At 40.0% G+C, this 144179-nt stretch overlaps 3 protein-coding genes and 1 long non-coding RNA gene across 5 annotated transcripts; 2 read left to right on the forward strand and 2 right to left on the reverse strand.

Annotated features, from left to right (window-relative positions):
- Nucleotides 1–12272: 12272 nt before the first annotated feature.
- wdr7 (WD repeat domain 7) lies at nt 12273–77996 on the reverse strand. 2 transcript variants are annotated; one of them, XM_058056288.2, is made up of 31 exons: nt 77827–77996; nt 77110–77281; nt 76931–77037; nt 75926–76004; nt 75666–75840; nt 75280–75356; nt 74860–74979; nt 74629–74774; nt 74436–74535; nt 73982–74129; nt 73430–73545; nt 73214–73346; nt 72858–73078; nt 72526–72721; nt 69780–69994; nt 65328–65561; nt 64842–65135; nt 64117–64313; nt 60402–60499; nt 53908–54054; nt 49103–49221; nt 48895–49018; nt 44169–44282; nt 33158–33385; nt 25739–25925; nt 21636–21753; nt 21214–21363; nt 19898–19980; nt 19409–19508; nt 16106–16210; nt 12273–14700 (listed from the first exon to the last, which is right to left on the reverse strand). In XM_058056288.2, exons 2-31 carry the CDS (start codon nt 77266–77268, stop codon nt 14497–14499), a joined length of 4494 nt encoding a protein of 1497 aa, XP_057912271.2. In that variant the 5' UTR covers nt 77269–77281; nt 77827–77996; the 3' UTR covers nt 12273–14496. The 2 variants fall into 2 exon arrangements, with proteins under 2 accessions (XP_057912271.2, XP_057912277.2); XM_058056294.2 differs by lacking the exon at nt 53908–54054.
- Nucleotides 77997–78738: 742 nt separating this feature from the next.
- Nucleotides 78739–83265, reverse strand: txnl1 (thioredoxin-like 1). Its single transcript, XM_058059924.2, has 8 exons — nt 82972–83265; nt 82177–82273; nt 80799–80972; nt 80451–80573; nt 79980–80049; nt 79705–79877; nt 79073–79177; nt 78739–78982 (listed from the first exon to the last, which is right to left on the reverse strand). Exons 1-8 carry the CDS (start codon nt 83067–83069, stop codon nt 78953–78955), a joined length of 870 nt encoding a protein of 289 aa, XP_057915907.1. The 5' UTR covers nt 83070–83265; the 3' UTR covers nt 78739–78952.
- Nucleotides 83266–84062: 797 nt separating this feature from the next.
- atp8b1 (ATPase phospholipid transporting 8B1) lies at nt 84063–103529 on the forward strand. The gene is made up of 30 exons (XM_058064646.2): nt 84063–84291; nt 89148–89326; nt 90544–90641; nt 90874–90987; nt 91570–91668; nt 92048–92109; nt 92210–92282; nt 92618–92688; nt 92890–92972; nt 93213–93371; nt 94221–94309; nt 94400–94590; nt 94676–94760; nt 94909–95032; nt 95395–95438; nt 95523–95679; nt 96763–96951; nt 97287–97399; nt 97506–97670; nt 97937–98048; nt 98174–98249; nt 98494–98626; nt 98702–98830; nt 98906–99062; nt 99144–99367; nt 99453–99536; nt 100267–100512; nt 100806–100944; nt 101054–101184; nt 102401–103529. Exons 2-30 carry the CDS (start codon nt 89167–89169, stop codon nt 102632–102634), a joined length of 3741 nt encoding a protein of 1246 aa, XP_057920629.2. The 5' UTR covers nt 84063–84291; nt 89148–89166; the 3' UTR covers nt 102635–103529.
- Nucleotides 103530–103993: 464 nt separating this feature from the next.
- LOC131113739 (uncharacterized) lies at nt 103994–109539 on the forward strand. Its single transcript, XR_009121528.2, has 4 exons — nt 103994–104150; nt 104369–104423; nt 107533–107567; nt 109386–109539. It is a non-coding gene; the product is annotated as an uncharacterized LOC131113739 (long non-coding RNA).
- Nucleotides 109540–144179: the final 34640 nt, after the last annotated feature.

Raw genomic sequence — 144179 nt, forward strand, 5'->3', positions numbered from 1 at the left:
CACTGATAATGTTATTTGGTCAAGCGTTGATATTGTTTGGCGGTCATTGAATGCACCATAGTGGTGTGCTGAGATGCAAAAAAATCCTTATATACAGTACTTTCAATACACTATTTCAATACACTGCTACAATGCAATGCTTTCCAAGCACCTAAAAAAGTTAAAGATCATACAACGACCGCCTAATATTTTATGAGAACAGACTGCATTCATACATGAGACCCTGGACCGATGTAAAGCACACAAAGAGATTGCTGTAGAGTAGCTGCGGGCTGACTCTATTGGAGTAATGTCTTATGTTTTGTCTTTAATCAGTGTTTTTATGCTTGTAATCAAAAAGACCCCAGAGGGGAATGAAAAGCATATTCAATCAAATTGAATTGTTCTTCCCTGCAATTTCTGACCTACCAGGCACAGACAGGCACTTAATAAAAAGGCTATTTGTCAGACTGTCAGCACTCGTCCCTCAAATCAATGAATACTTAGACTCTTCTCTTTTAGACACAAGGACATAACAACAACGTAGGAACGCTTGACTCTCAGCATTCACACAAATGAGGTGGGAAGTGGTAAGGATGACCCTTACCACTTACCGCATGGAAATCAGACCACCATTGATGTGTCAGGTGAGGCATTAAAGGTTCCAATAAAAGTTTCATGATTAATGCTATTGGGAAACATAATCAAAACATACGATATAATTAAAAGTGAACTATTAACAAGTTGCGTGTAAATAAAATCACAGAGTTGGCCAATGAAAATGGAATCTACTGTGTGGTGACAACCTGAAGCAAAAGTTGCCAACAAAACGTTTAAACTCCTCTCTTATGGAGCATGAATAGAAACTAGTTAGGCTTAGTTTAGCAGAGCATGCTAGTGTGGTTGTGCGTGTGCAATTTACTATATGCATATTGAGTTTCTAAATTGTCCATAGGAGTCTAAATGACTGTTGTGCCCTGTGATTGGATGCCGACCTGTCCAGGGTGTACCCCGCCTCTTGCACAAATTTAGCTGTGATAGGCTCCAGCATATCCCTGTGATCCTACTGAGGATTATGCGGCATCGAAAATGAATGAATTGTATTGGTAATTACCCCTTCTGAACCACAATCACAAATGGTAATGGTAATGGTTTTATTTCATTTGAACATGCATCAGATTACAATTGAATGCATCACATAATCAGTTCACAGTTCCACATGTCCAAAAGGAGTAGGAAGAAGCAAAGCTTATTAAATCCTACCCGTCCATCTGGTACTTTTACAATCAGTAACTGTTACATTTGTTCACTTCCTGCTTTCCAAAACACAGTTTAAGGTTTTTTTTGTTTGTTTTTTTGGATTTTGCAACAATGTGTGCAGAGGCTTACATCACATTACAATATTTAACCCAGCTACAGAATCCATTATTTTGTTATAAGGATTACTGATTACCTGAAGGGAAAACCGTGAGCCAAATCCACCAAGAACAAACGGAGAGTAATCCAAGGAAGACTTATCCTCATAATTAATAAATGAAAGATGTTGTTAGTGCATCTGATCAATAAAGTTGTTAGCGAGAGGAGTGATTGATTGGGTGATGGGTTGAAGAATAGAGGGATGGAGGCGATGTGGGGGTCAGGGGTGAGGATAGGGTGGTAGGGCGTTTTATGCTGTTTGCTCTGATGGCTGTTTCAAATTTTCACCCTCATTGAGAACAAAGGAGTCTCCTGAGCCTCATCAACACTGATAGACACTTAGCACCATTCTGACCTTAATAGGCAGGAGGAAAGGAGGAGGGAGAAAAGATGGACAAATGGGAAGAAGCAGAGAGGCGGGTGAAATGCAAGAAGGGGAAAGGATGAGGAAAACATGAGAAAGGAAGATATGCGACTGAAAGATGAGGAGGAAGGAAGAAGTAGATGATGTGGAGCCAGAGGTATAGGTGGAAAAAGGGACAAAAGGGTAAAACAAGACATGCAGGAAATAAACATCAATAAGCATAAGGCAAAATTAAAAGGCTGACACCACCAGGAAAGCACACGACTTAAGGAAGCAGGGGACGTTCAAGGCACCAACCGTAAAATCCACATCAAGTTAAATAGAGTACCAGAGGAAGCCAAAGTACTTGTCAAAAACATCCAGGAAGTGGATCTTCTCTACAAGTAAATTAAATATACAACTCGCAAAAACTGTTTTGCAGTGGACCCTTGGTTAGCATCAGAAGGTCCGTACTCTAACCAAAACAGTTTTCCCCATATGAAGTAATATAAATCCAACTAATCCATTCCTGAAAGCCAAAAAAGTTAATTGAAGTTACTTTGACTGAAGATGTAATTGTTGCCAAAGACACGTGTGGCAGCAAGATCAACATATTGTGAATTCAGTAGTAAGTCTTTTGCTTTTTTTTGATCATGGCTGCAAAATAACCCAAAATGGAGCATATTAATAACAATAACACACACCACATGCGCCATATTATGCACTAACTGGAAAATGTTATGTCTCTGCTATTTATTCCTTTTTATTATTAACAACTGATTCCTATTTCATCACATTTTATCCTATTTTTACATTTTTTATCTTTCTTTCTGCTAATGCTGCACATGATCTGTCACTATTTGAAGTATTATTTGCTTCAAGATATTTTTTTGCCGCGAACGGCATGCTATCTTTTGGAATTTAATTATCCGTGAATTACAATTTAGTGAAAAACATGCAAGTTTTGAGTCATGGCGTTCACATCTGTAGTCTAAACAAGGATGGGAATATTTGTGGACACTTTTAGCTCACTCAACTTTAACATGCGTTCTTGTTTCAGTCCGCTCCACACAAGTAGACTTGTTTTGCACTAAAGATAGGCCACACGTCCATACTTAGTACTACAAGTAAATTAAATATACAACTCGCAAAAACTGTTTTGCAGTGGACCCTTGGTTAGCATCAGAAGGGCCGTACTCTAACCAAAACAGTTTTCCCCTATATGAAGTAATGTAAATCCAACTAATCCATTCCTGAAAGCCAAAAAAGTTAATTGAAGTTACTTTGACTGAAGATGTAATTGTTGCCAAAGACACGTGTGGCAGCAAGATCAACATATTGTAAATTCAGTAGTGTTTCCTCATCTTAAGTCTTTTGCTTTTTTTTGACCATGGCTGCAAAATAACCCAAAATGGAGCATATTAATAACAATAACACACACACACACCACATGTGCCATGTTATGCAATAAATGGGAAATTTTATGTCTCTACTATTTATTCCTATTTATTATTAACAACTGATTCCTATTTCATCACATTTTATCCTATTTTTTACATTTTTTATCTTTCTTTCTGTCAATTGATTATTAACTGAGTTAACTGATTATTAACTGTTAACTGATTATTTGCTTCAAGATATTTTTTTTGCTGGGAACTGCATGCTACCTTTTGGAATTTAGGTATCCGTGAATTACAATTTAGTGAAAAACATGCAAGTTTTGAGTCTAGTCTAGAGAAGGATGAGGATATTTGTGGAACCTTTTAGCTCACTCAACTTTGGCATGCGTTCTTGTTCCAGTCCCCTCCACACAAGTAGACTTGTTTTGCACTAAAGATAGGCCATACTTAGTACGTAGTTGTACTATATACATTCAGTATGTGTATTTGTGTGTCCGCCGAGTCCTGTCCATTAGTGATATTGAAGAAACAGCGATGCTATTAGCTGTTAATGGACAAACACACAACCACAGTGCTCACAAACACACACACACACGTATAGTGTATTGTCTAACGGGACCATTACGTGCGCCGTCATTCCCATGCTGTCAAAAATCAACCTGGCAAAATAAAATAAAAAAATCCACACACAGCTCTCTGAACGTCTCAGAGGACAGGAAGTGAAGTGTTAGGCCAACACGGAAGGGGATGTCTGACTCACTTAGTCCGTTACGTGTGTGTGTGTGTGTGTGTGTGTGTGTAATGATGAAATGCAGTCTGGGGAATCCAAAGTGCCAGTTGACTTTTTAAAAATTGTCTTCTCACCTCTCTTCTCATCCCTCTATCTATTCCTTCTTCGGCTTTCATTTACCTCGCTGATGTTTTTAATGTCCACCCTCACATTTCCTACTTTGCTTCCTCCCATTCTCCCTAAATGCTCCTCTATTCACTTCCTGCACCTCACCTCAATTCACACATCAGCTCCCCCCCTTCCCGTGATGCACATTTGCCATCCATCGTCCTCCTTCTTCCACAATCATTCTCTGCTACTTTGTACCTAATTCTTGATTTTACAAGAATAAAACTTTATGGGAATAAAGTTGAGACAATATTTAAGACAATAAAGTCAAACTACTATAACAGGGGTCTCAAACTCAATTTACTTTGGGGCCACTGGAGCTAGGGTCTGGGTGAGACTGGGCCGCATCAGGTTTTCCAAAAAAAAAAAAAAAAAAATGCATTTATTAAAAACAAAAACTTTTTAAAAACTTCGCTTTGGTTCCAATTTTCTACAAGAAAAGCTCTGATAAAACATTCCACTGTTCTCAAATATCTTAATTTTTATTTTTCTGCACAAAATAAGATGAAAAATAAATAAACAAATCAAGAATAAAGAAAATCAATCAATCAGTAATAAATAAATAAATATAATAATAATAATAAAACGGCAAATAATAAAAACTTAAGAAACCACATATAGTTGGTGGGTAGACAAATTATTTTTTTTCAGATTAAAATGAACAAAGCATTATTAGAGCCCTGTAGACATGACAAAACACGACTATAGTCACATTTATACTCTTTTTATTTACAACATATTGCGCAACTGCAGGGTCTTGAGACACATGCTAACTCGCAAACTAGAGAGCTAGCGACCTCAACGATAGCCTTCAAGTTATTTCCTTTAAACTTAAATAGCCAAAAACTTACCACTTCCACACGGATAGGGAGGACGACTATTAACAGTTATTTAACCTTTAACATGAACATTAATCAAACGTTTTTCTGGGTACATGATACCATACAGCATCCATATCAAACTTGCGCGGGCCGCACTAACATTAAGCTTTTATATCAAGGCAGGGGCCTCAAACTAGTGTCCTGCGGGCCACATTTGGCCCGCGGGCCGCGTTTTTGAGACCCCTGTACTACAAGGAAGAATTTTAGGAGGATAAGGTACTATTATGAGGACTAAGTCTGGACACCCCTATATGACGAAATTGACGGAAAATGAAAGAAAGCGTGTTTCTTCCTCCTTCTCCATCTCTCATTTTAACTGTCCAGTTCTGTTCCCGAGCTGCGAATGTATTGATCCTGATCCTGATACTCGCACCAATCTTCAACCTTAACCAGTCCATGTTCCCGCCAGTCACATCCTGGTCCCATTCAGTTTCCGCCTTTAATAGACCTGAGGAATCTGCTCTCCGGGCCATTTAGCACCTTGAGGTGACAAGGAGCTTTGTTATTTGTTGTTTCTTGTTATTGTTGGGTCTCCTGTTTGCTCTGAGCGGGATATTACAGTCTGATATTTTTTTTTATTTTTAGGTATGGCGGCATCGGAGTATTGACGTTTGCCACTGAGCAGTCGGAATCGTATCATATGTTTTCTATTGCTTTCTCTTTTACTTTGGACTCAAGTGTTTCAGTTAGAGTACACGACTCTTAGCTGGTATCATGTTGGTAATATTCCTACTTTTTGGATTGCATAGTTGCAAGAAAAACATCACCCAAATCACAATTCTTGTAATGCACTAATGTTTTAATGATTAATTGGTATAATTTTTGTATCAGGTACAACAAAAAGTCATCATTCTAACTATAGCAAAGCATACTGGGAAATGCGTAATCTGCCCATTCCACAGCTACAAACTCTTCCAGGTTATATATATATATATCGTATATATTTTATGAATGACCAGCAGTGTCAAAATCTGACTGTCAATCAAAAATTAGCAGTCGTCCATAATAATTTTACTTTAAATTTAGCTGGTAATACAGTGGAACCTTGGTTAATGTCATTAATCCGTGACTCTAACCAAAATAGATGTGAATAGAATGATTTTTTCTCATAAGAAATCATGGAAATGCAATTAATCTTTTAAGAAAGCTACGCTTATCCTCACTAGGGTGGTGGGTATGCTGGAGCCTATCCCAGCTGTCTTTGAGCGAGAGGCGGGGTACACCCTGGACTGGTAAAAATGTTATAAAAAAACAATTATTATGTTAATCAGAAAATAATTCCAAATGCATATAAATGATGAGTGAAGGGGATCAATGCCCCGCCTCCTTAAGATTAATATATTCAATGTTACGAGGTCTTAACATGTGAATTAAGGTCAATCTGCTCTTTAAGTCAGCTCTGCTCAGAAGCTTCTCTGCCCCCCCCCCTCCCAACACACACATTCCCCATCTTCCCCAACTTTAAGAACAAAGTCCAAGCTTGTCAGAGCTAAACACATATATAGTCTCCTTTCTGATCTCCTTCCCGCTCGGCACTTAACATCGACTTTCTTTCGTATTTGCTTTAAACGTCGACACAGGAGGACTTTGTCCCACGTTTAAGTATGCACGGATACTTTCTCAGGATTAAAGAGAATTTAGAAGGTTGGAGGCTGCCATGTTGAGACGTGTCAGGAAGAGCTGAGAAACGATGCGGGTGGAAAAGGGCAGCACTTAAATCACTTGGTAGATGGATGAAGATCTTTTGCTTTGAATCTTTTCTGTAAGAATTCAAACCATGACACCACCAATGATAATTGGTGGGAAGTTAATGTGCTCATTTGTTATTACAATTCATGTTCCATGTGTCATTTTTCTTAAATTAGATTAAAAAACTACATAGGTTTAACTTTAGAGTGACATAAAGAGATGTCTGAGCATAAATGAGTCGTTCAAAACTCATGGGTTGATTCAAGTCAACTTGTTCACTTACTCACCTCTGCTACTGATAGCTTAAGTGGAAAATACCATGTGCAAGTTTCTGAACAGCATGTGTTCTGAAGTGAATACCCGATTCTAAACAGTGAACGACTCATAAGAAGTTGAGTCGGTAAAATGTGGAGGTGAAGATTCTAAAAAATGACATACACAAACAAAACTGTCAAAAGTACTCCGGGAAGTAGAGGTAGGGGATACTACAAATTATGGGGGATCCAATAGTAAGTGAATCTAAGGTCAGTATCGTTGACACCAATGCTTTTTACTTTGGATATTCATTGTTAAATGATTTGTGATTTAATTTGGTGTTCATGATTCTAATCAAAACAATACTGTCAATACTATGGTGGTATTGATACTATTGATATTTAGATGCATCTGCTCCTACTGCCTACACTTGCTGTTCAGAATGTAAATGATTTGGGGATGAATGGATGGATGGAGGGAGGGATGGATGAATAAATGGATGGACGGATGGACGGATGGATAAATGGATAGATGGACGGATAAATGGATGGATAAATGGATGGATATATGGATGGATGGATGAGTGGGTGGATGGATGGAGGAATGGATGGATGGATAAATGGGTGGATGGATAAATGGATGTATGGATGGATGGATAAATGGATGGATGGAGAAATGGATGGATGGATAAATGGGTGGACGAATAAATGGATGGATGGATAAATGGATGGATGAGTAGGTGGATGGATACATGGATGGATGGATAGATAAATGGATGGATGGATAAATGGATGGATGGATAAATGGATGGATGGATGGATAGATAAATGGATGGATGGATGGATAAATGGGTGGATGGATAAATGGATGGATGAGTGGGTGGATGGATGAATGGAGGGATGGATAAATGGATGGATGGATAGATGGAGGGATGGATAAATGGATGGATGGATGGATGGAGGAATGGATGGATGGATAAATGGGTGGACGGATAAATGGATGTATGGATGTATGGATAAATGGATGGATGGATGGATGGAGGAATGGATGGATGGATAAATGGGTAAACGGATAAATGGATGGATGGATAAATGGATGGATGAGTGGGTGGATGGATAAATGGATGGATGGATAGATAAATGGATGGATGGATAAATGGATGAATGGATAGATAAATGGATGGATGGATAAATGGATGGATAGATAAATGGATGGATGAATGGAGGGATGGATAAATGGATGGATGGATGGAGGGATGAATAAATGGATGGATGGATGGAGGGATGAATAAATGGATGGATGGATGGAGGGATGGATAAATGGATGGATGGATGGAGGGATGAATAAATGGATGGATGGATGGAGGAATGGATGGATCGATAAATGGATAAATGGATGGATAGATAAATGGATGGATGGATGATAAATGGATGGATAGATAAATGGATGGATGGATGGATAAATGGATGGATGGATGGAGGAATGGATGGATAGATAAATGGATAAATGGATGGATAGATAAATGGATGGATGGATGGATGGATAAATGGATGGATGGATAAATGGATGGATGGATGGATGGATAGATAGACTTCCTTTATTGTCATTGCACAATAACACAGCAGTGAAATTGCCAACGAAATGTCGTTGCCTGGCTCCCGTATAATAATAAATAATAATGTGGAGAATAAATTGATGACATCAGATATGAACAATGTACAGCGTAAACAGTAATCTGTACAAATAATTTAAATAATTTAGAATAAATAATAATAATGTAAAGTTTTGGTTGTGCGTGTGGGCAGGTAGAGGGGTTGGTTAGCGCCATTAATTTGCTCCAGAAGGACTACATTTTTCTGTATGTAGTGACAGTATAATAAGCAGGTTAAGGGTCAGAGGCCTGACCCCGCCCAGGGGGAACAAGGTACAGTACATGTTTAATACAAACGCATTTGAGTACTAGCATGATGAAATGGATATTTTTACCCTTAATGTAAAATTTATTTTTAAAAAAGTGTGCTTGAAGTTTATAGAAGAAGTCTACATGTGTTTTGTATTGTAACATTGTTGATATGTTTATACATTTTTATCGATATATCAGTATCAGTACTGGCCCTGTCGGATCGATATACCAAAATTTGCAATATGCCCCCTGCTAAACACAGGCCTCATTAAAACCACAGCGATCCCTCGGCAGACCCACCAAGTCCGCCATCTTAAGTGCCGTTAGTAACGTTAAGCCGGCTCTAAGCTGCATCGCTGCTTAAACAAAGAATTGATAATTGAAAAGGAAAGCGGCGGTGATTAATTTTGGACGGCACGGTGCTTTTTAAAGAAGACGTGGGGGCGCCATGGACTCCTCGCAGTTGATGTGAGAAATCCTGGTGAATCAAAGCTTCGGCTGGGCTCTCGGGGGCTTCTACCCCTCCAAGCCTCCATCGCTCGGCTGGGTTTTAATGCCCACCTGAGGGACTATAGGGGAGGGAAGCAAGGGGAAGCCGAGGTTCTCTGACTCCACGTCGATACTTTTGCTTTCCAGCTGAGCAGAATCACAGCCTCTCTGCTCTTAACTAATCGAAATCTAAAGCCCGCCCCCCCTCCCTTGCCTTCTTTCCCCTCATCTGCTTTTCCTCTCGCTCCACTTTCTCTTCATCTTCTCCAACTTTAAGAACAAACTCCAAGCTTGTCAGAGCTAAACACATATATAGTCTCTTTTTTGATCTCCTTCCCGCTCGGCACTTAACATCGACTTTCTTTCGTATTTGCTTTAAACGTCGACACAGGAGGACTTTGTCCCACGTTTAAGTATGCACGGATACTTTCTCAGGATTAAAAAGAACTTAGCAGGTTGGAGGCTGCCATGTTGAGACGTGAGAATGGCGGTAAGCGCCGCACTTAAAGCAGTTTGTAGGTATAAGAATCTCCACATCTGCTGCTGGGAGGTTCTAATCCTTACTCTGAATCCAGGAACTAGTGTGTTTGTGGTGAGTATGCCGTGGAAAATATTCATTCATTCATTCATTTTCTACCGCTTTTTTCTCACAAGGGTCGCGGGGTGTGCTGGAGTCTATCCCAGCTGTCTTCGGGCGGGGTACACCCTGGACTGTTGGCCAGCCAATCACAGGGCACATGTAGACAAACAACCATTCACACTCACATTCATACCTATGGACAGTTTTCCTGTGAACATATCCAAGCATCCTTGGGCAAGATACTGAACCCCCAGTTGGTCCTGATGCTGCGCCTGGTGATTCTACACAGATGACTAAAGATAACCGTGTCACATATTTTCATCATTTTTTAACATTGTGGGCATGTCTCTTCTATTAACTTTTCATGATGTTCATTTTTAAATCCATGGTGATGGCTTTCCTTTTCTTTGACGCATTGCTGCTTGGGAGATATTATCAAGTGTAAAAAGTAATAAGGGACGTTATTGTCCCTCAGTGTGGCTGACCAGGCACACATTGGATTCGACCAATCAGCACGAGGCACAAACTGTATATGGGAGCATGTTTGTTCCCTGTCTTAATGTCATTTCTTCAGTATGTGTCCCCGCTTTATGTAGTATTTTATATATGCTAGACACAGATCCAGTATTATACCAGCATCTGTACTAATAATAATATAATAATATATAATATATTTAATATAATAAAATATATATAATATTTTTATTTTTTTAATATAATATTTTTTCAGTACTGTATATGAGAGCATGTTTGTTCCATGGAATACCCTGTCTTAATGTAATTTCTTCAGTACGTGTCCCCACTTTAGGGACATTATGTAGTATTTTATACATGCTAGACACAGATCCAGTGTTATACCAGCAACTGCACTAATAATAATATATATTTAATATAATATATTAATATAATATTTTTATTATTTTCAATATATTTTTCAGTAGTCTAACCATTTGTAGAAAAAGATAGCTTAAACTTTTTCCACACATCACGTGTTTTCTTCAAACTATTTTGTCTGTTTCCTCTGCAAGGCCATGTAAACCATCAATAGCGCTAAGATAGTATCGATTAAATAACCCCAGATCCTTTTGCTAATCTTTCTACCTCCAGCAAAAAAAAAAAAGTTAGAAAGCTGCAACTTTGGTAAATATCAATAACTGAAAAATACATGCAAGTTTTTTTTTTATATGAACCAAATCAAAACAAAGATAAGACATGTCTCTGTATGTGCTCCAGAAAAAAAAACAATTTAGCGGAGTTTGGGAAACAAAGGAATAAAAGTTTGTGGGAGAGTTTTTGTGACAATTTGAAGCCTTCCTGCGACTTTAAACATAGCTCTAGCGGTAACGAGTTAAGGCTTAAGCCTTCTCAACAGCAAGAAGAGGAACACTGACCCTGCAGCCTTTTATCATTTAACACCCTTTACAGTCAAGAGCCAACATGGTGTCCACACCCACTTGTCTTGTTCACTGCATGCCTGCATGATGGAGCAGATACACTTGTGTACTAATCAATACAAACATGCCACATGTTGACACAAGGCTACACTCGTACTTTTGGTCAAAGGAGGATGACGACGCAGATTTATTTCCGTCTTTATTGGAATACAGTCAAAACAAACACGTTATCACTACACATTGATTTGATACATCGTGGATTCAAACTGTGTACACCGAGAGGCTCGCATGCATGCACTACACACAATACACAGACACGTAATACACAGCTTCATATATTTACAGCACATTACCACACAATGGTGTGGGAAATAATTATTTCATCACCTGCTAATTTTTGTGAAATTTGCATGAACAGTTAATAAAAAAATTAAGTTTATTATTATTTATTATTTTTATTTTTATTATTATTTAATTATTATTTTTTTATTTTTTTTATTATTTTTATATTTTTATTATTATTTAATTATTTAATTATTATTTATTACTTTTTTAGTTTATTTTAACAGCAAGACTCAACTGTCTCACGCCACTATTGGTATCTGCTTTTTTTTTGCCTTGGTCATATGTTTGGGTCATTGTCATGCTGGAAGACTTATTCGTGAGCCATCTTAAGGGTTCTAGCATCGGTAAGGAGGTTCTCAGTGAAGGATTATGTGTAAAGGATGCCAGTCAGTGTGGCTCTGAGAATATATATAGATTGGTAAACCTCACTTCCTGGATCTAACCAGTCTTGCCGGACGTCACGTTGACTGTCTGGGATTTCAACTCGACAGCTAGCGCTCATATTTAACATTTCACTGCCTTCAAACACGGTGGTTAAGTTGATGCTGACCACATCCCGTTCGCCGTTTTCTGAATCATTCAGGGGTTCATTAGCAAACGTCAATTCCGATATATCCGATATATTTCGAGGCTAATACTTCACCTTTTCGGAAGATTACTCCTACTATCACGATGTGGCGCTCCAGAGCGAGGGACGTTATCTATTATAAAGAGCGGTCTTTCTCACCAAGCTTTTTGCTTGTTTCATGAGTACATCACTCATATAGGTTTTGTAAGGGGATCAGAACGGTTGTTGCTGTCTGTGATTTCAGTTTTTTTGTTGGTTAAAATAAAGATACCATAAAAATGACAGACTGTTCATTGTAAACTTACAAAATCAGCTGAGGATCAAATCATTTTTTCCCCTAATGGTCTTTTCATTAAATACAATTACATAACACTAAACCCGTACCAGTATCTCAAGGCTTTTTTTTTTAATTGTATGTTTTGCCAAATGAGCTGAAGGTGAAAAATAAGTTGATAAAGTTGACTTAAAATGTGTCATCATCCTGAAGACGATGTACTGTAAAATGTTCCAACCCTTAAGGTTTCCACTACGCTATCTTCTAGTTTCTTTTTCTTGGATGACTGCTCTTCCTCACTTGTTACTTACTCCTCAGCTCTTCCTCTTTGCCTTCGTTTTCTCACCTTCTCTCCCCAAGGGGCAGACAAAAACAGATTTTCTCAAAATGGTGAGTGTGCGGCAGAAAAGCCAAGATTAAGATCTCAAAGCTCTGTGGACCTACACTGGTGAGGAGAAGGTTTCAAAAAACAGCCTGATGAGCTACTGGCTTTTTTTTTTTTGCTACTAGATCGAGAAGAAACTTGTGAAAAGCTTTGACACGTGTGTTTACAGTGTAGCAGTGTTAGAAGCTTTCTGACGGAAAAGATGGGCGGAGGTCGGGAGAGAGGAAGAGTAACCGGTCAACAAAACAAGCAATAAGTGTCTAAAACAAACTCCATCACACCTCTTACACTCCCAAAAAGAGACTATAATTCAAAATGTACACAAACCCATCAATCTATAAATATATCTGTATACACATATGAATAAATGATGAATAAATGGATCTCTGCATAAAACTCTGCATAATCTGAGGCAAATCGGTCCAAACTAAAATTATGGTAATCTTAATGATGTGCAGTGATGTCAATGCATCCATAACACGCGTGTCATTACTTTATGGTAAGCAGGAAACATATTTAGCTTTTAAGTGTTTCTTTGACTCAATGTGCCTATGAGAAAAGAGGATGTTTCTAGACCTGAATTTAATCTAATCATTACAACAGTCACTTTAATTGCAAATGTTGATCCAAAATCAGAGGAGAATGCCAATGTCCAGCTACAAGAAAGGCTTGGTGATCTGTGAGATTCATATCGATGATGATTTTTCGCCATGGCACATAAGTAACCACCATGAAAAACGGAGATCCACTGTACTACAGTTTTGCTTCATAAACATGCATGATAAAGTAGCTCAATATTCAGGAATGCTAAATGATAACGCGGAAATGCAGCAATTAAAACGGGAAGTCACTATAAGAGAAAAGACGACATTGTGCAAGATCAACACAACACTACTTTGTACACCAGCTCTTGTAAGTACAGTACTTCATGTACCCCCCAGACTGTGGGTAAAACTAAAACTGACCTTCAAAGTGTGTTGATTCTATGCGTGTCAGTCAAATACTGTATGTTTTGTATGTATGTAAAATTGTACCGCATTCCATGTTTCCTTAACAGTGAATAGTTTATGTTGCTGATCAAGAGAAACTGGGCTTCCGACTTCAACGACTATTGTACCATTTTATCGAATAATGCAATTACTGCATGCTATGCCAAGGTTGCCGACACGGGTTAGTGCAGAACTAAATCTCATCTCCTATATTATAACAACGCGCAGTCATAGAAGTCGAGAAAAAAACACTTTATTCCAGCAATATTAAAAGAAAAATAAAATACTGTACTAAAATTCTACACAGTTAACCAAACCTATTGTGCCGTCAGAATAAAGGCTAGCATAAAATAAATAGCAATGAATGCTTGGACCTTTTATGGCTCAAACTTTGACTGATGAGCGAAACTAAAAATAATTAGGAATGCCTAGAAGTTATAAATAACTCAATTACATGATGCAAAATACAACGTAAACAAGCCTTGTGCTACAGCAAATAAATATATTACCACCGTGGGAGATAAAACACACGTAAACCTACTTAGGTTGGGTTCTTATTTTAAGGACTTCAGATGATTCTCATTAAAATGTTTTTTTTGTATAGGTCAGGTCCTTGTCGCTGCCTTTGACCTCACTAAAACTTCCCATTCTTTCTGACTGTGATCTAATCGATACAAGAACTAAAGCTGACCATAAAAGTATCGGGTTTTATACCATGAAGCGGTGCTCCTTGCCATCGTGGGCCATCAGGATGACGTTCCGGTTGGAAGTCCAAATGAGACGGGCGAGCTTCAAGTGGTTCTGGGAGCCAGGAGATGCTGGTTGGACTGGGGGAACCTGGTAGGTCTTAATGCAGCGCAACTGGGGGGCCGAGTTCAACATTCCGATGCTGCCCAGCAGACTGGTGTTCATCTGAGGTTGGAAATTTCACAGGAGTTTCTGCTTTACAAAATGTCAGACTCCTGATTTTGGACCTGTTTTTATCGGTGGAGTTAGGGGAGGGGAAACCTGTTTCCCTAGACAAGATTGTCCCTCTCTCAAATATTCATAGACTGAGTGTCATGCAACCATAGTAGCCACCTTTTTTCCAATAAAATCCTTAGCACATGAGTTGCAAAGGCTGGATAAAGGCTGTTTTCAATATTATTTGTTGAAGACAATGCACCTTTAATCCAAAAGTCTAGAATTCCTTTGTGTCAAATAAAAAACACGACAACGTCAAAATTGGTGATAGTGAAACCGTCTATGTATCTAAGTAGAGAAGCCCTCGCTAAACAGACAAGGAGGTTTGCGCCATCATCGTCGGCAGGGGTGTTTTTATTGGCCCTTGGCACATTTGGATAGAAACAAAGCAAAGAATAAAGTTTCATAGAATTAAATTGGGAAAAGGTTGTGATATTACGTGAAAAAAGTAAAATATTAAATAAATAAAAGTATTTTATAGTAAATAAATATAGTAAATAAATAAAAGTAAATATTACGCGAATAAAGTCAATGTTATGAAAAAAAATTCAAGAAGAATTCAAATAAATAAATAAAAACAGCCAAAAGAGAAAGGGAGAGATGGTGGATATTGTTTCTTGCAATAGATATAGACTGTATCTTGTTAGTACATCTATAGGTGTTTAGCTTACAAAATGTCAAAATATCCGAATTTGAAGTTCTTTTGGAATAAAGGTGAAATATCTTCAACATGGGGGGTCCAGTTGCATGTTTTTGACAGGCATTCCAGAGTGTAATAAAAAGGAATTCAAACTTCAAGCAGTCCTCACCACCTCCACCATGGCACAGCCAAAAATTCTTTGTCATTTATACCGCACCATCGGTCTAGTATATCTGATTCTGATCATGGCCTGTAAGGACTGTTTTGGTGCGTCCTTTTATGATACACATTTCACAGAGGCTGTGAAACTGGTTGCAGGAGGTAATTCATGTGCAATGGAGGTGCATGCCAGTCAGTTTCTAGTGGTCTCATTTAGCAAACCACCCTCTATTGTTGAGGCTTGGATTCTTACCAAACCAATTGTTGTGATAAGACCATCTGCAGTCACACTATGACACTTTGATCGTCTATGGCCAAGCCTGAAACTTTGTCGACATGCCATACCCTCCACTTGCACAACTAAGCTTGTCAGTGTAACGTACATAATTGCTACAAAGTCTTTAATTTAAACTTAACACAAAAAGCACTCATGGTTAATTGTGAGTTAACAAGGAAAATAAATCACTACCATGTATTCCAATGATATATTTTGCTCTCGGGAGGATAAAATCATGATGTATGTAGAGAACGATACAAGAATGAGGAAATATTTACCTGCCAAAATGAAATGTGACTGTCGGCGTTGGAGTATGTTGCTAGGTAACGGCCATCAGGGGCAAATGACACCGCTGTGATTGGGCCCTTATGACCATGGATATTCTAAAGACAAACAGAGAGATCATCACTGTTAAGAAGGATAGTAGGAACCTTTCATTCAGCCTATCTCAGCGGTCTTCGAGCGATAGGCGGGGTACACCCTGGACTGGTTGCCAGCCAATCACAGGGCACATATAGACAAACAACCATTCACACTCACATTCATACCTATGGACAATTTGGAGTCGCCAATTAACCTTGCATGTTTTTGGAATGTGGGAGGAAACCAGAGTACCTGAAGAAAACCCACACATGCACGGGGAGAACATGCAAACTCCACACAGAGCTGGTCGAGAGTGGAATTGAACTCAGGTCTCCAAGCTGTGAGGCCTGTGCGCTAACCACTCGAACACCGTGCAGCCGAAGGTAGGAACCTAAGCCAGTGAATTTTTCAATAAGCCTAGAATTTGGTGCATTTGGTCATTGGGGCACTAAACTGGATCATGTGACACAGGGTTACTGCGGTTTTGAACACCTTTTTGAATAGAACCTTGTATGGTTCAAGTGTTTTGCTACTTTTCTCTGACTTACAGGATCATCAAATTTGACAAATTCCAAATAATTTATGGGTTTGGATCACAGCATCTTAAACCCACACTTCAGTAAATCCTATTTTGTGATTATAAAGATGAGGTGAGGAACATATTTTGGTCCTCGTTGAAATTTCATCGAGGCAATGCAGAAGAAGTTGGACACTTTTCTTGACAGTAAGTGTTTGGACGGAGCGAGATAATTCCATCACGTGAGGAGCAGCTTCTGGTCCAACAGATGCTGCCATTCGCCTCCAGAACTCATGGGACGAAATAAAGCAATGTTGCACCGTGTGTAACCAAATAAAGTGTCCCACCAGATGAAGAGTATGTAACATAATAAACGCCCTCAACGAAATCTCCATCCTCCATCACCATCCCCGCCCTGCCTGTGACTGGGATTACAAACGCTCACCGCTAGATGAGATTAAGGCATGTCGCCTTAGGCGCCCAAGACCCTGGAATTACAGCCCGTGTGCGGCTATTAAAGAAGAAAAATATAATACGACAATTAAATGAAAATCTCATATTTTACTTGGTTCTCTGCCTCCTATTAGATTGCAGTTGTGTTGGCAGCTAGAAAAAAGTCTGAATTTGATTTTTTGCCAGCGTTCCAAGCCAATTTTGCTCTTCAATCTCTCCATTTTTTTTTTATGTTCCAGTGTTATTCTTGTATTGGTTGCTTAGCGGTGACAGCCAAAACTTTATTTCTCATAGCTGCACTGCCTTCAGAGTGTCATGAGAGTGTACTCAAACAATGTAATGTCAAAACAGCTGACTGCACATAAGAGCATTACAGTCAGTGAGTTAATGAGCTGTGCTAATGAGCCTTCCCAACACCAGGAAACTGAAAGGAAAACATGACATTTTGCAAATCAGACCAACAATGTTGTGTATTTGGTAAGAATACAACAGCATGAAACGACTGATGACATGACGAACTAAGCATTACCGTTGGGATGTTTTCATATCATCACCATTCGCACACCATTATCGACAGATGGGTCAGTCCCAAAACCAAGGGTCAGGTCAGTCCCAAAATGGGTCAATAGTTATTGGGTCATCAATTGTGGGAGGGAAATGGTGAAAGCTTCTTTATTGATGATCAATCAGACAACTTCTATGACAGCATTCACTGGTAGATGCATCTTCTAATATGATTAATGAAATGGTATTGATTGTGGAACAGCATGTTTTATTGGCCCCAACCATACAGTATATGCTGTCCATGTAACATGTGCCATGAGAGATCATCAGGTATGTTGTGGAAAACTATCAAATTTCACTTATTTGGTCTGAAATGTACTATTTACTAGAAAACAAAATGCATCCTGCATTCAAATGTATTCATTTATCTATGCCAGCATTTTATATTAACAGGCAGAATGTACATAATTGTACATAACCTGGTAAGCAGTAAAAACTTCTCATGTAAAAATATGAGTGTTGGCTCAATAAAGGTTGGGAAAACACTTGCCTAATAAATAATATCAGCCTATCAGAGAGCAGTGAAGCACACTGAAACCATTTACAGCACTTCGTACTTCAGTACACCTGATGCCTGGGGACATGGTGTGTGTGTGTGTGTCCAACCATAGCAAGCTTGCCACTGCATGGCCATCTGCCACAGCTTTGATCAGCCTCTGTGACCAGGCCTTTGTCAGTTACATGTATGTGTGCATTTTTGTGTCCAGCTGCTTCTTTAGCACAAAGAATCATCCTGATCTTTCTCCCTATCAACATCTGTTTCATGCAAAAACAGTAAATAAAAAAAAAGTTTGCCATGGTCTCCACTATTCCCTGAAAAACTGATTTTTACGGTTTACAACATTGTTAATCAGATTAATCACAGGTTTTAAATTAATTAATCATGATTAATCACCATTTGCAACCATATTCCTCCATTTCTGCACATTTTTATTTGGCTTCTTCTGTTTTCATATGATATTTTATATTCTTATCTAATAGAGCAGCTGTGGTCATTTTGTTGCATGTTTTGATACATATTATTTTGAAGCTTAGTTTGCACTGAACAGGAAGTTACTGTGCACTACAACTATTGTCAATATGAACTGGCCTATTTGTCATATAAATGACCCCTTTGGATCTTTGATTTTATGTCAACAAAAGTGGTGGACTATGTATGTATGTTGACATTGAAGTAGGCACTGTGAACTGAAAATTTCAACAGAATATAAATTTAAGGGAACACAAAATAAATACTTATTGTTGAAAATAATAGGGCTGCACGACGGGTGAGTGGTTAGCACGCAGACCTCACAGCTAGGAGACTAGGGTTCAATTCCACCCTCGGCCATCTCTGTGTGGAGTTTGCATGTTCTCCCCGTGCATGCGTGGGTTTTCTCCGGGTACTCCGGTTTCCTCCCACATTCCAAAAACATGCTAGGTTAATTGACGACTCCAAATATTCCATAGGTATGAATGTGAGTGTGAATGGTTGTTTGTCTATATGTGCCCTGGCTGGCGACCAGTCCAGGGTGTACCCCGCCTCTCGCCCTAAGACAGCTGGGATAGGCTCCAGCACCCTGCGACCCTCGTGAGGATAAGTGGTAGAAAATGAATGAATGAATGAATGAATGTTGAAAATAATGCACACAAGTGTGGCTTATGTTGTGACCCATAAGCCACAAGTTTTTGTTGTTAAACGTACCTGGCATTTTCCTGTACGAACATCATACAGGGCCACAGAACCCTGGCGAGCGCCGACAGCAATACGGTGACTGCGGTCACAGTAACCAACCATGTAGAACCTGAAAAAGTTGCCAATAATAACAAAACACTCAGACAGCAAAAATGAACATAGCCTAATTGAGCTGTTTTGGCGACAGGACAATTTGAACCACACTCAACAGTACATTAAATACATAAACTAATGAACAAACAGCAAATAACACCATAATGTTGTCCAGGCCCACATCCTTTTACCTATTTCAGAGTGCATTACCAACTATAAGACACACCAAGTGTCGGTAGGATTGCAAGCGTGTCTTTCGGTATCAATATTCCATGTTACAAAGTGGACAACTGCGTATGACTGCATTCAGGTGCTCTCAATCTACACCAACATTTACGGTGTTTTTCGCTTTTGTTTTCAAGTTGTAGTTGAAATGTGTAAATTCCAACACAGAAACCAACGTACTTGCAAATAGCAGGAAAACACTCTTGAAGGCCTTTCTTCTTCACCAGAGAACCTTCAATACAGTACATGATGATATCCATCACCTGATGGCAAAAAAGGAGGAGGAAGTAAGGATATGCCATTTGATGTACTTTCCTATACTATAAATTATATTATTATAAATTATACCACATATCAGAGATGTTGAGAGCAAGCTCCAACTAGCACGGCTTTGTGCTGAGACACACTGTGCGTAATTCACAACTTCAAAAGAAAATTGCACTTTTTTATGTACATTGTGCCCATCATCCACAATGATTAGGGGATGCATGAACACACACTCTTTTTTGTGTGTTCTAAATATTGAAAAACTGCTAGCACAATGCTGCTAATAAAGCACATAATGGGATTCACCTATTCTGTCTATAAAGCCCTCCATTAAAACAAATACATTTTTGCATTTTTATACACATGTTGTTGCCATGTAGTACAGATACATTCATGATAAAATACTTACTCTATTGTGCCATATTCTAAGCATTACTGGAACTTACTTCCATCAATAACAGCAATAGAGAAAGCGCTTACCATCACTAATCATGGCAGACCTCGTGTGAGCCACCACCAAGAACCACTTTTTACTTTTAATTCCCCAAAGCAGAGAATAATGTTGCTGGATACCAGACAGACAGACAGACCTGGAGTGAAACACTAAGGAATTCTTGTATTGTTATCATGAAGCACTGGTGCTAAATGTTTGATTGACAAAAGAACAACATCACAATGTCCGCTCTGATACTGACTGATGGCTGCATCTTTCAGGATGACAATTGTGCTCCCTGTTGAGCTGGTAAATTCAGTATTGTCCTCCAGTAAAAATGCCAAGAGCAAACGAGCATTTAGCATTTGGAATGTCAAAGTCGACCAACTTTTATAACCTAGCATTAAGTTTTTCCAAACTCACAGGTGATGCAGCAGCAACCCCAGTAGCTAACATTACCACTTAAGCGTTGTGAGCAAGACACTGTGTCACTCTGCCAGAAAAGTAGTTCTTCGTGTTAGCTCCTACAATAAAAAGGTCACTGTAGCTTGGTTAATATGTAGGTCAGATTATGTAAATAGGACATTGTTGTCGTTTGTTTGCATTTTTCCAGGGCTTTATAGTCTAAAGTCCATATAATCTAAGTGAATCCCATTGCGTGCACTGTTGGCTGTTTATCACTTTATAACGCAAAGAAAAGGGAAAAGCGTGTGTTCATGTCTCACATACAGATCGTGGATGATGGCAAAATTGCAACAAAAAAAGGTTTTCCTTTAACACAAATGAATATGTTTACCTCGACAAGTAAGTCTACAACGTCTCCAGGCATCTTCTCTATCAGGATGTCAATCACTCTCAATATTTCAGTCTTGGCTCGGGCCAGAGTGGTAGTGTGAACATTCTGCTGTGACTGAGAATTAGCCTGGGCTGCATTGTAGCGATGCACCTGCAAAAATAATTTAAACAGATGAAATGTGAAACTCTGATGTTGTCATAATTATGAATAATAAAAATACTGGTTGCCAAAGGCATGACATGTACATTCAACACATTTCATTTATATAAATGTGAATGAATCGTCAGTAACAGACACAGAAGAGGTACAGTTAAATAAACCCAGCTTCTTCCTACTCCTTTTCACACATGCTGAATTATGTAACCCTGTAATGTTTCTTAAAAAACGAAACCATACCTGATCATTCCATAATTAGGACTCACCTCTCTTGCAATAGTAGTAATGAAGGCAGGGGGCCGGGCTGTTGCAATAAGAGAGAGGGCATGTCGGGCTGAGCGAGCTGAATCTGCTGGTGGGTTGAGCGGTAAACCCATGGTAATACTACAGATGGAAAAACAGGAACAGAAATTAAATAAAAATTTGGAATTATGCTTTTTTTTAAATGAGAACTTTGTAGGATTTTGTTGAAAACGAATTACCTGAAAACCAGGAAAAGAGTATAAATTAAAGTGGGATGGTGGCGTTTTCAGGGTTTGGCCAAAAAAATGGTTCCAATAGTGTATTTGTATGTTGGATCAGATTGTTGATGTGATCAGATGTGTTGCCATGTTAATCTAATCTGCCTCGGGCCTTCAGAAGTGCTGGCATATATTCACTATTGGCAATGAGGCTGTTGTTTTTTGGTCAATCAGATTCCCCTGTCAGGGCCAGCAAGCTGGGCCACAGTGTCTTGACATAATCACTTTCACCACCCACCACTGATTGTATCCATAGTCTTATTTCAGCTTCTGTCACTTTAGTTTATCTCCCTGTTGGTGTAAACATTGCCCCCCTCCCTCTGGCTTCGTCTTCTTCTTTTGTAAATGTAATGTTGTTAGACAATCCTAAAAAAAAGCTCGCTCTGATGATATCTCGATCAGAAAATGCCAGTTAAAATGTGACTGATGGTGCAGTGCCTCTCATAGTAAGGTCCTCTGGTGACATGCAGCAGCATTGCATGTGTGGAATCTAACAGTAAGCAGGAGAAAGAGAGAGTGAGGGAGAGAGACTTACAAATATATGAAGTGAAGAGATTAGTGGGAAGCTTATAATGTCAAGGTTGAGTCAATGGGAGCCATTCACCAGACAACAGCATAATGGACTCCCACAATGCAACAGGAATTAGACGCATGCATACACCCTAACAGCTGGCCCCACACTTCTATGAGTGTGTGTGTGTGTGTGTGTGTGAAGGAGTGAGGCAAAGGCCGAGGCCACCTTGTTAACAAATGAGTCGGGAGGAGAGAAAAAGAGGAGGGAGTGACGGGTGGCCAGACGGCCGAGCTGTACGATTCATCTCCTCTGATTACAGATCGTAGCCACCGATCTTATAATTAACACGGGTAATATATTAACAATAAATCAGCAATGCTGAAATGTTTAATTTCATTTATAGTGGTGGCTGTAATTGGAAACAGTCACCGTGTTGATATAAGGCAGCGGTGCAGGGAGCTAATTGTACTGAGAAGCAATGAGGTTAATGACCAACATTAAGTACATGTAATGAAATTATGTGGATTATCATTAAAGTCATTTAAGATCACTCACTCAATCACACTGCTGCTCTCTCTCTCTCTCACACACACACAGACGAGTTATCATTGTCATCACTCTCTATAATTAAAAAAACGGACGGTTGATTTTATAGTTCTGTTTCATGACAATTATTTTTGGATTCATTTAAAGCTCTGTCAATGTTATATTTAATATGTTGAATGTCAGAGCACACATCACTATGATTACCCTCCTTGACATGATATCAGCACTAGTATTTCCACCTCCTTCAATATGTTCCGATCCGCTCCAGTTTTTGGCTGATATTCATGTCTGGAGTTAAATCCGATTAATCAATGAGAACCGTATTTAATAAAAAAACTAACCATTTACTAGACCTCAGAGTGACAACCAGCCTGCTTTCGCAGCCACTATTACACTGACATTATCCAGTCAATAATGAGGCCCACACACACACACACACTGTTATTGATTGTTATGTGTGACGCAGCAGCTAATAACATCAGTCACAATGTGTGTGAGTCATTGATGGCAGAAATCAACACCAACACTGACTTGACAGGTTAAGTGTCTGACTTACTGACTGGTAAACTCAATGAGTTCCTTGTGCTTTCCTGTTAGATTCCCTGACATCCTGATGGGGGCGGTGCTAAAAGGTGCATCTTCACACTGAGGAGTATTTAGGCTATCTGGCTACAGGAGGATGATACGGGATGGTGTGCTATTGGAGACAATAATAGGAACGGTACATACAAAATCAACAAAAGTTTGCCATAGTGTCCTTTTGCGGTTACTTGCTATTAATGGAAACTGAAAGATAATCCTTACACAATGTCAGTTGTGTCAACAATAAATTCTAAAGAAGAGAGTACTGATACTGGCCTCAGTATCTATAAATATCTCAATATTTCACCCTTCTGAAGCCATTTTAGTCTCTTTGTTAATGTTGAGGAGCTTTCATTTTAAGTCGATGTGTTCGGAAGTGTTACAGGTGTTACTAAAATGGCATGATCTTCTTTTGAAACATTTCTTAAGGGATGAACTCAGTAGGTACATGGGTAATCTGCAGGCCAGTGAACCTGTATTGAAAATGTATAAAATGTGTGCAAGTCTTCCACACCGGGGGCTTTTTCCATTCTGTGCCTATTGAAAAAGGATTAACACGCACACACACACACATGCAGGCAGGCACGCACAGGGAGCTCTGTAAGGAGTGTATTGACGACTAGTGTGCAGCGGAGACAAAGAGACTCACTGCGGTTGAGCTGCACAGAAGTACAAGCTTTCAGGCAGTTGTACATTCAACTCCTCACATGCTGCCTTTTTCTATTCTTAAAGTACAGGAATAGTGAGAGTAATTAAAGAAAGTGCTGTATGCCGTTATAAGAGACTACTCTGAAGCCGCATTATCTTGCAAAATATAAAAAAAATAAAACACCGAATGCCTTTTTTGAACTAAATTATGTATAACAGTAATGCTGTGCAGCAGAGTGCAGTGAGTATGCGATGGCTGTTGGAGAATGATTCTGCTCAACAAGTATTTGATGAGACACAAAAAGAAAGTGGAGAAGAGGGTTTTTGATCAAATTTTCCGACTGGACAGGTATCCCATGGTATCATCCAGAAATAGTACCGATATAATGATATACATACAGCATATTCTAAAAGCATCATCACAGGAATCCCTTTTATTGTTCTTTTTTGCTTCACGTCTCTCACTTTCAATTTAATGGTGTTTATTTCCCCCCCACGCAGGCAGCAGACATATCCATACTCTAACAGGAGTAGCGCATCTCGGGTTTCGGTCTTAACATGATCAGTTCAAGCAGACGGGAGATTTCTACAGGGATGATGACACACTCACTCATTGTGTATGTAATGCACAAACACAGGATGAGTATTGTGGAGTACAACTTCACATCCATAAAACAGGGCTTGACTTTTACCATAACCTGACAGTACAGTATGGTTGACCTCATCTCTTCAGGCAACATGCTTCCATATAACACTGCGTGATAGGTTGTGTAAACATTATTTCTATCACACTGACAGGTGAATGCCGGCTTCAGGACAATTCTCCACCATAAAAGTGCGTAGGAAGTGGTCATTTAACTAAGACACATGAACACAGACAAAGGATGACGTGTCAGTGCAATACAGACATCGTTACATCACCGTAATGCTCTGCAATCAGATTAGTCTAGCTGCCATTTTTAGTGTGTCAGCTCAGTGTTGCCTAAGTGTTGCTTCCTTGTGTGTGTGTGTGTGTGTGTGTTCAACCTGTTTATAGTACTATACTATAGTCAGAATTATTAAAATTCTAATTAAATTCTATTAAAAAGTGTGACTTATAGTCCGAACAATATGGTACAAAAAAAGTCAACCAATCAGAGCTCTGCATTACGTGTCGCTGTTGATGTGAAAATAACTTTTTTGAAGTGCATGTCAAGCTCCGCCAGACGGCGCCATGATGCTCATACATAATTCAGTCATCAGCAAGCCAGTGTAGCGTACACCGGTGCCTCGCCATAGGTTTCAGAGCCTGAACTCCAAACTGAAACTGCAGCAAAAATGCATACATACATGGAGAGCATGAGTATATTCAAGGGTCAAAGTCTTGAAGGTCTCCATCTCACACTTATCCATGTATATAAAGCAACAGAATAGAGCCTTCAAATCAAAATTGATTAATACAAAAATAACATTTTAACATTAACACTTGAATTATAGGCAATTCACACCCATCATTGTTGATGAAAGGAAACACCTACCCCTGATATGAATATTTCAGTTTGAGTGTATGATGACTCACTTGGCCAGCTGCTTCTCAGCATCAGCACAGAGCTCCAGGAGTCCCATGAGCACTGCTGACACGTCCATGTACGGCTCCCACACAGTGAATCCTCGGCCGATGAGATCGATGGCAGTGCGGCGGATTGTGCTGTGGGGTGGCAGCTTTGGGCTTGGGGGCTGCAGCAACAGGAAGGTCAGAGCCTTGCCTGAGATAGTAAAACAAGACAAATTATAACTTCATCAAAATAAAATGAAAAGTGTTATATCACAGAATTTTGTGTATTGAGTGCTGCCCAATGAATTATTATATTTCATCCTGACAAACAGAAATTACAGAACATGCAACATGCAGTGAATATACCGTATGTATATATTTGAGCCTTCATGTAAATTTTGACCCTGTGTAACAGAGAAAATCGGATACGCTGTCTCACAGATTCTTTAAAGTGGAATTTTGCATACATACCTTTAAAGGTGTACAAATGTGCTTTGTGCTCTGTACCCTTGAGGTGTATTAGAGTGATCTATCTGTGCTCTGTTGTATGTATTATTGTATTTACTACTGCTATCAGCAGAGGGTGTTGTATACTCATGTTTAAGGCAGTGTGTTCATGCACCGGTACGATAGTGGGAACCCACAGTAGACAATACCTGGCTGAATACAAAGCCACAGCAGTCCTTATTGGCTAACGGAGAAAGCGCCCATTGTGTTCTGTGTCCTGATTGGCTGTAGACCATTGTCAATCAATCTCTTTCATGCTGTTGTTAGCAAAATAGCTAACTGAGTGAGCTGCTTGCTACCCGCCAATAAACAATAGAGTGGACGAGGCAGGAGCAATATGTTTTAACAATGATACAAAAACACTACAGCCAAACTGTGCAAGGATGAAGCACAGCAGAAGAGTGAATACCCGTGAGTCACTTAATCATTTATTGTGTCCAATCTAGTAGATTGATCATTACATTACAATTTGAACTTTGAGAGTGTTTAAAATGTGAGAAAATGGTAATGCTTGCCTGAGAAAAGTGAAGTGTGATGGGGTTTTACAGCCTGAAAACACAAATTTTGGGAACCTATGCCCCGTGATAAACAAGTGAACACTATGTTTGGTGGCTACCATTACTGTTATAATGAAAATAACATCTTCTAATTAAAACATATGAAATTCCTTTGGATTTCATTGAGGTGAGAGCCAAAATGAATCAAACTTTGTGCAACATGCCCACACAGTCAGGATGAAGCAAGCAAGATAGAGGTCAGCTCATAGCTGACCTGACATTTGAGCCAGCCTCTGTGGGGACAGACTGACCATTAAAGGTCCAGAAAATATCTCCCAACCTACAATAACGCCTTCTTCCCCCAAACACACACATAACCTAACCCCATCCCCTGCCGAGTCCACCTCCCAGGTGTCAATCTGTCAATCTGGCCCAGTGGAGCTCACAGCCGCTATAAAAACATCAGGGGGATGCTGACAAAATGAGCCAGGACTTGGTTTTATGGTCCTTGTACATGTAAAACACAAACTATAAGGACTTATAAGAATAGTTCTGGCCACTAGAGATAATTTCATAGTAGATTTCACCTAAACCTGTGGCTTTTTAAATGTCCATTCTGAATGCCAACACTGTAACTGTGACATTATACTGTAAATCTGTCAACAATCATATTATTACTCATGGTTCAGAAAATGTTCTTTATGGATCAATATATTCAATTGCATCGTTCCCTACATGTTAATGTCAAAGAGTCATAAAAAGAATTGTTTAATATAATATAGGTCATTTGCTTTAAGTCTTTATTATCATGTGGCAGTAAGGATTCTCCAGTCTGGAAATGCACATCACTAATCTAATCAGCTGCATCTCCGAGCATTCCATCATCAACCACTCTTAAATGGCAGAGGACCTTCCTTATTGGTTTACATCTGAACACATGCACTCTCATACACACTCGCGCACACACAGCCTGATGGGATGGTGTAGCCAAAGATATGGCTAGAGACAAACCATGTTAGAATTCAATACAATCAGATCCGATAAAACCATAATCGCTTTTGTCCTCTTATTGCTGTGCTTGTGTTGTCTTGATGAGAAACAGGGCTTTTAAGTTTTGAAAAATCATAGTTCCCGTGTAAACTTTAAAAGTTCCAAGGTTTTAAAACAGAACGTGCACATGCAACTATGTCACATTCGGTCATAAATGGCGGAGCACATGCGATAGTATAGTATGGCAATATGAACATGAGACACAATAATTGGACAAACTACAATATTGGAGGACTGTAAAAGACAGCTTTATGAGTGCATTTCAAAAGAAAGCTTCCCTTATGGACCCAAATATACACGCAAAATACAATTTGAAAATGTAAAGTAGAAAACGTAGTAGAAAAAAATTAACTTTTGGCAAAGGACTGCCGACCAAGCAGTGGGGCACGTTTCGCGAATGACAGTGTAATAGTTACAATACACTGTTTACTAGATTATTCTTGTGGAAACGGGCTCTAAGACATAAGCATTGTTAACACTTTAATGGCTTTGTTCCAAACAGTATAAGAAGCATGCTGTTAGCATGTGGGAAGAGAATAAAACATCGCTGAAAAAGGTGAAATCCTCAGGGGGATGAGTAAGTAGTCAAACGACAGGGCTAAAATCAATTCTGTTTATCATGACAGGAACATTCTTCACTGAACTAAATCGGCAGTGCTGCAGGGTGGAAAGACTTACCATACGCATTAAAACACCCACCAACATATATTAATTTTGTTGTTTTTTTGGTTGCATTTTCTTACCGTTGATACAATTCTTTGTTTTGTAATGGTGTCACGATACACTCAGCTCATGTCATGCATGTATGCATGACGCTTATAACTGTTGAACTTTTTTTTAATCACAAATTGAAACAAAAACTAAACTCTGATGGAAAAAAACAGCCACACGTTGAGAGTGAGAAAGGCTGGGAACACCAATGTAGTTTGGATTGCAAGGATTATAGTATGCATAAACCACTTAATGTGTGGTTCCAAGGATATTTACAGGATATCTTGTTAGTGTTCTGTCTCTTTCTGTTGATACAAAACCTACCATGAAAAATGATAGATGGTTCATGTCTTTGTAGGTGGATAAACTTTTTAAAAAATCAGCAGGGGATCAATGAATTCTTTCCCGCATGTTCTATCTTAAAACTTTCCCGCTCTCCTCTCTCTTGCTATTAATGTGTTCAAATTCAATATAAAAAAGGAATATAAAAACACTTGGACTTCGATTACCAATGGCGAGAGTTGCCTTTATCCGATGTCCTCCTCATGAATGAATCACTGTGAGCAATTCTCACATATTTTTCATTTCATTCACAGCAGGATATTTTTTAAATTTTAAATTTCTTTTGAACACATGGGTATCCTCAACCGAGTATCTATTGAGGTACAGTTTGATGATTAGTGTGTATTCTCAGGGAAAACATAGTATAATCAAATGTTTCTTTTCTGAGATTCTTAGGAAAAAAAAACCCCACTAAGATGTATGCCTAAACTCCATATCAGAATGGTACCAGTACTGCCAAAGGGCAGGAACCGGAGCAAAAAATATCTAAGTAGGTATCAATGCCTCATTTCAGTGTAAGTAAATTCTTGTAAGTAGGCTAATATTCCGGGGAACCATTTAACCACCAGAATCCAAAATATGTGGGCGCCGAATGCAATTGTAGAATGTTTATAAAAAAATGCAAATTCATTTGCTAAGCTAATTGTTCTTCTGATTCTGACAGAAAATCAATGGGAGCTCCAGAGAGCGATTAGTTTCACATAAACTGATAACCAGTATATAAACCGAATGGGTGACTGTGAAAAACCTTTGGGGTGGAATGCAATTTGGAGGTCACAGGGCAATAGATCACTGGTCAAAGTCAAATACCGATGTGAATATTTATACACATGCTTTTTTTCACAGTGAAACACCAACACAGAAGAACAGTCGACTGTTCTTCTGTGTTGTAATGTGATTGATGAGGGTACTGGATGCTGGATGTTAACATGTTGGAATTTTCAACTTAGAGCCAAATTCAGTCATTTTTGGTTTAAGATGAGTTGAGAATATAAACTCAATTGCAGCACGAGCAGTAAATAGGAAGTGTTGAAGGTAGTCAACACCGAGGTCCATTTCTCACAATGGACATCTTTATTTAAAAGGAGAGCTCTAGATTCAAATGAACCAATATCTATTGACAAAGCATCAGTTGGCCATAATGGACTGTTAGTTAGAGTAGTAAACATGTCACATTAACACGGAGAGGGTAATTAGAGCAGGACTTTGGTAGACGGAAACAGACAAAAGAAGGGATGAAGAAGTCACAGTAGAGTGTTAAATTACGATAGATTGGAATATTGTAATTTACCAGGCTAATTCAACTGCCTCTACAACTTTTAACAGGCTTTCTACTTTCTTTCCTCCATCCGTTGCCCGTTCTTTGTCTGCTTTAACTTGAGTGAAGGTAAATCAATGTTAGAGACTTAGTTAGTGGATGAAAGCTTAATCAGCCTTGTGGAGTGGGAAAGAAAGAAAAGAAGGGAGCAACAAGTATAAGTATAAACAGATTGTATTCCTCATATAGAAAGAAATTAAAACAGACCGTTTTGACAGGAAGCGCAAATCAAAGGAAACACAGCGGGAATAGGTGCAGATTCTGCAAGATCTAAAAAGTTTTGTGCGGGTTATTGTGTGTAGCTGCTCTATAGGAGACCACAACTCATTACAAAAGGTCAAAAAATAAACATAATAGGTCCCCTTTAATAAAAATCTATTTGCCAGTGTGCATGGAGGTTAAAAATGTACATTTTTGTTATGTGTTCCATAGCCTTAATATGTTACAACAAATAACTGCAATAAAATTACATGTTTTAAAGCCTTGCTTCTCACAGTGGGGAACGCCAAACATTGTAGGGGGTACGTGAATAAAGCAGGAGACCCAACTATACGTGACTTGCAGCATCTACAATTTAGCCCTGACAACAAAGTCCAGTAGAAGCTATCCTTCTCTGAGAACTCAAGAGTTGTTTTTACGTATGTGTTCTACAAAAAAACCCTGAAAATATGACTTATGCCGTTATTTTAATAAGGCCTTCACCTCTACGCCTCCTACCTGGCAGCTCTAAACGCAGCATCCTTCTACCAATATATTCACTATCTCCTCTGGACATGTCCCAACCATCTCAGTCTGGCCTCTCTGACTTTATCTCCAAGGCCTCTAACATGTAATGTCACTCTGATGTACTTGTTCCTGATCCTATCCATCCTGGTCACTCCCAATGAGAACCTCAGCATCCTCATCTCTCCAACCTCCTGTTCTGATTCTACTGGTTGAAAATAGACCTGTGAAAAATTCATAGTAAAGTAAATATAATTTTTAAAAAATTATGGAGACATTTGGACAGTTCATCCAAGACCTCTGGCTCGCGCCCTCAACCATGCAACCCTTTATGTCCCTACCTCTGAAAAGAATTGGAATAAATAAGTGTTAGGAACCGGAACCTACACAAGATATCTGTACAGGATTCACCCAAATTCAAACAATATCCAACCCTACTCATGAATGTTGGAATTTTTTCACACATTATCCATGATGAATGAACCCATGTAGGAACTTGAAGTGTTTTGACATTTACGGCGGACATAATTGTCCAAAAAAAAAAAAAAAAAAAAAAAAGCACACGATGGACAGTGTGCCTCTTTTATCTCACCCAACCATTCTTTTGTCATCATTTGTCTGTCCTTCTTTCCATCCTCGGCTCAATTTCCTTCTCCTTCCTGTACATTTCTGTTCTGACCACATGAAAACATAAATCTATACATTGCCGTATAGACTACGGTGCCCGCCTTCTCTCTGGGTAGACAGCTCTCATTTATCACAAACACACGGCGCTGTATGCCAACAACAACAATCCATCTTTCAATTTCATGACAGAGACAGGTGAAGTAGGAGATGGGGTGGATGGAGAGAGAAAAACAGACTGAATACGAATAGGATGAAGGAGAGAGAAAGAGAATGAAGGAGGCTAAAATTGAAGAAGGACCGAATAAGATTGTGTCAACAAAACTTTCAGAAACTTTTACAATTTACTGAACTTCTCTTAGAGGGACATGTAGTGGTCGGTGATTTCTGATATGAAAGGAGGTATGAATTACTACGAAACTGACTAAGCTAACTGCTGGAAATAGAAATTGGCAGCCAACCCGATCCTGATTATTAGAATTAGTATTATTACAGTGGAAGCTTGTTTGTTCTGGAAGGTCCGACTGGAACCAAAATAGACGCTAACCAAGTTTTCCCAAAAGAAAGAACTAATCCAACAAATCCATTCCATAATTCCAGAAATGTTAACACAATACACATTTTTATCTTTTACAATTACAGTTTTACATGCAGAAAACCATTCAAAATGATCATCATATTCCTGTTTTGCCATTCCGTATTTCTTGAATTCAATCGTGTTTCTCACCTCAAAAACCCAAAATTGAGCCCAAGAAATACATTTTGGTAAAGAAACACTGTTGAGGTCAAGAAATACCTTTTGGCAAAAAATGAAGGTGCTGTCCAAAAAGCGAGTAAATGCAACTTCCATGGGTGCTGCTATGCTTTTTACTGGAAAGTTGGAGTAAAGTCTGCTCAGATGAGCTGACCACCGTGTACACAACTTAAAATTACCATGCTTCACAGCCCATCAGTGAGTAGACAGGCTCTATCACCGGGGGGGAAGGGGGGGGGGTAACCCCAGAGATGACCAATCGCATCTGAGGAGTAGGAGGATGGAAGAGTAGCTTGACTTAGTGAAGGTCCATCGCTGTAGGCACAGTCTGGCACAGGCTTGGATCAATCAGCACATTTGTGTGTGTGTGTGTGTGTGTGTGTGTGTGTGTGTGTGTGTGTGTGTCTGTAAAGTTCAGTGCCAAGCTCGTCTTAAGAGTCAAGCCTGGCAGATTAAAATCAATCTCATCCATGCCCTTCACCTTTAATCCATCATTGCTTTTGTTGTATTAGTGCTGTATTTCTGACTTTTGAAAAACTGTAACTCTTGTCTAGTATAAATAAGTGGGTGGCTCTGTAAGCACACAAATGTAGTGTTTCTACATGTTTAGTAATGTACATGGTATAACAATCTCCAAGGTACATATAATTAGTGTCCTAATTAAAAAAAAAAACACTGCTGTTTAAAATACAGCATACAATACCACATTTACACATTTACACATTACTTACAGACACACAGTCTCCAAGGTAGAAGCATATTAAAAAAAATTGTTAAGCATACTAAACTAAAGCAACCTTTAATAAACAAAATGTGTGTGTGTACGTGACAGATGATGAATAATTTGATGGTTTTTGATTGTAAATGTGTCAATAGTGAGTACAGCCACGGGAACTTATTGTTATTGTCTTACTTACATGTGTGTCTGGCCAGGGAGTAGTTTGAGGATCCACCGCTTGTTGGCCCAAAGCCTTCAGGGACCTGCCCTCCGACTCGAGTCCGTGCTGCACCCTTTGGTGGTTCAATCTCAGCCCCAAACTCAGCCCCGATGACCCCCAGAAGCACAATGGCTGTGGCCTGCTTCCGGCGCTCCTCGTATGAATTGGAAATCTTCTTGGCATTTGGTGGAAGATTAGAGAGACATCCTGGCAAGAACAGACGGGTAGCAGAGTTTTAGAAATGATACATTTTATTCAAGACGTTTAGCTTTTGCAATAAAAATTTAGACACTTAATTTATATTTCTTTTCACGGTAAAAATGTGTTAAACGTCATAAAAAAAGCCAAGGACCTGTGAGTCAAAATCCCCTAGCAACTGAACAGGCACACTTCTATTGTCCAAGCATTAGACAGTACTTACACCCAAACACACCCAGGCACACGCCTTATTGTTCAACTGAAAGCCTTTTGTCACAGTGCAAACACACGCGCACACACACAGTCCTTTTTTAACCTCAAGAAGGCTATTTTTTTTTCATACAATTCTCAGTGGTGTGTGCATTGTGTTCACTAACACCTACAAAAAACATATTGTGTATGTGTGTGTGTGTTTATAACAGGCCCTGCACAGTGGGAAACAGCAGAAACCTCAAGAAGAATGTGTGTGTGTGTGTGTGTGTGTGGTTGAATCACAGTGGGACATGAGAGCCTCCTTACACACATGGTTAAAATGGGCTACATACTGTATAAACTGAGCGTGTGTTTGTGTGTGTGTGTGTGTGTGTGCATCGGTGTCATGGTTGACAAACACATATGCGCTTTCTGATTTTCAGTTTTCAGTGTCTTTGGATGAGTGAGCACTAACACTTTGACAAATTTGCACTGCAGAGAACAAAGCACTTGCTAACCACACCCAACCTGACGGCAGGGGGTTTGGAAGATGGACATACAAAGAGAGAGGTGGCCACTGTTGCCTCCTCTTGGATTTTTTTTTTTTTTTTTATGCTACATGATACTGACAGACGACAGAAGACTGATATTGTAGCATTAAAACTCAGCTGATAAGTTCTGTAAATTAACAACATCACATGTCTTCATTGGAGAACAAAACCCCTTGACTTACAATTTATAGGGGAAAATGTAAATTGTAACAGAAGATATGAAACCAAATCTATCAAGTTGATGATAGACACCTTGTGAGCATCATGGGAAATACCCTGTAGTCATGGCTCACATCATCGATCTCTGATCATTGGATATTTTGTCACATGGTTTGTCGCTTCCAGACATTCCAACAAGCAAAGGTTAACATAATCATACTGTATGTCCTATATAATTGCTCTGTCATCCAGAATTATTAAAAATCCAAATATGGTCCCTAGTTGACACTGAATTTGTTAGAGACCAAGGAAATTAATATTCATCCAAATGCTAATAACGGTCTATAGATACTACGACTGTGGAATCCCATGAATCCATTCCAGATGGTCCAAATCTAACTTAAATGTACCCCCATGGTCAGTGGCAGGGCCAGGAAACTTTCATTGGGATGGCCAAGGTGAGACCATAACTCGCATAGGGGTGGCAATAAGTTGATATGTCCACTTTGTTTTGGCCCCACTGTGGGTTATTTTGCAGCTGTGATCAATGCAAAAAGCAGAGACTTGCCATGTATCAGTTAGCAAAAAAACTAGAGTCAACTGGGCGACAAAGCTTGGGGACATTGACTTCCAGGTTCAGTTTGCAGTTCAGAGCATGCTAATAGCAACAACAAAAAAAAAGCTTATATTGTTTTACATCTAACATCTCCAATACCCTGGTGGCACAGAACCGGAGAGGTTCAACCTGACCAACCGAAGCAAACTAGAAAAAAAACAGCATTTTATTTGCAAAACAAGTATTAAAGTATGTGGGATTTGTGCTGATATAGAATTGAGAATGGTTCTCATGTTGGCCACATAATCAGGAGATGTGGAAGATCTTGGTTTGTATCTCTGTTTGGAGATGGCATGTTCTGCCCTGAGTCTCCCCAGGTACTCCGGCTTCCTCCCACATTCCCAAAATATGCACGTTAGTTAATTGGAATATAAATTGCAATACATTAATGGATGCGGGTGTGAATTATTGTTTGTCTATATGTGCCCTGTGATTGGCTGGCAACCAGCCAAGGGTGGAAGTCATGTAAGTTCAAAATATTACATTCTTGCACATGTCTTTCAGGACAACCCATTCACCCCAAAAGAGAAAAGGGACATATACACTCATTAGAAGTGTATGGCATTGAAACATGTCAAGTGGTTTATATAAAAACCCCAAAATGTGGTCAGAATTTATCCGCTGTTTGTTGGTCACTCACTCAATTTTTCAGACCTCTGAACCCCCTTCCCCCATATTTCCATATACTATATCCCGGTGCTCTTTATAATGAGATTGCTAAAGGCCAGCTGTCATTTGGAAGAAGGCCCAGCGGCTGGCTCTGATAAATGGATTACAGATGGCATCCATCCCCCGAGCCAGACTGGGCCAGTAGATAACAGAATTAGAGATGGACTTCCATACAGAATCACTAAAAAGTTATGATTTACAGAAAGGGAAAAGTTATGAGAAAAATATTCTGACAAGCACGATGTATTTTAAATATTTGAGTCCATTACAGGACTGCACAAATTATTGGACTGGCAGCCCAATTTCCTTGGTGATGTTCTTAGTTATGCTCTTCATGTTCAAGTTTATGATGTTAAATCCCAGTTTTTCTCATTTTAACTGCATATGTCTCGTATTCTTCTGTTTTGTGATTTTATTGTATGATATTGATTGCATTGCTTGCTCTACTCTGAAGTGCATTTTTAGTTTATAGAAAAGCACTTCTAAAAAAAGTATTATTATTATAAGTACTTTACTGAAAGTAAGGCACACACAAGTTGAAACTATTTATCCGCAGATGTTCAAAGCAAACAGAGACATGTCTCCCTCACTGACAAAAATACAGTTTTGTTATGATTTACTCAAAATCTCTCTTGACAAAGTCCCTTCGCTGTCATGTTCCATTTAGGATATTTTGGTTAGTTTTTAATGCAATCAAAAAGAGAACATGGATGCCTGATAACTAATGATTGATAGATTCAGACTTTTATTATATTTAAAATTTAAATTTGATCTAAAAATTTCCAACATCTGCAAACCCTACTGTTGGGTGAGTGGCAGGCATTAAATTTTATTTTTTTTATAATTTGAAAGCTTTTTTTTTTTTTTTTTAAAGACTGGCATATGTCCTGAACTTCATCGTTTATGAAACGTAATGTCGTCAGGTAGATCGCATCCTACCTGCGGTCTTTCCGCCCGTGTGGAAAGATTGATTGATTTTGGAAGTCTATCGATCTCTTTCTTCACGAGTGGAAGATCTATTATAATGACATTGTATCTAAATCCTATTTGTTGGCCAACCTGCTCCCAAACATAACCCAATAAAGTAAAAAGGGGCACGAACAAGCACTCTCCTCTGGCTAAATCGTCAGAGGAAGAGAAATGGATTGGAATTTATAAGAAAAAGTTGGCTGACTAAAATAACATCATCCGTATGAGGAATAATCTATGAAGCATCTATAAAACTGTTTACTGGAACAATCTGTGGAGCCTGCACAATCATTTCAAACACGAATAACACCTTAGTTATTAAAACCAGAATGACATAGCTTGCTTTCATAACTATTCAACTAGTTTAATGTTTTACAATTTTTTTCAAAAAGTCAGATAGAAACAAAGTGAAAGAGATGGGGAAGTAAAAATCAATCTGAAAATTCCTGTAGAAGCAGAGTTCGAGTGGTTAATAACAGGTTTGGAACGTACCTCCTTTTTCCAATTCAGGTAAACGAGGTAATCCCTCGTTTATCATGCCAGTTAACCAGTTAACAGACCTGACTATGATAAGCAAAGTAGGGTTTCTTCTTCATAAATTGAATATTTCTGTCATAAAAGCATAGAAAACCACCTTCAAAATAGTTTTTAACATTATTAGAGCTTTCTTGATGGGAAATAACCCAATACAGTATACATAATAATAGAAAATAAGCCATTAAAGACATAAATAAGACCCATAGACGTGTTCCCTGGGGGAGCTGATGGCCAGGGACTGACATCAGGGGTTCAAAGTTGAGTTTCAGCTTGGTGTAGGTTACTGCCTCAAGGGTAGCCCGTGCTTTTATTATTATGATTATTGTGCCTGTTGTAAGATAATTCAAACCTGTACATACCTGCGATTAAGTCTTGTGTGTTTGTTAGCGCAATGTGTGTTTATGTGTGAATAACACTACTCGACAACACTACCTACCTTTATATTTGTATTTTAATTCATTTCGCCATTTTCATACTTGAAAATGCTTAATTTAGGACCAAAATATGTATAAATTGCTAAAATGTTCAGATTTTTGACTAACAAATCAACCAAGAAACAGCATGATTTATTAACAAATATATTTGTCAATAAACATGATGAAACAAAGCTGTGAAATCTGAACCAATAATCAATAATCAAATGCTAGATTCAACATATAATAATAATTCACCAGCAGTTGATAGAATACAATATACATCAAACATTACAATCATCAAAACTCAAATATCTTCCTTTTTTTAGTAAGCCTAAAGGAGAAACCATGATAACAACCTTCCCAAACCTCCCTTCTGAAGCAGTAACCCTCCCTCATCCTCCAATCCTACACCTTGGGTCTGCGTTCATTGGTAATCAATAGGAGGCTGGTAAAACCTGATCACTCGGGACTCAGGAAGGGGGATCAATATCAGCAGGAAACTGATGTGAGAACGGAATGAGGGAAGAGGAGAAAGTGAAAAATAGACAGAAAAGTCCATGAGAGCAAAATATTTGGGGGGGGGGGGGGGGGGGGACAAAACCAACTAAAAGCAAACTAAGAAAAACAAAGGAGTAAGACAGTGGGTGAAGGATATACAATGTCCTTAGAGTGAATGTCAGGACATGGGAAATAATTGAAAACACAATTAAGATGATAGACAAAAAAGCTGCAGTAAAAAAAATGAATTTCCTGAAATGGTCGCTGCCCTTCCAGCCCACCTAAGTCAATCTAAAGGTTAAATGTATTTATTGTCTTAGGGTTCCTTGTGAGTGCAGATTGCGTCTCTCTCTGTCCTAAGTACGAGGGGGGAGACGTGGGGTAAGATGGTGCTGGAGGACAGCGGGGGAATGCGATACTATAAACAAACCATCCACAAGCTTGTAAATAAAGAAGATGAGACTCCATTGTAAAATTAACCAATTAAATCAATGCAATTTCCAATACGCTTACAAGTTCCCAACATAAAGTTACGATCAATATTTGGTTCTTGACTGAAGAAACAAACAAGGTGGTCCAGGTTAAGATGTTCCGTGTTAAGACGTTTAATTACCGATGTGCCCCAAAAATTCATTTTGGTCCATACACAAGAAGAATGACTAAAAGTTGGCTATTTTGGTGGGAGTGCGTTGAAGAAAAGTAAATCATCATCATGGAAGTGAAAATGAACATATAAAAACCTCAAGAGAGTTGAGTCGCTGAAGTCTTTTCTTCAGCCATTCAGCAAAAAGACTTTGGAGTGGCCTCGTCAAAGTGCTGGCCTGAATCCAATTGAGATGCTGTGGCATGTCTTTATAAAGGCACTTCATGCTCAAAAACCCTCTAACGTGGCTGAATTACAACCATTCTGCAAAGATGAGTGGGCCCGAATCCCTCCACAGCGCTGTAAGAGACTCATTGCAAGTTATCACAAACGCTTGATTGCAGTTGTTGCTACTAAGGTTGGTCTATTTTAGGGTTATTAGGATTAAGGGGCAATCACTTTTTCACACTGGGCCATGTAGGTTTGGATTTTTTTCTCCCTTAAAAATGGTAATGGTAATGGTTTTATTTCATTTGAACATGCATCAGATTACAATTGAGTGCATCCCATAATCAGTTCACAGTTCCATATGTCCAAAAGGAGTAGGAAGAAGCAAAGCTTATTAAATCCTACCCCTCCATCTGGTACTTTTACAATCAGTAACGGTTACATTTGTTCACTTCCTGCTTTCCATAATACAGTTTAAGGTTTTTTTTGGTTTTTTTTTTTAATAATGTACCTCGTACCGAAGTACAAGGTGATATGAGCATCCAATGCCATAATGTGTACCATAGTAAGTGTCAATATAGTGATATATATAGCACATCATGACTGGTTCAAGACTCTTCATCCTTGTATTTAGCAAACATCAACTGCTTGTATTGTTTCTTGAATTGGCTCATCGTTGTGCATTGTTTGAGGTCCTTACTCAATCCATTCCATAGTTTGACTCCACATACTGAAATGCTATGGCTTTTTAACGTAGTCCTAGCATAGAAGTGTTTCAAATGTACTTCTTCCCTGAGATCATATTTCTCCTCTCTTGTAGAGAAGTATTCGATGACATTTTTAGGTAATTGGTTGTTTTTAGCCTTATGCATTATTTTAGCTGTTTGAAGATGAACTATATCAGCGAGTTTAAGTATTTGTGATTTTTAGAAATCAGAGTACAGCCTGAACTGGTGGCCTAAAAATAAAAAGATTCATTTCGAAACTGCCTTTTGTGTTGTCGACTAATATTTACATTTGTTGGATGATCTGAAACATTGGCCATGAGGTGACCTAGTGGTTAGCGTACTGGCCACTAGGAAGATCTGGGTTTGAATCGCTGTTTGGGCATCTCCGTGTGGTACTCAGATTTCCCCCCACCTTCCAAAAACATGCATGTAGGTTAATTGGTGACTCTAAATTGTCCAAAGGTATGAATGTGAGTGTTCCTTGCGATTGGTAGGCCACCAGTCCAGGCTGTACCCTGCATCTTGCCCAAACACTTTTTCCACACTATTGCAAATAACTAATATACTGTTGGTCTGGGTTAATGGATATACCAAGTTTCATAAAAAGGTGGATAAAGTACAAGCACACACCGACGTTCAACAAGTAGTTGAAGTTATTTAAGTTATGACTTGGTACATTCATGATAAAGCCATGAGTAAGCTCCTTGTCTGTCAAACAACACACACATCCACCCCCAACCCCCTCACATTTCCCATCACGCACATGCAACCGATGCTTTATCTATCTGACACATCCATGAGTCCTTGTCCACACACACAATTTGCCCATCCCCCTTTATGTGAATGTTATCACTATGCTCATTCAACCATATGACAGAGGCGTGTGTGTCTGTACGTATGTGTGTTTCATAGAGAACCATGAGGAAGAATGGGAATAACGAAGGATGTTAGTGTGCTAATTGGATGAGAGGAGACTCATTGATCAACATTACATAACCCTTTTTCTTGTTTTCTAAGCAGCAATTTTGCAGTGGCGAGAGGTGAAGGAGTGTCATGCTGCGTTGAGGTGCCTGCCACCTTACACTACACAGACGCGTCGTCATTCTCCTCTGATATTGGATCAACATTTGCAATAAAAAAATAACTATTGTGATTTTTCAATTCAGTTCAACTCCAAACCTGTAGAAGAGCATCGGTGTTGAGCATGTGTCAAACCAAATGCAAGAAGCAGTGTTTTCTTATGAGTCCACTTGATGAGAAACAATGACCTTTGTCGCTAATGAACAATGTTTTGGAATGTGGGAGGAAGCTGGAGTACCTGGAGAAAACCCACGCATGCATGAGGAGGACATGCAAATTCCACACAGAGATGGACGAGGGTGGAACTGAACTCGGGTTATAGCCATGCTGTCATTAATTACTTTTATTTTACTGCACAGTAACTTGCTTCAGACACAACTCAAAACTCTCTACCTTTTTCTCTCCAGTGAGATTCACTGCATACACTAGCCTACCTCCCCTTCCATTGCTTATCCAATCATTTCTTTTTGAAAATGCACACTTGTCACCACACTTGGCAAGGGAAGCCACAAGCGGCCTACTCCTGCACTAGAGGCAATGTTAAGATTTTGTCCACACAACTAAACTTACCCAAATAAACTAGAGCTATGCTCCAATGAACAGTCATGTACTTGTGTACCATGGCGTATCACACAAATAATATCGTGTCCATGACAATGTCCCATAAACCAGCTGTGTCCCTCAATGTGCAAAAACTACACAAACCTAATCATCCGAAACAATCAAAAGGGTTTAGAGTCACAGCTCAGACCATTCATCTCTCCATAGATTCAATCTGTGCTGAAGAGAAATGTGAGCTGACCCAAACAACCTCCAGGCTCTCATATTAGATTAGCAGGGGAGGCTAGCGTTTCAGCTAACCAAATCACAACGGGGCTAATGACACTAAGAGGTGAGGGTCAGCCTAACCTTTCACCTCTGACCTCCATCGACACTGCCTCTTGAGGAGTGAAAGATAGTGAATTGTAAAATAACTTCAATATTTTTGCTTTTCATTCATCTGCCTCGTTTCGGGTTTTGTGTTATGCAAAATATGCCGAATTCAATGATTCTATTATGATTATTAACTCAATGCAAATAAATAAAATTTGAGAGGCTGAAATCACACAATATTTAAATTTTTAATAAAAAAATGAAATACCAAAACAGGTGCTAATTAATTGGATAATCAATTAATCATCAACTCCTCGATTAATTGTTGCAGCTCTATACGTCTTGAGGTAACACCCACCATCAGACTTTGTGGAAGCAGTATTCCCTCTAGTGTGGGCCACTTGTAATGATGTGATCCACTTTACATTGTAGAAATATCCACACAGATTATATTACGTGAAATACAATAAATACAAACACCTAATTTTCACCAATTTTTTAAAACTAGTGTTTAAATTTGTATTTCCAGTGAATACTGTGCCAGTCCAGTTATCAGTACAGGGAACTATTACTGTTTATTACTATGTAAAAAGTCTGTAATAATATACTGATGATGAAGCTTTTGAAATGGAATACCGGCAGTGCAGTAAAAATGAGTTCTTACTAAATGCAGTACTAGGACTGTACATGCACTCTGTGAAACAGAGGTGTATGTGAAGGCCTGAAGACAAGCCTTTCATATAATGACATCCCTAGATACAATTGGGGACACGACTACAGCGCAGTGTGTGTGTGTGTGTCAATGACGAGGGGAGGGGTTGCCATGAATGAGTAGATTCAGGTCCCGTGGTAACAGCCTAGAGCCAAGTGATTCTGTGGTTGTCGACATCGTTCTATTTTCCGCCCATTCCCTCTTTGCCCATGTATTATCTTAGCCATATAACGTTTTATTTTGGATTACTCAACATAATACAACATGGGATATTATGTAATGAAGGGATGGACATACAGGCAGGTTTACCTTTCCTCATTATTTACTCAAGGGAATATGATTTGGATTGTGATTAGTGAACAATTGGCTAAAAAAAAAAAAAAAATCAAAGAGAAAATGAAAAATACTGCTGTCAATAGAGGGGAAAAAAATCAAAATGAGCAAAGTGAAATGATAAATTGTTACCTCTGTCTGTAATATTGATTGGGCTGGGAGAAAGATGGGGGGAAAAGGAGGTAGGAAGGAAGCTGGGAGGATAACGGTGTCAAATAAATGCAGACCCATTTTTTAAACACTAAGTTAATAAGGTTGGAAGTATAAGATTATTAGTGTAGCCAAAAACGTGTATAGATTCAATGTTCTGTCCATGTGTGTTGAAAGCTGCAAATGTGCATAAAGAGTTGACTATCAGCAACTGAATTGAGATACGATGGTTCATTCATTCATTCATTCATTCATTTTCTACCGCTTATCCTCACGAGGGTCGCGGAGGTGCTGGAGCCTATCACAGCTGTCTTCGGACAAAAGCAGGGTGCACCCTGGACTGGTCGCCAGCCAATCACAGGGCACATATAGACAAACAACCATTCACACTTACATTCATACCTATGGACAATTTGGAGTCGCCAATTAACCTAGCATGTTTTTGGAATGTGGGAGGAAACCGGAGTACCCGGAGAAAACCGACGTATGCACGGGGAGAACATGCAAACTCCACAGAGAGATGGCCGAGGGTGAAATTGAACCCTGGTCTCCTAGCTGTGGTCTGCGCGATAACCACTCGTCCGCCGTGCCGACTGAGATACGATGGTTTCAAATTTAATTCATTCAAGTCATGGGGGCCAATCCTGACCAGCAGTTCTTCTTCAATTACTTTTTCACTAATGATGTGAAGCTGAGCTGTAGGGATTTTCTTGAAATATATTTCAAGTGCATTCTACAGTACATTGGTGTTATGCATTTCTATGTGCTTCTACCAGTTGCTATATTTACTGTAGATCACACATTACAGGATAAAGTAACACCTCTCAGGTCAAGACGACCTCTTCTTACACAAGTTCCTTAAGTCCATAGTCCCTAAGTCCAGTTCCTGTCAGCCACTTGCTGTGCCTTTGTCAAGTGTTACCATAAGCTCAGCTGGAACCTTGGACAGTTCCCCAATATGTGGATCCTTCCAGATCCCTCCTCTATGATTCCCTTATTGCAGCACCTTGATGTTTTACTACCCATTTAGTGACAAAATCAGCTTGCTTCGAGAGTTGACATAAGATTACTTCTTCATGTTTTTGCTACTCATGGTGGTTACTATGTAGGCCACAGAGCCATGAGATTGCGAAGACCTGGGTTCGATTCTCCGCTTGTTTTTCTCTGGGTACGCCCACATTCCAAAAACATGCATGGAAGGTAAATTGGCCGCTCTAAATTGTCCATAGGTATGAATGTGAGTGTGAATGGTTGTTTGTCTATATGTGCCCTGTGATTGGCTGGCCACCAGTCCAGGGTGTACCCCGCCTCTTGCCCCCACATGAATTTCAGTTCAGCCCCAGTACAAATCCCTGGCACATACCATAAACTTGATTTTTTATTCTTTATTTCATAAATAAAAATATTAAATTAAAGTGGTATTCATAATTTCTTTTGTATTCTACCCGCCAAGATTTTAGACATGTTGTGATATTGTGAATTCTACTGTTATTTGTACCTGCAGTGATGTCATCATCTGTGACATCCATTTCCTCCTCCGGAGCCTTGGCCTCGATCGGTTGAGCTTCAGTAGGGGCCGGAGCTGGAGTTGAGGGCTCAGTGGCTGCCCCGGCTGTAAGACAGAAGACGACTTCATTAAAATGCAGGAGGCTGAATTGTCACAGTTTGCGTGTTTTGTGTGTTGTGCATTGATTCTTATTGTCCTGGTTAGGTAGCTAATAAAGGTTTATTGGACTTCCTTGTTATCAAAAGAATTAATGGAAACACACATGCGCTACATTTAGTGCCTTCATTAAAGCCTTATCACGCCATTGCCAATTAACAGTGCTTTTCATTAGCCGGGCTTAATGAATGATTCTCCTAATGAATGGAGTGACACAAGGTAACAGAGCTGACACTGGGCTAATCTCTGGTTAAACAGACTAATTCACGAGTTACAGAAATACACACAACCGGCATCACAAAGCAAGAAAACAATCAAATTACTCCTGTATGCTAATTTGATGAGAGAAAATGAGACAACCTGATAAGTACAAATGATGAGAACAGTAAAACAGCATGATTACATTACATGGACAAATGCAAATTAAGAAAATTCTAATTTGCCTTAGAAGAGACAAATCTGCAACAATATAATTACATCTCCAAATAATCACATTATTTACCCTACGAGAAAAAAAAATAATTAGACCATTTTTAATTACAGTGATTCATTCCAGTTAACATTCTGCTTCATGTTCCGATTAACTTGTTCGCTATTGCAACTCTGCAAAGCTTTATATTCCAAACATGAACACACGCTGTCAGATAGCTGATACACAAACCTTAGTGCATACATTAAGGTGATAAAAAATGTAATTTGCACTTAATTAAAACGCAACTGCTTCAGTGTGATGGATATGAAGGCAGAGCAACGGTTTGCAGTAACAGACCTCCTTCTCCCAATTCAATTAGATCTTTACAGACACAAAACACATGGTACGTGCACACATGTAAACAGCTCACTCAAAAGCTGTTTTCTCACTATTCGTGATTTTTATTCATGGCTGCACCCCTGCTACTGGAAAAGGAAACATAAAATTAGTGGAGCTCTAGCAGAACTTCCAAGTAAGGGAGAGAGCACTCATCAAACTCGTTGAGAAAGGCTGGTCATGACGTCTGATGTATCCAATTTTTTTTCGGGTTATTCGCTTAGCCTTCTGCATTAGCTGCCGTTTGACTGTGGGAAAGTGGAACGACGATGCTGCCCAAGACGTTAGTTAGGGCAAGACGCTACACGGCGTAAAAATTTAATAATACAATAATTTCTTTCATTCAACTCTCCTTTAACTTCAGTGTTCACTCATGCTAACAGATAGTATGTTCATATTTTGTTGTAAACAAAAAGTTAATTGTAATCTGTTAATCTGGTTCCAGGGCTGCACAGAGGAGAGTGGTTAGCGAGCAGGCCACACGGCTAGGTGACCCGAGTTTGATTCCACCCTCGGTCATCTCTGTGTGGAGTTTGCATGTTCTCCCCATGCATGTGTGGGGTACTCTGGTTTCCTCTCACATTCCAAAAACATGCTAGGTTAATTGGCGACTGTGAGTATGAATGTGAGTGTGAATGGTTGTTTGTCTATATGTGCCCTGTGATTGGCTGGCGACCAGTCCAGAGTGTACCCCGCCTCTCACCCGAAGACAGCTGCGATGAGGAAAAGCAGTAGAAAATGAATGAATGAATTCCAACGATAAATACTGCAGACTTTGGCCAGGATCTTCAGAAACCACCACAGGAAGACACCACCATTACTTTACACATCGTTACAATAGATTGCCATCCAGGTCTATGATGTATAACTCAGCTGCAGCAGAATGAAATAGTTACAGGGGGCTAAAGGATAAAAAAAAGTGAGGGTGCTAGGCAGAAAGAGGGATGACAGGGTGGGAGGGGGTTAGGATGGATGGCAGGGGAGAGGGAGAAGAAGGTATTCTCCGCTGCTCCAAGGTCAAGCTTGTCATGTCATCCATGACACATAGCTCCCAGCATGCCTTGTTAACCCCTTGGACCTTTTCCTCCTCCTCTATTGTGGCTGTTGCTCTCCTTTCCTCTATTTAAAATATATACTTCTTTCAGTAAAGATGTAGTGGAACAGCTTTGTTTCCATGTGCATTTATTTAATGGTCTATTATTATTTTTTTTAATTGCTACACTTTAGACCCCTACCATATTATACTGTATATATTTAAAAAAAACAGCTACTAAGGTCGTCAAAGAAGCACAAAAAGAAGAAAAGAGGAGAAATCTGGCATCAACACCAGCAGGTTAACAAAAGGAGAAAAAGCACTTTGTCTGATTGCTGTTCAATGATCAAAGAAACAGCTGCTATGCACGCTTGTAAATGTTCAAATTGTGTGCGCTCACGGGTGTGAACAATGCCGGTGATTTTGCCTAATCAAGTGTGTGGGAATATTGGTGGTTATTGGAAGGTTAACTCTTTCTCCCTGCCCCGCCTTATGCACTCTCTCCTGAGCTTCCATTACTTTCACTCCTCCCCCTGCGGTGCCGGAAGCCATTCGCCCCAAAGATTAAAGCTTCACACGCAACTATTATTGTTGTACCCTGTAGCATGGCCGCCTAGCAGGGGTTACCGGAGGCTGCTCTCCCATACAGCTGTTGGTTGTCAAAAGACAGATCTATGTTAATTAAAGAGCATATTTTGGGGATACGAGAGGCTAGCCGTGTTTCCCACTTCCAGTCGGAAGGCTAAAGAGTCTAATTGCTGTACGGTAATCCCTCGTTTATCATGGTTAATTGTTAATATTTACATAGCCATGGCATAAAAACACCAATTGACAATTTTCTACAGTAAATACATTATTAGAGCCCTCTCTACATGAAATAACACTCATATATTGACCTTTCCACTCATATTACCGAGTATAGCAGTAGTAGTAATTTAACTGCATTATGGCCACAACAATAACCCATGTTGTTATCCATTTATTTTCTATAACGAATCCCCACTTAGGTGTTACCGCAAAAGGGGTTTGGTAAAAGTGGTTATTTTTTACACCTCTCCAAAGCCTCCTGCTTGCTTGATGTTGGCATTCCCCGACGATTTTGGATCAGGAAAATTGTAATTATTAGTTAAGATTCAACTCAAGAACCAGTCTTCTCATCTATATGCCTCATTTACACTACAAATGTATAGGTAACTATCACTAATTAACAATCACGTAAGTATAGTGTGCAGGCAGTGTACAGTGGTACAATTACAATGTACATTTTACCCATATTATTATGTATTTATACATGACTACTGACTAGGGCATTTTTACCCCGCAAACCTTACTTTTGAGGTAAAAATAAAGAAATAAATAACCAAAAGAATCTGCAAATTTGTCGGGCCATGAATGTGAATGTGTAGGGATCCACTGTAAAAAAAAATGATGGCGATGGTAAGGAAGGTTTCATTCTGTCTATAAACCTTTTCCATCATTATTGCGGTAAACGCTTTTAAAAATTCCAGGGGAGCTAAAAGGTCAGCTGTGTGTATCTGTATGTGGGCAGCAATGGACACTGCAATAGCGGGAATTGGGAATAACACTGACTCATTGACATTTCCCCTGCACTAAAAGCTAATGGATAAATATAGGTGTCTTGCTTCAAACAGCAGCCACTGTTAAGCTTGACTGGAGGTGCTGAAAGAGAGACAAGAAAGCTGGGGGTGGGGTGGGGTATGTGTGCATGGGCACTGGAAGGAAGATTGGGTAGCTGTCTGCGGTACTGCAGCTTGACGATTAAGTGTGTCAAAGGTGTCTGAGATCTGCAACTTCACTCACGCTTCACCCATTCTATAGGAAGGACAATGCTGAGGGAGGCGATGTAAGGTAGGAACTATATATTATTAATGAAACATGTTCTAAACAATTTCTGCTATACTACTGCTATGCTATATAGATAGCAGATATTGAATTATGTCGCAGTGAATTTACTAAGTCAGGAGAACGCTACTCTATAGGATCAACATGGGTTAAGAAAGAAAAAATTTGAAGGTTAACAGCAGACAACTGGTACCACAGGTTCACGTTTAAATCATATCTCCAGAGACTTAAACATGTTATTTGACAATCCCATGATAATCCAGGATTTCCAGGACAAGAGGAAGCCATCTTTTTTCGTCCGTTTCAGTCCTGTTGTGCTTTGCACAGATCAAATTCAATGACCCCATAACCTCACTCTATATAACCCTCTGTGTTCCCTCCCCCATCTGTCCTCCTTCTTCCCCTGGGGTCACCCGTCCATCACTTCCCTACCTCCCCTGCCTGCAGTACTGCTGTGGTAACACAACACTGACCAGTGCCCATTTCCATGACAACTGTTCCCCTGAGAACCCCCCCAGCATCCTCTGCAACTACAAGGCAACTCTTGAACACAGATCCACACACATAGACAGATGACATTTTACAAGGCAGTTTCTAGTAAAAGAAGGTGGAGATTAACCTTTCTTCATATCAGAAGGTCTCGCTGTGGAAGAAGATTGAGGAACAAATGGGAAAGCAGTCACAGAAGGCAAAGAAAGAGCATGTGCTGTAGGCCTTCTGTGGCAGTCACTAATAAAAGCTTATCATGATAAAGAAACAACCAAACTATTGATCAACCAGTCTGGCAAAAACCAATACGTTTCTGCAAGATTTTGTTCCCTTATTGAGATGCTGTAATATTACTTCTGAGTACTTACGGGAGCTGACTGTGTCCACATACTGAGGAAGATAAGGAGCCCACATATCAATGGTGTCCTTACGACCTGATTGACCGATCCTCCTCAACTCAGCCAACAGTAAAGCTTGTGATGCTTCGCGTACCTAAAAGAGCACAATAGTTTCTGTAAGTGTGAGGTGTCAAAAAGAGATTGACAGGATTGTTGCACACAACCGCGTCATTTGTACCTCCAAGCAGCGGTCCTGCCATCTCCTTGCCAGCATCTCTAGTAGAGGGGGTCTAAACTTATCTAGGCCGAGAAGGTCTGGAAGCATAACACAGTGCATTGCTGCCAGCTGGCTCCAACCTGCAAACACATACAAGTTCAGATAGTCAGAAAAGAAAACATGAAGGGTTACAAATATTGTGATGTGAAAAAGTGTTTCCTGATTTCCTTTTATTTTTTTTGCATGTTTTTCACTGAAATGTTTTAGAGCAAACAAATTTGAATATTAGTCAATGACAACACAAATTAACGCAAAATGCAGTTTTTAAATAAAACATATTATTAAGGAAAAAAACAGACCTACATGGTCCTGTGTGAAAAAGTGATTGTCCCTGTTAAAACATAATTTAACTGAGATTAATTACGGTCTATTAGTCTCTATCAGCCATTTCTAAAACTTTGGGACTCCAGCAAACCACAGTGAGGACCGCTATCCACAAATGGTGAACCAATACTTGGGACCTTTGGTAAAATACACTGTGGTCCGATGAGATAAAGGTTTTAACACTACATTTCAGAAAAAGAACATCATACCAACAGTAAAATATGGTGGTGGTAGTGTGATGGTCTGTTTTAAAACAGCCATGAATCCAACGTGAGTTCTGCAACAGGACAATGATCCAAAACACACCAGCAACACACCACCTCTGAATGGCTGACGAAAAACTAAATGAAGACTGTGGAGTGGCCTAGTGAAATTCCTGACCTGAATCCTATTGCGATGCTGTAGCATGACCTTAAAAAGGCATTATATGCTGGAAAACCCTCCAATGTGGCTGAATTACAACAATTCAGCAAAGATGAGCGGGCCAAAAATTCCTCCACAGCACTGTAGGGGGACTAATTGCAAGTTATGGCAAATGCTTGATTGCAGTTGTTGCTGCTCTGGGTGGCCCAGCCAGTTACTAAGTTTTTTTTTAACTTTTAAAAAATATAAATAAATAAAAACTGCATTTTGTGTTCAGTTATGTTGATATTGACTGATATTTACAGTTGTTTGATGATCTGAAAAAAATGTGACAAAAAATAAGAAACTTTTTTTTGTATATACAGTATATAATTTAGTAAAATCTGCACATTTTCATACAGAAACTCACTGCTGTCATAATGGGGAAAATAGGATTCAAAGGCAAATTTTACTGAAATTCAGATCAGTTTAGTACACAATATTTCCCATAGTCATGTATTTATGGTGGACCGCCATAACCTGGTTGCATTGTACTTTATTATTCTGGTGCAAATTGCCAAACGGCGCACATTAAAAGTGAGAAGGGTTTGTTGCGTCACGCATTTACTCAGTAATCAAATACACGTGGTAAGAAAAGGCAAAGCATTCACCATGGAAGAGGAGATCTGTGTGCAGAACAACTCAGCCAAGAGTTGAACCTCAAACCTATTTGCCTTCAGTAAGATGAACTGTTTTCTCCATGACAGAAGTGTGGTTCTCATATACTGGCATACACACACACACACACGAATCATACAATTTGTAAATGAAAACACAAGTAGTGTTAACATGACGGACTATAGGCGATGCCTTGGTCAGAGTTTACTTATTTCTGAGAACCAGAGGCCCTGTGTGTATTATGATGTATGACAGACAAACACAAGATTGTGTGTAACATTGCATTGGTGATTAAATGGTCTATTTTTGGATACCCATTTAGGAATGCACGTGAGCCAAATTTCATGAAACCCACAGCGCATTTCAAGCGTATTACCCTTGAAAACATTTACAAGGACTCAATGGTCTGAGTAAAAGCAATCACATGGTTATTAACACACCCAGGAAAAAACTCCACCATTACATGAAGGGGCAAGAAAACAAGCACTTTACTCCCTCACATATATTCAAATGTACAATGGTGTGAAAAAAGTGTTTTCCCCCTTCCTGATTTCTCATTTTTCCTGCATGTTTGCCACACTTCAATATTTCAGATCATTGAATTTCAATGTTAGTCAATGACTAATGTGACAAAGTGATTTCCCCCTACAGCTAATAACTGGTTGGGCCACCATCAGGACAACAACTGCAATCAAGCGTTTGATAACTTGCAATCAGTCCCTTAAAGTGCTGTGGAGGAATTTTTGGCCCACTCATCTTTGCAGAATTGTTGTAATTCAGCCACATTGGAGGGTTTTCCAGCATGTAATGGATTCAGGTCAGGACTTTTAGACAGCAGAATTCATTTATCACAGCAAGTCTTCCAGGTCCTGAGCATCAAAACAGCCCCAGACCATTACACTACCACCATCATATTTTACTGTTTGGTATTTTTCCTGGCAGTGTTACTTTTATACCTGATGTTTACTTTTATACCTGATGTTTGCAGGCAAAATTGAGGTGATTGAGCTGTTTAAAATTTTCGACATTTTTGGATGATGGCTCTTACTGTGGTTTGCTAGAGTCCCATAGCTTTAGAAATGACTTTATTACCATTTCTAGACTGATAAAGCTCAATTACTTTCTTTAGATGTCGGCATGATGTCTAGCTTTTCAGAATATTTTGGTCTAATTCACTTTTTCGGGTAGGCAGGTCCTATTTAAATTATTTAGTGTGTGAAAAACCACAGTTATGTTTTAACAGGGGCGAGCAATCACTTTTTCACACAGGGTCTTATAGTTTGGGATTTATTTCTCCCTTAATAATAAAAACATTTCAATTAAAAACTGTATTTTGTGTTTAGTTGTGTTGTCATTGACTAACCTTATATTTGTTTGATGATCCCAAACATTTAAGCGTGACAAAATTACAAGTCAAGGAGAGGGCAAACACTTTTTCACACCACTAAATACAATATATGGTTTCTGAATATATGGTATATATGGTTACATATATCAGTTGGACGTAAAATGTGCTTGTTTGATGTGGGTGCTGAAGTACAAAGAAAAGAAATTCTGATTAAATTTCTTTATCGGGAACACAGAATAAACTTACCTCCACCGCTGAAATGTACAAGCATAAAGCATTTTCACAAATGAACTACTTTCAACGGAAGTTTGAAAGAATTGAGACTCACACTGTGATAATACGTATACTCACCTGTTCCACCACAAAACTATTCTGAATCCAATACGATAAAATAACTTTTTGGAGATGTCAGTGTTATAAGATGTGATGTAAATGGATCACATTCAAATGCCAAAGGCTGTATGAATTTGTGGTGCTTCCTTGGACTTCTGGTATGACGAAAACATTATATGTACAATGTATGTACATGTACATGCACTTGTATGTACCATTTGATCTGACTCAAATATCTCCCATTGACTTGCAGTAAGAAAAAAAAATAAGTGGCTACGGACAAACACATCAAAATATATAGCAGTCTTGTTTTGACTGATATGATGTCACCTTGAGGTAGACTGAGACTGAAGACCTACACAAACAGAGGACTGAGGCCAAATCCTGCAAAGTCACATTGCCTACTAATTATACTACGGTTGTTGCCATTGCTTGGATGTAACTTTATATGTTTGGGAAAACTAGAAGTTAACAGGTTTAATTGGTAAGCAGCATTTCTCTACAAAAAAGAATAGCGCTGATGAAGGAAACATTAAGATTGCTATGTAAAAACACATTTCCATTTCAGCAATTATTGTGAGTTACTCGTGCTGACGCTGCCATGTGTCAATATCAAGCATGCAAACACTGCGCAAAAAATAAGGTACTGAAAACCTTAAACATTCAAAAGACAGAAAAGTGAGAGACAAAACATCAACAGACAACAAAACACAGCATACATGCTAAAAAAAACAAAAAAACACACCAGTCAATAGGTCTATGGTCAATGCACCCTGAAACAAATCATATGAAGGTTTTCAGGGGAACTTGAAAACAGTTGCTTATGTGTAACAGTCTCATGTCTCAAGTACAGTTGGTCCTCGGACTACATATAAGTTCAGTTCAGTTGTAGTATAAGTTGGAACTTAATACCTAAGGTCATGGCCAAAAACACTGGCATGTAAAAATGCCAATGTTTTTGACTGTATGGGGGTCAAACTGTGGGTTTTAATACCAGCACCATCCTGTGGTGGGTCATAAAAATAATACAACAAGCACGACAGAAGGGGTAGAGATGTGAGTTAACATGAACAAACACCATCATGGTCAAGTACACATGACACACAGAGGGCGCATACAGAATACAGTCATTCAAAAAATAAAATAAAAGAATAAATGTGGATGTCTTTCACACTGGAAGGGCGCGACAAACTGAGTCTTCCTCTATTCTATTTAATTATCACTGTCCATTTCATAGGAGTAGATCCTTTCATATGTTCAACAATCCCATCTTTGATGATGGTCATGTATGTTTCAGGGTCTTGGAGCAGGTGTGCAGCTAATGTTAATGTTTCATGTTGTCAATTTTCACTTTCCTTTGGCACGCAGAAGAGTCTGCCTTACTAGGTCGTAAAACGAGGACCACCTGTACTGTATTGAGATCACGGTTTGATTGAGTGGCTTGAAAGTGAATTGAACATAGCTACCACAAGAAATGAGCAGGTAGACATACGGTACTATGGACCCAAATAGGACAAAGACAAGGGGAAACAAACTGAGTTTAGAGTTAAGATCGATGCAAGAGAAGCAAAACAACAAAGATGGGGGAAAATAACTAACAATGGAATTAGGGGCTAAAAACAAGAGATGAGGGATGAGCGGGAAGCTCAAGAAGGAAAATAGGAAGAAGGAAGAGAAGTGGGTGAATAAAGAACAGAACTTGAAGAGCCCTGTAAGCTGTACCCGTCAGCTCAGTCAGTACCTTCATTGACTGAGGGGATGTTATGAGAGGCAGGCCCAGGGCTGGGGGAGCCAGGGGCCCTCTGAGGAGGAACCCCAGGGGCCCCCAGGGGCCCAGCAGTTGTAGTGGTAGCAGAAACACTGGAGCTGGCTGTGGTGGCTACAGCAGCTTGTAAAGGAAGAGAAGGAGAAAAATAGTGAAGGAAGGAAGGAAGATGTTAGAAATATGTTAATTCTATACATAGACACAAAGAACACAGAGCAGGGAGGAAGATTTTCCACAAACAAAAAGAAGACAGCAAACGATGATGTTTAGAATTTTGAGGCATCATATTCAAAGAAAAGACACTTGGAAAACATGAACATCAAACTTATTGTACAGTACATTCTATATATTGAATGGGTATCTGGATGGAAAGAAAACAGCACAAAGAAAGGTGAAGAAAGTGTGTTAGGGAGGGCGGACTCACACTAGGCCGTGTTGGACTTGGCAGTAATTCCAATTTCCCTCACGCTGTGGATTATTTCCACTCTTATAACAAGTCTGTCTTATTGTTTCTTTTATTTCATTCATTAAATGGAGTGTTTCCACAACCAATACAAAATATTGGGTCCATTGAGGGTCAAGTTAATTTAATTTTACTTTTTTTCAGATCCTCATCCTTTTAATCAACAAACTAAATCACCTTATTTCAGGAAAATATGGTTTGCTATTGGATTTATCATTTTGTAGTGTCCATTATTCCTTTCAATTTTACTAATATTAGTTCTAATTACATAGGCACATGCATATGTGGTATTTCTGCTATGCTACACCTTAATGTTAGACGGGCTTGCTAGAGGCCTTTTGCCTACAGAACATGTCCTTAACATGCTCAGACTCAACAGCCTTGGGTGTCTTGGCATTTTAAGATAGCTTTAGCCCTTTCGCATATGCACATGGTACAGATAGATAGATAGATGGATAGATAGACTTTCTTTATTGTCATTGCAAAATAACACAGCAGTGAAATTGCCAACGAAATGTCGTTGCCTGGCTCCCGTATAATAATAAATAATAAATAATAATGTGGAGAATAAATTGATGACATCAAATATGAACAATGTACAGCGTAAACAGTAATTTGTACAAATAATTTAGTATACATAATACAAATTTAAAGTTTTGCGTGTGCGTGTGGGCAGGTAGAGGGGCTTATTTGGCATTCAGCAGTCTGACGGCCAGGGGGAAGTAGCGGTCTCTAAACCTGCTTGTTCTACAGCGGATGCTGCAGAGCCTTCTCCCAGGTGAATCTAGGTGAATCTACCGAGTGCACCACCTATTCCCATTGTCTTTCCAATAAGCATATTGAAGCTGAGCACAAATCAGAGCACTAATACTATCCAAATATGACGGACTTTGGGTGCAAAGTGGCCCCAAGCATGTTAACATTGGCCAATTGTGAGTACGCCCTGATCAATACCATTAAAACTCAACTGAAATGTGCAGCTGCCCACCCAATGGACAAAGCAGAAGTTTTATGGTCAAACGAAACAAAGATTGAGCTATTTGGCCATACTGACAACGCTGTACTAACTGTTAAGCATGGTGATGGTAGCATCCTCATCATGCTCTGGAGCTGTTTTGGAATCATGAATAGCTCCAAATGTTATAACATCACTTCACCACAAGTCACAGCTAGACACCTGAAACGTGGACACAACCGAGTGTTCCAGCGGGACAATGACCCCAAACATACATCAAAACTTGTTTTGAAATAAAGAAGCTTCTGGCATGGCTTTCGCAAGGCCTCAACCCTACTGAACATCTGTGCTATGCTAAAAAGCCGGGGTTTGTGCCAAGAAAGAATTTAAATAAAGTTTCCAAATTCTGCTAAGAAGGGTGGTCAAATATTTATCCAGAAGCTTGTTGACATCCACAAAAGATGTGATCATCTTAGCTGTCTTACAGTTTGTTTTAGTAAAATGGATTGGGAGAAAAAACACATAAAAAAAAGATACCCTTCATTCACCTTTGAATAAAGTGAGAATAATAATTATTTTTGTGTCAATGAGGCATTTTCTGCCACAACATGCTCAGAGGGAGTATCTGGCACTACAGCATTAAAAATGCAATCAAATTGTATTCATTTTGTGCTTTTAATATGATGTTGTTACCTTGCCCCCATACCTCTGTTCTGCCAGAGAACACGAGCTAGTTGGGGACCGCCGATTTAAAAGGTTCAAGCCTGAACATACAGTGCATCCGGAAAGTATTCACAGCGCTTCACTTTTTCTACATTTTGTCATGTTACAGCCTCATTCCAAACTGAATTAAATTAATCTCTTACCTCAAAATTCTACACAAAATACTCCATTATGACAATGTGAAAAAAGTTTTTTTTGACATGTTTTGAATTTATTAAAAATAGAAAACAAAAAAAATCACATTTACATAAGTATTCACAGCCTTTGCCATGAAGCTCAAAATTGAGCTCAGGTGCATCTTTTTTCCACTGATCATCCTTGAGATCTTTCTACAGCTTAATTGGAGTCCACCTGCAGTAAATTCAGTTGATTGGACATGATTTGGAAATATAATAACTGTCTATATAAGGTCCCACAGTTGACTGTGCATGTCAGAGCACAAACACCAAGCATGAAGCCAAAAGAACTGTCTGTAGACCTGCGAGACAGGATTGTCTTGAGGCACAAATCTGGGGAAGGATACAGAAAAATTTCTGCTGCTTTGAAGGTCCCAATGAGCACAGTGGCCTCCATTATTCGTAAATGGAAGACGTTTGGAACCACCAGGACTCTTCCTAGAGCTGGCCGGCCTTCTAAACTGAGCAATCGGGGAAGAAGGGCCTTAGTCAGGGAGGTGACCAAGGCCCCGACGGTCACTCTGTCAGAGCTCCAGCGTTCCTCTGTGGAGAGAAGAGAGCCTTCCAGAAGGACAACCATCTCTGCAGCAATCCACCAATCAGGCCTGTATGGTAGAGTGGCCAGACGAAAGCCATCAGACCAGAGAATTTTGTTTTGTCATGGTCTGAGAGTCATTCAGGTGCTTTTTGGCAAATTCCAGACGGGCTGCCATGTTCCTTTTACTAAGGAGTGGCTTTCGTCTGGCCACTCTACCATACAGGCCTGATTGGTGGATTGCTGCAGAGATGGTTGTCCTTCTGGAAGGCTCTCCTCTCTCCACAGAGGAACGCTGGAGCTCTGACAGAGTGACCATCGGGGCCTTTGTCACCTCCCTGACTAAGGCCCTTCTTCCCCGATCGCTCAGTTTAGAAGGCCGGCCAGCTCTAGGAAGAGTCCTGGTGGTTCCAAACGTCTTCCATTTACGAATAATGGAGGCCACTGTGCTCATTGGGACCTTCAAAGCAGCAGAAATTTTTCTGTATCCTTCCCCAGATTTGTGCCTCAAGACAATCCTGTCTCGCAGGTCTACAGACAGTTCTTTTGACTTCATGCTTGGTGTTTGTGCTCTGACATGCACAGTCAACTGTGGGACCTTATATAGACAGTTATCATATTTCCAAATCATGTCCAATCAACTGAATTTACTGCAGGTGGACTCCAATTAAGCTGTAGAAAGATCTCAAGGATGATCAGTGGAAAAAAGATGCACCTGAGCTCAATTTTGAGCTTCATGGCAAAGGCTGTGAATACTTATGTAAATGTGATTTTTTTGTTTTCTATTTTTAATAAATTCAAAACATGTCAAAAAAAACTTTTTTCACATTGTCATAATGGAGTATTTTGTGTAGAATTTTGAGGTAAGAGATTAATTTAATTCAGTTTGGAATGAGGATGTAACATGACAAAATGTAGAAAAAGTGAAGCGCTGTGAATACTTTCCGGATGCACTGTACAACCTGTCAAAAATCATTGCCAAATTCAAAATCCATGCCGCACACAACATAATGTCTGTTTACAGTACAAATCATGCAGTGCAAATTCAAATGATGAGCAAACCATTTATCACATTTCCGATGTCAGGGAAAGGGAACAAGATAAGTTCACAAAAGTTACATAAATGTCCCTGAAAAGAAAGGAAGTGAAAAATATACTTTGCCCAAAAGCATTTAGTAAATAATGTAAATAAAAACCTGATGCTACTTTACAAATGAAGACAGGGAAAGGTTTCTGACACAGCCACCTTATTGTCCCTTGTGAACTGGATGAAGAAAAACAATCGACAGTCGTCCCTTTGCAATTTTGTGGCTTCACTCGATGACGTTTTTTTTTTCCCAATATATACTAATTATCAGCACTGTTTCATGGTTGACTATGGCCTACTATTAGTCAAAAAATATATAGTTCCAGTGTCATCTTATAAAGAACACTAAAATCATCACACGGCAACTTAACACTCAAATAGCTCAAAAGGCTAACTAAATATATAAAACTAAATACAGAATCCAAGTACCAATACTAGTTTAAAATAAAAAGCAACAACTGTTTTAACAGCTTCCCATCATGCATTTCATCCCAGGAAAGCATTTCATTGGACATGGTTGCCGGAGTGCATCCATTTTCTCTGTCGCTTATTCTCACTAGCGTCGCTGGGTTATGCTGGAGTCTATCCCAGCTGACTTTGGGTGACAGGCGGGGTACATCCTGGACTAGTCGCCAGTCAATCACAGAGCACATATAGACAAACAACCATTCACACTCACATTCATACCTATGGACAATTTGGAGTCGCCAATTAACCTAGCATGTTTTTTGGAATGTGGGAGGAGACCGGAGAACCTGGAGGGAACCCACACACGCACGGTGAGAACGTGCAAACTCCACACAGAGATGGCCAGGTCTTCCCGATCTCCTGACTGTGTGGCCTACAGGCTAACCACTCGTCAACCGTGCGGCCACGGTTGATCACCGACACAAAGAGACATAAACATATACGTGCATTTCAACATCAGAGGGCCAGATGGCTCGAAACCATCATCGGCCCTAAGAAGGACCCTTAGCTGCCTTCTAAGGTGCCTGCCGTAAAAAAAAAAAAAAAAAAAACATGAAGTCCACCCTGAACAGTTTGCGTCAATATCAACGTATAATTAAGCAATTTGCAGTGATTGACCGACTAAGTCCCAAAGATCGACCCGTCAATCCTGAAGGACGGGTTGGTGACCCCTGCTAATTGAAACTTAAACTGCCACAAAGAAAGGCATAGCAAAGAGACAATAGTTAAAGCAAGATTCATTCTCATTTAGTTGGGAAGAAAGGAAACAAATACAGAGGAGGAACAAAAGTCAAGTCAAGACATCAAAAAAAAAAAGTGCGGTGAAAGAAATACTTAAGACAAGAGTGTGTATGGTGTCGGTTTTCTTCTCTAATGCGGGTAGCAGGCTGAAGCCATGCAGTAGAAGATGAAAGTACGTAAGAAATGAGAGAAACACAGGAAATAAATTATAAATACAATCGCCAGCTTTTTTCCAGGAGTGGTGAGGTAAAATAACTACTTTTTATACACATTTATTGTACAAGATTACATAATGCATTGTTATGACCCAAGAATCAACAATGTATGTTTAAAACAGTTTGTGCAGTGGATGCCTATCGCATTATTTTAGTATCCAAATGTACGCAATCTGCTTAACATTTTATAATACAGATTATTTTGTTTAAATGTGTCATCATCGTATATAATATCAAAAAGCTAGGAAAAAATATCACCCTGCTTGTACTGGGAAACAAAACAAAACAGACTGCTCATACATACACAACACCCACCTGGTTGGAGTACACACTCTGAGCAGAGGTCATGGCCAAGTATTCTCTCTGAATGGATGTGAATAGGCGTGTGGCGTGAATAAGTCCACGCGCTTGTCACGCTTTGCCTCCATTAGAGCGTGACAATAGCACAAAAACCCTTCCCCCCTGTGACATCCAAGGCAAGTGTGTGTAGTATAAAAGTGTTCAGGTATTGTGCTTCGTGTGTGTGTGTGTGTGTGTGGTTGGCAGATGGTGACAGCTGGTTACAATATCCCCTACAGTGAACATGATTCAAAAGAAAAACAATACTTGCTATACTTACTACACTGTTCTATTGTAATTGTATGTTACCTATTTTTTCAGTTGATTCCTTTTTTGTTTTCCTTTGGAAACATATATTCTAGCAGTTTAGAATAGTTCATTATAGTTTAGTGTTTGTTGTTTTTGTGTATTTTTCAGCTGCAAGAACTACTACAAAATGCATTGAATTTGCAGTATAAAATCAAATTATAGTTTAAAATTAAGATAGAATCAGAGAAATAAAAAATATTTCTTGCTTAGGAAGGCTTTCTTGGATAGGGTTGATCTCCAGCTGTAAGACGTCTAACGTGTCAAATATGACAAAAGAGCCCTTTAAAAGACTCACCGGGTAAGAAAACACCAGCAGCTTCCTTATGTGATGTATTTTTTTTTAAATTCTCTGTGGGATTTGTTGCCAGTAGGCAGCATTATGAACCCCCACCTCCCGCCGAACGTCCCCGTAGGGCCCCATGGGTGTGTGAAGCAAGTGCCCCCTCCTTTTGTAGTTACCTTGTTTGATCTGGGCTTGTAGTGCTGGGTTGGAGGGCTGAGGGGGAGTGGCCGGCATCCTACGAGGAGACTCCGGGGTTCCTCCTGGTCTGGGAGGCCTGGAGGAGGATCACAAAGACAAGGCATGAAAAATTAAAGGAACAGGCAGGAGAAAGGTGGGCGAGCACCAAAAAATAAAATACACACTCACTCCCTTGCACAACAATAAAAAGAGCATTTGTGTGCTCAGGTTGCTGAATTTTTAATTGGAGGACACAATCCTTCTCTTGAGCATACCAGCGACACACAAACATCCCATGGGACAACTAAAAACAAGGATGTCATTAATATGCATTTTTAAGAAAATGTATAGTGATTAATCTAAAACATTCCAGACACAAAAGCTATATGGACTGATGAATTTTTGCAGCTCATTTTGTACTTTTTGGCAAATGACTGATTTTCTTATTCTTTATGCTAATGATGGTTTGCACCTTGTGGTGTAGCCATTGTGCTTTTGTTCATCAAGTCTTTTAACAGCAGACATGAATACCTTCCGTCCTGATCTCAGCAAGTGGTTGCTGATGTCACTAACAGTTGTCTTTTCTTTTCACTTTCTGATGTTTTTGTTGGTCTACCTGTGCAATATCTGTTACTGAGGACTTTCCAAATGGTTGTACTGGCTAAAACCAGTATTTGGCACTGATTGATTTTCCATGTCTGCTGCTACCTACTGCTTCCATTGAAGAAGCACTGTAACATACAAAATGTACCTGTCAGTCACAATTTCTTCTAAGTTGTGCATCCAATGCAGATGTAAATACCTACTGTACAAATAAAGGCTCAAATGGGTTTTCTAGTGGTTAGCATGTTGGCCAGGAGATCAGGAAGACCTGGGTTCGATTCTCCACTTGCCATCTCTGTGTTTGCATGTTCTCTGGGTACTCCGGTTTCTTCCCACATTCTAAAAACATGCTAGGTTAATTAACGACTCCAAATTGTCCATAGGTATGAATGTGAGTGTGAATGGTTGTTTGTCTATATGTGCCCTGTGATTGGCTGGCCACCAGTCGAGGGTGTACCCCGCCTCTTGCCCAAAGACAGCTGGGATAGGCTCCAGCATACTCCACGACCCTAGTGAGGATAACTGGCATTGAAATGTTGCTCTCTGGTCTCAGCAAATGTAAAGAAATTTGAAATGACAATGATAAACCGATTTCTAGTGGTTGTGTCTACTTATATCCCTTGACTAAAAGAGATTTAAAGCCCTGTGACATATTTACACAAACAGGTTTAGTCTCAGAATTCCGCAATAAAAGGTTAGGATTAAACCACAATAATATACAAGGCTTAGTAACAAATGTGGGTTTTGTCAAAATAATGTCATTCTAACATCTTCTACCACTGCAGTGTTTTTTGCAGTGCAACGTGTTGGGTGTTACAACAGATGGACCTAGTCCTTTAGCGTTAAATCTTTTATAGCGCAATGTGCTCAGACAGACCAAATAAACAGCTTCACAGACCTGGCTGAATTTTATCTGCTGTTATTACTGTAACTGTGCATTGCCCTCTGTATTATCACTCTGCATTCAGTGACTTGTTTGGCAGGGTAGATGTTCTGTTGTTTTCATACATTTTAACAGGAGTGTAGATTACACAACTGGTAAATTTAGTTGAGTAATTGAGACCCACAAAAAAAAAAAAAAAAAAACACAAACCAACAAGAGATCACCAAACCGCCTCGCTCACTCACGGTGCATACAAAAATAACATAGCTATACTGTATCAAAATAGACACTGACATGCTGAACAAAATATATTTTGACTAATTTACCCCCCTCATACACACACTTCCCAAAAGGGAAGGTACCTAGCATGCCTTGCGGGTTACAAACTAGTATATATAATTATTTTCAGTTGCACCATGAGTGAGGCAGGCATTTGTGGTCGCAAAATTGTGGGTTTTCCCCACAAATAAAAAATTGTTACATTTCCAGGGTCACGCACATGGAATTGCAAATATGCAGCCATCCATTGGACACTTACAGTGAAGAAAATAAGTATTTGAACACCCTGCTATTTTGCTATTTCTCCCACTTAGAAATCATGGAGGGGTCTGAAATTTTCATCGTAGGTGCATGTCCACTGTGAGAGAGATAAACTAAAAAGAAAAATCCAGAAATCACAATGCATGATTTTTTAACAATTTATTTGTGTGATACAGCTGCAAATAAGTATTTGAACACCTGTGTATCATCTAGAATTCTGACCCTGAAAGACCTGTTAGTCTGCCCATTAGAAGTCCACCTGCACTCCATGTATCATCCTGAATCAGATGCACCTGTTTGAGGTCGTTAGCTGCATAAAGACACCTGTCCACCCCATACAATCAGTAAGACTTTAACTTGTAACATGGCGAAGACCAAAGAGCTGTCCAAAGACACCAGAGACAAAATTGTACACCTCCACAAGGCTGGAAAGGGCTACGGAGCAATTACCAAGCAGCTTGGTGAAAAAAGGTCCACTGTTGGAGCTATCATTAGAAAATGGAAGAAGCTAAACATGACGGTCAATCTCAATCGGAGTGGAGCCCCATGCAAGATATCACCTCGTGGGGTCTCAATGATTCTAAGAAAGGTGAGGAATCAGCCCAGAACTACACGACAGGACTTGGTCAATGACCTGAAAAGAGCTGGGACCACCGTTTCCAAGGTTACTGTAGGTAATACACTAAGACGTCATGATGTGAAATCATGCATGGCACGAAAGGTTCCCCTGCTTAAACCAGCACATGTCAAGGCCCGTCTTAAGTTTGCATATGACCATTTGGATGATACAGAGGAGTCATGGGAGAAAGTTTTATGGTCAGATGAGACCAAAATAGAACTTTTTGGTCATAATTCCAATAAGCGTGTTTGGAGGAAGAAGAATGAAGAGTACAATCCGAAGAACACCATCCCTACTGTGAAGCATGGGGGTGGTAGCATCATGCTTTGGGGGTGTTTTTCTGCACATGGGACAGGACGAGTGCACTGCATTAAAGAGAGGATGACTGGGGCCGTGTATTGTGAGATTTTGGGGAACAACCTCCTTCCCTCTGTCAGAGCATTGAAGATGGGTCGTGGCTGGGTCTTCCAACACGACAACGACCCGAAGCACACAGCCAGGAAAACCAAGGAGTGGCTCCGTAAGAAGCATATCAAGGTTCTAGCATGGCCCAGCCAGTCTCCAGACCTGAACCCAATCGAAAATCTTTGGAGGGAGCTCAAACTCCGTGTTTCTCAGCGACAGCCCAGAAACCTGACTGATCTAGAGAAGATCTGTGTGGAGGAGTGGGCCAAGATCCCTCCTGCAGTGTGTGCAAACCTGGTGAAAAACTACAGGAAACGTTTGACCTCTGTAATAGCAAACAAAGGCTACTGTACCAAATATTAACATTCATTTTCTCAGGTGTTCAAATACTTATTAGCAGCTGTATCACACAAATAAATTGTTAAAAAATCATGCATTGTGATTTCTGGATTTTTCTTTTTAGTTTATCTCTCTCACAGTGGACATGCACCTACGATGAAAATTTCAGACCCCTCCATGATTTCTAAGTGGGAGAAATAGCAAAATAGCAGGGTGTTCAAATACTTATTTTCTTCACTGTAACTCAGGTCCTTAAGGGATATGAGCCCAAATACTAATGTATAATGTTTTCTTACAGTGCACATGAGAGTGTCAGCTTCGTTACCTTGCTGGTGCCTTCTTCATGTGCTCGCCGACAAAGGTGGCATTGGTCATGCCCATCAGAGTGTTGGCGAGAGAGATGACGGACAGGAGGTGTTGCGTGGTAACCGCCCTTGACACGCCGTAAGTCCCCTTACCAACGATGTCTGACAGTGTCAGCTTCCGGCCTGTTGCAAGGGACAACTGTCGCAGCAGAGACTCCTGGAACACAGGAGGGAAAATAAATGAAGTAAAGATTGTTTATCTAGAAAGTTGGTGATGGACAAGGTAGTGGTGAAAGCTCTGTTTTTATTTTGACTTTCTGGCATGTAAAGTTCATTCATTCATTTTCTACCGCTTTTCCTCACGAGGGTCGCGGGGGTGCTGGAGCCTATCCCAGCTGTCTTCAGGCGAGAGGCGGGGTACACCCTGAACTGGTCGCCAGCCAATCACAGGGCACATATAGACAAACAACCATTCACACTCACATTCATACCTATGGACAATTTGGAGTGGCCAATTAACCTAGCATGTTTTTGGAATGTGGGAGGAAACAGGAGTTTCCCACGCATGCACGGGGAGAACATGCAAACTCCACACAGAGATGGCCGAGGGTGGAATTGAACCCTAGTCTCCTAGCTGTGAGGTCTGCACGCTAACCACTCAACCGCCGTGCCGCCGCATGTAAAGTTATTTATACATATTAATTTATTGTAACCTCGACCAAAAACAAGTATAAGCAACTTTTACCTTAAAGGTGGGCAGCATCAGGGACATGTGACCTCCTCTGGAGATCAGGCCGAAAGAGATTGGGCAATGTGGCCTGAGCATGCCCAGTCGCTCTAGACAGATGCCGTCCAAGTTCTCGTTGAGGCCCCAGGCATGCAAGCAGGACATGAAGAGTTTGGCCGTGTCCATTGTCAGGTTGTACTCCAGAAGACTCAGTGACTTGGACTTCTCCTCACGCCTCCTCATCTCTTCTTCCTCTTCCTCATCTTCATCCAACAGGTGCTCCTTGATTGTCTCCTTCATTGTTTCCTTTACCTGAATGTGAAGAAGACATCATTGCATGTTAAACATGCAGATCTAACTGAATTATTTCATAAATGCACCATATTATAACAGCTTACTATATATGTATTTTTTTTTTTTCTCAGACAAATTCACACATACAAATTAAGCTATCAGTATAAGAAGTTATTGATAGGTTTGGATTTGTGCGCGTCTCTTCCTGACCTGCTTAAAGATCTTGTTGGCCAGAAAGGAGCCTCCCTTGTCAGCCCCAGCCTGGCTCTTCTGCAGTGTCTCAGGGGACACCAGCATGGGGTTCGGTCTCTGAGCTTCTTCTGTCAGCAACTGGATGATCACTGCTTCCACATCAAAAAACAGCACATGCATGTCAGGGTCCGTGAGGTTGGTCTTCATTGCCTGGACCACCAATGCATTGTGGGAGTATTTTGGCAAGTTGCCCTAGAAAAAAGGGATGTGAGAGAGAATAAAGAATGATGAAACATATTGTCAATAAAATAATACATACACTTAATAAATGTCTTCCATAAGGTTCCATAAAACATAATATTTTGGTTTTTTTTTTCGATTAAACTGCTTTTTTTCTCACCCAGGTGGTCTCTGTGTCAGTGTGTGATGGTGGATGAACATTGCCATCTAAAGGCAGCGCACCCTATTACACATATATTTGCATAAACAAACCCCAAAACACATCCTGTTGGTTTATATTTATAAATACCAGAAGACAGAAATGCTTGTCATTATTTGGGTTTCCTCATACTGTGCAAACAAAGGTTGTAAGCACAATTGCTGTGTTTTTTTATTGAAGCAAAGGCATATATTTCACCCTAAAAGGCTTTCACGGCATAACACCTTAGATTTTTTTTTAATTAAGGGCAAAGGGTAGACACTGTGATTCCTTGGCACTTTGTGACTTGCAGCTTCACGCTATCATTGTTTTCAAAAATGTAATATTTAATCAATCATGCTGTTGTCGTGTTGGAATACGACCTCTTCTTCTTTCTCTTTTGGCTTTCCCTTCAGGGGTCGCCACAGCAAATCAATCTCCTCCATCCAACCACGTTTTCTGCATCTGTCACTCACACCAACTACCCTCATGTCCTCCTTCACTACATCCATAAACCTTCTCTTTGGTCTTCCTCTATGCCTCCTACCTGGCAGCTCTAAACACAGCATCCTTCTACCAATATATTCACTATCTCTCCTCTGGACATGTCCCAACCATCTCAGTCTTTATCTCCAGAGCCTCTAACATGTAATGTCCCTCTGATGTACTCGTTCCTGATCCTATCCATCCTGGTCACTCCCATTGAGAACCTCAGCATCCTCATCTCTGCTACCTCCAGTTCTGCTTCCTGTCTTTTCCTCAGTGGCACAGACTCTAGACCAAACAACAGGGCTGGTCTCACCACAGTGTTGGAATATGATCGATGATTAGTAAAGGAAAAAATTATATTTAAGAAACTTTTGGATATTTTGCCTAGATTTTAAAGCATAAAAAAGGCTAAATGAACTAAACTACAAATAAAAGGCATTCAGAAGACTTATTCAAAAATGCTGTGATATGGTGTACTCTACACTGGTCACTAGGCGTGTTACTTCAATTCTTGAGGCTCTCGTAATGTTAAAAAATGTATTTAGAATATTTCAAATGTTTTACATAGTCTTAACTATGAAAATATTCCATTTATGAATAAGGATTCCTACTTATACATGGGCAGGTATGGTAACCACGATAATTAAGGAATTTACATGTGCTTTCTGTTGGTGGAAAAGCATTGAATTGGTGTGTGTGCCTCAAGTACTCAGCAGAACAATGCAGTGTGTGTCTGCTCAGTCTAACCGAGGATAACATGGCTGTGTACTTCATTATGCCTGTTTGGTAATTTTTTACTTATTTGAGAATATGGTGTTAAACATAAACACCACAATCTGCTAGTGATGTCTTCTATGAAGTGCAGGCCGGGGTAAAGTTCTTGACAATGCCAATTGAGCAGCAGTGTGCTAAGGAAAAGGAAAGCCATTACCATGTCTGATCTCGTATTCACACACTGGAAATATTGCACATCTATCAAGCAAAAGAAAAAAATAACTGCAGGTTCAGCAGAAATAACAGAGGACAAACTCAAAGTCACATATTGACTTCCTTACACCAAACTAAAAGCTGTAACTGTAAATACGCACAGATGATGGCTTACAGCTGACTGGGCGTAGTGTTTGTGTTGATAGTCTGACATTTCATGGTCATTATCTATCATCACACGGCAGGGGAGTGCACACAGCCACTCACACGGGGAATGGTGGATGGTTTTGACCCATAATGTGTATAGATATGAGCGAGAAATGATCCTGGGGTGGGAGCAACAACAACAACAAAAAAAACAATAATGACACAGAGAGGCAGGGGAAAAAAGCTACTGTTGTGTTTTGGCCTTTTCAGAAAAGAGGTGATTATGGGGAGTTATTGGGGGGAAAATCCCGGGAGACACCACCGATAAACACACAACTGAAGAAAAACGACAAAGTCACAAAGCAACAGTCACAGGAAGAACCGATTTGCTGAAGTCAAGTATATACTCCCTTATAAAAGTATTGCAACACTGAGGTCAAGTCCTTTATTTCCGATATCAAGAGATCAACATTTTATCTTCCATTTCCAGCAACTGAAAGCGGCTATGGTGAAGGCCTTGGAAAGCATCACAAAAGAGGAATGCAAGTTTGGTAATCTCAGTGGATCATAGGTGAATGTGTGATGTAATTCGTGGTCAGTACCTGTGCCCAACTAGGTCAAATGCTGGCGTATAAATAGCGTACTGTATATAATGACTTCGTTAGGAGATGTAGTCAAGACCATTCAAATTTGTTCATTTACCAATCAACAAGCAGTCACATTTACATAAAGGCCACTGTTGCTTCCTCCATACCTTGCAGATATGGACATTGGAACCGTGTTGAGCACAAATCTACCGCAGGGTTTGTCAGTCAGTGTTTCAAGGAGGTAAAAGAAGATAAATATTGTAACAATGTCTCTTGAAATGTGGGCAGATTGTTTTTTTGCTGTTGTTTTTGCTTTCTGAAAAGGTCGATCTCTATAGGAAAAAAAATATATATATATTTTCCCCTTCCCTGACATTTAGGACCCTAGAAGATACCAGCAGTTTGCTGTCAATGTCAACACCCACAGAGACACACAGTGTTCCAATCTTGGGGAGATAGCAGTCTGAAATCACAGACCAATTAAATCTCAGTTGGAGATTAAGCAAAGGTCAACATATAACAACTCCATGTGTATTGTGTAGATCCAGTATGTGTTGGATTGAGAGTAGTGGTTGACCGATTAACATCCCGGACAATAATTGGGGTCGATATGTGGACTTTTGAGGTTTTTCAATATCTGCCTTCAAGATATCAAGAAATCACTTCAAAACGGGGTTATTTCAGCTCAGATTCAGCAACAACTCTCTTTCTACCCCTCCGTCCTGCCGGCTGCGTCTTCTGTCTCAAGCATTACTCCACCCATGGCGCCATCTGATTGGTTAAGAAAGCCACAGCACACAAGCGAAGAAGGACGTTTTTTCGAGAGGAAAAACTTTGGCAAAACTCTTCTTCTTCTTTCTCTTTGGGCTTTTCCCTTCAGGGGTCGCCACAGCAAATCAATCTCCTCCATCCAACCCTGTCTTCTGTATCTACCCTCATGCCCTCCTCCACTACATCCATAAACCTCCTCTTTGGTCTTCATCTACGCCTCCTACCTGGCAGCATCCTTCTACCAATATATTCACTATCTCTCCTCTGGACACATCCCAACCATCTCAGTCTGGCCTCTCTGACTTTATCTCCAAGGCCTCTAACATGTAATGTCCCTCTGATGTACTCGTTCCCGATCCTATCCATCCTGGTCACTCCCAATGAGAACATCAGCATCCTGCTTCCTGTCTAATATTAACATTAGTTTGATGGCTCTCACATTATCTTCAAGGCCTCTATAACATGTAATGTCCCTCTGATGTACTCGTTCCTGATCCTATACATCCTGGTCATGCTGAGAACCTCAGCATCCTCATCTCTGCTCCCTCCAGTTCTGCTTCCTGTCTAAACTGTAATAAACAAAACATCCCAGTGCTACATCGCACAACGACTACTAACGTTACAGTGAGCAGCAGAATAACATAAAAGCGGAGTAAACATTAGCGCCAGCTCTGCTCACTCGTAGTACCTCAAGAGGCTGCAAAAGCCAACACTATACATTCATTCATTCATTGGGAATGTTGTTAGCAAAGCATTCAGTCCCGTCTCGATACCGATTCATAGCGAAATTTAGCGACTTCTTATCTTATAGGAAACTTGTGGAGACTGACATGAAAGCATGTATCCCACTTCTCAACGAGCAGCAACGTTTCCCCCTTCTTAAAGCACTCACAGTCGGCTACTTCTTGTTTGTGACGTTTCCAAACACATTATTTTCTCCCTTTTTGTCTCAGACAGTGTCCTGATGCAAATTAGATGATGATTACGACATCTTCCAGCGCTCCCCTTCCCCTCACAACACACTACCGCAAATAGACTGCAGTCTTGCAGGGAAACACTGACATACCTGTATAATTATCTACCAATACAGTGACCATACTTCTTCCTGTTCTGTAATGTGAGTGTTTGTACCTTGTCAGCGTTGTCTGCAGCCAGCAGATTGGTGGCAAGCGTTTGCAGTTTGTGCTGAGCCATGTTCTTCAGTGCCGCCAGGCTACGGCGAGTCATTGCCTGCTTTAGGTTCACTGCCGAATGGCTCAAGGTGTCCACAGTGGCTGGAGCCAGTTCATCACAGGCGTTGAGTATCTCTACAGCAGTTATACCCATCACGCAGCGGTCCAAAGCCCCTACAAACATATGCAAAGTGATCAATGGCAGACTAATGACAGTGTCCTTTATAAATGCATAATAACAAAGAGATTTTGGTTTAGTTTTAAGCATTGTAAAGTAAATAAAGAGCCTCAAAATAACATATACATAAGTAACATCTCAGTCCAGCCATTGTCTTGTGTACCTCAGAACAAAGTTCCCTGTGTCGGTTTGCTTGTTCCCGATTCTTGTCACATACTTGCGCTCTGTGGCTATCCATCTCTATCAACACCGTTTTTCTATCAATACCAAATTTTCTCTCATAACATCCCCCAATACTTCGATTTCGGGTCATCGTAATGCTCAGTACCATCATCTTTTGTCTCAAATGTGATTCAGGGCACACTTATCTCCAGGTGCAACAATTGTCTGCCCTTACAAAAGAGAGAGGTTTAGAGGAGACACCATTAGCTGCAGACAGAGTTGATATCAGGATTGCCTCTGAGTATTGAGTGAGAAGAGAAGTGGCACCATTATGCTGTGTGTGCGTGTTTGTGCGTCTCTCAGCCACACTTTCTCTCTCTCACACATACACACACTTTCTCACTCCTCTCTCACATACACTCTTTAATTTCACACTCAGTTACCCTGCAATCTCTCAGCAGCAGCAGGCCCATATCCCCCCCCCCCCACACACACACATGGTCTTTCCCAGTGGCACATCATCAATCAAACCAAAGTTGTCTTTTTGCAGCACATACATGTTTGCTGCAACGGTGGAGAAGGTACCTTAATAGTTGGCATGTAGAAAAAAACATTTTTCAAAATGAGGTTTTGAGAAAAAAAAAAAACAACCTAAGGAGGTTGCAAGGTGCACAGGTGGTTAGCGACAGGCCACACAGCTAGGAGACAGCAGTTCGATTCCACCCTCGGCCATCTCTGTGTGGAGTTTGCATGTCCTACCCTTTCATACGTGGGCTTTCTCTGGGTACTTCGGTTTCCTCCCACATTCCAAAAACATGCTAGGTTAATTGGCGACTCCAAATTGTCCATAGGTATGAATGTGAGTGTGAATGGTTGTTTGTCTATATGTGCCCTGTGATTGGCTGGCGACTAGTTCAGGGTGTAACCCGCCTCTCGTCTGAGGACAGGCTTCAGGCCCCCCCGCTACCCTTGTGAGGATAAGCGGTAGAAAATGAATGAATGAATGAACAACCTAAGGAGGAAGAAGGGGACATCTTTGTATTATGTACAACCAGACTGACCCAAATGTAAGTCTTATTATCTGGGTCCTGAGCAGGGGTTTCAAACTCATTTTCACCTGGAATTTGCTGGAGGTCTAGTCTGGGTGAGGCTGGGCCACATCAAGTGTTCCACAAAAAAAGGTATTCCAAAAATGTTTATAAAACACAAATTAAAAAAAGCATATACTGTGTTTTGTAGAATGGCTGAGAGTGCTTCTGGTTTCCCAGGATGCCTTGCAGCACTTTAGCACTGTTTATTATTTCCCTTAGTAGTAGTCATCGGTGTCCTGTGTGTGTACCTACTGACCACCCGGTTCATTTCACTGTGTGACAAAGCTCACAAAGTTCTATTGCTTGCCCAATTTGAGAGCCTCTTGAGCCGCAATTAATTTTTTTTCAAAAGTTTGAAACCCCTGTTCTAGCAGTTTATGCATGTGTTAAGATGGTCCGGCTCTCTTCCATTATTAACACCATTTTTACTTGCCATTTTTGTAGCAACAAAGTATTTTCTCCAGTACAATGCTGTTCCAACTTATGTTCAGGGTAAGGTACAACAGTATGTTCCAAACATTGTTTTTATGTAAACAAGGAGGTAGTAAGTACTCATTATGAATTATTCATTCATTTTTATCCTCACAAGGGTCGCAGGGGTGCTGGAGATTATCCCAACTGTCTTCAGGACTGGTCGCCAGCCAATCACATGGCACATATAGACAAACAACCATTCACACTCACATTCATACCTATGGACAATTTGGAGTCGCCAATTAACCTAGCATGTTTTTGGAATGTGGGAGGAAACCGGAGTACCCGGAGAAAATCCATGCATGCACGAGGAGAACATGCAAAGTCCACACAGAGATGGCCGAGGGTGGAATCGAACTTGGTCACCGTGCAGCCCTGTAGGAATTAGTGTTCATATATAATTCTGAAATACACATTTTTTGTTATGGATAACCATACCTTTTTTTTTTTTAACTCACTTCACTTCAACACTTTGTACCATTTCAGGCTATTCATTGGATTTCAACTACATGAATTTCAATAAATAACTGCAAAAATTGGGGTGTTGTAAAAATTTTTGACCGGTTGTGTAGTTGTTATCCTCCACTAGTAATAGCAGTTGCCTTATTATCAATCTGTTATGTGTTAAATTGCTGCATTATTTCTTTTATGACACAGTGAGACAGATTGCTTTGTTGTGTTAAGATACCAAAGATAAGTTTCTGATGTGTTGACAAGTTTTGCTTTGTTTGCTTGCCAAAATAAAGAGTTGAAATCCCTCAACTATAACTAAACCTAAACCAGCTAATGTTACCCCTTACCTGTATCCATCTGCCAGACGTAAACAGAGCCATCCGAGCATCCAACCACCAGGTAGTCATCAGCCGGACGCCATTTGATAACTTGGATTGGGAATAGATGCCGCGATGCTAGCATGATGCACTTCCTTTCCCTGAGACTGAGCAGACCAACTGAGTGGTCACTGGCCACAGAACAGACGCAGTGCTGCACCCGAGTCTGCAGAGAATGAAAGGGAACAGTTATAATTGTTGACAAGAACAGAGATCCAAAACAGTGGTACCATCCAATAAAAGGACAAACCCCCTTTCTATATTAAGGTGACTCTTATTTCATCATATGAAAGAGGACTCACACTGCAGTTTTCTGGTGGGACAATGAGCTGGGTGATCTCTCCTCCATGGACACAGAAAATGTGTTTCATTTCTCCGGTGAAAATATCCCAGACAATGACAGAAAAGTCCACCCCTCCAGACACCAGAGAGCGCTGGTCGTAGCGTGGGGAGATCTGGTACGGATACAGGACACACGTCACCTTGTTCCTGTGACCTCGCAGTGTACGATGGGGTGGCCATCCTGCAAATCACAGGGACAATAAGCAAGGATAGCAATATACTCATTTAGGTACGGAATGAAATGGCCTTGGCCTAAGTTGTATAATGTTCAAACTGTCAACACAAGTCTTCCTTTGTAGCTCCATCTCTCCCTCACCTCTTCTTAGCATGTGTTCTCCCTGTAGCAACTGAACGATTGCGGTTTGAGTAGCAGGAACCAGAATGATGCTGCCATCTTCTCTTCCGCACACCAGTCGACCCTGGGAGGGGATGTAGACGCTGGCTGTCACCTGAGGAACATAATTTCTCAATTAAAACCCAAGTTTGAGTGGCATGCTACTCCACTACCCTCCTCACACACACTGATTCAAACCTTAATGGGTTCCTCTTTGCCTGGCAAGACGCTCAGTTGGTCAATAATTCCAGAAGACACAGGAGTCAACTTATCAAACGCCGCTTGCAGACTGATGGTGAATGAGACCTGCAGCTCTGCAGAGAGGGAGGGAAGCAGTGAGTTTACCCGGCATGAGGGGAGGTTATTGGATTTAACGATAAAAATGGAATTAAACCTTTCATAAAACACACTCTCAACTGAAAAACTAATACTAGACCGTCTGAAAATACACCACTCACTGGTGTTGGGTATAATTTTGGCCACTAGATGTCACTCTGCCTCTGCATTTAGATTTAAGTGTGCTTTGTGAGAGAAGGTTGTGCAATAATACATAATAATAGTACATTATAACAATACATTAAAGTACATTAAAACAATAATAGTACATTATAATGTTAACTTCATGAGATAATAGTAGCAAATAAAACCTTACACTCATATTATTGCTGACATGATATGATAAATATCACAAGATTGATTTCATTTGTATTGACTTTGATGCTTTTTCTAATCAACTCTTTTCATCCTGACCTGCAGGGGTGGGCAGATGCCGTGGAGGTGAGGCATCAGGGATGCTCCACAGAGACAGTTTGCCTGCAGAGTCTCCCTGAATCAACAACTTGTGGAAGGGCTCCCGTCGGCCAAAAAAGAAGCGAGTCACAGGAGGGCAGATGAGGAGCTAGAATGCGGTTAGAAGGGACCAATCAACTCCAGAACGAACATCAGTAAATTAGAGCATGACCTCATAAATGTGATTTTAGATGACATTTTCCTTGATTTCACTTTTATTTTGTGTGTTGTTATTCATTTATTACTATAAAAATTCCAGAGAAACTATTGTCAAAAATGGTCAAATGCTGGAGCCTATTTATTTTCGGTATAATACCATCTTTATATATGTTTCCACAGTAGTCTGCTGTTTCAAGTAAAATACATGGCTGCCACAATGTATTTGTAATTTTATAAAGTCGTATTCGGCACTGACTTGTTTGTCTGTTAGGTTCTCCATGCTGTAGATCAGCGGAGGTATCGAGCCTTCTTTTTTCCCAACATCACTTCGAAAATGTACACTGGCAGGAAGGCAGCTGGACAACAACAAAGAAAACCAAGACTTAAGATGAACAATTGGATTGGCTGGACAATGACAATAATGACAGTTGGAGAAGTAGTAAGTATACCTGGCTGGTAGGCTGTAGATGTAACTGCAACCATCCTCCGTCCAGATAATGACTTTATCTGCTGCAATGAACTCTCCTCCAGCCCAGGTCTTATCATTATCAATGGGCACCGAGCAGAGCAACGAATAATCGGCTGCATCAAAAACCTGATTGTCACAAACATCCGGGTTTCAATTTCAAGATTAAAGCGGTGCAAAAATCTGAAGTACTATGATGAGTAAGTTGTCTTACTCTCCAGAACTTGGAGCAGACCACCAGTAGGCTGCTCTGAGTGAAAGTACAGAAGGAAATACTCTGGCAACCCTGACAGTAGATGGGTTTGGACTCCTCTTCAAACACTGGGTCCAGGTCCTGAGCACACACACACACATTTAAATAATATAATAATGGTTTAGATGTACAGTATATACCGCCTTTTTACACAGTGAACCTAATTTTCATTCACACACTGGTAGTGGTAATCTACATCTGTAGCCACAGTCGCCCTGGAGTGACTGACGGAAACATGGCTGACAATTCGTGCTTACAGCCTGTCCAACCACCCCACTTTTGAGACGATTTGTATCATAGTCCACAGTCTCATTTATAAGTAAACACAAAAAACATGTAGCATTTCCTCTTCCCGAACGAACAATCCTTATAGTAGCGTACCTGCATCCTGTTGACTTCCGCTGTGATGATCCAGACTTTCAGAATACCCGTCACCGACACCGCCACTACTGTGTCCTCTGGAAAGCAGGCACAAGTCACACTGTAAGCTTCTTTGTTAATAATTAAAATTTCAGCATATCCACATTCAGTTTTGTGAAACTAGCCCAGTTAAAAGATGTGAATAATACAGTAGGTCCCTGTTTTTTCTGGGGTCAGAGGTGAACGGTCACTGAGAGATCTATTTTTGATACATGCATCGATAACCTGTTGGATGGGGCCAAGCTACGTTTGTTGATATTCCTCTACCTACAGGAAATCAAATATTTCCTCCACTGTACATTCAGTATATCTAAGCTGGCCATTTAGATAGAAGATTCCCGTAAAACCTTGTGTGCGGTGTGATCGGATAATGCTCATGGAGCTGATCCAGTCAGGGGAGATCTTGGACACCAGCGAGTACAGAACCTCCAGGCTCGTAGCGTCCACCACAAGAATCTCCGGGTAATGGCCGTGACAGAGCAGACGACCCTCTCGCTGAGTGCCTATGGTGAACTGATAGAACTGCGGCACAATGGAAGAAGAGGAGGAACATGTATTATGGGTGAAGAGAGACGGAAAGAGAAGGTGTTCATGTTGTTTGTGTTACCTGTATTCCAGTGTGAGCACAAGCAAGTTTTGTGAATTCAATACAGCGGCCATCGTTTACGTCCCATAAACACATCTCCCTGGTGGCACAAAAAAAAATACATGTGAAAAACTGTAAACACAGGTTAAGACAAAGAAAATAACTATTTTTATTACAGTGTACAATACCTTCTCAATGGGTAACACTATAGAAAGCTTGGATATAAGTTAGAGTAGTCAGTAATAGTTTGTAGACTGGTACGAATTTACTATCCACTCAAGACAGCCATTGCAGATGTCCATCCGTCTTCGCTTTGTACTTCCAATCAAAAATATATTAAATAAATCATTACGAACTAGCAGGCGGCACGCCGTTCGAGTGGTTAGCGCGCAGACCTCACAGATAGGAGACCAGGGTTCAATTCCACCCTCAGCCATCACTGTGTGGAGTTTGCATGTTCTCCCCGTGGAGAACAAAAACCCCGCGTGGGTTTTCTCCCACAAAAACATGCTAGGTTGATTGGCGACTCCAAATTGTCCATAGGTATGAATGTGAGTGTGAATGGTTGTTTGTCTATATGTGCCCTGTGATTGGCTGCCGACCAGTCCAGGGTGTTGCCCGCCTCTTGCTCGAAGACAGCTGGGATAGGCTCCAGCACCCCCGCGACACTCGTGAGGAAAAGCGGTCGAAAATGAATGAATGAATGATGAACTAGCATGATTTGTTTAATATATTTTTGATTTGATTCAATACGGCCTATGAGTCCAAAATATGTATATTCGAGCACATCATCACAGGTGGGTCTGGAACCGATTAAATACTTGTAGTGGCCCGCCACGATTCAATATGGACCGCCACTGAAGAATCTGGTGCTATATTTTATTTATTTATTTTGATTAGATGCTATCTGCTTGCCCTCGCTCACATTCACATTATAATAGGCCTGAGTGGCTTGAATTAAAATTCAACATTTTGCATTCTGATTTTCGTGTACCCAAAATTAATCGTGATTTATTGTTTACTCACCCACTCTCTGATGCACTGACAATGTACTGTTTATCACTGCAGGTGCTGGCTTTAGACAGACAGGTGATGGAAGCCGTGTGCCCAAACAGCATGGCCCGGGGACAAATCTGAGGAAAGGGAAAGCAAATTCAATAGAACCTCTGAAGACGGTGGCACATGCAATCATGAACACCGCCTACCTCCAGCTCTGGCGTCATGTCCCAGAGGCAGATCTGTCCATCATGGCAGCCAGTGATAATGGTGCTGAAGTCGTCCATCACCAGCAGGCTGCTGATGCAGTGGGTAGGAGCTGTGCGGCCCCATAAAACAATGGGTAGAACCAGATTGTTCCCTGACATTCTGGTGATGTGTCTGGCAGAGGTGGGTCGAAATTTATGCATTAGCACAAAAATTCACAGACGGTACATGCGTATTGTGTACATCGTATTTACACATTTTATCAACAATTGACACGCAATCATACCAAAATGAAAGCACGTTTTTTCCTGTTCTCACAATGAAACAATACAAAAGTGCTAACGTTAACTAAAGTTAGTGTTTTACTGTTGCATGCTAAATGTCCAGATCCAAAATGGGTTATCATTAATGTACAGTCTGGAACCGATTAAATGCAATATTATGTTAAATGCTGCAGTGGTTAATGGAGTGAAGCTACGGTAGCTGCACAGGGTGAGTCCACGACGAAATACAAATGGCATTGTTGTAATCGATCGTAACCACACATTGCTTAGTTTTCCTTAAGGCACGTGTGTATTTGTTTATTACACAAACGAGACTAGAGCTGCCACACGGATGCTAAGCTACATCAAAGACAAACAACTGCAGTGTCGGAACTTCCGGGTTATTAAAGCAGCTAACGGGATAGAAATACAACGCTTTAGCGTGTGGATACGCACCAGAAACAACAGCTCACTGCGACATGTCCTTCTGGATGAGTGTAGTCAAATAAATGCGCCACTCGGGAATGAATTAAAACAATTTCACTTTTGGCTTGTTTTGCGTTTTTTTTTAGCATCGGAAACCTATGCGTGACAGTCAGTCAGCTGATCACGAGACAACGGACATAACCCCTGCCGCATCCGGGTGTTTCTTATCAAAATAAAAGTACCCAGCTGATAACGTCGCTGCATTGCGAATACATACTCATACATATCACATTCCTCTATTCGTTTTCTAACAAATTTGTCAAAAGTTTACAGTGCCCTCCGTTGTAATAGTTTCTCATTGTTTAACCTTATTGAAACAGAATATCCTTTCCGGTTCAGCCGAAGCAACATAACTTCCGGTTCACTCGGCACTCGGACAACATCCGCAAAATACATGTCAAGTCAGGCCTTCAAAATAAAAAAAAATAAACTAGCAGAACTATAGAAATATTAATTTCCCGCATTTTAGAACACAAATGTTGACAGGTATGAATGCTAACATAATTATCACAAGTGTGGACTTTAGATTTACCATGCAGTTAGTGTGTCCATCCATCTACTATGCCTAGGGTTGCAGGGATGCTGGAGTCTATCCCAGCTGACTTTGGGCAAGAGGCTGTGGACATCCTGGACTGGTCACCAGCATATCGCAGCCATCATATAATTTCAAGCAAGACACCAAATTATCTCACAGTATCTGCCTCATTGAATGTATCTATTAATGTCCCATCGGGTTACACAACACAAGGATTTCCTGAGGATAATTTAATTTGCATTTGCAAATTTTCTCAAGATTTTCATTCAGGATCCATGAAAAATGTGCTATATTTTTATTCTAATAATACAATGGAGAGTAAAAAAATCAGAAATGACACACATGCCTTTGAAAAAGGACAGTTTTATTTACAGGGGGGTTTAATTAGAATTACAATAGAAATGATTTATAGACAGAGAGACTGACAATTTATGAATTGAGAGGTTGAGGAAGTTGTGCCAATGTGTGTGTATATCAACGTCTGCATGAAGTGTGGCAGCTTTGGCAGAGGGGCAAAGTCCTTTGATGCATCCTCCTCCTCGTTCCCTTCTTTGTCCCCGCTCAGTGACTCTCTCCTTTCTTTCCCACAACCTGCATGAAAATAAAACACATGGCCATCCATTCTTTAGTACGACACCATTTGAAATGTGTTTGACAAAAAGACGTGCCGTCGAATCGCACCCTTTTGAAGTCATTCATGTTGGTGGCCTGTACTGGAGTGCCAATAAAAGTCAGATAGTTGATTTTTGTAGTCTCCTCATCTCCTTGGTTTGATTTGATGAACACCTAGAGAAGAGGGAAAGAGGAAATAGAAAGTTCAGCTGAGATACAGCGGTAATGATCAATTGAGAAATACTTATATATAGTAATATAAATACATAATATGTATAATAACAAAAAAGAATACAAACACATGTGCATTTGAGTGAAATCAATGGTGGAGAAATCCTTGTTGGCAAACATAGGTCCTGACTTTTCTAAAAATGATCCTTATCACACGATGTGAAGTTCGTGGAGTTCCAGAGAGAGGGAGATTGTTATCTTGTATTTCTTCCATTTTGGAATTAGTTGCTTTTGACCAAGCTTGCTGCTGAAGAGACAGAACTAATCTCTGTGCTTCATGGGCACATAAGCTGTCTGTGTTGGTTGAGAATTTCTTACACGTAAACATGACATAAGCATGACGGGCTCTTTACATAAGGGGTCAGGCTTACAAAATCAGCAGGGGATCAAATAATGATTCTCGCCACTGTATATCAAACATACTGAGTTTCAGAACAACACAGCAGTGCCATGTGTCTTCTGCTCCATACCGTTACACTCTGCACATTCTGAAACTTGACATAGCGCAAAGGGATGATTCCGTCGTCTTTGTAGTCTTCCTCTGACAGCTCCAAAGTTTGAGTGGCTTCGCTCTTCTCTGCATCGTCGAAACCCATGGAGCGCGGGAGATTGATGAACACCTTCACCACTTTAGGAGCCTGGGCTGAAACACAGAGAAAGGAGCAAGGACAAATAATGATCGCAAAACAATGTAGAACCGTGTGATTGACTGTAGTGGAGACCAGCAGAAAAATAAAATACTCACCAAAGTCTGAGCACTGTAGCTTCATGGAGAAGAGCTTCACAGGCTGGTTGAATGCGATTGTTGTAAGCAACTGAAAAATATTCACAATTTTTACTTTTTTTGTATTTAATCTATTTAATCAAAATAAATCTTTCTGTGTTCTAAATGTGCCATGTCGTGATGCGGACACATGTGTTTAATGTATGAGGCATATTGAATCGATAATGGGTGGGTTCTGGAGCTGAATCTGATCTAAAAATTATATTTGTCACTCTTATTGCGAATGTTGATTTGAAATCAGAAGTAAACGTCTGACACTTTTACTTCTATGCGCATCTGAATTACTCATGGATTTTTGGCATTCAATGAAGCTCTACTGTATCACTGTAAGCTCTGAATTTCAGTGCAGTTGAATCTTGACTTTCTGGGTGCAGGGGGAATAAATGGGAGTGAGACATAAACAATGTTATGGTCTTGTCTTGCATTCCTTACCTGTTCATCACAGTCTGATTCCAAGTATGAAGAATCTTTACTTAAACAGTTGTCAAAGCCACAGTCATCGCTCTCATTGAGGCACTCGCAGCCAGCTTTGTTGACAAAAGGCATAAGGTCCATCTGGCAACCAAATAAAGGAGGGACTTCAGTACTTTGTGTACATTAGGTAAAGATTACATAAATACATTCAGTTCAATTCAATTTTATGTATGGTGGTGGGACAGATGGTCGATAGAGAATAAACAGGATAAAGGGGTGGAGCAACCAAGAGGGGGCACAACAGCCTTATCAACAAGAGTAATGGTCTCATGAACTAGTACATCCTGCATAAAGACTTGTACGTACATATCCCTTTGGAATGTCGGAGTCCTCGCCGTTGCCTGCATCATTCTCTGTCCGCTGTTTGATCTTCTCCTCCAAACCCGCAGCATCCGCCCCCTGATACTGGTCCACCTTTACCCGGTTCCTGAAGAACAAAAATGTCGGCGTAGCTGATATGTTGGTGGCTGCTGCTGTTGCCTGAGAAAGAGTGACACAGTTCAGTCAAATTGGTTTCAATATTTCCTTTCTCATCACAAGCACATTGTTGCATCAAAATTATTATTATTATTATCTTGTTTCTTCAACATCTTCAGCATTTCTTATGACACACATCAAAAGCCTCCATTTTACCCAAACACAGAGTCAGAGTTTTGCAACATGGCCAATTATGCAAATCACACAATGACATAATGTACATAGATAACTGCGTCTGTGTCTGCTTTCATTATCACTGGCCTCAAAACAGGCAGGAAGAAGTTCACTCTGTGCATCTATTGCACTGAATGGAGTGAGACCTCATCAGTGATGCAGTCGGTTTGTCTCTGTGGGGCCGGCGAGTGCAGCAAGTAAATCTCGTGGGGAGAGCAAGGTAAGGTAATGTACATATTTAAGAAACTATTGCATAATCATAATATATTATCATTATTAAATTTAATTTCATAATTGGCTTATTTGATCTCAAAAATTGTTGACAATAACATAGTTATAGAAAATAAACATTTCAAAAAGCATCTGCATTGTTTTGTGACCCATTCAGACACTTTGAATTCAAACTTAAACAAAGTGTTCTTGACACATGTTACTTACATTCATGGATGTTAGGTGTTAGTGTGATTTTAGGCACATTGTGTTAATACACAAGGTCAAAATGAAAAAAAAAACTAGTCAGTCAGAAATGAGGTTGCACTGAAAAAATGAAACCAAGCAAGACAAACAGGTTTTAAGGTAAAACATAAAAGGTAAACACAAAGGTACACAAAACTGCTAGGCATTGGACTCCTAGGGATTAATACACTGATTTTAAACAAAAAACAGACAAAAGAAAAATACAAAAAAGAAGAGGCATTCAAAGACGTTATGATGATATGTAATATTCTACATCAGTCAGTAGGTGTCAGTAATGTTATATTGATATAGCCACTGAAGGAAGACATGACGTGAAGAAAAAGGAACAAGGACCTAGGAACAGCTTGTATGTCTTATTTTTTGATGGGTAATACATGTGCAATGTTATTTCATGTAAACATGTTTTCTATGCTCCAACTACAAAAGTATTCAATTTATAAAATAGGAATCCTACTTAACATGGCTGGGTCTGGAAACAATTAACAGCAATAAATGTACCACATATATAAGCTTAATGTCTTTTAATGTATTGTACCAGGATGAAGATGAGACTGACCTGACAGACATGGACATCGACTTCAAGGAAGACGACTTGTGGATACTTGTTACTCAACATGTTAAACGCTGGACCTATTCTAACACATGGCCGGCACCTGAGGGGCAAACATAACGTGAATATGGAGTGGAAAAGGCAGTACAAACTAGCAACAATGACTCTGAATTTCCTGTGAGACAATAAATGCATTGTGCAATTGTGAGTTTTTGCCTATCAAAATGTGGTGACCGTGTGTTTTATTGCAGTTTATAGTACCTGACATATGTGGTCACAGGTTCATCATAAAATATTTATTGCTAAGTCAACAATTTCAATGGTGTCTGGCTACAATATACAGTCAGATTCGCTACTATTTTGTTACGTAGTCTCTGTCAGCGTTTTATTAAGTCTTACTCAGTCATTCTGCGAAATAAACGTATTATTAGTTAACACTTTGTGAGCTAAGGAACGCCGAACAAACAGGAAATGCATATAAGTACAGTTAAATTGCGCAATTGTGGGAATTAAATGAAATCTTATATACAGTGAAGGTCTGAGAGGAAATTGTTAATTAGATATTAAACACAGTATATCAGTAGCCAAGTCACCCTAATATTGCTTTGTCATTCTAAGCAACTGTGCTAAAAGAGCAAATGCTAGCATGATGCTAAGCTACTAATGGAAGCTGTTATTTCATATGGATCTACACAGCTCGTGACAGCTCATTAAAAGGCTAACAATGACCATTAGGAACATTTCACTATATACAAAGGGCATGGTTGGAGTGAGTTTGGCTCGGCCGAAGCTGGGTCTTACCCAGCCATTGTGAACTTGACCACCGCGAGTCTTGAGCCGGCGGCCGCTAGCTCCGGTAGGAAATCCTGATCACTCTCGATCACTTTAACGCCGACCATGGTAGAAATACAGTTTATATCAGTGGCAGAGGTTTGTTAGCGTAGACTTAGTCCAGGACAAACACCGAAATGAGTGAATTACTGTAAAATTATAATGCTGATGTTTTTAGCCTTTCGTCAGGAAAGTAGCTAACTAGCTCTGTATTTGTAAGCCACAATGGAGACGCAGCAAAGACACAACACGTGACCGTCTGATTGACCAATAGGAATCTGGAAAGGCGCGGCCTGTGTGTTCTTTCATGAAGTCTTTGCATTAGCGCCACCTTTCGTATTGGAGTGTGAACACATCAAACTACATTTGGATTATATCTGCTGATAACACTGACTCATATTAGCATTTCCATATTTATTTCCACTTCAACATTTTTATTATATTATTCAAAAAATGTCATTTGTGAAATTCAATTAAATTTAGTCTAAATGATCTATAAACCTTGCATATTGCATCGTTGCACATTTTTTGTTGCTTTTGGGTAGTTTGGTTTGGTAATGATTATTGATTTATATAAATATTGTATGTATGTTTTTTTTCTTAAAATTATCTTGCATTTGACTTGGACTATAATGATTCCAATTTCACTTGTGAAATTATTCCTCCAAATGTTATTTTTGCATTTAGAGCATGAACTGTATTTGTAATTCAAACTTATTATAAATAAACTAAACAAAAAATATTCATTAAAAATATGAATTGTTTTTTCTTCTGTGTTTTAATGTGACCATACTCTAGGTGTAGTTGCATGGTACCAGACTGATGCCAACATTTACAGTATCGATGACCTCTATAAATATACGTATGATTTTACAATATCATTATTGATACTGCCATATTGATGAGTAAAGTCACATAAATAAATAAATAAAATGATGATTGCTTCTTTTAATGAATAATTTAATTGCACACGCCCTACCTGTGCAACACGTGAACACCACCGAGGATGCACCACAGTCCGTGAACGCAACACGGTTTTTTTTCCACTGTGAATGAGCGGAGATTGGAACGTGTCGGACCGGTTGTGCAGGTTGGTGACGGCCCCGACAGGTGAGACTGCGGGGGGGAGGAGGAAACTTGGGCGGGGAACCGTGGAGTGTCTGCACAAGCAGGAAGAAAAAGAAAGAGGAAGGAAACATGGTGCGCTGAACACTGCGGCCGCACACCTACAGAAAGTTGGATTCGTCCCCCCTTTTAAAATATCTGCTACCCTTCTACAGAGATCAGCTAGTAAGTACACCTCAATGTAGTGTAAGAAATTTGAACTTTAAGGCTTTGTTTGGTTGAATTGTTTGGTTTGAAGCACCTCCAAGGGAGTGTCAGTGCCTCACCTGTTGACTGTTCCTTCTCCTGTGTCCTGCTCTTAAACATTCACGTAGCATTACTTTTGTAAATGTCTTTGTCTTTTATATGAATGACTTGTACAGCTTTGTACCAAGGTATATCACATACTATGCTAAACCACTAGAGAAATATACTTGCTGCAGTAAAGTGATTTCAATGAATTAGGGTAACATAACAACTTTATTGTTAGCTAGCCAAAATATGAGCAAACACCTTCAGTCCTAATGTTTTGTCCACAGGGACTAATAGTCTTTCAGTGAGGTGAACACAACATGTACATTTTCTCACCTCAAATGTGTCAAAATGTTTTAAGGACGTAAGATGCATCACTGCAAAGTAAAATGACAGTGGTAGCTTTATTTTGTAATTCATTACTTACAAAAGTTGACACAAAAACTGCATTTGTCTGTATATTGTTTTAAGCTCTTTAATATCTGAGAAACAGACCTTTTCTCATTCAGGTTTTCCAATCTTTTCCTCTCAGAACCCGGATTAGAAAGTTTTTTTTTGGTAAGATTTTTTCACACACACCAGATCACACTCAACCAGTCATTTTAATTATTATAATGGGCTGCAAGGTGGACAAGTGGTTAGCGCGCATGCCACACAGCGAGGAGACCTGAGTTCAATTCCACTCTCGGCCATGTCTGTGTGGAGTTTGCATGTTCTCCCCGGTTTCCTCCCACATTCCAAAAACATGCTAGTTTAATTGGCGACTCCAAATTGTCCATAGGTATGAATGTGAGTGTGAATGGTTGTTTGTCTGTATGAGCCCTGTGATTGGCTGGTGACCAGTCCAGGGTGTACCCCGCCTCTCGCCCGAAGACAACTGGGATAGGCTCCAGCACCTTGTGACCCTTGTGAGGATAAGCAGTAGAAAATGAATGAATGAATGAAAAAGTATTATAATGATGATGATTATCATTAGACTCCTCATGATAACCAGCACGCCAGGGCAGTAAAGCCAACTTGCCCTGGCTAGTTGGTCGTCATGCTAAGAATGGTGTAGTGTGAGGCATTGAGTAAAAAGTTTATGATACAATTTCCACCCCACCCCCCCCCAAAAAAAAATCTGCAGGTCCTACAACACATCTTCTCTGAGGTCTGAGTCCACACAAATTTTTCCAGATACAAGTAAAACCTGGTAGAAAATAGCAATTGTGGCTGTAGTGTTATCACTGCACCTATTTCCAGTTAGTTTCAGTTGTTAAGATGTCCCAATACAGTACTTTTACCCCTGAAGTGCACACAACTCACCCATTTCTGTTATCATGTGTTACATTCCAATACAAACCTCACACAATCGCCTTTGTGTACATTAAAAACACATTAACTTTCAAGAGTTTTTCAGATGTCCAGGCCACTTTATGGCAGTGTAAGCTCTTCAGGAATATATAGGTATAATCTTTACTTGTTGAACCACTTTAATGTTGAAAGGCTGAAGAGCTGTTGTTTCTCAACACAGCGGCAGCTCGATCCAACATGGTTCCAACCTGCACTGTTTACCTTTAAACAAGGAATGAACACACATGTTTTGATTGGGGAATAGTCTCTGCATCTTCATGGAAACAACTGACCTTATAATGGTAAATACAGGCTCAAGATAGGTACGTCAAGATAGGTACCCTTTGCATCAGGGCTGCAACAAACGATTGCTTTCTTAGTCGATTCATTTGAAGCAAGCAACTGAAGTAATCGGTTGGGCCCTCGATGGACCAAATCAACATGAATCAAACAGATATACCATGCTGCCGGAATCTTCAGCTAACCATTCCTGTACAAACATGCGGTCGTCCACGTCCCTGGGTCTCTGCAGCAGTCAGTGAAGCGGTTCGGAACCGACCACGCATGTGTGTGGTCTGGATATAGCGATCCTGAGCAGGTGTCGTTACACGTAGTTGGTTTCACATGGTTGCAAATGATTAATCATGATTAATTAATTTCAAAACTGTGATTAATTTGATTACAATTTTTAACAATTTGACAGCCCTAATAAAATATCTAGAAAAGGAGAGAAATGTACACAGAAGTCCATCTATATTTTTCTTTAGAAATAGTTAAAGGGGACCTATTATGCTTTTTCCACTATTCTTTTTTCCTAACACCGGCTCATTTATATCGGCATGCTGAGGTACAAGCTGTACATCATGAGTGGGACCAATCACAGCAGAGTGTGCGTGCCCAGAAGCGGGCTTTAGGTGGAGTAAATTAAAACAGACCGTTTTGGAAATCCAAGGAAATACAACCGGAATAGGTGCATATTCTGGAAGATCTAGAAAGTTTTCTGTGTGGGTTATTGTGTGTTGCTGCTGTGTAGAAGTCCAAAACTCAATACAAAGCAAGTAAAAAAAAAAAAAAAAAAATATATATATATATATATATATATATATATATGTGTGTATATATATATGTGTGTGTGTTTTTAAATGGAAATTCATACTGACTGTCTACGCATGTGAATTCAATGGATTCAGTGATATGGGGTGAGATCAGGAGCTCGGTGAACTTGCTTGTTGGACTCTGTTTTTTTTGTGTGTTGTGTTCTTGGTCTTGAATTTTGTAAATCTGATTTAATCTGATATAAATTGGGTTACCACAAGATGAGTATCTTTTTCGATTTTTGGATTTGTCATGACTCATCAGCATTACTATTTATTCTTTGTAGTGTTTTGTCCATTTGACCCAGCCCAGTTTAGATCCCGGTACTCTGTTACAACATAAGCAAATTAGCAGTTGCATACAATTTGACTACTGGAAGCACAAAGCCAATCTGTGAGTGTTGGTGGACATACAGTATATGTTTTATTTACATTCTCTCGTTGACTGCATGCATTAGAGGCCTGACAAAGATGTTGATCAGTGCCATACACTGGGGACCAAGCAGCGGGAAGTCATGTTGCAATCGTGTCTCTGCAGATGAATTTCATTAGTTAGGACTCCTGCTGTGAGGGGAACTACTGAATACCTTCAATTATGACTCGACTCAAAGTCGAGAGCCTTCATTTCGCACGACTGATTTGACTCTGATAAGCAGTTTCTGATGTGTTGCACATACATTAATAGTTTTGTGGGTTATGGGTGAGACATCATGTCTCTGTATTGTTTATAAACAATAAAAGCACTGTAGAACTTGTACAGTTGTTTGTATGCACGACAAGGGAAGTGATGTCCAAATTGTGGCTATAGTGATTATCCGTTTTTATTTCATACTGCCTTAACCCACCATCACTCATGACCATTCTTGACTAGAAGAAATAGGGATGTGGCCGATCCGATCCAATGTCGATATAGGGTTTTGATAATGGCAGTTGAAGATACGAGGGTCGCAGCCATTTTCATCACATACGCAACAATGGACAGCCGAAAGCCAGCATTAATACAATGTCAGAGAAAGCACATTGCTATTTAATTGAGGGTTTCTACTGGAACGGTAATGGGAATCCAAGGTATGTGTCTCTCTTTGACTGCCCGAGGTCGGTGACACAGAAACTGTGTTAAGCAGACCTTGGGGGACCCGTACCAATGTTGGTAATAAATGACTAGAATACAAAAAAACACAATGACTATCCGTTTTCCACAAGCATTTTTAATATAAAATAGTATGACTTCTCAGGTGACAATACTATATGAATAAAACCTGATTTATTCCATTTCAATTTGACCTAGAAGTATTCAAAATATAAGGATTATATAACACCCCATTCCAACTTCTATAGTAGTGCCATGCATGCCAGCTGGCAAGTGGACGTTTTTTTTTTTTGTGCAGCAAGTGGCATCGTTTTTCTTGTGACGTCTTCCATTTTTCTAACATCTGCTTTTCACCTTATCTGGGAGTGGAGCCAAACCCTCTGCTCTCAGGTTTCACTGTTGTCACTACGGCATGCTCTCCTCTGTCCCGCTCTGCAGAAATCACCCCACCACCACCACCACCATTGTTGCCATAGTCACATCCCTGAGCTTGACACCACAAACCTGTTTTCTCAATTGGGTAGCTTTGCTGCTAACTGTGCTACTTTCTATCTACATCAGGGGCCTCCAAAATGTGGACATGGCTGTTTTTCAGTAGCATTCTAAAAATATAATCTAACAAGATAACTAAAAATAAAACAACAAGAAGTCATGATGTTGATATGATGAACAAAACAATAGTCTACTACTCCAAAAAAATGTCTTCATTCAGATCTCCAAATAATTTGACAGCTACAAAGTGCTTTTTTTATTGTCCCTCCAGGAAGAGCATAGCATAATTATTGTCAGCACACTGACTCAGCAGTGGGAATTGACTGCATCATCGCACGCAAGTTACTGGAGACTGTAGATAAGGAAAAAAAAAAAGATAAAAACATGCCAAATTAATACTTCCATTTGTAGCAATTGAATATATAATAGTTTTTATGTTTTGTTGTTTTTTTCCCCCACCATCTAAATGAATGTGCCTTGTAGTGACGACGTATTAAAAAAATGCAGAAGAGATGGTGTGGTATGTTGTTCAACTGGATAATGACGGGGGTTCAGTTTAAAAATAATTTTCTAGTTACACTTGTCCATCCCAGGCTAGACTACCACTCTGAATACAAGACACCTGACCAGTTTAAAAAAATACAGATTTACACTTTACCTCAGTCCATGAAATCCATTATGACACCTGTATGATCACTATACCACTATATATATATATCACTGGTGTGTGTTTACATTGGCATCTTCTGTAGTGTATCTGAATCATCTCCTCTTTTTTTTAGAGATACCTGTGGTGTCAAAATGAGTATCCGGCACACGGGCACCCATGGATCCATGGGGCCCAATGATGAGGTCATGCCGTACAGTGATGACGAGACTGACGATGAGCTGGATGTAACCACTGAAGATGAAGAAGAGACGCCGGGAGCCCCACAGCCCCCTGTGGAAGTTCGACCCACAGGTGAGGATATTTTGGTTAATTACTTAATTTATCTTCTGAATAGAATAGTTTGGCACCGGCAAGGTAACAGTCGGTGCAATAATAATATACCTTAATACACCTAAAAGTAGACGTTATGTATGTAACTTCAATCATGAGCTATCAGTGGGCTCACAGCAAGCTTGTCAACCCACACGAAATCATAGGCGGTCATTATACAGTAAACCTCGGATATATCGGATTCAATTGTTCCCACTGGTTTTGTCCGATATAAGCGAAATCCGTTATATGCGTATACTGGAAAATGTCCGTTTTACGCATATATCGGATTTATATCCGGTATATGCGTAAATGGGATTTTATCCGTTATAAAAAGGCACTTCCTTGACTATGTTTCCAATGTACCTGGACTGGGCAATGAAAAGAGACGTAAGGTAATGAGAATTTAACTTTATTGGACTCTGAGCATAACAAATTGTTCATTAAGCTAGGCCCTGTTACGCCCGTCAGGCCTACGTTATTTCCAATAGTGAGGTTAAGATCTCATTCACTGCTGTGCTAGTATTATTGACGTCACTCACTTTTATATTTGTCCTAAATTTGGAGCCAGGAGAAAGACACGATGCGGCCATCCGATATATGCGAGGGAAATTGGAACGGACTGGAGATTTTGTCCGAAATAGGCGAAATCCGTTATAAAAACTCCGATATATGCAATGAATTTTTATTGGAAATGCATTACAGAAAAATTGGTTCTTTTTTATCTGTCCGTTGTGAGCGAATTTCTGATATATCCGAGTCCGATATATCCGAGGTTTACTGTATGTAACAGTATAACAACCTATTGCTACAAAATTCATCATACAGCAACTTAACACTCAAAAGGTATATATAAATATATAAACATGTACCAATATGGGTTAGAAATAATGTTTCCCATAATGCATTGCATCTGAGCGCAACACATTTGTCAGGGCACTGCGGTGATGTCAGCCTCCCTCTGGGCTCTCGCTCTTCTTGTGGACAAACACAGCATTGCAGCACCATCTACCATTTTCTATGCTGCTTGTCCCCACATCTTAGCGTTGTATATTTTTATTATCTTATATGTCACAGTAAATAATAAATTCAATATTTTTGTAGTTAGAGCATATAAAACATACAGCGGTCATCAATAGTGATATGGAAACAGTGATGTAGCGAGGGACGATTGTAATTTCATATTGTCTTCTTTTTAGAGATCGGATGGAAAGTGAAAGCCAATGACCGAGCTTTTCACCACCTGCCAGAATTTGACCAAAAAATATTCCTGTTCTTCAAGAAGAGCAAATATTCTGTAAGTACAACAGAAGTTCCTGCAACCGACCTACTAACTTGTATTTTTACGATGGCATTCTTGTGTAAACATGACCTAGACTTATAAACGTTATCTTTTATCTGACCTGGGCCAATACATGATGGACCAAAGAGCAGACTGTGTTAGTGTTGGGCTCGTTAGAAATGGTATTGAGATCTTTGACAAGTGGTAATCGTTATGACAACCTTTCTCTGCAATATCGTCATTACAGGGAAATGCCATTAAGACGTACAAGTACAATGTCTTCACGTTCCTTCCACTCAACTTGTTCGAGCAGTTTAAGAGAGTTGCAAACGTCTACTTCTTGGCTCTGCTCATCTTGCAGGTAAAGATGGGGAATTCCAACATACACAAAAGTGAAAATGCCAAAGCTGACTATAATGTCTCCCATTGGATTTTGCCTCACTTTTCAATATGTGGAATAGTGTAGTACATTATGTATAAGGGGTGGCCAGCAGCAGAACTTTATCCAACCTTTTTATGGGGGTATATATGGCCGTGTAACAACTTCTAGCAACTTGACAGATAAGTGTAACAGATTTCAAAAGTGGTGATAATAAAACATTTGTCAGTGCAGAACAAGAATGTGGAGGCCCCCCGAATGACCGGGTTTGCCTTGTGCGCCCGAATGACTAAATTGGCCTTGGGGGCTGACCAAAGGAGAACAAATGAGAACAAACTAGACTTCATACAATCATCATTGACCTGATATCAGTGATATCATGGTTTTAATATCTGTGGCAGAATAATCACACGATTTATGCTGTCAGTAGGTTGTCATCAGAACGGCTGTTATTAGCAATAGATCAAGTCAGTGGCTGTAATGTACGTATATACTGTAAACGTATGGCCGCAAGTGTAAATTATCCTCCGCTAAAAACAAAATGCCATAACTTTATTTTCACAGTGTATTCCAGCTATTACCACGCTCCCTTGGTACACTACTCTGATTCCTCTGGTTGTGGTTCTGGGAGTCACCGCCATCAAAGACCTGGTGGATGATCTTGTAAGAAACACAACAGACAAACACTTTGCTTTCTGAATGTTTCCTGTTTTTGCTTAAATACACGATTCAAAAAAGGTTAGGAATATTTGACCTTCCAGTGACATTTCAGAATGAACCTTTAATGAATGAGCCGTGAATTTTGCCGTTGTTACAGAACAAGTTGTGCAAAACGTACTGAAACTTTGAACAGTCGGACTTGTAAATAAATGGTAGAGAGGATTTTAGGTTCATCCTGAAATCAAACTTTTTCCGTGATGAAATATCAACAAATAATTCAATCGTTTGAAATGCATTGGGGACAGAATGGTGCTCCTTCTTGGTATTTTATGCTTCATAAAGTTAAGGAAAATATGACGACTCTTGCTGTTTCCCCCTCCAGGCTCGTCATCGAATGGACAAAGAGATTAATAACCGGAAATGTGAGGTCCTGTTAGATGGCAGGTTAGAATTTTTAGTTTCATTTTCTTAATCAATGTTAAAATATTTTTGATAGTTTACTCAACTATTTTGCTCTCAACATTCTCTTTTAATATTTGCTCAGGTTTCAAGAGTCAAAGTGGAGGCACATCCAGGTCGGAGATGTAGTTCGTCTGAAGAAAAATGACTTCATCCCGGTATGATTATTTACACAGTGATGGATTTTACAGTTTCACGTTGATTTGAAAGGAGACCCGAGTTCAATAAATGTGAGTGTGAATGGTTGTTTGTCTATATGTGCCCTGTGATTGACGACCAGTCCAGGGTCTACCCCGCCTCTCGCCTGAAAACAGCTGGGATAGGCTCCAGCACCCCTTGTGAGGATAAGCGGTAGAAAATGAATGAATGAATATAAAAATGGACTGTCTTACGTTCTCTGTTGAGTAAAGCATTCCCAAAAGTATGCAAAAAGTACTTGCTTGTGTACAGGGCGTGTATTGGTGTGTTAAAACTTTGTTTTGGCCTTCTACAGGCAGACATTTTGCTGCTATCCAGCTCCAACCCAAACAGTCTGTGCTACGTGGAAACGGCAGAGCTTGACGGGTGAGGTCCTTATTTGTTTGATTATAAATCCCCCTGGTAAAATAAATAAGAATCATCTTGTGAAGATTTTTTTCAGGCTTGACTCTGTTAGCCGTGTGATTCTTTTTGATCTTTAAGTCAACTAGTTCACCCGGAAATGCCCGGTTACAGAAACAAATATTTAATTTGGTTCGTGTGTTTTTGTTAATGCTTTGTTTTCAGAGAAACCAACCTGAAGTTTAAAATGGGACTTCGAGTGACTGATGAGAGACTGCAGGAGGAACGTCAGCTGGCTCAGTTTGATGGTGACGACTGCATGTTTTTACAGTTTTACAGTTACATAGTCTTAAGGTAAACCAAGGCATTCATATGAATGAGTTGAAATCATCATCGCTTTGCGTGAGGGTTTACTGAAAAGCACCGTATTAATATTTGCACACCTCCATATCAAGATTTTACATCAATAAAGTTGCACTAAAAATGCTATTCTTTTTTTTTAATTCCATAATATGGAAAGTTTATTTTGGTCTCAATCTGTTCCGTAGCGCTGATTGAATGCGAAGAGCCCAACAACCGTCTGGATAAGTTCACAGGGGTCATGCAATGGAAGATGGATCGCTATCCCTTGGATCTGGACAACATGCTGCTCCGAGGTTGCAAGATCAGAAACACAGATGAATGTCATGGACTCGTCATCTTTGCAGGTTTGAACATCACTTTGAATTATGTCATCATTTGGTACAATTGTACATTATATCATTTGTGTTCATTAGTATTTAGAAAATTATTTATACAGTGTGGCGGCACGGTGGTCGAGTGGTTAGCGCGCAGACCTCACAGTTAGGAAACTAGGGTTCAATTCCACCCTTGGCCATCTCTGTGTGGAGTTTGCATGTTCTCCCCGTGCATGCGTGGGTTTTCTCTGGGTACTCCGGTTTCCTCCCACATTCCAAAAACATGCTAGGTTAATTGGCAGCTCCAAATTGTCCATAGGTATGAATGTGAGTGTGAATGGTTGTTTGTCTATATGTGCCCTGTGATTGGCTGGCAACCAGTCCAGGGTGTACCCCGCCTCTCACCCCTGACACCCCGAAGACAGCTGGGATAGGCTCCAGCACCCCCGTGACCCATAGACCCATTTTCGTGAGGAAAAAGCGGTAAAAAAATGAATGAATGAATTTATACAGGGTCAGGCAAACATTTGTAGGTTAAATAAAAGGCAAATAAAGTAAAGAAACAAAAAAGTGTTTCTATTTTTGAAAAGTACATATAATGTGTCATTATGTTTTAAAAATTAAATCAATTCTGGCGGTGCGAGGTCGGCCGGTTGATTTTTGTTTGCTGGCACGGGATCATGTCTACCAAGATTGTTTCTTTACTTTATTTGCCTTTTATTTAACCTACAAATGTGTCAGCTCATTTTGCCTGACCCTGTATAACAATATATATATTTTTTTATATATTTAAGTTTATTTATATTATTATTATTATGCTGACATACCATCAAGATGTTTTATTCACAAACTTTGGTGTAATCTCAATTGTTTCTGAAGGTGCTGACACAAAAATCATGAGAAACGGGGGTAAGACCAGATTCAAGAGGACCAAAATTGACGAGCTAATGAACTATATGGTCTACACTGTGAGTCTGCATTTTATTTTATAGTTTCTTATGATTCTTTTTAAAAAATATTATTTAACATGAATTATTATTTGTCCACCGTCCTTGCAGATCTTTGTTCTTCTTATTCTGGTGGCAGCAGGACTTGCCATCGGTCACAGCTTTTGGTACGAGGAAATTGGCGCCAACGCCTGGTATCTATATGACGGTAGAGATGATAGTAACTCCTACAGAGGATTCCTCAGCTTCTGGGGATACATCATTGTCCTGAACACCATGGTGCCTATTTCGCTCTATGTCAGGTCAGTCAAAGTTCTGTGTGTGTTTGGCGATCAGTTTCATCTATTGTATTGTAATAGTATTTGTATTTGTTTGTCACGTGTTCAGTGTGGAGGTGATTCGTCTTGGTCAGAGTAAGTTCATCAACTGGGACCTGCAGATGTACTTCGCAGATAAAGACACACCAGCAAAGGTACCTTCTTGGGACATTTGTAGGTTTTGTACCAATTTCATCAGATGTACTATTTGATTAAACACTAAAGTGCTAATTTTGCTGTTGGGATTAGTTTCCCTTGCACACACATGAATATGATGATCCTTACTGATTCAATTCTTGACAGGCTCGAACCACCACACTCAACGAGCAGCTGGGACAGATCGAGTACATTTTTTCAGACAAGACAGGAACGCTGACGCAAAACGTCATGATGTTCAAAAAGTGCACCATCGCTGGACGCAGTTATGGTACCTATTAACTTCAATATATTACACACACCTTTTGCCATATTACCGTTATGTTACATTGAACTATATTTACTAGCACAAAACCTTTATTACATCATTCAATTCCAGCCAGTTTTGATGATGATTGTGTTCTTGGGCTATATTTGTTTGTTTATTTAGCCAAATTACTCTTATAAAATGTACTTCTGTCACCTTGTGGCACCTATCGGCTTAAAACTCTCTTCTGCCTGTTTGTGGAGTTACATCATCACCTCAAAAAAATGTGAAATACATATAAATGATAGGATGATATTGACTTTGGAGGTTCAGCTGGATTTATAGTATTTGGTTGAAGTTATTTTTTTTTCTTCTGCTCTCCACAGGCAACCCAACCACAGCTGAGGGAGTGAGTCTAGATCGAGGACGGGTAAAATCAAGTTTCTATTTTTTTTTTTTTAGATATTTGTTTGAGCAGCTGAAAGTACAGTTCTTGTCTTTCTTCTCTTAAAAGCCGGTGGACTGGAGCTGGAATCAGTACGCGGACAAAAAGTTCCAATTCATGGACAATTCCCTCGTTGCCTGCTTACGATCCAAGAAAGATAAAGATGCAGTGGACTTCTTCAGACTCCTCTCCCTCTGCCACACTGTCATGGTGGAGAGCAATGACGGTACGAAACATTGTTGTTATTATAAAAGTATGCCAGGACGCAGCACAAAGGTTATGTTTTTGCCGGCAGTGATCTGTTTGGTTGTCTGTTGTGTCAAAATAATTTAAAAAGTTATAAATGGATTTGGATGAAATTATCAGGAATTGTCAGAAATGGAATATGGAAGAACTGATTAAATTTTGGAGATGAAACATTGTGAGATAGGACGTTTTTGGCATATTCTTTCTGGATATTTTTCAGGACTTCCGGGTACATCGCGCTGTCTTGCTAGGTGTTAGCATGCTAACTTTAGCAGGCTAACATTGTTCACGTGCTAATGTTTTTTTTCTATTTTCATGGGTAGATACATACACTATATAAACACTAACCACTATCAGGTGTTAGCATGTTAGAATTAGCATGTTATCCTTGCTAGTATACTAATATTAGCATAGTAGCAGTTTCAGCTGTTTTCATGTTTAGACCAGCCTTGTTTCTTCAGTTTATTTGTTCATTTTAATAACTGGGTACAGTTTTCTTTTCACAAATGTAACGATGACAACCAAAATAGCTATTAATAGTTTAATTTAAGAGCGTATGTCTAGCCATTTCTGTGGTTTTCTTTGTAATATCCAAAGTCACTAGTTTTTACATCAATTTTCATGGCATTGTACTGACAAAAAAAACTTGTATGAGCTATTTTTGTTATTATATTTGTCCAAACAGCGATACATTTAGTTGTGCTAACATTACCATGTTAGCATTTTGTAGCCATTTTCTTAGGTAGGCAGTCTTATGTTAGGTGTTAGCATGCTAATGTTAGCATAGCTAGCATGCTAACATTAGCATACTCGCATTTTTTGCGATTTTCATGAATATGAAATCAAGCAGACACTTGTGTTAAGTTAGCATGATAGCATGCTAACATATATACACTAACATTTTGCCCATTTTAAGAGGTGGGCATTCATACAAAGTGCTATTATGCTAGATGTTGACATGTTGGCATTGTCAGCATTCTTTAAGTCATTCTCTTACTGCACTTTATGAGTGCTTTTGGAGTTCTATATTAAATAACTATTTTTAACTTTTTTATTTTTTTAGGCGAGTTGGTATACCAAGCAGCATCTCCAGATGAGGGCGCCCTGGTGACTGCAGCTCGGAACTTTGGTTTTGTGTTTCTGTCACGCACCCAGGACACCATCACCATCAGAGAGATGGAACAAGAGAAAACCTATGAGATGTTGGCGCTGCTCGACTTCAACTCGGACCGCAAGCGCATGTCCATCATCTGTACGAGGACTGAGATAAACACATACACTACTCACAAAAACATGGGGATATTCAGCGTATGGGTGATATTTCATAATCAACGAGTAATAAAAAGAGAACAGCCACTTACTTTTATCCCTGCGATTGTCTTGCAGACCTTTCTGCCTTCCCTTTCTCCTCTGAGCTTCTTGTAATAGCAGCCTGAATCCATGACCCTATAGCTTAAATTCCACCCGAAAGCTGAATATCCATAACTATTTGAGTATTGTAAATACTGTATGTGTATACTAGTATGCTGTAATTGCTGTGATTCCAATGTGATCAATCTGAATGAATGATATCTCTGGTTCATTCAGTGAAGTTTCCAGATGGTCGTATTCGTCTCTACTGTAAAGGAGCTGACACAGTCATCTACCAGAGACTTTCACCGAATTCCAAGCACAAGGAGTCCACTCAAACCGCTCTGGATGTGAGCTCACTTTGGCTTGACTGACATGTCAACCAGTTCTTTCTGTCTTTCTATTGAGTGTTTGCAATGCAGGGAATTTTTCTTATTATGGTGTTTTGCACTGCAGATATTTGCCAATGAAACCTTGCGGACACTATGCCTGTGCTACAAAGACATCAGCGCCGCAGAGTACGAAGCCTGGTCCAGGAAACACATGGAGGCTCAGGTGACAATGGTCAACAGAGACGCCGCCCTCGATCAGGTTTATGAGCAGATTGAGACCAACCTCATGGTGAGTGGAAAATTCTCAAGATGTTTGAAAAGTGAATCCATTGTCTAAATGCACATACTTACTGTATGAGTTAACTACATTTGTGAATCATCTTCCATTATCATTGATTAGTGGTGAGGTTGTGTTGTGAGTGAACAATTGCAGGAGGGTTGAAGAGAGGTGGGAGGGTGTTTGTCATGAGCCTTGTGTCAAAAATAGACATTTTTATGGGCACATCATACTTGCAGGTCTATTATGTTTTAAAAACGTTTTGATTTTCTGTCCAGTTGATTGGAGCCACAGCCATTGAGGACAAACTGCAGGATGGGGTACCAGAGACCATTGCCAAACTAGCCAAGGCCGACATCAAGATCTGGGTCTTGACTGGAGATAAGAAAGGTACGGTGTAGTAGACATTTCCGTGAAGTGCCATCCATATACGTATACAGTACAGTGGTTCAATTATAGTGCAGTTTTATGATTTTGTGTTTTTTTTTTAAGATTTAGTCTTTTTTTCTTCTCAGAAACTGCAGAGAACATTGGATATTCTTGTTCCCTTCTGACCGATGACATGCACATCCACTATGGAGAGGATGTCAAGTGAGTGGATTTTTTCGGTAAAACAAAAATAATGCAGGAAAAAACAGGAGGGGTCTAAGAAAGAACGACAAAATATGTTATATTGTAAGTGTTGACAGGTATGATTCGGGGTGTACTCTACCTCTTATCCAAACTCCGCTGGCATACGGTCCGTTTCACTAGTGACTCTAATCCATATACATGTTACAGAAAATGAATGAATGAATATAAATTTGAATACGCTTTATTTGCTGTGTGTCTCCAGTGAGAAACTGAGCATCCGTCAGGCAAACAGGAGAAACGAGCCACCGGCTCCAAGTCGAGGCAGAAAGAGACCTGCAGAACCATTTTTCCCAGAGCCGGGCAAAAACGCACTGATCATCACCGGAGGATGGCTGGTGAGTTGTTATTCATATATTTTGTTCCATTGTTTTTGGATGTAAATGTTCCTTATTTTCCTTCCACCTTATCAGAACGAGATTTTATATGAGAAGAAAAAGAAACGCCGCCGTTTGCGTCTTCGTCGTCTGGGAAAGCGGCCACCTCCCAGCAGCCCTCAGGATGGACAGCCTATGAACGACTGGGAGAAAGAGATAAGACAGGTAAATAAGCTATCATGTTGTTGTATGGGATGGTTGGAATGATGACAGACAAGAAATGTTCTTTTTCTTTGACAGATTGACTTTGTGGACATGGCGTGTGAATGCGAGGCTGTGATCTGCTGTCGTGTTACGCCCAAGCAGAAAGCTAACGTGGTCAGTTTGGTAAAGAAGTATAAGAAGGCCATCACCTTGTCCATTGGAGATGGCGCCAACGATGTCAACATGATTAAAAGTATGCCCACCGTAAACGACACAATATCAGTTGTTTTTTTCTGTTTCTAAACATCACTTTGTCCATCTGCTGTCTCTCTAGCCGCGGACATTGGTGTTGGCATCAGTGGTCAGGAGGGGATGCAGGCTGTGATGTCCAGTGACTTTGCTTTTGCTCAGTTCCGCTACCTGCAGCGCCTCCTGCTGGTACACGGACGCTGGTCTTACATTAGGATGTGCAAGTTCCTCCGGTTCTTCTTCTTCAAGAACTTTGCCTTCACCTTGGTCCATTTCTGGTACTCTTTCTTCAGCGGATACTCATCACAGGTCAGTACCTTGTCTTCTGGAAATGCACTTCAACCTCCATTGACCATTAACCTTTGTGTGATCTGTCAATGCATTGCTCCCGTAGGTGGCCTACGAGGACTGGTTCATCACGCTCTATAATCTCTGTTACAGCAGCTTACCTGTTCTTCTAGTTGGACTCCTTGATCAGGTAAAGAAGACAATATTGTCATAGTGATTTAGATCACAGAGCTGTTTGCTTCAATATGAATTATCCTGAATTGTCTAAAATGTTTACCTACTTGAGCCCCTGAACGGTATAGATCACATTACAGTTTGTAAGAGGAGGGTTTCGTGTCATCTTGCTCGAGTTTCCACTGTGGGGTGTGTCCGTTTTGTAAACACTGTGCTTTGCATGACTCAGAGTCACATCAGTTCGTTCAAGGTGTGTTTTATGTTCTTTCCATTCCATTCCTAGAAAAGTCTTTGCCAACAACATATTGCATGGTGTCTCGCTCCATTCTATATGTGTTCTACCACTGCAGTTGATATCGCCTGGAAAAAAAGTGTAAAACTGATGCTATTGTTTAAAAAGAAACATAAAAGATGTATGTAGATACATTTTAATTGATGAAAATGTCTGATTAGTTGGATCTATTTGTTCTTATGGTAACTATTGCCCAAAGTCCCATTCCTTGTTTCCTGTCAGAAGTACAGTGTTCTTTCTGAATTGGTCTACATTGCTATCCAGCCTGTGACAAATAAAAGACAGACAACAAAACCGCCAAGAAAAAACCCTTTCCTGGATATAGAGGATCTGTGACTGCCATATTGCGTGCAGCATATCACTTCTGTGCAGACTAAACATGCACATTTGCACACCCCTGCCTTCCTTTGAACCGACCCCCTCTAATGGGTTTTAACATTTGCATTGTCTGCAGGATGTCAATGACAGGCTGAGTCTCAAGTTCCCCAAGTTGTATCTGCCCGGCCAGCAAGGGGCGTTGTTTAACTACAAGAACTTCTTCATCAGCTTGTTCCACGGCATCTTCGTCTCCCTCATCACCTTTTTCATCCCGTACGGAGCGTTCCTGCAGACCATGGGGCAAGATGGTGAAGCCCCCTCAGACTACCAGTCTTTTGCTGTGGTCACAGCTTCATCGCTGATTTTCACCGTCAATCTGCAGGTTAGTCTTTAGTAGGACATTATATTGAATTGGTTTACTGTAGTGTTAATTTTAGCATCTTTAATGTACAAAATGTATCAGAGCCGCCCCTCACATGTTTCTTTTTGTTCTGTGTTTGGACTCCCCTCACCCTAACCATAACCCTCCCAAGATCATTCATGTAGACCGTGTAGATTTTTTTACTTTTGAGCAAAATGGCCACATTATGCACAGCGTATATGAGGTTAATACTGAATTATGGACAGTCAGTGTATCTTGGTTAATACTAACATGTCATATTTTACCACTTTTAGATCTCCCTGGATACCTCCTACTGGACCTTTGTCAACTGTTTTGCCGTTTTGGGAAGCATAGCCATCTACTTTGGAATAATGTTTGACTTACACAGTGCAGGAATACACGTCATTTTCCCCCAATTTTTCACATTCACAGGTCAGTGTGTTAGCAAATAGACCTTCAGTTTAGTATGAAGAATGAATTTGAACACACTCTAAAGCCACTTGTCTTTTGTAACTAACCATCCATGTTTCCTGTCTCGTAGGGGCGGCATCAAATGCTCTTCGCCAACCTTACTTGTGGTTAACCATCATCCTCACGGTTGGCATCAGCTTGCTGCCTGTCATCTGCATCCAGTTCCTCCATAAAGTCATCTGGCCCTCCATAGGAGACAAGGTGAAGCCAAACTACCAGGCCTTTTCAGGACTTTAACTGGGAATCACATTCCTGCAGAAAATCGCAATTTAAATAATTTTGGTTCTGTGGATGCCCCTCGGACTGGCTCATTGACATAAGTGGTTGTTGACATAACCGAAACAAGCTATGGTCAGTGTAGGTCAAAACTGGTCTAGTAGGAGGTATCTATGGAGATCTAAAAGTGTTAAGAACAAAACGGCAGTCAACCACGTGTTTTGGTTTAAGGACAACCACTTATGTCGATGCACCTTCAACATTGTTTAGCGTTGCGGAGCGTCAACATAACCAAAATAGATAGCATGAAAATGGTCAGTTTTAGTTTCAATTTTGATTATATTAACAATCTCTTATGTCGACCCAAGTGTAAACCAAAACGGACCATTGCTTCTGATCAGTTTCGGTTGATGTCAACATAAGTGGTAATCGACAAAATCAAAATTAAGCTGCAAACTAATGGTGATTTTCTAAAATTGATAACAAAACTGACAATTGCTTGTTTCAGTTTTGATTTTGGTTAAGTTGGCAACTGACTTGATGTCAACATAAGCGGTTGTAGATGTTTTCAAAATGTAAACTGAAACTGACATATTAACGTCAGCCATCGGTTGTTTGGTTTTGATTTTGGTTATGTTAACAACCGCTTGTGTTGATGTCGGTCAGCTAGCTATTGCGTTTATGTTGATTTAAATCAAAACTGAGTCACACAGTTTGAGTTGATGTCAACATAAGCGGTAATCAACAAAACCAAAATTAACCCCAAAACTAATGTTACTTTTCTTAAAGTTGAAAAGAAAACTGATCATTGCTAGTTTCGGTTTTGATTTTGGTTATGTCGACATCAGTCAGCTACCTAGTTTGTTTGTGGACAACTGCTTATGTTGGCGTCAACATAAACAACAGGTTCTTCTGTGATTCTACTGTAGTTGCTGATTACCCAACAAAAGCAAAGTGAGTCACAAAAATTCAAATCACCGGTTTGGGTAAACATAACGTTTGTCAACATAACCCAAAATGACCATTTCTTGTTTTGGTTATGTCGACAGCCGCTTACATTGACATCAATTAAAATGTGTCAAAATTTTCTTCAGTATAAAAACTTTCAAATGATTGACTTAATGAATGAATGACTTAAGCAACAGACATGTACTGAAGGGATTTGAATAGTGCAAAACTTTTCCATGTACCCTCCCTCCAGGTCCAAAGAAACAGAAAGAAGTATGAGTTGGAAATGCAACAGGAGGCAAGGAAAAAGAGACCGGCTTTCCAGCGTGGCGGGCGTTCCCGTCGCTCTGGCTACGCCTTCTCTCACTCTCGAGGCTATGCTGACCTCATCGCTTCTGGGCGGAGCATTCGGAGACGCCCCACTGGCCGAGGTGGCCCGCAGAACACCATCAGGGAGGCTCCTGAAAGAGCGGCTGAAAACATTTGATGGAGGGCTTGAATCATTTTGGGAATTGCAGTTTAAAGGAGCACAATCTGCGCTGACGCTGCTAAAGAGAAATGACGTGGTGGAGATGATATCTTCCTATGGATATACTGTACGTATAAGTGCCTTTGAAAGTGACGTAAGAAACGAGGCACTCGGTCATCCTCTATGCACAGACTCTATTATGCAAAACTGTCATATATTTAATTTATCTCAGGATTTTTAAAACAAAAGCTTTATTTTTTTTAACAATTAGTTCCCTGTACAAAGACCCCACACTCACCCCCCCCCAACACCACCAATTCCGTTTCCATCATTTTTTTTTTTCTCCATGCTCATAGAGCACTTGAAATTAAAGTATTTCCTGTCAAATGTTCACAGTTTTTAAATATTTTATCAGGAGTCAGGGAGGGATGTTACAAAAAGTGTGGTTGGCCATTATTATGTGTCTTATGCAATGTACTTTAGTTCTTCGCTACTATGTCCAAAATCTTTTTAAAAATCTGTTTTCAATATGTGATTATGTAATGTCATATAAGTTCTTCATCTACCTTTAAACAAGCAATTATTATTACCCCTAATATTATACTGATATTCTTCCTGTAGCTCTTGGTGGACTCCTTTTTTTTCCCAATCTTTTACAACTGTGTGTGTGTCTGTATGGATATGTCTATTGTTTACATTAAACTTGTCTTTTCTTTAGTCCTACAATCTATTTAAGATCTCGGCAACATTCTTCCAAGCCAAACCGGAATTGTTGTTCTGTTACTGTGTCTTGGTCATACTGGTGTTACTCTATTGAGATGTTTGTTTGTTTTTTTTAATCAGTTGATCTCTGTCACATGATGGTATTTTATCATGTTGTTAATAAAAGCCAAAGGTTCGTGTATCACTGAAAGCATTGTCTGAGCCTTTTTATTGTGCATTGTATATGAATGAATCAATGAATAATAAGGTGTATATATATATTTTTTTTTTTACAATGATTTGAGGACAACAACAGAGAAAATGGATGGGCACACTGACAAAACTAAGGCAGAATGTACTATTAAAATCACCCACAACCTACAATATATGCAACTATTCTTATGTGTGTAAAAATACCTAAGATGTCATAAACCTTCTTATAATTTAGAATACAATAATGAATAATTCATAAAACGTATGTACAAATTTAGCCAACAACTTTTGAACGCTGTTACAGACCTAGCCTGGCCCTTTAAGAAGAACTGCATTGTGGGCAGTTGAGTGTCTTCCCTCTATGTCTGTAATGTCTGTCTCCCCCGCCCATTGTCTTATGCGTTCTGATTGGCTGTAGATAATTGTCAATCAATCTAAATCGGTCTGCCCTGCCGTGTTTCCAGTGTCAGCTTGCTAGTTTGCAGTCTTCAAATGTTTGCAAGTTTCACCCCGATAAAACAAACAATGTCAGCGAAATGTTCTGCACCCAAAACGTTGGACTTCTGGACTGCTGCAGGATGAGTACTGCAGCAATGTGTTTTAATATGAATATAACAATGTGAGTCATTTCATAATTTATTGTGCTTATCATCATAGGTTGATCATGATCATTAACAGTGAAACGAATGATTTAACTTTTTTGAGTGTTTAAACAAGAGAAATGTGGGAAGATGTTAATGTCTGTATGAGGAAAAAAGTGTTTGGCAGCCTTAAAATATATATGATAATTGTTAAAAAATAATAAGTTGGCTCCTGAGTGGATTTCACTTCATGCAGGCTAATTTGGGACCCCCTCCAGTTTTCTGTATGCAACCTGCAGTTTGGACACCCTGTTTGGTAGATACGTGGATGGTTATCATGCCCTTGTATTTGTATATCAACATATATACACCAAGATTAGCTGGTTTGTACTTTTATTTTCATTTTTTAGGCAGTTAGGATTGCAGCCTCTGGGTGTCACTGCAGGACAATGCCTGTCCTTCATTTTTAGCCTGAAGAATTCCCATTAAAAAAATGTTAGTGTATGTGTGTTTACAGCATGACATACATATACACAAATACAGTGAAGAAAATAAGTATTTGAACACCCTGCTATTTTGCTATTTCTCCCACTTAGAAATCATGGAGGGGTCTGAAATTTTCATCGTAGGTGCATGTCCACTGTGAGAGAGATAAACTAAAAAGAAAAATCCAGAAATCACAATGCATGATTTTTTAACAATTTATTTGTGTGATACAGCTGCAAATAAGTATTTGAACACCTGAGAAAATGAATGTTAATATTTGGTACAGTAGCCTTTGTTTGCTATTACAGAGGTCAAACGTTTCCTGTAGTTTTTCACCAGGTTTGCACACACTGCAGGAGGGATCTTGGCCCACTCCTCCACACAGATCTTCTCTAGATCAGTCAGGTTTCTGGGCTGTCGCTGAGAAACACGGAGTTTGAGCTCCCTCCAAAGATTTTCGATTGGGTTCAGGTCTGGAGACTGGCTGGGCCATGCTAGAACCTTGATATGCTTCTTACGGAGCCACTCCTTGGTTTTCCTGGCTGTGTGCTTCGGGTCGTTGTCGTGTTGGAAGACCCAGCCACGACCCATCTTCAATGCTCTGACAGAGGGAAGGAGGTTGTTCCCCAAAATCTCACAATACACGGCCCCAGTCATCCTCTCTTTAATGCAGTGCACTCGTCCTGTCCCATGTGCAGAAAAACACCCCCAAAGCATGATGCTACCACCCCCATGCTTCACAGTAGGGATGGTGTTCTTCGGATTGTACTCTTCATTCTTCTTCCTCCAAACACGCTTATTGGAATTATGACCAAAAAGTTCTATTTTGGTCTCATCTGACCATAAAACTTTCTCCCATGACTCCTCTGTATCATCCAAATGGTCATATGCAAACTTAAGACGGGCCTTGACATGTGCTGGTTTAAGCAGGGGAACCTTTCGTGCCATGCATGATTTCACATCATGACGTCTTAGTGTATTACCTACAGTAACCTTGGAAACGGTGGTCCCAGCTCTTTTCAGGTCATTGACCAAGTCCTGTCGTGTAGTTCTGGGCTGATTCCTCACCTTTCTTAGAATCATTGAGACCCCACGAGGTGATATCTTGCATGGGGCTCCACTCCGATTGAGATTGACCGTCATGTTTAGCTTCTTCCATTTTCTAATGATAGCTCCAACAGTGGACCTTTTTTCACCAAGCTGCTTGGTAATTGCTCCGTAGCCCTTTCCAGCCTTGTGGAGGTGTACAATTTTGTCTCTGGTGTCTTTGGACAGCTCTTTGGTCTTCGCCATGTTACAAGTTAAAGTCTTACTGATTGTATGGGGTGGACAGGTGTCTTTATGCAGCTAACGACCTCAAACAGGTGCATCTGATTCAGGATGATACATGGAGTGCAGGTGGACTTCTAATGGGCAGACTAACAGGTCTTTCAGGGTCAGAATTCTAGATGATACACAGGTGTTCAAATACTTATTTGCAGCTGTATCACACAAATAAATTGTTAAAAAATCATGCATTGTGATTTCTGGATTTTTCTTTTTAGTTTATCTCTCTCACAGTGGACATGCACCTACGATGAAAATTTCAGACCCCTCCATGATTTCTAAGTGGGAGAAATAGCAAAATAGCAGGGTGTTCAAATACTTATTTTCTTCACTGTACATATAATGAAGATTATTTATATAGAGAATTTAAATACCTAATCTATCCTTTACGCAACAGCCTCTTGGTAATGTAGCTTCTCACAGCAGTTGCGTAGTAATGAGGCATTTAAGATCTAATTACATCTCATTTTTGCTGCACATCTGAAATGTATGTATGAGATTAACCCCCCCCCCCCAAAAAAAAATTAATGGATGTGCTTCAACTCATTCCATGGAAGTAAGTTTTGCACAGCGTTTTCATAATCACACTGACGCCGTCAAAGCGATAACATTGTCTTTGTTTCTTAAAGAAAAATGTATTTCAAATGGCGCTACTGCTATAACACTGTATACTTTAGATCTCCACAATCCGCTGGGGGGATAAAAAAAATGTACACAATATCAATATGCTTCAGGAAGGGCTGTCTATTAGCGATAAATTAGCCTGACATCAAACCAAATCCCTTACTCACTGTGCATCAAAAAATAACAACACGGACTATGCTGGTATCAAAATAAATGCTTACACATTAATATACAGTACATGTATGAGGTTCATTCACAAGGCACAAGGCATGCTGGGTGACCTCCTGTCCTGTGCTCCTCAGCAAGCCTTGCAGACACTGTGACCAAGGTAGACTTAAGTAGTTTGATGAGGTCTTGTTGTTGATTCTACTAATAAATGGCCTACTTTTGGAGATTATAGCACAAAATGGCAGGTTTTCTTACAAATAAAAAAAAAACATGCTACTGTACAGCATGTTGTAATACTTTTTATTTCACTTCATGGCGACTATCGCTCAGTCTGTCTGTGTCAAATCCACATCTGTACCACATGAGAGGTCTCTCGGCATATGTAGATACTATAATGCTCTCCCTATTTACAGTTCTGTGAGGATTAAAGGGGTTTTGACTGGATCCCATTTGTGTGAACCTATTGGTGTCTCCCGCTCCAGGCTCCCTCTGATACGCTTCTGAGATTAGGCATAGGTATTACAGTAAGAGGATCGGCTTGCCTCGAAGTGAGAGCCTCATCTATACATTATAGGCAGAGAGACAGATTGAATTTTGTATAAATGGGTATCGATTTTGAAAATATGGGCCATTATTTTATTCACAAAATAATATACAGTAAGAAATCCAAACATTTTTGTATGTTTATGATGTACGTTGCGAGCGGCAACCTGTCCCACTTTGTTTGATGGTTCTTGAACGCACCATTGTGCATGTGCTAACTTTCCCCCATAGACTAATGTACTGTGTTTTTACTGTTTTTCTTTCACCTCGTAGTGTATTTGGTCCCAATTGCTGATAATATGTGGGAGGTAAGATTTGATGATGTTATTCAGTGTTAATGTGCATAACTTCATGGTAATTCATGCTTGGACGCTGCCTTATACTACACACATTCTGTTTATTGGTGAATGTTGGGTCTGTATTCATTTTCTTCTTTTAATTTTAGGATGTTCCTTTCTTAGTTTTACACAGTACATAAGAAATAAGATAAATTTGATCCCTAGACAGTCAAGAGCTGGAGACAGTCAACAGGGACCTCATATAAATCTTGAAGCAACAGGTATGAACAGCAGTGGGAAAGCTTTGGCGGTACTGCAAAGACCCTTTTAAGTTTGTCAAAGATGTGTCACAATGGGAAAAAAGGAGAACATATTAAAACTTGGGGGGACGTCGAGTACAGTCAAGGTCTGCTGTGACACAAACAGACATAAACAGATAGACATCCCACCAGTTCAGCCACCTAAATTCAATGTGGATACTAACCCTGGAAAGCATGGTGAGCATGAGAAGTATCGTCTCTGAGGCCTAATGGAGTTAGGCCTGGAATTCCCAAAATGTGGCAAAAGGCTGGTGGTGTCTTAATACCAAAGAAAACGGATTAATCAATCATTTAAAGTCAACCAGCAGTTTCAGACAATCAGCCTTCTTAACGTTGAGCAATATCCCAAGTATCACTTGCCATCTACGTTCCAATAACTAGGGCTAATATAGCTTGAACCATCATTTCATATGCAGAAAGTGTCTCAATGTTCCATGATGTCCCAGCATTATTTCATTTGAACATGCATCAGATTACAATTGAGTGCATCCCATAATCAGTTCACAGTTCCACATGTCCAAAAGGAGTAGGAAGAAGCAAAGCTTATTAAATCCTACCCCTCCATCTGGTACTTTTACAATCAGTAACTGTTACATTTGTTCACTTCCTGCTTTCCTAATATAATTTAATTTTTTATTTTTTTTATTTTTGTCACGTACCGAAGTACGAGGTGATATGAGCATCCAATGACATAATGTGTACCATAGTAAGTGTCAATATAGTGATATATATAGCACATCATGACTGGTTCAAGACTCTTCATCCTTGTATTTAGCAAACATCAACTGCTTGTATTGTTTCTTGAATTGGCTCATCGTTGTGCATTGTTTGAGGTCCTTACTCAATCCATTCCATAGTTTGATTCCACATACTGAAATGCTATGGCTTTTTAACGTAGTCCTAGCATAGAAGTGTTTCAAATGTACTTCTTCCCTGAGATCATATTTCTCCTCTCTTGTAGAGAAGTATTGGATGACATTTTATACATACATAGGTAATTGGTTGTTTTTAGCCTTATGCATTATTTTAGCTGTTTGAAGATGAACTATATCAGCAAGTTTAAGTATTTGTGATTTTAGAAATAAGGAGTAAGGATGTGAGTGAAATTAAATTATCAAAACTCAATTTCTAATAGGATAGGATAGGGCAGTGTTTTTCAATGACTTGTTCTGTACTGCACCCCCTTGGGAAGATATATTTTTTTCCCATGCACAGTCCCCCTGCCTCTCATGCCTCCCCGACCACTCCTGGGGGGGCAGCCCCACTATTTAAGAAGCACTGAGATAGGGCATTGGCAGTGATTTGAAGTTAACATTGAAAGTCTCATTTAACATGTTCAGACACTTCTCTGTGAAATCAGGGTGAAGCCCCTCATCCAGCAGAAGGGGGGGAGAGTGCCATGCCATAATTTATGACTTAAAAGGCATGCATTTTTCAGCGCACAGTGGCAGAGATGGCACTTCATGTTTACGACAATCATTTCCTTAGTGAATGATTCATGTGGATGTGGCGCTTATGAATCTTTCAGGGAACAAACAGAAACACTGACGCTCAGAGCTTTGAACGCCTTCGCCAGCTGATGCTGCAACTAACACTCACTTTGATGGACCTGAAAATGCTGTCCTGTGCTTTGAAGCCACTGGAGGAACTCGGGTGTGTGAGTTGTTTGAATGGACCAGGTTGGTCCACATTAGACAAATACAGTAGATTGGGTGGCAAAACCTTTACTCTGCCGCATCCGAACTTCCTGCTAGCTGACATTTTCCTTAGATTTTGGGTCAACATTTACAATAAAAGCCACTGTTGTAATTATTAGATTAGATTAAGCGATTGAATCCTCCCCTTCTTTCATCAATTGCCATTGTCCACTCCTAATTGAATGCTGGTTTAGGCCGTAAATGTGCCTCACAAACTTATTTAGTGGCAAAAAAAAAAACTCCGGTTCAAGCAGCGTCACAGTCCCAGAGGGACCCTTAATGACGTCTCATGTCATCTTACTAAGAAAACACTAAATTCACCACACAGCAACTGAACACACCAAAGGCACACACTAGAAATATACAAACATGTATGAAACAGGGCGGCACGACCTAGTGGTTAGTGCGCAGACCTCACAGCTAGGAGACCAGGGTTCAATTCCACCCTTGGGCATCTCTGTGTGGAGTTTGCATGTTCTCCCCGTGCATGCGTGGGTTTTCTCCGGGTACTCCGGTTTCCTCCCACATCCAAAAACATGCTAGGTTAATTGGCGACTCCAAATTGTCCATAGGTATGAATGTGAGTGTGAATGGTTGTTTGTCTATATGTGCCCTGTGATTGGCTGGCAACCAGTCCAGGGTGTACCCCGCCTCTCGCCCGAAGACAGCTGGGATAGGCTCCAGCACCCCCCGCGACCCTCATGAGGAAAAAGCGGTAGAAAATGAATGAATGAATGAATCAACAAGAAAATCAATCAATCAGTAATAAATAAATATAATAATAATAAAACGGCAAATAATAAAAACGTAAGAAACCACATATAGTTGGTGGGTAGACAAATTATTTTTTTCAGATTAAAATGAACAAAGCATTATTAGAGCCCTGTAGACATGACAAAACACGACTATAGTCACATTTATACTCTTTTTATTTACAACATATTGCGCAACTGCAGGGTCTTGAGACACATGCTAACTCGCAAACTAGAGAGCTAGCGACCTAAACGGTAGCCTTCAAGTTATTTCCTTTAAACTTAAATAGCCAAAAACTTACCACTTCCACACGGATAGGGAGGATAACTATTAACAGTTATTTAACCTTTAACATGAACATTAATCAAACGTAATAATTTTTTCTGGGTACATGATACCATACAGCATCCATATCAAACTTGCGCGGGCCGCACTAACATTAAACTTTCATATTAAGGCGGGGGCCTCAAACTTGCCACATTTGGCCCGTGGGCCGCGTGTTTGAGACCCCTGCTGTAAAGTATTCACGTATTCAAAAATTATTACTGACTCTCATTTATGATGAATGTTTTCTGTAGAATATTTTTTAAAGAAAACAAAAATCTTTTTTTCACCAAAAATCCACAAATTAACGTTGTTGCAAATGCTGAATTGCATATACGCATTGACCTATTGTACACAGTATACCGTAACTGTCATCCTCAACCGCCATCGGTGACTTTAACAACCATTCTCCATTTTGTGTGGCTGCCAGTCTCCATGACACAATCAGCTTGAAGGCGGTGGAGCATGGAAGTAAACATGGCTGACACTGAATGTGTCGAACGCTATTATTTGTTCATATTGGACGACTGGAGAGACTGGTACTGTAGCTGTCGCTCCTCAGCACAGTGCAACCGTAGCCGCCTTTAAAAATCACATTTATCTGTTGCCTGGAAGCTGTCGGCGCCTGGTGGAAATCTTTCATCTTGCCTGTGTAGTGCCCTTCAGAGGGCCCTACTGGCTGTTTGGATTTTAGCCAAGGTTACTATAGAAACACACAGAGGGAGAAGTGCTGAGGGCTGGCTCATGGTAATGAAAAAGGGCCCTACAGAAGCCCACAAAACCATTACAAAACGACACATTTTTAAACTTGTACTATTGAATTGACTTTTTAGTGACATATTGTAAATTATATATAATTTTTTAAGAGAAAATACCAAACTGTTCCCAGCAAAGTTGATCCCGGATGTGACAGATGTGGTCATGTGACAAGATTCCATCCCAGGCTGACATCAGAGCTTTGCTCAATGTGTATGTTTTGTACGTTCATCACCAAGAGGTGCATTATTCTCTTTGAGGTGAATTTCATATTCATAGCCGACACCTGCACAGATCAGAGCTGAAAAATGTAAATTACTTTGACTGGGAGAGTATGGAGGCCGGGAATGACGGCACAAATGTAAAGATGATTGCGCTAAAGTGGTGATCAAATGCATTAAATGAGAGTGTATGTTCAACTGAAGTCAACAACGCTGACTGCAAGCTGTATGCATGTTAAATACTTCCATCAAACCTGATGGAGGAAGAGCAGCAAACTGTTCATGTTATGAGCGATCCACATGGAAATGCTTTCAGGTCAATATGGCAAAGTATTTTATCATTTCAGTCTTTCATCCAGTATATGTGTGTGAATGAGAGGGACCCAAGTGGAAGAGAGAGGAGATACAAAAGGTGGAGAATTTGAAGTACTTGGGGTCAACAGTTCAGAACAATGGAGATTGTAAAAAAAAAAGGAGGTGAAGAAGTGTGTGCAGGCAGGATGGAATGATTGAGAAGAGTGATAGAAGAGTTTCAGCTAGAATGAAAGGAAAGGTATACCCGGACGCCTCCCTGGTGAGGTGTTCCGGGCATGCCCAGCCGGGAAAAGGCCCCGGGGCAGACCTAGGACACGCTGGAGGGATTATGTCTCACAGCTGGCCTGGGAACGCCTTGGTGTCCTCCCGGTGGAGCTGGAGGAGGTGGCCGGGGATCAGGAAGTCTGGGCTTCCCTACTAAGACTGCTGCCCCCGCCACCCGGACCCGGATAAACGGAGGAAAATGGATGGATGGTATACAAAACTGTGGTGAGACCAGCCATGTTGTTTGGTCTAGAGACAGTGCCACTGAGGAAAAGACAGGAAGCAGAACTGGAGGTAGCAGAGATGAGGACCCTGAGGTTCTCATTGGGAGTGACCAGGATGGATAGGATCAGGAACGAGTACATCAGAGGGGCTTTACATGTTAGAGGCCTTGGAGATAAAGTCAGAGAGGACAGACTGAGATGGTTGGGACATGTCCAGAGGAGAGATAGTGAATATATTGGTAGAAGGATGCTGCCAGGTAGGAGGCGTAGAGGAAGACCAAAGAGGAGGTTTATGGATGTAGTGAAGGAGGACAGGGTAGTTGGTGTGTCACATGGTTTCATCTGTGTCTTTGTGTTTGTTTACAGCACCACACGTAGGTGCGCCTATTACATCGTTTTCATCCACAAACAATCATAATCAAAATAGGTGTGTTGATTATGTGCATTGTTTGCTGTCTTAAGGTAATTACTGTTCTCTGTTTAGAACACACAAAAAAGCTAAAGGCGTGTTCATGTTTCATTGTGGATGAGGGGCAAAATGAGAAAAAAAGTGCAGTTTTCTTGGTTAAGTTAAATGGTAATATTTATTTTAGGGATAAAGTCTTTATTTTTGACATTTATTCATGCCTGGGTAAGCATTGTCCCCAGAGGTATGAAGTGCTTCCTCCCACGTTAAAATCCAATAGCTTAATTATGATTAAACATTGCTTACATTTGTCCCATTTACCTGCACACACTTACCGCTCATTTTAGCAAGCAGGTCCCCACTGGGAGTTGAACCCTCACCCCAGTAGTGTTAGTGCCTTGCTCTGCTGATTTGTGGCAATGCTTCAGAAAGTGGTGGTTAAAAAAAAAAAAAAAAAGAGAGAGAGAGAAGCGGTTAGACTTGAACTGATAAATCAAAATGACTTTGGTATGTTATGTAAATTTTAACCTCAGAGGGGCACTTGCACTTCCTGTTCATGTAGGTGTGTGGGTTTCGCATACACACACACACGCACACACACACACACACACTGTGGTCTGCCAGCTGAGACCCACACAATAACAATAACAACTCTGTCACCACCCTGCTTTTTTTACTTTCGTTTTATTCTTATTTATTTCCTCACATCTTCTAGTCTCTGTTCAGGTCCTGCATTTAGACACAAAATAATGAATTGTAATTTTATAATTGTAATGAGTTAATAATCACTTAGTTGTCAAATAGTAACATTGAAGTCCAGATATCCTGGTCCCAGTTCCACGAGGAGGACCCCATGGCGTAGATCCCTCCCATGGGTCTTCTCCTGGCTGGCCATGCCTGGTGCAGCTGGGAATTCTGGGTCCCATGAAAACATCATCCCCTTTATTAATTTACTTGATTTAATTTAATTAATTTAATTAATTACTAATTTTATTAGTAATTACCTATTTTTGGGGTCCCCTGGCAGTCAAGGGACTGGAATTGTCCTGACTTTTCCAATAGCACTCAGAAATAACTTGAAAATGTAATCTGTATCAGCTGATTTCAGCCTGGGATGATCGGAATTGGCAGCCACCCTGCGTCGTCCCCTGATCCCTATCCAATTGAGAACATTTGGGGACGGATGGTAGGGGAAGTTTACAAAAATGCAAATCAGTTCCAGACAGTGGATGCCCTCCATGAAGCCATCTTCACCACCCCAACCTAGCCTCCAGGAAACACTGAGGCCCATGCAGGCCCAAACCAATTTATAAACCAATACTCATTACTGAGTCCTCATAAATTACACAAATATTAATGCTTCTTTTTAATGTTTTTTGGCAAAAACATTTTTATATTGTTCCGACAGAACAATATTTAAATATTTCTGATTGCAACATCTGTCTGGAACTTATTAATTTCTTTGCTCCAGATGCAAGTTTGACTACTGTATTTCCATAATTATTCATTTAGGATGGACTTAGCATCAACAATAATTAAAAAAAAATGTTTTGTAACGCATTGACACGCTTCGCTTTACTTCTGGCGTGGCAGCTGATTTATTTTTGTTTTCTCCGAAGTTCCAGTTTCCATGCCCTTATTTTGTCACACTTCCTGTTTATGTTTTGTTCTGTTCTCGGCCGCCTTTACTTAGTTGATTAAGTGCACCTGCCACTAATTGTAGTTCCTGTTATTTAGTTCAGGCAGTGATCTGGCATTGCAGCATTGTTTTTGACATGCTTACTGTATGTTTGTTTTTGTACTACTTTTGCCAGCCTCCATCTCGGTTTTCTGTGCCTTCTGCGAGCTTCCCTGCTCTCTGTTCTGTTATAATTAAATAGCTTTACTTGCACTTTGGTCCTGTCGCCGCATCTTGAGGTCATCTCCAACACCACAGCATGCCTCATCGTAACAGAACCAGGATCACAAACAAACAGTTATTTTCCTTAGATATGAGGAAATGTGTACCAATTTTATGTCTTTCATTTCCCACACACACACACACACACACACAGACACGCACACACATGTTCATTGGAGGATGCAATGCAGAAACGTGAAGCTCCTCTCGCTTCCTCTTCAGCATGTCAGAAGCATTTTGCCGGGTGATTAAACACTGCAGTGAGCGTTCAAGCCCTGCAGTTTGCCCGGGGGCTCCGCCACGATCCTTGCACCTGCCACTCTGATCCACTGACCGGCCTCCCCTCCACCCCCTTCACACACACACACACACACACACACACAGTTATACAAACTGATATTTCGACACAAGGAAAATGAGCTGGCAATTTCATGTTCTGCCAAGGTACTAATTTTCAGCATATATGCCTTATTAGGATTTAGTTATTATGTAATGACAAATTAAAAAAATGTGAAAGGATGTTTCACAATGTAAACCAAATTCTTCATAAAAAAAAACAACAAAAATTATCTGCGACTCATATTTACACCACATAGGATGAAAGTTAATACATGAAAAAAAAATCAGCATTCACAGTCACACAACTTTCTAAAAACATTTGTAAACATATCATAAAATTATTTCTGCATCTCCTTCACCACGAGTCAGTAATAAAAGCTTAGGGAGCGATAACCAAAAACCACAATATTGTGAGGGACCACTGCAAAACTCATACACATAATTTTACATTATACAGTACTTTAGATGTGTTTGATAAGTGTGTGAGGTGTATTCACTCATTCAATCCCAGCCATATTTCATTTTTGAGGATTTTGACTGAAGACACACAGAATAATTAAGAATTGTGTTCTTAAAACTACACCAACATGATCTCTTATATTGTGCAGTTGCATCATCACCTCTTGCCTCCCATGCAAAAAATAACTATACATAATTACGTCATTTCGGCATATCGACATATACTGTTTATTAAACTATTCCATGACTTCTAATTAATGGTAATGGTTTTATTTCATTTGAACATGCATCAGATTACAATTGAGTGCATCCCATAATCAGTTCACAGTTCCACATGTCCAAAAGGAGTAGGAAGAAGCAAAGCTTATTAAATCCTACCCCTCCATCTGGTACTTTTACAATCAGTAACTGTTACATTTGTTCACTTCCTGCTTTCCATAATACAGTTTTGTTTTTTTTAATAATGCACCTCGTACCGAAGTACATTTGTTCACTTCCTGCTTTCCATAATACAAAAAAATAAAGAAAATGTTTTTTTTTGTTTTTTTTAATAATTTACCTTGTACCGAAGTACAAGGTGATATGACCATACTATGACATAATGGGTTACCATAGTAACTGTCAATATAGTGATATATATAGAACATCAAATTAAGCAAATAATATGAAACCTGTCAAAATGGGTCCGTGAAGGAAGAAAATCCATCATCTAATGCAGACTTGTTGTTGAGTCATTACATAATGTTCCGGTTGCATGCCTTTTATTTTATTGTACTTCCCGTTTTGTTTCTCCTGGGCTTCTGCTGCTTTACTTTTCTGTTCACACCTGCCGCTAATTTAGTTTTCCTTGTATTTAGTTCAGCTGTCAGAGCATTACATGTTTTTCACATGTTTCTGTCGCATGCATGTTACCTGTCCCAAACGCCTCTGCACCCCGAAGTCGTCGCCACCATGACACACTGACACATGATGCACGACCTTTATAGCCGTGTTTATCACTCAAGATACAAAATGCTAATATGATGCAGTTGTTACATACATAATACTCAATGCATGCCATCTTTACTAATGGTTGAGGGTTTGCGCTTCCTACAAGAGTGATATCTTTTATCGCCACCTGAGCTGGAGGAGTGTGAGCATGTGTCTCAGGCCCACACTACATCTGTCATATATTCTTTGTGTGTGTGTGTGTGTGTGTGTGTGTCACCATGGGTAAGCATGTGCCTACATGGTTGTATATACAATTGGTGATGGTAGAAAGGTGGTGGTATGTGCACGTAGCAGATGCCATTTGTTCTGAAGTCAGCAGCTGGATCCAAAGTTCCCAGTGGGACTGGTGTTTTGTCTACACACACACACACACACACTCAAACACATGTGTCTAGCAGATATCATGGACAAGACACCTGCAGGTAAAGTACCGGTGGGGGTGTTTATGTGTATATTAGCTATAGGCCTGAACTACTGACCATGAACATATGGAGCAGATCACCTGCATACATTGACCACATATACAGGCACACATATGTTGCGCCAAAGTTTTGCCACGTTCAGAGGAGAAAACTTTATTTTTTCCACACAATGAGCGAAAACACAGATTCAGGTAGAAAATAAAAATTGTATCTGCTCTGCTGTAGTTTACAACAGAGGTGATCAGGTTGATCAAAGTCAAATCTTAAGTAAACACGTACAAGTTAGAGTCTAAAGTCAAGATAGGTCGAGTCATGTCTGAAACCTTAGGCTTCAATTCTTGAGTAGTATTCCTAGTGTTTACCAATGAAAATGTCGACAATTTAACAATCTATTCAATTTGATAAATACAGTGAATGCATTTTCAATTATTAAATTTTCTAAATAAGAAAGAGTCACAGACAAAGAGTGCTATTAAGTGCTTAAACCTTATTGGATGGTAATATTCATTCATTCATTCATTTTCTACCGCTTTTCCTCACGAGGGTGGCGGGTGGTGCTGGAGCCTATCCCAGCTGTCTTTGGGCGAGAGGCGGGGTACACCCTCGACTGGTCGCCAGCCAATCACAGGGCACATATAGACAAACAACCATTCACACTCACATTCATACCTATGGACAATTTGGAGTCGCCAATTAACCTAGCATGTTTTTGGAATGTGGGAGGAAACCGGAGTACCCGGAGAAAACCCACGCATGCACGGGGAGAACATGCAAACTCCACACAGAGATGGCCGAGGGTGGAATTGAACCCTGGTCTCCTAGCTGTGAGGTCTGCGCGCTAACCGCTATGGACAATTTGGAGTCGGGTGGCAGTAATTTCCACATGAAAAAAACCACACCATCGCCCCAATTTTTATTTTTACAAGTTAGGAAACCTGAGCCATTTCGGCATGTTGAGTCACATGATGTTGAAAACAGCTCACCATACAGAGAACGCTTTGGAGTGAAGCAACCTTAAAATGCCTGAGGAGTTCCGCCTCGTAGCTAGGCACCATATGGCCGTCTCGTACAGGATCTACCCTCGTCCTGACAATTAAGACCACGGGCTACAGCCCTGCTAGTTCTGAAACACAGCCGAATGGGTAAAATAGAGCAAAATGTTCAAAGTTAATCATGAAGAACAAAGATCATGATTACAAAATGCAAGTAAACGATGGGGAGAGATGAAGGGAGCAGACTCGCGATAAATACGAGTAGAGGAGGAGAAATGACTAAGAGAACTAAACAATGTTCAGCCAATTAAGCGTTGCAAAGGAATCCATGTGCACAATGAGCCAGCCATGACTGAACGCAGAGAGGGAGGCAGAGATGCCTAATTACAGCCTGAAGGGACAGTCTCCATCCTCGTGGAAACGGAGGAAGCGAGAAAAAATGGAAGGAAGTAGACGAGAGGTGATATCATATTAAACCGAAGCACATTTTCCCAATTTTGACTTAAAAGTACAAGATATTGACATGCATCACAGATTGTAAAATGACAACTGGATGCCATGAAAAGTACATAAGGTACATTTTTAAAAACTGCATAATAGTTACTGTGTGCAATATAACTTTGTGTTCTACCTGCTGCTGCCTATTGTATTGGCCGGGGCTCCATTGGGAAAACAGGTGCCATTTTGTTCTATTTTCCCGTTTTTGCTGCTGTTTTGTTCATTTTATTTCTTCAATTGGCCAAATTCTTATAAATTATTTTGTTTATTAAATATTGTATTTTGTGTATGTTTGTGTTTGGTTATTTAGTTTAGTTTAGTTTGCTTCCCTCTTATATCCATTTCTTGTAAAAAGTATACTTTATATAAATAATATAAACAATATAACTTTGTGTTCTACCTGCTGCTGCCTATTGGGCGGGGCTCCATTAGGAAAACAGGTGCCATTTTGTTCTATTTTGCAGTTTTTGCTGCTGTTTTGTTCATTTTATTTCTCCAATGGGCCAATAAGAAAACAAACTGCGGTCCGCAAATTTGGGCACACCTGATGTACAGGCTGATTGCAAAGTAACTAGTACCTATTTTAAAATACTTATAACTTATTTATTTTAAGTATTAAGTATATAAAAATGAACAAAACAGCAGCAAAAACGGGAAATTAGAACAAAATGGCAGCAGCAGGTAGAACACAAAGTTATATTGTTTATATTATTTATATAAAGTATACTTTTTACAAGAAATTGATATGAGGAAAGCAAACTAAACTAAATAACCAAACACAAACATACACAAAATACAATATTTAATAAACTAAATTATTTAAAAATAGTAAAAAATTTAATCAGTAGTATTACAGTAGTGATGATGTCGTTTATTGGCCAGGAGGGGGCGACATTTAAAAAAATCTCTTTTTCTGCTATGTTGCCTTGCACACATGTTTACCCCGGGGTGATGGTGTGCAGGAAGTATTTTTAAAAATGGGAAAAATCCCTAGCAGCAAAAAAGTCCCCCCCCCCTTTCTGGATGTCTTTGGCTGGGTCATTGCATAATTCAGTAATCAACTAAATTAAGGTATGGAGAGATGAACTTTCAGCTTGTGAGCATTTGTGTCATGTTCATCAGCTTTTGCAGGAAATGGAGGCAGCCACTGCACTTTAATGAATCTCAAACTGCCTCCGATTTACATCAGCGGTGACGAGGGAGGGAATTAGCCGAGGCCCCAGCATCCACTCTCACACACACACACACACACACACACACAGGAAACAGGCACCATTTGGTGTTTATGTAAATGCGTAAAAACAAAATGGCTGACTGCCAAATCCTGACAGTAAACAAAGCTTGTGTTCAGGATGCTCAGGATGGCGTCTGAGTGGTGGGTGGCCCAGTGAGGCTAAAAGATCTTAAAGGGGCCCTATCCTACATTTGCAACTTTTCACTTACAGTATGTTTCTCATTGGTGTGCTGTCAGGGCCAGCAAAGCATCCACTGCTGGCCTATACTTTTAACACAAGCACTGAGCTATATTAACAATTTAAATTCTAGTATTTGTTACATTTTGTAGTGTGTCTGGGCTGCTTCCTGTACATACAGTATACTATGTTGGATCTTTTTGACCAATCAGATTTCAGCTTCAATGTGTTGCCATATCAGTCTAATCTGTCAAGGCCCTTCAGGAACCAGAGTGCTGGCCAATGTCAAAATTTTCTTGTTGTCATTTTTAGGATTTTTTTAAACCAATTCTAGTATGCCATTAATTTCTAGTTGCCATTAATTTAGACAGACTATAGTGAAAGACTCTGGCTAATTAATTTTGAAAAATGCAATTAAGACCTGGGTATTTAGCATAAATCCCACTATGGAAATGCTGTTGTCAGCATACTCTATATGCTGTATAGAGATTTGGGGTCTATTTTTTTATGTGCAGTAGTCTCTGGTGGCAGGTAGAGGCATTAATCTCGTCTTGTTTAAACCTCACAGAGGTTATAGTATACACTGTACGAGTTCACTAATAGCAAATACAGATGCAATTAGTGTGTGTGTGTGTTTGGATTTGTGTTCAGTGTGGCTCTTAAGGCCAAGGGAGTGAGGTTTTTACTTCATATACTTGCACTGCCACATTGGTTGGCACCAATGTAACCAGCCTATTCTAGTGAGCCGTGGGCTGGGTTCGAACACAGAACCTTTGGAATAGGAGTTGAGAACACTGACCGTTGGGCCTTCAATGAGCATTCAATGCGTCTCTTAAGGGATCATTTGTTTTTTGGGGGCATGAAGTTGTAGTCCATCAATGGTGATCTATTATGTTTTTTCCACTTTTCTGACATATAAATGTTGTTACAATGTTGTCTTTTTGTGTTTAACAATGCCAAAGTGTCAGATAATGAGGTTTGTGAGTCCTGAAAGAAGTTGTGGATGGTTCTACATGCTTGGTTTTACAGAGTTCTACTGACGTCAATGCGATTCGGACTTCCTTATATGGGCTGCAGATTGTCTGGACTCAGTAAACAAGAACCAATGTATCTGGAAGTTCTCGGGAGTGCTTGGGAATGTGACCAATCACAGCTGAGTGGGCCTGTCCATTGTTGTGTATGTGATGAAAATGGCTGCGACCCACGTATCTTCATCTGCTGTGGAACACCTATCTAAACAAAATGGCCGTGACGCCTTCATCACACACATAACAATGGACAGCCGAGAATCAGATTTTTTGTTTCGAGGCATTTTTGTCACTGACAAAAAGACAGGAAGCAGAACTGGAGGTAGCAGAGAGGAGGATGTTGAGGTTCTCAATGGGAGTGACCAGGATGGATAGGACCAGGAACGAGTACATCAGAACATAAAGTCAGAGAGGCCAGACTGAGATGGTTGGAACATGTCCAGAGGAAGGAGAGGAGAGATAGTGAATATATTGGTAGAAGGATGCTGCCAGGTAGGAGGCGTAGAAGAAGACCAAAGAGGAGGTTTATGGATGTAGTGAAGGAGGACATGAGGGTAGTTGGTGTGAGGGAGACAGATGCAGAAGACAGGGTTGGATGGAGGCAGCTGATTTGCTGTGGCGACCCCTGAAGGGAAAAGCCAAAAGAGAAAGAAGAAGAAGAAGGCATTTTTGTCATGCAAATGTATTACTCTTTTGAACGCATATTGTTTTGAGAAGCTAAACTCTTTAAGTAACCCTTATGTATGTTTCTCATGACGGAAATTCAACCATAACTGGGCTCACTAAGTCACTGTTGATACTGACTACTCTGCTGATGCTCATGATGACATGTACAGATGACCTACTGTACAAGAGAAGAGTAGATTAAGATTAAGGTATGTAAAAACGAGCAATAGGATATATAATTCATATAAACTGCATTGTAGTGAACTGTACAAGTTCAGTCAGATATGACCTCCCAGTGTTCCTTTATAAAAAGGAGAACTAAACACAATAAACCACTGACATCAGTGGTCGGAAGCTTACTCACTACAGCCCAATTTTTCCAGACAAGGAAATCCAATCGTCTGAGCACCGGGACAGAACAACGCCAGTCATCATGACAACCAGTAAATATTTTGTCCAAGTGGTGGCCTGATGGTTGAGGTTTTCCCTCTCACCTTCTGACCTTTTGTATGAGCATGCCGTCGCCCGTAATCCCACCACCAGATTGACTGTCATTCAGCTGTCATTTTCATAGGTAGTACAAATAAATGTATCTCTTTCAAAATGATACTATTCATTATGTCGTTAATATGCTGTCATTATCCACAGAAAGGTAGCCTGAAGCTTACCACCCACTCAGTAAAGTGTATTGATTTCCTAAATTCATACCCTGGCAGATGGATTATATGATGGATTATATGATTATATGATGATTATTATTCATGTCATCTGTTTTCAAGCTGTAGTCCTACAATGTACAAACAGTAATGTTGCGATATTATTTGGAAGATGAGGCATTAACCTTGCATTTTGCTTCAACAATGAAAACTATGATATGCCTCTCCCAATTATTAAACATTTTTAATTAATTTTTTAATTCATTTATGAAGAAACAATGATATTGCTTTTGGACAAGTAGCCATGATCATGCAATGCATTCAATTTATACCGCTTTTTCCTCACGAGGGTCGCGGGGGTGCTGGAGCCTATCCCAGCTGTCTTGGGGCGAGAGGCGGGGTACACCCTGGACTGGTGGCCATATAGACAAACAACCATTCACACTCACATACCTATGGACAATTTGGAGTCGCCAATTAACCTAGCATGTTTTTGGAATGTGGGAGGAAACCGGAGTACCCGGAGAAAAACCACGCATGCACGGGGAGAACATGCAAACTCCACACAGAGATTGCCAAAGGTGGAATTGAACCCTGGTCCTCCTAGCTGTGAGGTCTGCGCGCTAACCACTAGTCCGCCGTTCCGCTATCATGCAATTTTTAAAGTTTAAATTAATTCATTCATTCATTTTCTACCGCTTTTCCTCACAAGGGTCGCGATGGGTGCTGGAGCCTATCCCAGCTGTCTTGGGGCGAGAGGCGGGGTACACCCTGGACTGGTTGCCAGCCAATCACAGGGCACATATAGACAAACAACCATTCACACTCACATTCATACCTATGGACAATTTGGAGTCGCCAATTAACCTAGCATGTTTTTGGAATGTGGGAGGAAACTGGAATACCCGGAGAAATACATGCACGGGGAGAACATGCAAACTCCACACAGTGATGGCCAAGGGTGGAATCGAACCCTGGTCCTCCTAGCTGTGAGGTCTGCGCGCTAATCACTCGACCGCCGTTCCGCTATTATGCAATTTTTTAAGTTTAAATTGTTTGAGTAAATTATTCGGATACAGCTATGTCTTGTCTTGTCAAAGCATCTTCCTGCTAGCGAATGTTGAGTGAATTGGCATTTTATGGCTGTGTCTATTATTTGCTGTTTTTGGACTTGTTGTCTTCAAATGAAATCTAGAACTGCAAAGAAAAACTGAAAGTGAATCAAAGTTTGACCCTAGAAAAGTAAACCTTCAAAATGTCACACATTGGTTGGTTTTGTTCACTATTCTCCCGAAACCTTGCCTCGCTTCTCGCTTCCTCTGATAGACTAATTATTGTCATTGTTTGAAGGCTCATGCTGCTGGATGCCAAATGGAATTAAAAAACAATCATTGGTAAATGAAGAGTGGCTTTGACTTTGTGTGCGTTTCTGGAATTGAGCCTAGACCAGACTCATCCAGTCATCCATCTGTCATCCATCCAAACGCCATGACAACCACTCATGTATGGAGTGGCATCCTGTGCATTCAAAACACACATCTGCACTGTAATGTCTTCCTGGGAAGATCATGCCTTTCCCTTTCTTTGTCTTTATGAAATATGCGTCATACATGCATTTGCATGGTATGTGCATATGTTTTACATGCTGCATATTGGTTTTAGCATACAGGTATGAGTGTGTATTGGCAGATGCCATCTTTGGTGTTTATCAACGTTAATGTGACAGACTGATGTGTGTGCAGGTGCTCGATGATGAACATAAGAATGTTATTTTACAATATTTAGATTGTATTATGAGTACTTTAGTGCATTCTGGTTTTGTTTGTTTTACAAAGTCCTAAGCAGTACTTCCTGATATAGTATAATGCAAGAAAGCAAAAATAGAAGCAGTTATATGAAAAAAGGATAACAATGCTAAGGGTGGTGGGAATTGCGAATAGCATCCTGAAAAGAATCAGTTATGAACAAATAAAATATATCATGTTTTTTTTATTTATAGTGATTGTTTCATTTCATTTTCTACCGCTTTTCCTCATGAGGGTTGCGGGGGGTGCTGGAGCCTATCCCAGCTGTCTTCGGGCGAGAGGCGGGGTACACCCTGGACTGGTCGCCAGCCAATCACAGGGCACATACAGACAAACAACCATTCATACTCACATTCATACCTATGGACAATTTGGAGTCGTTTTTAATTATTATAATTTTATATTATTACCAGGGCTGTCAAAAATAGGCGTTAACTTATTAATTTAATTAATTACATTAAAGTTTTAGTGTACTTAACACTAAAGCAAGCATGCGTCTCTGTTATGACGGCAGACGGCAGCACAGTGGAACTTCATTCTGACCTGAACCTCAACAGCAGCAGCATGATGCATTCAGGGACTCTCTGAACATGACAAAAAATGCTTTATAATACATGTGTAAATTAAGACGAACATAAAGAAAAACATGAAGTTGTTATTCTCATCATCACTTTGTAACTCTTTATTTGATGTATACTGGAAAATACAGGGAAAACAAGTACATGAATTATGTGATGTCATTGAATGCAGCTCCTCATAATAATATGGTTTAAAGTGCGATTCAAATGTTCTGCTGCTATTCAAAAGACTTGCGACTAATAGATTTTTTTGTGTGTGGTATCTTTTAGCTCTATTGACATATTCAGTTCATTTGGAGCTGTTAATACATACAAATATATATCATCCTGTACTGTCATTTGTCTTTGTGTAGAAATCACAAATTTTATGGTGGCCGCCACAAATAAATTTGGACCACCACAGATACATTTTGCACTACCTGTTCGCCCTTGTGAAGTTCTAGCCAAGCGTTCCCGAAACGCATCAAGACACCAAAAAAGACACCAAAATCCAAGATTAGTGGTTGTGTTGCCGACGAATCAAAAATATTTTTGTGTGTGTTGCAGTTGGGGAGGGGGATATTCGTGGTGCTAGAGATGTTTTCTGGGAAATGGTTTTGTAATTGCATCTGCGAGGGGGGGGGAAACCTGTTATCTGCGTAGCAAGAGGCCAACGGCAAACACTTTGAAATATGGATCCTCTTCAGAGTGCCGACGCCAAAATACTGGTAATAACCGCTGATAAACAAGACGAGTGTAATTGCATCTATTTGCATTTTTAAATAATGCGGCTGAAAAATAAATGCTTTTCTGTTGACTACTACACGCAACCTCCTTTTTTTTAAGTACAGGACCGTTTTCATGAGTGATAATAATTTAGCTTTTTAATGAGCTTCGCTAGTTCTTCTGCATATAATTTATATTAATATTATTTCATTTTGAGACCTTTAGATCAGATTCTTTTCAGGCATTTTTTCAGAAGGGACACGTTTGGTCCCCAGGGCCTAAAGTGTGTGTGTTTATAAGGTTACTTCAGGGTAATGGTTAAGTAATCCATAATAGGACAGCAATGATTTTGTCATCTAATGAGGCTAAATCTAATGTTACACAAATAATTTCCAAACACAGCACAGATATTCAGATTTACAATAAGGCTGATTTATCTGAGCAGAAGCTGCAGCTTTTATTATTAGCAAGTAAGAAAAAAACAAGCATGGTTGCAGAGCAACATTCATTTATCAACATTATTGCTCAGTTTTTTATTACAAAGTTGTGTATTAATGTAATTTATTTTCTTCTTTCCTTTATTATATCACGCTGCCTGTCTTTTTTAATGCAGAGTTTTTTGTCTTTATCTTGTTTGTTCATATGTATATTGCTGTTTCCTGTCATATAAGCGATTTTGCTAATATTTATTCTGGAATATTTGTTTCTTCCGACCTCACATGTATGACAAGGGATGGCTTGTTGTGTTTGCTGTAATTAATACCACAGTTTCCCTCCGCTCTGCTTCCCCCCCTCCGGCTCTGGACATTAATCACAGGTGTTTTCGGGGGAACCAAGGCGACACAGGTGCAGATCGTCTGGGGCAGGGAGGTAGAGAGATGATGTATAGAAATACAAGGCAGACCCTGATCCAGCCAGCCAATCATCATCCATCACCAGCCAGTCGCCAAGCGGCGTAGGCTGTTTCCACCAATAAAAAGAAGGCAGGAGACATTTGCATTCTTCTATATCAGGACGAACAAGGTGGAAGATTTGTAAGAACAAGTGGGATGCAGAGCTACTTCTGGGCCATTGAGACACACACAAAAATAATATTTCTTTTTGAGTGGTCACTATTTGGAAAGATGTTCAATGTTCACAGTTTTGGTGTCAATCTGATACCAAGTAAACACAAGGCAAATATTGCAATATACGTATTTGAAACATTTTTTACTTGGACAAGATTATTAAATGATTTTGTTGATTTTCACATTTAATTTGTTGATAAAGATTACAATTACAATCCATTTATATCAACACTCACAACACTGTCACTCACACCTGCCACTTTTATATTTATATTGTTATTATTATATTGTTATTCCTTGTTTTATTTTTATCCTTTATATCCTGGACTGGTCGGCAGCCAATCACAGGACACATATAGACAAACAACCATTCACACTCACATTCATACTTATGGACAGTTTGGAGTCGCCAATTAACGGAGAAGGGGTGGCACGGCGTTCAAGTGGTTAGCGCGCATACCTCACAGCTAGGAGACCAGGGTTCAATTCCACCCTCGGCTATCTCTGTGTGGAGTTTGCATGTTCTCCCCGTGCATGCGTGGGTTTTCTCCGGGTACTCCGGTTTCCTCCCACATTCCAAAAACATGCTAGGTTAATTGGTGACTCCAAATTGTCCGTAGGTATGAATGTGAGTGTGAATGGTTGTTTGTCTATATGTGCCCTGTGATTGGCTGGTGACCCCGCCTCTCGCCCAAAGACAGCTGGGATAGGCTCCAGCACCCCCACGACCCTTGTGATGAAAATTGGTAGAAAATGAATGAATTAATTAATTAACGGAGAGTGGTACCAAGAGTGGCAATGAAAAACAGGGAGACTGACAAAGTGTGTGATGAAGGAATTATGAGTCGGTTTACATAACTCTGGTGTGCGCTATACTCCAGAAATTATGGTAAATGTCTCCGGGGATGAACTGGTTTAGAGTGGTGAAGTATGGATGTGTGACTTCAAGTTATAGTACACTGCAGTTTGTTTCTATTTGGTGTATTTATTCAGCTGTGGCAACTTTTAAGAAAATTATATGTGATATTTGCTCAATACTTGCTTATCAGCTTATTTTTTGGCAGTGGTACATAAATGTGTCATGAGATGAGACGATACACAAGCCCCGAGAGACTGCATTACTGACAATGAAGCTCACTCCATTCATGCCATTGTTCTATGTGACAAATGCACCTAGGTTACTAAAACCAATCTTCCTGCCTGTTTGGAGGTGATATACAATATATTGATATACTATATACAATGACCTTAAAAATGAACTGTTGTTTTTTTTGCGTAAATAACCCTGAAGCTAAAAAAAATGCTTTCTTAACAGATAAACTGTCCGGCGTTAGCGTGGATGACTGAAACATTTAATTGATCTATCACAGACCATTATTAAGTCATTTGTGAGCTATAGTCATAATACCGACTGAAGACAGTAAATGAAGTGACACACATAAAAGGATTCCGAGGAGGGGCCCCAATGAGAATTTAGGACACGTTATTAAATTATTGGCGAGTGCAAATTAATTGTTGATACCACTAATCAGCATGTAAACGATAACGATGAAAGGACAACAAGCGGCATGTTACAGATAACTGTAATGTTAATTGCAACAGCAATATTGTCTGTGTTATCTGATTAATTATGATAATGTTGTTAAACCAGGCAAACACACCAGCGTCTTTGTCTAAGTATGATTACTCTTTCACACAAGTGAATGTTACCTCCACCAAGGAACTCCTGTTGTTGGTGGGTGTCTCTCAGGGATCATACATACTAGGGCCATGTGTTGGTGTACATTTGGCTGTTGGTGACCAGTTTAACATCACCTTCAGGGCAAGGGTGCAACAGGATCGACCACAATTTTTGACTCTTTGAATTTACTACTGGACGCAGATTATTTTCCAAGAGCAGAACTTGTTTACCAACAAATTTGTTACTCAACTTACCCAGAGGGAAGGATTAAACAACAATGTGGCCTATTGCAAACTTATTGCAAATGTTGATCAAAAACCATAGGAGAATATTTTAAGGGGACCTATTATGCTTTTTCCACATTTCTGACCTATAAATGTAGTTAAAATGCTCTATTCTTGGGTTAAACGATGCAAAAGTTTCAGATAATGAGGTTCGCAAATTTGGAAGTGAGTTTGGGATGGCTCAAAATGCTCAGTTTCAAAAGGCGTGGTAAAACTGCCCCTTTGTGATGTCACAAAGGTGCAGACTTCCTTATATGGGCATGGCTGTAAGCCAGATAAGCTCTCTTCCCTCCCCTAAGCTCTGCTACTCTGTTTACATTGCTAGAAATGGCTTGTACCTGAAATCCACGTTTGTTTACAATTCTTAAAGACACCACCATCTTTATTCCCTACCAGCATTTTAATCTGTCAACATGTTTTGTAAACATGAGCCAGTATGTAGCTGGACTAGCTAGCTAAAGCTACTTACCATTGAGAGACTCCAGTTTCTACTTCCGGATGTTTAAAGTGGATATTTTAAAAAGATACACCGCCGTTTATTATCAACTCTGATACCGCTTATCAACCGCTATAAAGTTGGGTTCGGCAGCTAGCGAAAACAAACTTGAAGTCCTGACAAGCTCGGTGTCACCAACCACAGTGGAGTGGGCGTGCCTGGAATGCATAAAAAAACAGACCGTTTCGGCGAGAAGCACAAAATCCAAAGAAATACAGCTGAATAGGTGCAGATTCTGGAAGTACTACAAAGTTTTCTGTGCTGGTTATTGTGTGTAGTTGCTCTATAGGAGTCCACAACTCAATACAAAGGGCCAAAAAATAGGCATTAGGCAATAGGCCTCTTTAAAATAGGTTGAGACAATAGGAATTTTAATGGACGCATCAATTACTCACATTTTCACAGGTGGTCCTTGAAGGCAACCTCTACTGTGAAACGTCTTAAAGACATTACTTTGGCAGATGAAAACAAATCACTCACAGTGTGTTCATACAGTATGTTTATTTCGATGACATTTAAAGAATATTTAATGTATAAGTAGTGTTTTGATACACACTCGGAGTTGGTATTCGACAGCAGAGCTGCAGATCCAATGCCGTCATTAATTAGGGAGGAGACTATTCTCATTAGGTTATTTCAGCAGGGCCGCTAATGTGGATTCTGGCTCTCAGTTTAATTTAATTACACTTAGTGGTGTTAATATTTCATTAAAATATTAGACCAAAGAATGTGTTTTTTAATCAGACCCGCCCATGCTGCTGCGACGGCATTCATGCAGTTGAGTGCTGAGCTTTGTCCCTCTCATGCCATCAGCTGCTGTCTGCTCATCCATTTACTCTCGAGACTTCCTCTGCCTTTGATCCCCTCCTGTGACAGACGCTGGAATGTACGCACACACGATTATGCAAGTGCACACATGCAAGACTTCAAATCTGCAGCAATGCATACAGTATAGGCTGGGGCACCAGGGGGCGCCAATTATTGGTCTTTGGATGGTGAGTTGTTTAGAATATAATTAATAATTACTTCAACATTTTTTATGATATTAAATTAAAGTGATGTCATTTACATAGACACCACCGTGAGACAGGACTTATTAGGTCTGTATTTTTCACTCTTTTCTTTAAATAATGAACAAAGTTCATGAAGTAACGTGAATGGCTTTCATCACAGTGATGTAAAGGGTGCCATTAGGACATACCTCTCCACCCTCCCCTATTCACCGGGAAACTATAGTATTTTGCCCTTTATTCCATGACGCCCTGCTTTTTTAATAGTTCTGCCTGGTTTTAATACAAAACTGTGGTGAGATCAGCCAGAGGTAGCAAGCCTGGAGTAGCAAAGATGAGGATGCTGAGGTTCTGATTGGGAGTGACCGGGATGGATAGGATCAGGTACGAGTACATCAGAGTTACATTACATGTTCGAGACCTTGGAGATAAAGTCAGAGAGGCCAGACTGAGATGGTTCGGACATGTCTAAAGGAAAGATAGTGAATATATTGGTAGAAGGATGCTGCGTTTAGAGCTGCCAGTCCTTTTCAATCATGCGATCCATGTTTGGTGCCTAGCACACGACCTGACCCCAGATAGGCAGAAGATAGATGTGTGGAAATATGGGCTAATAACTATAAAAGCAATCTTCACTGGCTAAATGTACTGCAAAAAAAGGTCAGTAAGGGTAATTCATAATGCCGCCTACAGAGAACATACTAATTCCTTATTTCTAAAATCACAAATACTTCAACTTGCTGATATAGTTCATCTTCAAACAGCTAAAATAATGCATAAGGCTAAAAACAACCAATTAGCTAAAAATGTCATCCAATACTTCTCTACAAGAGAGGAGAAATATGATCTCAGGGAAGAAGTACATTTGAAACACTTCTATGCTAGGACTACGTTATGCTAGCCATAGCATTTCAGTATGTGGAATCAAACTATGGAATGGATTGAGTAAGGACCTCAAACAATGCACAACGATGAGCCAATTCAAGAAACAATACAAGCAGTTGATGTTTGCTAAATACAAGGATGAAGAGTCTTGAACCAGTCATGATGTGCTATATATATCACTATATAGACACCTACTATGGTACACATTATGTCATTGGATGCTCATATCACCTCGTACTTCGGTACGAGGTACATTATTAAAAAAAAAACATTTTATTTTTTTAAATTTTTTTGTATTATGGAAAGCAGGAAGTGAACAAATGTAACAGTTACTGATTGTAAAAGTACCATATGGAGGGGTAGGATTTAATAAGCTTTGCTTCTTCCGACTCCTTTTGGACATGTGGAACTGTGAACTGATTATGTGATGCATTCAATTGTAATCTGATGCATGTTCAAATGAAATTAAACCATTACCATTATACATTTTTTTGATTGATGCGACTGATACTACGGCGCGTCCAGGGAATACGGTTAGCTTTCTTTAGCTTTCATTTCCACCGACCCGCAGAGGTTGATTGTAAACATCCAGTACCATCTCTTGAAATGAAATTTCTGGCAGAAGTAGACACCACGCCAACATATAAATGAGAAGTTTTCTGTGCAGCACTCCACACACACACACACACACACACACAAATACACACACACACACGGAGCTTGATCTCTCCACAGGCCAGAGCAGATGTCTCTTGTCAATGTGAACAAACGTCAAATGAACAGCCCTGTCATATTTTCATATTTAACTATTCATTTCATTCTAATTTATGGAGTCGACGAATCAACACACTGTTAGACACAACATTAACATTTAAGTTTTCTTGCAGGACGCTTGAAGGATTTTCATTTGATTATGACCTTAAATGTTACGTCTAAGGCCCTCAAACAATGGATTCTACTACTACATATACTATATCGTCGATGTAGTTTGGTTATTGGTGAAAAGATTTAATCAGTTAGACGTAGACATTGGATGGATACCAACTGTCTGAACTTATACTTAGGGTACCTATGAAGTGGGTGGCTGAGTTGGTCATATATGATGTGATCATGTGATATCATGTGATTTAGCAGATGGCATCTTTTTGTAAACTTGAAACAGCCTAGCGGGCATAACAGGCACATGCCAATATCATTGGCCGATGGGACAGATATGTTTGATTACTTATTACTTGTGCCTGGCAATGAGTGGGCATGCAACTGTGTGATGCGATCATGACTAGGACTGGTTGATAATATCATAAGATACATAAAAACATGTCCCTCATCCTTTTTTTGATTATTTTCATGTACAGTAAAGTCTCGTTATATCGATATCGGTTATATCGAAGTACTGCTTATTACGATACTATTTTCATTTTCCGGCAAATTTCTAGTCTTTTATGATATAATTAGTTCCGTTAGTACGATACCCGGTTATTATGATAATCCGGTTACTAGGATGCCCTTTTCATCTCCCGCCAGCCAATTTGGTCTGCTTATATCGATACAAAAGCAGCTTAAATCAATCTTGGCTTAAGGATTTCAATACCAAAAAAGAACACGGCGAACGGCTGCTTCCAGTCAAATTTATTTTTCACACTTCCACCACCAGAGCGCAGCACACACACCGATTCCCGCACTTCCTGGTTCACAGGTCATGCTCAACCCGCCCCACATAGCTGGCCAAACACATGCCTGCAACAGAAGAACCAACTGACATAGCATACACACCTATTCCAACGAAGACACAAGCGTACAAATACACGTATTTAATTGTGTTGTATTCAGATATCTTTTTATCACTTGCAATAATCACTGTTTTTCAGATGTACATGCTGGCGTTCGTGGTTTCTCTCGTGTGTATAGATTCTATATAGAACAATGTCGAGTGCATTATTGCCCACTTTTAATGCAGTTCGGCGTAGGATCGGATATATCGACAGTCCGGTTATATTGATATTTTTTCCGACTCCCGACAATATCGATATAACAAAACTTTACTGTACTATGTATGACCTTCTTTTTACACTTGTATGACACCGTGACAGGCAGCCATGTAAAATTGCATACACGCCCTTGAAATAAGATATTGAAGAAGTTGGCGTTCGGGGTCACTGCTTGTCATGAAAGGGTGATAGGGTGAATGATTTGGGTTAACGTATGAATTAAATCAGACAGAGTGAGTGAACTCACTCAGACACGCACATACACACACACATACACACACACGTGCAGTTGCACCTTCTCCAGTCAAAACCTGGCAGAGTTCGCTTGCGAGTGTGCGTCTGCTTGGCAAAAAGCATCCCTCATTGCGCTCTGCCAAACAACTTTGAGAGTGTGCCAGAGGTTTTGCACATCTTCAATCTCTCTGCCTGTCCTGCTCTGACAGTGTGTACTGTGATGTTTAATTAGGAATAATAGTTTCTAATATTCCTTCAATTAGGGCAGCCTCCTGCTTGTCGGGGGATTTAAATGAAGTGAAAGAGGCAGGATAAAAGGAAGGAAACTGGAATAATATTGCTGCAATGGTATTGCCAAGTCGGTGCACCCACAGGGTTATGCATTTTAGCAAATGAACTGGCAATGTTGATGGATTTCTGACTGATTCATTTAAGCATTTCTCTTAGGAGAAATACAAGTCCTGAATCAAAAAACTGCATTTCCCATGAGGAAATGAACAAAGGGAGTTAGAGAAAAACATCTGTGATTAATATTGTTCCGTTAGATACATGAATGGTTATTTATTTCAAGTACCATGGTACTGACTTAACTAAAACAGTCATTGTTTGATCGAGCTCTAACAAATATAAGCACTACAGCCTGAGGCTATTTCATTGTAGTACTATGACCTCTACCCGTTTAAGATGACCTGTCTGTCAAGACAACTGACTGAGTGATGCACGATAACACAAACAAACAGTATAAAACTTGTTACGTACTTCTGCAATGCAGAAAATATGAATTATGTTTGGACGAGTCGAAGTCCAACCATCCATCCATTACTTCATTCATTCATTTTCTACCGCTTTTTCCTCACGAGGGTCGCGGGGGTGCTGGAGCCTATCCCAGCTGTCTTTGGGCGAGAGGCGGGGTACACCCTGGACTGGTGGCCAGCCAATCACAGGGCACATATAGACAAACAACCATTCACACTCACACTCTATACTCTCATACCTATGGACAATTTGGAGTCGCTAATTAACCTAGCATATTTTTTTGGAATGTGGGAGGAAACCGGAGTACCCGTAGAAAACCCACACATGCACGAGGAGAACATGCAAACTCCACACAGAGATGGCCGAGGGTGGAATTGAACCCTGGTCTCCTAGCTGTGAGGTCTGTGCGCTAACCGCTCCATTTCCATCCAAAACAGTTATTCCTCTGGAAGAAGCGTTGTCCTGTTGAAAAAAACAGTAATTATCACACAGACGAGTCAGGTAGATGCTTCTTTAGCATTTGACGCCCCTGCACAACCTGAAGCTCCCTTGTTCCATTGAAGGAAAAAGCATCCCATATCAATATGGCATCACCTCCACTTAAGTGGAAGCCATCAGGACCATCAAGGTTTTTCTCATTTTCTCATTCTCCCACCTTTCAATATCCAATGTTTGGTGTTCTGGTGCAAATTCCAAACTGACAATTTTCTGGCATTGAAGGATACTTCTTGTTAAAACCCTTCTCTTGCAGATGCCGTATGATGGTTATGGGATAGTACTCGTTTTTACTCAGTAAAAACCTTCATTTAGGCTGAGGATCATCCCTAGTCTTGTCCTTTTGTCTTGACATTTTTTGGGGTCTACCACTTGTTGAGAGACTCCTTGCTTATTCTTAATGCATTTTATTATTACTTACAGATTGCGCTTTTCGCAGATTGCACTCCAACACAAAATGTAATTGAGTGATATATTTTAAACATGAAGATAACAAGTGGACATTGAAAGGGTGATCGAAAATAAATTTCTGGATATCACAATAGATAAAAATATGACCTTGAAACCTCATATTACAAATATACAACATAAGGTGGCCAGAAATATTTCAGTATTGAACAAAGCAAAATTTGTTCTCAATCAGAAATCACTCCACACTCTTTATTGCTCTCTGGTTCTACCATATCTTACTTATTGTGTGGAAATATGGGCTAATAACTATAAAAGTAATCTTCACTCGCTAAATGTACTGCAAAAAAGGTCAGTAAGGATAATTCATAATGCCGCCTACAGAGAACATACTAACTCCTTATTTCTAAAATCACAAATACTTCAACTTGCTGATATAGTTCATCTTCAAACAGCTAAAATAATGCATAAGGCTAAAAACAACCAATTAGCTAAAAATGTCATCCAATACTTCTCTACAAGAGAGGAGAAATATGATCTCAGGGAAGAAGTACATTTGAAACACTTCTATGCTAGGACTACGTTAAAAAGCCACAGCATTTCAGTATGTGGAATCAAACTATGGAATGGATTGAGTAAGGACCTCAAACAATGCACAACGATGAGCCAATTCAAGAAACAATACAAGCAGTTGATGTTTGCTAAATACAAGGATGAAGAGTCTTGAACCAGTCATGATGTGCTATATATATCACTATATTGACACTTACTATGGTACCCATTATGTCATTGGATGGTCATATCACCTTGTACTTTGGTATGAGGTACATTATTAAAAAAAAAAAATCTTAAACTGTATTATGGAAAGCAGGAAGTGAACAAATGTAACAGTTACTGATTGTAAAAGTACCAGATGGAGGGTAGGATTTAATAAGCTTTGCTTCTTCCTACTCCTTTTGGACATGTGGAACTGTGAACTGATTATGTGATGCATTCAATTGTAATCTGATGCATGTTCAAATGAAATAAAACCATGACCATTTTGAAGCTCAGCTTAGAAAATTAAAAAGTGCAAAATGTACTAATTATTGCAATTTTGTACCCGGTCTTAGAAATTCTGATCAGGAGTGCATTTACAATATATGCAAATAGTTCTTGAGAATTTTTACTGAGGCATCTCTATTGGTTGAGCTAAACAGAGAGTGCAGATAAGAGCAGCAGAGCTACGAACAATGTAACGCTCTGATTTTCATATCCTTATTGGGTCACTGAGGGCTTTGTCCCCGTAAATAGCACGGCACACACACACACACACACACACCATGTCCACTGATGTTTAAACAACTACAGAGGAACAAATGAACAAATGAAAGAATCACCACAAACAGATTTATCAACCTACTGAGAGAGAGAAAGGATGGAGTGTTTGTGTGGTTGTGTGTGAGTGTGACCTACTTTAATGGACGTCCCAAAGCATAACAGGGGCCAAAGTGATCCAGATAAAAAATAGCACTCCAACACAAAATGTAATTCAGTGATATATTTTAAACATGAAGATGAAAGTGGAACCTAAGGTCATACTGGACTTAATTACAATTCAATACAGCCATAATTATCCATCCTCTCATCATTTTCACCATACATCAATCCGCTATGCTTCCATCCATCAGCGTTTTATGTACTATTTACCAACCAGGGTTTGATCCACTAATCCACCGTCTAACAATTCATCCGTCCAGTACTAACTACCTCTTGGCAACTTGTGACCTTTCTTTCACCTCTTTTTGGATGTAGTCATTTCCTCTTATTCCACAATTTAATCACATTTGGCTGAGTGGTGAAAGCCGCTTCCGCTCACCCCAAGACTAAGTCACTATGCTCTACAAGCAACTTTACAAGGTAGCTGGATGTCATCGAGTCCGGTTACATGAGCTAAACTCTTCTTTGAAGCCCTCACCAATCTGTGCCATGAAATGTATCTTTCCAATTGTATTATTAAATATGTAATCAGATGTGCAGGATCAATTGTGCATTTCTACATTTTATTTCCTCGGTATGCAAATGCCATCAATTGGACAAAAAGGCTTTTCCATTAGATGGCAGGGCGTCCATAATTAACATGTGTATCCCACCTGTTTCCATTAATGCAAGATTAGCATTCTGAGTACACAGACAGAGGAAATATCTTCCTCTTCTTGATGAGTTTGAACAGTTTGAAATATGTGATACCGACACCTTCAGGAGTTAAGTGGAGTTAGCGTTGGAGTTAGAATGTTCTATGGCTCTGAACACGAGGTTTGAGAGAGTTTTTTCTAACATGCCATATTCAGGAAGCCAAGGGCACAAGCTGTAGGCTTCAAATGGGCGAAGCTGGAATATCAGCAAACTGTTGCTGAAGTCGGATGGCTTATGTTACTTGGTCATTTTGTCAGAAGCGCAATCTGTAAGTAGTAATTTGTGTCCTAAGTGTTTATTTTGTGTTAGTAAGTGGTTGTCTGTGTAGCATTATAGAGTGTGCATACAGGAAGCGGGGTGGAAATTATATTATATATTAATATATAATTATATTATCAATTTATATTATTAAATTATATTATATGAATAGTAGCCTTTTTCCACCACAGTCGACTTCGAAATCAGGAAAAAGCCGAAAGAAGCAAACAAACTGAAAGTCAGTGGTCTACCTAAGTTTTTGAAACATCAATATTCATTCATTCATTTTCTACCGCTTATCCTCACGAGGGTCACAGGGGTGCTGGAGCCTATCCCAGCTGTCTTCGGGGTGAGAGGCGGGGTACACCCTGGACTGGTTGCCAGCCAATCACAGGGCACATATAGCCAAACAACCATTCACACTCACATTCATACTTTTGGACAATTTGGAGTCACCAATTAACCTAGCATGTTTTTGGAATGTGGGAGGAAACCGGAGTACCCGTAGAAAACTCCCACACGTACAATGAGCGCATGCAAAGTCCACACAGAGATGCCGAAATGGAAAGTGGTACCAAGAGTGACAAGGAAAGAGAGGGAGGGAGACTGACAAAGTGTGTGATGAAGGAATTCCAACCATTCATTAACCTAGCATGTTTTTGGAATGTGGGAGGAAACCGGAGTCCCCGGAGAAATCCCCATGCATGCACGGGGAGAACATGCAAACTCCACACAGAGAAGGCCGAGGGTGGGTGAAACATGAGTAGTCCTGCAAAAAAACGTGTAAATGACCGCATTTCTACTACCGATTACCGGTTATAGAAAACCTACGTTTTCCACGGTAAGTCAGGGGTCTCCAACCAGTACCTCATTAGCTACCAGTAGCTGCTAAACACTCTCCAAAGAGTTCATTCATTTATTATTATTATTATTAAGTCCTATCCCAACACAATTAGAATGTGGGGTTAGGCAGTAGTCCATAAGTCCTCAGGAGCGCTTGGGAGTGTGACCAATCATAGACCATTTTGGAAATCCAAGGATTTACAGCTGGAATTGGTGCAGATTCTGGAAGCTCTAGAAAGCTTTCTGTGTGTTGGTTATTGTGTGTAGCTGCTCTATAGGAGTCCACAACTCAATACAAAGGGCCAGAAATTAGCATAATACCCTTTTAAACATGTTCACATCCATCCTACCTCTTTGAAACCTTTTTTGCCTTGTCGTCCTTTTTTTTTTTGCTCAACACGACTCTTCCTCTACCTCCTGCCAATTCTTCCTGCACTCTCCGGTCTCCATCCTTAAAAACTCTCTCCCCCATTATGCAAATTCATAAACCTGCAAACATTCCCATCCAATAGCATTTAATCCCCCCCGCAATAGTTTGTGTGTTTTCGTTCCTCAACCTGACACACACACACACACTTCCTTACAAACATCTAGCAGCTGGCCGACAGATGGGGCCCGCAGCCAAAAAAGCAGCAGCAACACACAAAAAAATGTACATGCATGCCAGTGGAATTTATTTATGGGGAAGAGGAGGTGGAGGTGGATGAGCGGAGATTACTGGAGAGGAGTCATTCCTCCTTAACTGCACCTTCTCTTCCTCGTTGCTTTGATGCTTCTCTTACTCATTGCCCAAAATCTAGTGGTAATTGTTCATGTTCCTCTAACAGGTCAGTCAAAACAATTACCATCTCTGCACAGGGAGGGCGTCCACTCCTTCTTCTGCAAGCCATTAAAAACATTGAATGAATTGCTGTTGTTGACAGGTGTCTCAGTTGCCAGATATGCACCACGGAATTGTTTTCATGCATCTGCTTTGTCAAACTTTTCCTTGTGGAAGAAGGATGGAGGGAGAAAGGAAGATGAAGAGAGCAACAATGGAAGGAGAACAACCTCATTGAGAATCATCCCAAGGGGGCACTGTGTGTCCTTGCAAACATGCAAAGATACACAAATACACACATACAGTTGTGTCGCTGTTTTTCCAACCATATTGTGATGAGCAACAAGCTTTTAAAAGATTTGTACTGGCCTCTCTGAATGGTGCATTTCATCACGTACTCAAACCAACTTACCTACGCTACACTTCGCTGCCGATGGTACTCTGCTTTAGTTAATACCCTTGTGGATTGGCCGATACTTAAATGTGTACTCAGTGCACGGTACTGTAATTGTCATCAGGAAATCAACTCATACTTTTTTGTCAACTGCTTCAAACTTACCAGCACTGAAACAGAAAACCATCTGCACCAAGTCGCCAAAGCAAAATTTAGTAGTAAAATCTTCACAACCGGGCTGCACGGTGGTCTAGTGGTTAGCGCGCAGGCCTCACAGCTAGGAGACCAGGGTTCAATTCCACCCTTGGCCATCTCTGTGTGGAGTTTGCATGTTCTCCCCGTGCATGCGTGGGTTTTCTACTCCGGTTTCCTCCCACATTCCAAAAACATGCTAGGTTAATTGGCGACTCCAAATTGTCCATAGGTATGAATGTGAGTGTGAATGGTTGTTTGTCTATATGTGCTGGGATAGGCTCCAGCACCCGCGACCCTTGTGAGGAAAAAGAGGTAGAAAATGAATGAATGAATCTTCACAACCTTATCCAGTTGCTGGAGCTTGCTTCAATTAGAAGACACACACAGTTGAGACCGGGGGTCTCAAACTCGTGGCCCGCAGGCCAAATGCGGCCCGCGAGACGCTAGTTTGAGGCCCCCCACCTTGATACCAAAGTTTAATGTTGAAATGACAGCTTAAAGCTGTGTACACACCGGACACAACATGATTTTGCCCCGCCCATACTGTTACCCTACCCTGTTACCCCGCCCTGTTTTGCTTTGGATTAGCAATGAAGCTAAAGGCTTATGACGCTGGGTACAAATAAATGCAGGAAATGATTTGGAATAAAACAGAAAATACACGTCAAGATAAAGCATCTCATCAAACATGTTGTTAAAGTTACGACGCTGCTCCCAGATGGAACTGAGTACGATGCTAACTTGCTAATTGGGTCAAATTATTAACTTTCATTAATTAATGTTCATGTTAAAGGTTAAATAACTGTTAATACTGTACATTTGAATCTGAAAAAAATAATTTCTCTACCAACTGTATGTGGTTTCTTATTTGCTGTTTTATTATTATTTGACTTATTTATTACTGATTGATTGATTTATTGTCTTTATTCTTAATTTGTTTATTTATTTTTTAAATCTTATTTTGTGTATAGAAAAATAAAAATTAAGATATTTGAGAACAGTGGAATGTTTTATCAGATATTTTGGTGTGGAAAACCGGAACCAAAGTCCTGAAAAAGTGTAGGGTATAGCAGAAGCAAAAGCATTGAAGATAGTTTTTTGATTGATTTTTTTTCCAGTTTTTAATAAATGCGTTTTGGTTTTTTTTGAAAACCTGATGCGGCCCGGCTTCACCCAGAACCTAGCTCCACAACTTGATTTGCTGTATCATGGTTCTTTGTGAGTCAGACTGGTACGTTGAGTAATGACCTCCTGTTTGATAACAAGTCGATTGAATTACAGTACATACATTATGTCTTAAGGGGCAAGAATTTAACAATTAGTGCCATGAACACCATTTTGGATGGTTGGCACATGTTACAAATTCAGTGAGATCAGGTGTGTTTATTTTGTAGACCTTTTTATCCAGCCCCCCGCCACCCACCTGTGCACCTGACATCACCCCCACACAAACTAAACATATCAAACACACACACACACACATACAGAGCTGCATCGCAACACCATCGTCATCCCTTCCTTCTCCCATTTGAATTTTTTTCAAAGCATCCGCTTCTTCAAAGAGACATTGCAAGAGTAACTTGTGACACCCTCATACACACACACACACAACATTTATGTCCCCATCTGGTCACTGTCCAACAGGAAGTGCTGTCTCTCTGTAGCTGTTTGATGGACCAATCACTCTCACAACCCTCAAACAGCTTCATCATGCATCGTTTCACATGTTGGTCTTTGACAGGTAACGACCTTACATGGGGGGTTGTGACAAACTGGATCGCATAGCCGAAATCTAACATGGAAAATCCCAAACTAAAGGTAGTAAGTGGAAATGGTAAAATCATCAGTGTGTCCATATGAGAGGTCTAATATAGTGAAGTGTAGGATGAGAAGTTGCTGATACTGACGTCAAGACACACTGGGAAACTAGCGAGGGGAAGGATTACCCAGACGCACACACACACACACACACACAGACCCCGATATCTTGAAGCCTAAAATTTGCCTGTGGTTCTTTGTTGAGTGGATTTGAGTCACATATGCATAGTCATATTCTTGTATTGTAATACATTGAACTATGCAAAAACTATGCAACCGTTTTCCAAGAAACAAGTTGTCATATGTTGTTGGGTAATTTTCAGAAGAAAATTTTTACTACTGCCGGGGTGTTGGAATGATTCATTCAGAGAAAGCTCCCGAGGGACTCAGTCATGCCTTCCTCTTAGCTGCCTTTTGACTGTTAAGTTGCTGTGTGATGATTTTATCCCATAATTTCTCCAAGAAACAAGGTGATGTCATATATTGTTGGGTAATTTTCAGAACTCAGGAGCAGCTCTTTCTGGGACTTCGGAAAGAGAAGTTGCGTCACTGTGGGGCAAATGGTTTTGGATGATACTAAGCCGATAAAATACCAATCAAGTGAAGCACCCGGATGAAATGGTCTCACCATCAGTTGAGTTGAATGCAACAACAAATACGGATAAAACACTTTCACTTGTATAGTGCTTTGACACTGTTACCACATTCAACTCCTGATCAAACAGCACCGGAAGCAACCCGGGGTTTAGTATCTTGCCGAGGGAGACAATCATTGAACCAGAAACCTTCAGGTTGAAAGACTCACTCTACTACTTGAGCCATGCCGCACAAGAACAATTTTTTCTATACAGTTTGGCTTCTTTGTACAACATCATCACGAGGTACCTATGAGAAAACTCACAATGAACTTGTGAACCCATTGGAAATTGCAGGAGGTGATGATGCAATGTAACAATATGACTCACGGAATCGCATCAGAAAGAACGCTAAAAGCATGACACAACTACACTCAAAGGACAGGTAAGAAAAATACAAGACAAGTACCAATACGAGTTTAGAATAAGAAAAAACTATTTTCACTTCTTCCCATCATTGATTGGGTCCCAGCAACGCAATTAATTGGCCCTGGCTGCCGATTCATTCATTCAGAGAAAGCTCCAGAGGGACTCTTCCTCTTAGCTGCCTTTTGAGTGTTAAGTTGCTGTGTGATGATTTTATCCTCCTATTTAAGATGACACCGTGAGTCGGACTGTTACAAGATTACTTTTGCTTCTGTTGTCAACTTTTTTACTTTCACTCCGAGTCTGACTTAGTGGTGATTCAGTCATGCCTTCCTCTTAGCTGCCTTTTGAGTGTTAAGTTGCTGTGTGATGATTTTATACTTCTATTTAATATGAGACCGAGAGTCAGACTGTTACAAGATTACTTTTGCTTCTGTTGTCAACTTTTTCACTTTCACTCTAAGCCTGACTTAGTGGTGATTCAGTCATGCCTTCCTCTTGGCTGCCTTTTGAGTGTTAAGTTGCTGTGTGATGATTTTATCCTTCTATTTAAGGTGACACCATGAGTCGGACTGTTACAAGATTACTTTTGCTTCTGTTGTCAACTTTTTCATTTTTACCCTAAGCCTGACTTAGTGGTGATTCAGTCATGCCTTCCTCTTAGCTGCCTTTTGAGTGTTAAGTTGCTGTGTGATGATTTTATCCTTCTATTTAAGATGACACCATGAGTCGGACTGTTACAAGATTACTTTTGCTTCTGTTGTCAACTTTTTCATTTTTACCCTAAGCCTGACTTAGTGGTGATTCAGTCATGCCTTCCTCTTAGCTGCCTTTTGAGTGTTAAGTTGCTGTGTGATGATTTTATCCTTCTATTTAAGATGACACCATGAGTCGGACTGTTACAAGATTACTTTTGCTTCTGTTGTCAACTTTTTCATTTTTACCCTAAGCCTGACTTAGTGGTGATTCGGTCATGCCTTCCTCTTAGCTGCCTTTTGAGTGTTAAGTTGCTGTGTGATGATTTTATCCTTCTATTTAAGATGACACCATGAGTCGGACTGTTACAAGATTACTTTTGCTTCTGTTGTCAACTTTTTCATTTTTACCCTAAGCCTGACTTAGTGGTGATTCAGTCATGCCTTCCTCTTAGCTGCCTTTTGAGTGTTAAGTTGCTGTGTGATGATTTTATCCTTCTATTTAAGATGACACCATGAGTCGGACTGTTACAAGATTACTTTTGCTTCTGTTGTCAACTTTTTCATTTTTACCCTAAGCCTGACTTAGTGGTGATTCAGTCATGCCTTCCTCTTAGCTGCCTTTTGAGTGTTAAGTTGCTGTGTGATGATTTTATCCTTCTATTTAAGATGACACCATGAGTCGGACTGTTACAAGATTACTTTTGCTTCTGTTGTCAACTTTTTCATTTTTACCCTAAGCCTGACTTAGTGGTGATTCAGTCATGCCTTCCTCTTAGCTGCCTTTTGAGTGTTAAGTTGCTGTGTGATGATTTTATCCTTCTATTTAAGATGACACCGAGAGTCAGACTATTACAAGATTACTTTCGCTTCTGTTGTTAACTTGTTCACTTTCACCCCGAGCCAAACTTAGTGGTGATTACTTTCAAGAGCAAATATAAACTTTGGTACTTTATCACCACCACCCAAGGACATGTATGCATAGGTGCCATATAAACACACATACACATGCATCTGTGAATTGAGACACATTTGTAGATGGCAAAAATATAAAAAGCAATTCACAGCCAGATGCTTGTTGTGTGAAATGTGTTTATTTGTTTAAAAGGTGTCATTGCCATATTAGTGTCGAATAAGCACTTTGCCAATCAGACGAGAACTGTGGTCTGTTATTCTATTACACCTTCACAACAAAGTGATAGTTGGGAGGAATATAAATCCCTGGTAGAGATCAAATCAATGGCTAACATCACAGCTTTTTTTAACTGCTCTTTCTTCAGATTATCATGCACTCCTCTTCACTCTCTCCTTCTTTTCACACCCTCCTCCTTGCCAAAGGTGAAAATGTACCCAACGGGAGTCTCTCTTTGCTTCCAGTTCTCCTCCTCTTGTCTTCACACATTCCCCAT

The sequence above is a fragment of the Doryrhamphus excisus genome, linkage group LG10 (genome assembly GCF_037039965.1).
Source record: "Doryrhamphus excisus strain RoL-2023G ecotype Guam linkage group LG10, RoL_Dexc_Guam_v1.1, whole genome shotgun sequence".
Taxonomy (NCBI): Eukaryota; Metazoa; Chordata; class Actinopteri; order Syngnathiformes; family Syngnathidae; genus Doryrhamphus; species Doryrhamphus excisus.

What these genes read in the sequence shown, in the direction of transcription:
- wdr7 (XM_058056288.2), bottom strand. Translation starts at nt 77,268, where the DNA reads ATGTCAGGGAACAATCTGGTTCTACCCATTGTTTTATGGGGCCGCACA. An exon ending in GTCAGTGCATCAGAGAGTGG is followed by an intron (nt 76,005 to 76,930) that starts GTGAGTAAACAA and finishes TTGTGCCACCAG; the next exon opens with GGAGATGTGTTTATGGGACG. An exon ending in TTCGTACAGGAAAATGCCAG is followed by an intron (nt 16,211 to 19,408) that starts GTACGTTTAACA and finishes GTTTGTCTTTAG; the next exon opens with AATATCCATGGTCATAAGGG.
- txnl1 (XM_058059924.2), bottom strand. Translation starts at nt 83,069, where the DNA reads ATGGTCGGCGTTAAAGTGATCGAGAGTGATCAGGATTTCCTACCGGAG. An exon ending in GTCAAGTTCACAATGGCTGG is followed by an intron (nt 82,274 to 82,971) that starts GTAAGACCCAGC and finishes TTTGCCCCTCAG; the next exon opens with GTGCCGGCCATGTGTTAGAA. An exon ending in CCGACATTCCAAAGGGATAT is followed by an intron (nt 80,574 to 80,798) that starts GTACGTACAAGT and finishes TTTGGTTGCCAG; the next exon opens with ATGGACCTTATGCCTTTTGT.
- atp8b1 (XM_058064646.2), top strand. Translation starts at nt 89,167, where the DNA reads ATGAGTATCCGGCACACGGGCACCCATGGATCCATGGGGCCCAATGAT. An exon ending in TCAGCTGGCTCAGTTTGATG is followed by an intron (nt 92,973 to 93,212) that starts GTGACGACTGCA and finishes TCTGTTCCGTAG; the next exon opens with CGCTGATTGAATGCGAAGAG. An exon ending in CATGGTGGAGAGCAATGACG is followed by an intron (nt 95,680 to 96,762) that starts GTACGAAACATT and finishes TTATTTTTTTAG; the next exon opens with GCGAGTTGGTATACCAAGCA.